Source organism: Fistularia commersonii, chromosome 16 (genome assembly GCF_037954325.1).
Source record: "Fistularia commersonii isolate RoL2024-O1a breed Wild chromosome 16, RoL_Fcom_v1.0, whole genome shotgun sequence".
Lineage (NCBI taxonomy): Eukaryota > Metazoa > Chordata > Actinopteri > Syngnathiformes > Fistulariidae > Fistularia > Fistularia commersonii.
Window position 1 is genome coordinate 6134828 of NC_141299.1, and position 140497 is coordinate 6275324.

The 140497-nt window shown below is 41.0% G+C and overlaps 13 protein-coding genes across 18 annotated transcripts; 4 read left to right on the forward strand and 9 right to left on the reverse strand.

Annotated features, from left to right (window-relative positions):
• Positions 1-556: 556 nt before the first annotated feature.
• On the reverse strand, positions 557-7039 carry mettl13 (methyltransferase 13, eEF1A lysine and N-terminal methyltransferase). Its single transcript, XM_086161806.1, has 9 exons — positions 6834-7039; positions 6326-6598; positions 5763-6231; positions 5484-5683; positions 5200-5389; positions 4663-4821; positions 4313-4525; positions 4109-4240; positions 557-3949 (listed from the first exon to the last, which is right to left on the reverse strand). The coding sequence occupies exons 1-9, from the start codon at positions 6984-6986 to the stop codon at positions 3654-3656; spliced, it is 2085 nt and encodes a 694-aa protein (XP_086017932.1). The 5' UTR covers positions 6987-7039; the 3' UTR covers positions 557-3653.
• A 157-nt stretch (positions 7040-7196) lies between these two features.
• Positions 7197-9692, forward strand: itpa (inosine triphosphatase (nucleoside triphosphate pyrophosphatase)). The gene is made up of 8 exons (XM_086161836.1): positions 7197-7296; positions 8419-8476; positions 8557-8621; positions 8703-8776; positions 8870-8901; positions 8978-9090; positions 9167-9243; positions 9344-9692. The coding sequence occupies exons 1-8, from the start codon at positions 7234-7236 to the stop codon at positions 9456-9458; spliced, it is 597 nt and encodes a 198-aa protein (XP_086017962.1). The 5' UTR covers positions 7197-7233; the 3' UTR covers positions 9459-9692.
• Positions 9693-10771: 1079 nt separating this feature from the next.
• rangrf (RAN guanine nucleotide release factor) lies at positions 10772-12870 on the reverse strand. Its single transcript, XM_086161991.1, has 2 exons — positions 12847-12870; positions 10772-12747 (listed from the first exon to the last, which is right to left on the reverse strand). The coding sequence occupies exon 2, from the start codon at positions 12724-12726 to the stop codon at positions 12145-12147; it is 582 nt and encodes a 193-aa protein (XP_086018117.1). The 5' UTR covers positions 12727-12747; positions 12847-12870; the 3' UTR covers positions 10772-12144.
• Positions 12871-13349: 479 nt separating this feature from the next.
• Positions 13350-21295, forward strand: vamp4 (vesicle-associated membrane protein 4). Of its 3 annotated transcripts, none has more exons than XM_086161993.1 (9): positions 13350-13569; positions 14221-14355; positions 15304-15405; positions 17330-17376; positions 17560-17610; positions 18126-18226; positions 19716-19795; positions 19905-19956; positions 20048-21295. In XM_086161993.1, the coding sequence occupies exons 2-9, from the start codon at positions 14353-14355 to the stop codon at positions 20071-20073; spliced, it is 462 nt and encodes a 153-aa protein (XP_086018119.1). In that variant the 5' UTR covers positions 13350-13569; positions 14221-14352; the 3' UTR covers positions 20074-21295. The 3 variants fall into 3 exon arrangements, with proteins under 3 accessions (XP_086018119.1, XP_086018120.1, XP_086018121.1); XM_086161994.1 differs by having other exon boundaries at positions 14225-14355; XM_086161995.1 differs by lacking the exon at positions 14221-14355.
• Positions 21296-24766: 3471 nt separating this feature from the next.
• On the forward strand, positions 24767-32537 carry myoc (myocilin). Its single transcript, XM_086162416.1, has 5 exons — positions 24767-25493; positions 28083-28148; positions 28232-28324; positions 30837-31048; positions 31121-32537. The coding sequence occupies exons 1-5, from the start codon at positions 25007-25009 to the stop codon at positions 31715-31717; spliced, it is 1455 nt and encodes a 484-aa protein (XP_086018542.1). The 5' UTR covers positions 24767-25006; the 3' UTR covers positions 31718-32537.
• A 2807-nt stretch (positions 32538-35344) lies between these two features.
• prrc2c (proline-rich coiled-coil 2C) lies at positions 35345-59543 on the reverse strand. Of its 3 annotated transcripts, none has more exons than XM_086161318.1 (34): positions 59207-59543; positions 54374-54539; positions 53956-54130; positions 53694-53803; positions 52099-52221; positions 51697-51995; positions 51522-51601; positions 51048-51184; positions 50855-50942; positions 50220-50400; positions 49480-50122; positions 49049-49233; positions 48447-48702; positions 48057-48267; positions 45517-47952; positions 44725-44888; positions 44473-44627; positions 43845-44379; positions 43647-43732; positions 43361-43555; positions 42188-42445; positions 41471-41563; positions 41271-41372; positions 41000-41171; positions 40695-40910; positions 40116-40237; positions 39870-40024; positions 39514-39745; positions 39293-39403; positions 38935-39132; positions 38761-38861; positions 37893-38019; positions 37540-37782; positions 35345-37442 (listed from the first exon to the last, which is right to left on the reverse strand). In XM_086161318.1, exons 2-34 carry the CDS (start codon positions 54486-54488, stop codon positions 37173-37175), a joined length of 8574 nt encoding a protein of 2857 aa, XP_086017444.1. In that variant the 5' UTR covers positions 54489-54539; positions 59207-59543; the 3' UTR covers positions 35345-37172. The 3 variants fall into 3 exon arrangements, with proteins under 3 accessions (XP_086017444.1, XP_086017445.1, XP_086017443.1); XM_086161319.1 differs by having other exon boundaries at positions 51522-51580; positions 54374-54543; XM_086161317.1 differs by having other exon boundaries at positions 54374-54543.
• Positions 59544-61428: 1885 nt separating this feature from the next.
• LOC147225687 (flavin-containing monooxygenase 5-like) lies at positions 61429-66960 on the reverse strand. Of its 2 annotated transcripts, none has more exons than XM_086162180.1 (10): positions 66903-66960; positions 66403-66543; positions 66130-66318; positions 65488-65653; positions 64968-65110; positions 63840-64036; positions 63362-63509; positions 63030-63237; positions 62882-62954; positions 61429-62772 (listed from the first exon to the last, which is right to left on the reverse strand). In XM_086162180.1, exons 2-10 carry the CDS (start codon positions 66532-66534, stop codon positions 62340-62342), a joined length of 1689 nt encoding a protein of 562 aa, XP_086018306.1. In that variant the 5' UTR covers positions 66535-66543; positions 66903-66960; the 3' UTR covers positions 61429-62339. The 2 variants fall into 2 exon arrangements, with proteins under 2 accessions (XP_086018306.1, XP_086018305.1); XM_086162179.1 differs by having other exon boundaries at positions 66805-66941.
• Positions 66961-67487: 527 nt separating this feature from the next.
• On the reverse strand, positions 67488-74505 carry LOC147225688 (flavin-containing monooxygenase 5-like). Its single transcript, XM_086162206.1, has 9 exons — positions 74368-74505; positions 73413-73601; positions 72845-73010; positions 72564-72706; positions 71309-71505; positions 70377-70512; positions 70003-70222; positions 68680-68752; positions 67488-67890 (listed from the first exon to the last, which is right to left on the reverse strand). The coding sequence occupies exons 1-9, from the start codon at positions 74497-74499 to the stop codon at positions 67488-67490; spliced, it is 1659 nt and encodes a 552-aa protein (XP_086018332.1). The 5' UTR covers positions 74500-74505.
• A 4739-nt stretch (positions 74506-79244) lies between these two features.
• On the reverse strand, positions 79245-80358 carry LOC147225689 (lymphoid enhancer-binding factor 1-like). The gene is made up of 5 exons (XM_086162184.1): positions 80316-80358; positions 80148-80213; positions 79890-80040; positions 79511-79618; positions 79245-79385 (listed from the first exon to the last, which is right to left on the reverse strand). Exons 1-5 carry the CDS (start codon positions 80339-80341, stop codon positions 79317-79319), a joined length of 420 nt encoding a protein of 139 aa, XP_086018310.1. The 5' UTR covers positions 80342-80358; the 3' UTR covers positions 79245-79316.
• Positions 80359-86530: 6172 nt separating this feature from the next.
• On the reverse strand, positions 86531-94732 carry LOC147225690 (flavin-containing monooxygenase 5-like). The gene is made up of 12 exons (XM_086162182.1): positions 94671-94732; positions 94240-94348; positions 93203-93379; positions 92798-92986; positions 92529-92694; positions 92271-92413; positions 91977-92176; positions 89571-89804; positions 88240-88361; positions 88056-88128; positions 87088-87157; positions 86531-87009 (listed from the first exon to the last, which is right to left on the reverse strand). Exons 3-12 carry the CDS (start codon positions 93332-93334, stop codon positions 86695-86697), a joined length of 1644 nt encoding a protein of 547 aa, XP_086018308.1. The 5' UTR covers positions 93335-93379; positions 94240-94348; positions 94671-94732; the 3' UTR covers positions 86531-86694.
• A 1352-nt stretch (positions 94733-96084) lies between these two features.
• Positions 96085-101031, reverse strand: LOC147225691 (flavin-containing monooxygenase 5-like). Its single transcript, XM_086162181.1, has 11 exons — positions 100918-101031; positions 99890-100028; positions 99605-99793; positions 99348-99513; positions 99110-99252; positions 98806-99005; positions 98458-98593; positions 98152-98371; positions 97930-98002; positions 97491-97743; positions 96085-97374 (listed from the first exon to the last, which is right to left on the reverse strand). Exons 2-11 carry the CDS (start codon positions 100019-100021, stop codon positions 97225-97227), a joined length of 1662 nt encoding a protein of 553 aa, XP_086018307.1. The 5' UTR covers positions 100022-100028; positions 100918-101031; the 3' UTR covers positions 96085-97224.
• Positions 101032-101403: 372 nt separating this feature from the next.
• plpp6 (phospholipid phosphatase 6) lies at positions 101404-109857 on the reverse strand. Its single transcript, XM_086162413.1, has 2 exons — positions 108677-109857; positions 101404-106810 (listed from the first exon to the last, which is right to left on the reverse strand). The coding sequence occupies exons 1-2, from the start codon at positions 109167-109169 to the stop codon at positions 106449-106451; spliced, it is 855 nt and encodes a 284-aa protein (XP_086018539.1). The 5' UTR covers positions 109170-109857; the 3' UTR covers positions 101404-106448.
• On the forward strand, positions 109020-116822 carry prdx6 (peroxiredoxin 6). The gene is made up of 6 exons (XM_086162414.1): positions 109020-109159; positions 109866-110046; positions 112407-112563; positions 115176-115319; positions 115663-115809; positions 116140-116822. Exons 2-6 carry the CDS (start codon positions 109955-109957, stop codon positions 116263-116265), a joined length of 666 nt encoding a protein of 221 aa, XP_086018540.1. The 5' UTR covers positions 109020-109159; positions 109866-109954; the 3' UTR covers positions 116266-116822.
• Positions 116823-140497: the final 23675 nt, after the last annotated feature.

Consider the following 140497-nt stretch of genomic DNA (forward strand, 5'->3'; position numbering starts at 1 on the left):
TGCAAATACTTGTGAGGAAGCAAAAGATGCTGTGAAGTATGAACACCTCAAACAAGAGGTAAAACACAAAACTGAAGAGTTAAAATGACCCCATCCTCCTGTTTGAAAGTTTCCTGTCATCAGTTGCCGGACTCTGCAGCTTCAATTTTATCAACTTACATTCAGAAGCAACAGCAGAGAGTGAGAGAGCTTAGATTAGTATGCTACAACCATATTCTTGAGAAAATAAAGATATTTAAGCATCTACTCGTACCATGTTCGACCGAACTGTTCTTCAAGTTACACTCATGTCATTGACATACCCTGTATTAACAGAAATAAGTTAAAGACAGCACCATCATGATATGTGTATTCTTTTTCCATTTACAGCAGTTAAAGATACAGCTGTTTAGACATGAGCAACGTTGCAGACTAAACATAAATCATATTCGGCTTGTGTTTTGAATTATGGTCTTTCGAGATGTGTCACAAAAATATAATTTTATTAATTGAGGTGAAAAAACACCTCAGTTTCACTTGACTATATTAGAAGAGCCAAGATCAACTCGTGATTGGATTCCCTTCAGCAAAGTCTGGCCAACACAAAAATAGCCAATTCATCCTCAGCCTCAAAGGCCTTCAATGAACTCTGATAAATGCCTCACACATGGCATTGTGACATTACTTGAAACAGGAAGTGGAAAAAAGGATAGATGGAAAAGATTTATTTCATTACTCTGCTCACTTGCACCGCGAACGGCAGGTATTTATTAAGAGCAAGTTAAAATTTTCTACATTTACCGGCATATGCTGTCATACAAGTCGGACACATTATCTCTTTGTATTGCCGTATTTGCAGGTGTTCTGAGCACCAGCAAAGAAAAAAAAGCACACATATGGGAATAGCATGAGCAGAGGTAACTTGCTAAACTGAGAAAATTCATTCAACTTCTCACGCTTTGACACTTAACAAGATCTAGATTTTGTTTGAAATAGAGCAAAATGTAGCGATCTCATAAAACTCAGTAGTACAGTGGAGCAAGACAAACCCATGAAATTAGATGATGACTGACTGAATGATTATCTGAGATCTTTATGACATTGCGGTTATCTTGACGTTTGGGAAACAATCTCAGAGAAAATGCACTTGACTACGTGACCGATTTGATCAACAAGATATTTTTTGTAATCTATGAAGGGTCCGACCATGTCCTCAATGTGCCCTGTCAGCTGCTGTAAACAAACTTTATGAGAAACCAAGGGTTTCCAAGTTTGCAGTTAAGTGTTTTATACTGGTTGTGGGGGCAAGTCTTTCTTAGATACATGATATTTTTATTCCACAATGTCCCTCTGACTGCCGCTCAGGGAACTGAAAGTGTTATGAAGAGAATATACAGAAAAACAAGACACAAGTGAGAGCACATTCAAGAATTTGGTGCGAAAGTCATATTTCTATCTTCTTAACATATCTTTTTAACCTCTTTTCTGTGTCCTCTTGTTCCCTTAGGTCTCTGGCAAAAATAGACGATAAGTGTCTTTGTGCAAGAGTGGGACATGTAGCAGCCGCTATTCAAATCCCTGATTTGTCCAGCCATCGATATAGCAGTACTAGGCTCCATGTCTAATGCCACTGGGGCAGATATTTAAGTGGGCTTCCATGGTTAATGCATTAGCACATTAGGATAAGCATGAGGGAGCCTGCACCTGGTGGTGCTTTGCGCAAAAGCCTTCTCTGTCTTGTCTCTTTTCTTTTCTGAGTCTCTCTCTCTCACCCTCTTCCCCTCTCTATCTGTTTTTCACAAGCACTATTCCAATCACATCAATTATGCTCAAAAGGCCAGTGAGAAATAATACATTAAGGATAGGAAACACAATCGAGGATGTGAAAGTTTGCCGATTTGCAGACTGAGCCAGTACCACATCATGGTATGACGCCATGCAAGTTAATATAGCTTCGCCTGTAACGTTGGGTCTAACTTTTAAAGGCTCAATTGAATTCGTAAAAGCATGATTACTTATATTTCGGTGCTTTGTTCTATTTTCACAACTAGACTGCAAAAGCTTTGACAGGTCAAACTTAGAAAAGATGATACAAGAGATTTTTTTAAAACAATCACACAGCTTTTTATGAACTTGGTCCATTGCAGAGGCAGAATGGACCAAGACCAAATTAGAACCCATTTAAAATCCTCAATGATCCCAGAGCTGATAAAGCAAACATTTCATATTATTTTTGTTATTTGTGAAACTGAAATAAGCATTTTTTCCGCATTTCATTCCATTCTTACACTCTACATTATTCATTCACCTACTCAATCATGCTTTAAAACAAGAGGTTCTGATCCATGCTATCTGTCTGTCAAGATTTTGCAGACTGAATTAATACTATATACATGATACCCTGCCCCCCCCCCCAAAAAGGATATGCTTTTGTCATTCTGATGTATCAATGGCAAGCTTAAGACTTCGGTCTCCAGTCTTATCAGGTCTGTGCAAAACATGAAACTGCCACCTAGTGGCAGCTTTAATTACACGCTGTAGCATATGCTGGATTTTTCGTAATATATCATTTGCTCACCTAAGGCACAGAATTCCAAGCACTATAAAACTTTTTTTTTTTTTACAGTCTTTGAATAATATATTCTGTCTGAGGTTGGGAAATACATGAAATACATAATTTAAAAAGTTTAAAGTAGTGTGAAAGTGACAGGTATGTATTCTTTCTTTTTCTCCACTCTATTTTGGATGGTGATGTCTCTTACAGAATAAAAGTTGTTAATGTATGCTGGATTCAGATATGCAATTGAGGTTTTTTGTTTGGAGGCCAGGGACTATGATAAAGATTGTATTTCTTCCTTGTCCATGACTGGGTTGGTGGGTTGTAAGAGTATTAACCTTTTTGCTGAGATACATCTTAAGTCAAACACGCAAGTATTTTTTTTTTACATCCCAAAGATGTGGATATCTGTAGGGCACTTTTTTCTTTCTTCTATCAATGCACATCTCTTTCATTCCTCGATTGTTTGAAGTCTAGACATTGCGCAAGAATAAAACCAAACAAAGCGAACTCTAGGTTTGTTTTACTGCAAAGTTAATTAAAAAGATGAATGAGGACATTTATTTTATGAAAATCTACAACCATATTATGTTAAAAATAGATTCAGGTTCAAAATCATACTTTATTTGTTTTCAGTTTGCTGAAAATTTTATCATAGAAGTGGGGGGATTATTGTCAAATTTTAATGCAAATAATGTAATCTTGGTGGCTGGATTAGGCATATTCACATTCCCCAAGCAGATATGAATACAAAAGAAATCTCTACTTTTTACACAAATAACATTTCCCCAATTACTTCTTGCAGACAACAATACATTTATCCACAACTGAAATCATAGGTTTCATGAACACATCCAGCATAATATTGGCTATTTTTTCTTAAAACTGTAATGTAAAATAAACTACCATTGCTCTTTGGTATGGTCAGTGTGAAATTTTAGAAAACCTTTTGACAAAAATAAAAATATTGGGACACGAATACAAGAGATATGCATCGCATGGTACTTAAAAGAAACATCTTTCCACATGCTATATTTAAGATTATTAATCATACACTTTGTGATGATATCGAACACACACATTGTTCAACATCAATCCCTTTTATATGCGGGCAAACTCAAGCAACTTTCAGGTCTTTCAATAAGTCTAAAATGTCAATATTTGGGGTGCGGTTGCTTCCAGAACAGTCAGAGTCTAGTGCACTTTGCAGACCCTTGCCTGCCTGGTTCAGGGATGCAATGATGGTGTTGCCATCATCTGATGTCTGGTTTCCCCCACGAGTACATAGAAGTACTTCATTGACCTCCCCTTCAATTTTGCGAGAGAGAATTGTAGGAAAAACTTTGCTCACGCGCTCCAGGACACTTTTTCTCAAGTTGGGGTCACGGCAAACAAGATTGAGAATAAAAACACCTGCACCAGGGGAAGGAGAGAGAAGAAGATGAAATATGAGCGTTCAAAACTACTATGTTGCAACAACATTATCTTTTCATTTGTCTCATACATTATGACTTAAATATTTCAGCAGAGATGTGAAGTGTAACAAAATTGTGAAACTATTCCTACGGCTACCTTTTGGAGTTAGAAGACTGCAGACCTTTTGCAGGATGGGGGTTTCCACAAAGGCAGCAGGTGGGCAACTCATACCCACAGTGCTGTCTTTGTTGTCAACGTCAAACATGATTGCTTCAAACAACTGACAACCTACAGAGGACAAAAAAAGGGTTACTTCCCATCATTAATGATTCGGGCGCCATCGTCTTTTTGTTCACTAACCTTCTTTCTCTAAGGAACAGATACGTTCAAGGCCATCTCCAAGAGTTACGGTCAAACGATCGTCAGGTCGGAAGCCAAACCAAGCCTTGGCCACTTCCAGCACAGCTGGATCCAGCTCCACAACCTCAATGGTGATACCAGGCACAAAGTCCCGTAGGAACTGAGGCAGGCCTCCTCCACCCAGTCCCACCAGAAGCACAGACACTGGCTTATCTGAAGCCAGATCGACAGAGATAAAGCAAACCATAAATTCATGGAAAAAAAAAAAACTCTGTGTTCAAACTGATGACTACAAAAATGATAAAATCCAAAGAACACACACACACACACACACTCAGACACACACACACCTTTGTTTTTTGGCATGCCCACATCAAGCATGGCGAGCCCAGCCACCATGATTTCATGGTGGGCACAACAGAGGAAGCCACTGTCCACTGACAGAGTGGCGGTTGATAAAGATGCTGTTGCCTTTGCCTTCTTTTTGTTTTTCTTCTTCTGACTGGTTTCTGTAGCAACAAAAATATATTCTTAGCTTGGCAGATAAAAAGGCATGCAAGAGTTTATATTTTCATCTTTAAAATAGAGACTAAAGCTGAGTAATGTTGAGGGATGAACACATTATACAAAAGATGACTACAAAGTAAGGCACCAATTAGCAATAACATCAAGTCGGACAATAACATATCATCTATGGAGACTTTCCAACTTTTAATTAAAAATTGAAAAGATCCAGATAACAATACTAGATGCTCAAAGATTTAAGAATAGCAGTTAGTGTGAAGGGGAATTTTCAAATAATTTAAACGGATAGGATTACTTTTGTCTATCATCCTTGATATGGATGATGCAAATAAAGGGGGAAAAAAATACAGAAGATAACTTACTGGTGTTTGATGAGGTGAGACGACTCTCAGATTGGACAAGGTTAGCATTGGATAAAAAAATGAGTCTACGATAGAGTTCGCCATCTTCTCCTCTGACATTCTCCACGCAGTACTCCCCGCTCTGCTCACTCACACCCCTGCTGACTACCTCTCGCCAACCAAGGTCACCCCCAACTGATAGAAATGGCACCTGAATGACATTAAAATTCCAATGCTCTGATGTACTGGTATGATGACATTACAAATCTTGTTGTATAAAAGCTCATCTGATGAGCAGTGTCAACCTGTTGATTGTCTGGCATTCCTGGAGGAGCCAGATCCATCACCATGGGAGACAGTTCTGCTTGGACAGCCTGCATGTCTGTGTATTCTTGATTCCTATGCATTGCAACAATAACTAGGCGCCGGAAGTTAGCACTGGCTGCAAGCTGTTTTCTGCCTTCACTGGAGCTATACAGCCAAGCTGTCTCACTTCCTTGAGGCACTAAAAACAACACACAAAACATTACAGCAGACAATCAAAGTGACTTAGACAGGAATACAGAAATAAAATCGAAACTCACCAATGAATATAGCGAACTGGTTAGATCTCGGCACCTTAGACCCCGGTGGTAAATCTTGCACAGTGAGGGTGTATCTTGGCAGGCCAGTCATGGTGTGGCAGAGGGTTAGAGACAGGTTGGAGCCCGCATCTGTGCCTGAACGAAGTCTCTTCCTTAAGACTGAGTAGGCCTGATGCTCCCTCACAGCTGATAACAAGTCAGCCAAGTTTGCAAGACGGTTTGGGGTTCCATTTTCCCCAAGACACATCTCCAGAATGGGCACGGGCATAGACTGACGAAATTTTGTGCAGACCAAAATAAATACAGGCAAAGCAAAGGAATGCTCATCATTGCCACTCTGTTCTTGCAGACAGTGGATCCTCACCGCCCAGCCCAGACCTATGAAGTGCTCTAAGGCCAATCTGATTACACTTTCCTGAGCCAGCGTCACACAAACATACCTACCCCCAACGCTTAGCACACGGTCTACCTGCAGGCAGATACACAGATATGATGAAAACTTACAGATGCCAGGAAAACTTAAACATTTTATCGAAAGCACAGTTATGCACGCGATCTCTTGCCTCAGTCAGCATTTTCCTAGCCAGTGCCCCATCTTCTTCCGATGCCATTGCATCCAGGGTTCCCTTATCCAGTGTGGCCTGGTAGCTGCCATCCTCATATGGGGTTTGTGTAGCATCCACCTGCTGGAAAGTTAAGCCTGGCCGACGCTTAGACTGTCGCTGGTTCATTTGATTGACAACTGTCTCACTGATATCAATGTTGGTCAGATGTTTGAAGCCAACATCATACAGTTGCTCACTCAGCTCAGAGTTACCACAACCCACTACCAGCACCTGAAACACAAAACACACTACTTAAGTCGCAGGTGAACCGCTTTTGGAATCACTTGAAAATGTCAAGGCAGGGACATTAGTGAGTGACCGACAATGGATGCGTATTTTTTTTTTCTTTTCAGCTTCAAACATACCTTTAAGCAGTTGAGCGATAACTACTTGCGCGGTGCTTAAATGTGTGCGAATGTATGACATGTACGTTACAGGCTTTCCAAACAAAACTAGTTGCTGTTACCTTGTCTTGCATTTTGATGTATTTGTGCAGGACACCACAGAGTTTGTTGTAGTCTCCATACCACTCAAAGGCCTTCTCTCCACGCTTCTTAAAGAATCGCTCCCAGTATTCTGCAGAACTGAACTCCTCAGCTGTTCGAGGTAACAGACTCATTTTTGACTCTTGGTTTATTAGGGCACCGTCTATTTACAGGCGCTTCTTCTCCACATTGCTTATCACACGGTCTGAATCCGACCGGACCGAATTCCAAGCTGTACCGCTCGCTGATTGGAGAGTTACCATGGCGTATCGTTATAAGTCGCACGGTGATTCGCTGATGAGATATGAGTTGATATGATTGGCCGTTAGCCGCGCTGGGGTTTTCCGGTCCGTCTATGTCAGTCGCCCGGTTGGTTCAATCATGGCTGTGCCGGCTGGTAGGTCGATCGTTTTCGTGACTGGAAACGCTAAAAAGCTTGAAGAGGTAAGAGGTAAAGTTATCGTTTGCGTTTAAATACGCTGCTCCGTTAAAGCCGCGCATTAAATGCTTGCATGTTAACGTCAGCTTGCTAAAGTTAGCCCTATGGGCTGAATACACATCTGACATGCAGCCTACAGCAGAACACTGTATCGATATATATTAAAGATCTTTTATATCGTGCTTTTTTTCTCTATTAATGATTAAAAAGCATTCTTAGCATGACTGCCCACTCCTTATCTGGGGTCGTGACGCTTTTCTAGTGACCCATTTCCTCCGGGGGGGGAGACTTCAAAAGGTTCCGAGGCCAGACGGTGTATGATCACGACACAGGCTAAAGGGGGCGTTCAAGGAGGCGTCTTTAGCGCTTCACCAAACACTTCCTAGTCCAACTGAACTAACCATGTTTGTCTAACAGACTCTCACGCCCTGTGATCCAGCCCAAGATATCTGGCCACAAATGATGCAGTTATAAAACTGATCATTGGTTGCCAAAGATCTCCTGTGGCGGAAAAAACAAACTCTCAAACATGTTGTTTGTTACAACCAATTCATGCCTCATTCATGAATTCATGAATTCATGCCAACACCATTTAGGTTCACATCAGGCAGGCCGTTCCTCTCAACCACCCCCTCCAGGTTTTTCTGTCATTGTCTGGGTGAAAGTTGAAGTCCCCTGACATAATTATAAATCACCAGGTTGGTCTTCAGTCACACCATGAAGCCTGGTTACTCTTAGGGACTTTTTCACATGTAAATGTCAAAAATCTCTTTTTCTCCCTTGCACGAGGATAACATCCAGCAAGTTGTGAACTTAAAAATAAGAAAATCTCAGGATATTATTTACAGAAATTACATGAATAGAATAAAAAAAAAATGTAATCTGATAACTCATACTGATTTCTTCTTGCACTGGACAGATTGGTATTTTTATGAGTGTGCCCGCCTACCTGCCTGTCCGTCTGTGTCTGTGATGTGATTTTTCAATACCTTTTTAGATAACGTGACAAATTGATATCACAAAATTCAGAACATCATAATGTTCCAATCTTTGCCTCATTTCCCTCTTCTGGTTTCATTTTATACAAATGAAAACTTTAATCTTTATTTTTTATTTTTTTGCAACAGGTAATTCAGATCCTTGGAGACAAATTCCCCTACAAATTAGTCTCAAAAAAGATTGACTGTAAGTAAAATGGTCTGAGTAAGTTTTCTAAGCACTGTTAAATTCATATAATAATTTTATTGTAATGTTTTGCTCGGTAGTACCTGAGTACCAGGGAGAGCCAGATGATATTTCTATTCAGAAATGTAAGGAAGCTGCACGGCAGGTACAGAAATTTCATTGTCAAAACAATTCTAAATGTGATATTTAGATGTTTTCAGTTGTACTTCTTCTTTTTGTCCTTCAGATCAATGGCCCGGTAATAGTGGAAGACACCTGTCTGTGTTTCAAGGCATTGGGAGACTTGCCTGGTCCTTACATGTTGGTGTAGTATTGTAATTTAATGTCCATTCAAACATTATCTGCAAATCTTTCCACCTCTGAGCTAAAGCTTTTTTTTCTTTTTTTTTTTAGAAAATGGTTCCTTGATAAACTAAAGGCAGAAGGTAAGTAACAGAGGACACAATTAGTCATACATGTTTTGATATTTTTGGAAGTGTCTGACCCCTGTTACATTTTCAGGCTTGTACAAACTCCTTGCTGGATTTGAAGATAAATCAGCATGGGCTCTTTGCACATTTGCTTATACTGCTGGGAAAGACCAACCAGTGGAGCTCTTCAGAGGGATCACTCAGGTTCCTCCCTCTCTCTCTCTTCACAGTCCTTTTGTTTATTATTTCTTTGTCGAAGATGGGTTTGTTTTGTTTTTAGGGAACCATTGTTGAACCTAGGGGACCTCGAGACTTTGGATGGGATCCTTGTTTCCAGCCTGAAGGTTATGACAAAACGTAAGGCTTGTCCTGGAAATTGTCCATTTTGTCCACAAGGGGGACCTAGAGGTCAACATAAACATTCATTAATGTACAATAACTTTCCCCACATATGCAGCTACGCTGAACTGGCAAAAGAAGTGAAGAACTCAATCTCCCACCGCTACCGGGCATTGACGGCCTTGTCTGAGCACTTTGCACCTCAAAACAAAAAGCAGAAGCTGGAGGACTGAGCTGACTTTTTATGTAAACTTAAGGTTATGAAGCAAGCAATCAGGTAGAATAATTCAGAACAAACTCCTGATGTCTATGATGATTTCTTGTGTGGGAAATACATATGATTGTAACATCTACTCTGATTGAATTTGTTATCCATAAATGTATTTGTCATTTTTATACCATTTGTTATGTTTTTATTGCTCTTTTGTGATAATTTTGCAATGAGTGAATTAGAAATAACTTTCACATGCTGTAGGAAATACACCTGAAGTCGTTGCAAGGCTGTGCATTCTTAAAGACTACCCTTATAAGATATTGCTTCCTTAGAATGCCAGGAATATAGGTTGACAAAAATAAATGTAACAGGAAGAGCTCCAGGTGCTATTTGGCAGAAATGGCACTGCCCCATCTTTTGACGTCTTAATGGTGTTAGCAGTTTTTTTTTTTTTTACTTTGCAAAGTCCAAGATCAGTTTCATTCAGGTATTTCTTCATAGTAATGTCCCCAAACCAATTCCTATTAACAAAACAGAGATGATTAAGGCGTGGCAATTGATAATCCATTTTCGTCTTTTGAGGAGCAGCCTACTTCATATTCAGCAAACTTAAAGGCCATAAAAAGTAATGGAAGGGTGGAGAAGAAGAAGCAAAATAAATAATACTGTCTTTATTTCACTAATAAATGAATAACTAAGCAATTTTAAAAGGAATAAAACTCAAATCACAAGCCAAAATGTTCAAACAGCTGCACAGTAATTTGCTTGAGAGCCTTAATTGTGCAGATCTGGAAAAAAAAAAACCTGCATTCTTGCGTGACCTGCAAATGGAAAGCTGGTTCTCAGACCCTCGTCAGGTTTAAATACTGACTTCATTGCAAAGAAAACCAGTAACAGGATGTTTTTCCGTTGCAGTCAGAGGGAGGTTTTTCTGCCGTGATACGGGTTGTGATTAATGAAAGAATTCACTGCATGGGACCCAAGATTTCATAGCGTGTGACTGACTTTTCTGACATATTGGTCCATCGTGACTGCAGCAGAGGATTAGGAGATTTTGATGTTGGTTTGAGGAGTCAGTGTGCACACCTTCCATTTCTTATGCGAGATTTAACTGCACCCTATTACTGTGAAAGTCCACTTTAACAGGAGGCTCAGGTCAAAAGCTTGACATCTTTTTTGTTAAAGACAGACTCAGAACATATCTCAGGGTAGTGACTTTCACGATGTGATTTTGGACTCTCAACTCAGAATGGCTTTGTGCTGACTTCAAAGCAAATAGTGAGGATCTTTTTTCATACTAAAAATTATGTGTTTAAAGAAAACACTACAGAATCCGGTCTGTCAAGGTTTACTGCCAGTGAATGATTACTACACCATGGATGGAAATAGTTGATCTAATACATTTTTCTGTCAAGACGTAGCCTGTGTTTTTAATGACTATGGCGGATCTGAAGAAACTGAGGTTTCCATACTGAATTTTAATTAATTTTTATACCTCTGTTTTGAAGTATGCCATTGTACCAACCAAAACCACAATAGAAGACCGCAGAGGTGTGTAACACATGGTCTGTGAAGGTTAAGTTTTTCCATGACAGACTGGCACTACCATGTGGAGTCATTATCACAGGATTAGGGATAATGGTAGTATTTTAGATGAAAGTAAAGGAAGAGGTCAAAAGAGGGAAATAATCAAGTGCGGAGGGAGATGAAATATGTTGGTGACTTTAAAAATAAACGGGAGATGCATGTCTTATCTGTTTTCTGAAATCTCATATTACACCCAGGAACACAAATCCATTGATGACAAAGCAGTCAGATTTGTCTAAAGCTGGCGGATCCTAGAACTACAGGCTAACCTACAAATATTTTCCTGTGATCAAACTTCATATCACTTTATTGTATAAATCGTGTGATTTGATAGAGGTATATTATCTGATCGCTTTTCTTAGCCCAATATCTTTACCAATGTATGTAATTGATTAATTATATCACTTAACTTTTGTTTACTTTGTATTTATAACTGCATCTATACCATTTTACTACCTATATCTAACCCATTTCATTCCCATTGTGAAATTATAGGTGTTCTCAAAAGCTTGGAAAATGTCAATCGATCCAAAAATGATCAGGATAGCCAAAGCATGACATAAATGTTAACATATCCAATGTTACATAGAGTGGTTGGAGATAACGAGACTAAAAAAACAATAAGAATTTATCTGAAAGAAAGACAATCAAAAGAGAAGCATAAAGATGCAGCAAAGCGTGATAAAAATATTTATGATGCACAAATACCAGCAACAAAAAAATTGGGACCAAAAAAAAAAAAAAGATTTTTAAAACGTCAGATGGTGATGTAATGGCAAAATCCATTTTCTATTAAAATCGAAAATTATTTTAATCATAGTAGCTCGTGTAAAATATCATTCAAATTCATGTTATTCCAGCTCACATCAAATAAATTGTTGTCTAAAGTACAAAAATACACAAATGTGCTTTATCCATAACGTTTAGCTTCGGCAAAGGTTTTGATGTTTTCTACGGATTTTCTGCAGAGAGTCAAAGGCAGAAAACTTGATGGCCATGAAGGCGCTGTGGCTCTGCGCCTTTGCAATCATCCGGGTCTCCAAGTGCGTAAGCATGATCTTTCCTCATGATTTTCTGTTTTTCTAAATATGATCGTGTGGGGACTCAGACGGGGGTTTCTAGCCAAACAGCCCGGGGTCGTGCAGTGTCAGGGTCTGCAGCAAGCGCTGGAAGTCCTGCAGCGTCCAAGGCTGTCCCGGAGCACCGGCGGCCGAAGAGCTGCTGCTGTCCGGACTGATGCTCTGCGGGTCGTTGAAGGTAACCAGGACATCGGTGGAGAACTGTGGCAGCCGAAAGAGGCCGAGGTGGAGGGTGATTGTGTTCCTCGCCTCTTCGTTGAACTTGGATACGCACTGCGTGCCGGTCAGCATCCAGGCGGAGCTGCACTCTGACAGGCGGAGCTCAGCTGCGGGCAACACCGTAACATCGGACACTTGGAAAGCGCACGGCTCCAAGGCTTTGTTGCTACCAGCGATGTCCTCGAAATGGTACCTGGCGGCGTCCTGGTCCGCCACCTGACCCTGATATTCCACCAGCTCCACGATCAGGCTCTGATCGGTGTGCGTGTGTGCGAATACTTCTTGGTTGTCCGGGATCTCCTGCAGCTCGCTGACATCCGCGACGCTGTGAGGGATGGCAGCCGACAGCGCTCCTCCAAACAGCGGACGCGATCCTTCCGGGCTTCGTCGGGAAGGTTGCATCTCCTCGTGGAGTGAGAGGACCTGTAACAACGTTTAACACACACGATCATGCAGGAATATTCACTCATAACATGACAATACGGACCAAATCCGTCAGTTAATGTGCACGACTTAGCTCACCAACTTAGCATGGGCGAGGAAAGTTTCTTCTTCGGGCTGTTTGTGTTTAATATGTGCGATGCTGTCATCTACAGGTGAGCTAAGGTATCGAAAAGCAAGTGGTACAGACATAATTATCAATACTAAAGTGTTTATTATGAGAGAAGACAAAAATCTACAATGTGGTGGCTTACAGACCAAGTATTCAAAATAAAAACTTCACATACACTCTTACTGGGACATTGATTTCAGCCGCAAAATGCAATAAAATATGACACAACTTGTCATTGTAGCTTCATGTTATTGACGATTACATTGTATACTCTTTTCATCAGTCTAAAAACAAATGAGAATGACAGATGATTAAGGAATTAACAATATAGAAGTTGGTGTGAAGAAGTCATTTTGACATTTGGGTTTGGGCAGAACCATTTATATCTTACAATTGTATCATATTTATATATCCTTTGAAGAATGCAGTATATGCTGTGTGTGTGTGTGTGTTTGTAACAGCAGCAGTTTATCTCCTCCAGTTCGTTTCTTGGTCAGCTGACTCAGACGACGTATAGACGCGAACTGCTAACATCCATTATGAAAATCTTATCTCATCTTTCGGACATAATTTGAAATGCAGTGACAAAACCCACAGTGTCCTCGCAGATCTCGGAACCCTGGAATCATTCTTGGTTCAGTTTGAGTTCTCATCGAGGGCATCGAGGATCGAGTCTTGCCAGGAAACAGCAGGTAGCCAGTTAGCATGCTAGCTTCGCTAGCTTCCTTAGCTTTGCCGGGTAGCAACATTTATCAATGGTCCAAGCGGCCTATCTGAATTAGCCGCATTAGCTGCCGGTTAGCGTTGTTGACGTTTATACTGAGCTATTCCCGTCTTTCTTCCTACTGTTTTAATGGTTGCAGCTGTGGCAGATACTATTGTAGTATCTTTAATTATATTCAAAATTCCACACTAGCTTAATATAAAAAAACGCTCCAATATGAGCGAGTGATAGTGTCTGAAATAGCTGTGCTGCAGAGATGGCAATTCAATTTGAAGCCACGGTTCCTTAAGAGACCTGTAATGCAATACTAAATAAAACAACTTTTAAATTGATGATGCCCCTATCCTCCTCAAACCAACTGAAATGAAACTCAGCAAATGCTACAAATCAACCACTTATTTACCAACAAATCAGTCCTTAATTGTCTGTCATGATGCAGCTTCTCTTCAGCTTCACGATTTAGACAGCCATTGTTATTATAGATGAATCCAGTTCATGTTTAGTGGCTGATATTCAGTCCCTCACTTTTAGAGGTTGATTATTCCTCAGTTTTTCTCCATATGTTAGACTCAGCTTCACTTTCTCCTGTCTCTGCCTCTTGACTTTGTCACTCCTTCAGATAGGGCCCTGTCCTCTGCCTCTCTCCTTTACTGGAAACCTTTCCCACTTCTGGATGCCTAAAGGCCTTTTCCAATCACAGTGCCAGTGAAGGACGCAGAGAAAGCCTCATTGTCAGACTGAACTGGATTCAATGGTACTTCTAATTATTAAATTAAAGAAGATGGATTGTGACATTTACGGCAATCTGATGATTAAAAGTAGATCACAGGTTCATGTTGATGGTGGAGGTAGTGTAGTGGTGTTGTTGTCACACAGCTTTGAGAAGTATAAAGAGGAAAGAAAGAATGATGTACAGAGTTTGCCTGAGTTTCAACAGGCAAAATAACATTTTCCACCTTTGATACATGAAGTACTTTCCTGAAGGCACACAGAGTTGAAAACATTTGTTTTTTTTTCAGCATGAGAGATCTTCTACCTAATATTACAATTGAGTTTAAATGCTGAGAATCAAAACTTCTTGGTCTCTGTTGTTCTTTACCTTCTTTAGATGTAAAAAGATGGCTGAGAAAGGAAAATAAAGCATCTCAATGTTCAATCATCAATTCAAGCTGTATATCAGGAATGCTGGGTGCCTTTTTAAAAAAAAATTGGCATCTGATTTAACATGGGACCGATCAATACTGTATAGCAATTGCATTGAATAGGTTTCATGATAATACCAGATCATAGACATATTATTTAATTCTGTCTCTCTCTCCATATGTGTGTGTGTGCGTGCGTGTGTGTGTGTAATATATATGTAATATGTGTGTGTGTGTGTATGTGTGTTTGTGTGTGTGTGTGTGTGCGCTTGACGATGTTGTCATTTCAAGGCAGTATGGAAAAAATATGTTGTGGTGTGTAATAAAATAATAGATATATTGTCATATTTAGAAGCCACCTGGTAAACACCATTGAATAGTCATATTGATGCAAAATATCCTAACAAAAAGGGCCATTTTCTTTAATGCTCAAATATGAACTGAATTAGCTTCTACAATAGAACTCCTTTCTTTTTTTCCATTAAGATCTGAAAAATCCCACATCGGTTGGGTGAATTTCAGTCTAAAATCCTAAACAAAGTACTTGTACTGTACCACAGAGGGAACCAGATCAGGAGGAGCAGCCTGAAGAAAACATGCCACCCAAGTTCAAACGACACCTCAATGATGACGAAGTCACGGGATCAATTCGGAGTGAGAGGGTGAGACACAGATACATTTTGTGTTTATTTTCACTGACAGCATTTCTAAGAAGTGGGTTGTGACTTGACTCAATCTGTTTGATGACTAAAAATTATGGAAATGTAAGAATCCATTGTTGCTTTAATACTATCAAACATAGGAATAGCTCGCTTTGTTTTATTTAGAATCTCATGTCCATCTAAGAATCTCATGGCGTTATAAGATGCAGAATCTGCCTGAAGACACTCTCATCCTCTATGAGTAACTATGAAAAAATCAAGTTAAGGCAGAATTATTAAAAATGACAGGTTATTTCAAGACAGCCGTCTTTTGGACAGATATCTGGTCCTGATCACGGGAATAATCTCTTGCCATGTTCCTCAGGGTTGATGTCCTGTTTTATCTTAATACTCTTTTTTTTCTGTGTTGTTAACTTGGATCAAAGCAAAGTGTTAAAAGCGAAATGTGTTATAAAACACACTTAATCAAGCCTTCTCCGATTAGCCTTTACCTGAGGTAAGACTGTGCCTCCTCTTCTCTGGTAATTGCTTACAGTTCTCCTCGTCTCCCATCATAGACGGTGGAAAGAAAGAATGTCATTACAGAAAGATAGTTACCTACCTCAATCATGAATTCTTCATGAATACCTATCATGCCCTCTCTTTTACTTTTTCCTATGACAGTTACACATCCTTAGCAAACTTTCTCGCGCTTCTCTCTCCCATCTCTCACATCCCTTCTCTCTCCCAAAGCCACCTCTCTCCCATTAGCTTAGCACCCATTGGACTTGCAACCTAAAATTTTGTGAAAGCCATATTGTGACTGCTGCATTTGCCTCATTGTGTGTTAATAAAGTTAATACTCTAGAAATTATTACATTACCTTATTACTATTCTGGTGGCAAGTAAATATCTAAAACTCTGCTGACAAAACATCTGGATGCTGTGATTGCATGCAGTGCTTGTGAAGAAACCCAAGCTCAGCAGCGCAGTACTTCATTTTATTAACTAATTAAAATGGCTACATCATGATGCCATAATCTTATAGTTTTCCTTGTTTTTTTTTGCATCTATAAGCAGGATAGCAAGAGAACAACTTATAATATTTTGTAAAAACTCTTGCTTGTCGGATAATCTATACCCGGCTCCTGTGACACAGTCAGATTTAAGTAAGTGGAAAGATGTTGTCCCTGAAGACCCTTAGGTAACGCTGATTTAAGACGTATCATTAAACCGCCCTGGTGTCTCCTCTCAGCTTTTTAATGGCATTGGAATCAGCAGGGTTTAATTAATATCTGTGGTGTTTTCTTAGAAACCAAACACTGAGATGGATGTTGCACCTGCCTGGAGGAAAGCTTGTGTTTCAAATCCTCCCTCTAAACTCATGGAACAACATAGAGTAGGCTAAATCTGTAGTCACAATGGAGACCTTTTTTTTCTATAGCAGTTAGCTCACTCCTCCTGCCTACCATCCAATCAGAAGCATGCTCATACTGTCCCCAGTCCAATTCCCTTGTGAGGGATAAAAGGTTCCTTTACCTATTCTCTATGAATAGCATTTTACACAAAGTCCTGCCTGAAAATGTAGAAGCTTGCAGTGATCAACCACTGCGGCAGCATATGGGTGACATTGTTATCACCTTGTGACACAACTTGCGGTCTGTGTGTCACCAGGGGAAACAGTGGTCCTATTGGCAGCACTGTAGTGAAAACCACAGATAATACTGTGTGCTTAGCCCAGTCTCCACATTACATTTTTTAAAAAACAATTTAAGAATAGGTGGTATGAGTGGATAGGATAATATAGAACTTTATTGGTCCCTTGAGAGACTCCCTTATGGAAATTGTGGTAGTTATTCAAGAAGATGAGCAAAGATCCTTGTTAATGAGTGTAAATATTTGTGTCCTCACAAAGCAGTGACCTCTGACCCTTCTTCTTTAATAGAGGAACTTGCTGGAAGAAGACTCTGATGAGGAGGAAGACTTTTTCCTGTGAGTTTGAGTGGAAACATATTCATCTGGGAAATGCTGTAAGATGGATGATATACAAATTATGTACATTGTACAGTATATATGTGGATCACCAAGTTTAAAAGATATATCAAATGCAAATTGTTGACTGGTGGCTTCTAAGTCTTATTATCAGCATTGACTTGATCCATTCCTGCTTCCCAGGAGAGGGCCGACAGGACCAAGATTTGGACCTCAGAATGATAAAATCAAGCAGTAAGTACAAACACATCCCACACCACTACCGGAAATCAGAGCTCAGCATCTCATTTCCAGCACACGTGTGTTTTGGCATTGGTGTAACTGTGGCTCATCATGTTTACCAGATGCTCAGGTTGGTTGATTGAGTAACCGTAGCGGTAATGTGCAGGTTATTGTGTAACCTTCCCACAACACCCCAGTTTCTTCAAGCTAGTGTCTGGACAGGAACTGCCAGAGAACAGAGGAGGACATTGTTCAGACATTTTGGCACCCCAAGTTGTTTCTCAAGAGTCTGTTACCATTTTACTATTGTCATTGTTATGCATTAACATTGTAGTTGATGCCATTATGACAGCTTCCAGGAGTGCCTTTCAAATGAGCAAAGTCTCAATAAAAAAATGATGGCGTAACTTAAAAAAACAGGTGCTACTCAAATTTCCAGCCTCCCCAAAAAGTCTGACACCACTTCCCCATATCACCCCACTTTGATTTATAATTGGTGTGTCTTACATGCCAATCTTTGGTCGCAGGGTGCAGTCACAGGTTGATGAGGTGATCGACGTAATGCAAGAGAACATCTCGAAGGTGATAGAGAGGGGCGAGCGTCTCGATGACCTGCAGGACAAGTCAGGTGGGTAAATGCGGGACGCTTACGATAAGGACATGAATTATGAAGCAGTCATGGTCTGATGATAATTTCCATTTAATTAAACAACAAATGCGTTGTTAATCTCCAAAACCTTGGCCATTCTACAATCAAATACTTTAAGCTAAAGGAAGAAAAAACAAGTCACCCTTTATCATAAATAGTGTGGACATTTCTGCACATACTGGAAGAGCTCAGTTATAGTCTTGGTATGAAATACATTTCATAGAGTTGAGTTAGAAAGATAATAAAGGCAAAGTGTACCCTCTTTTGAAGCAGTCATACCATGTTTCCCCTGTGCTTCCCTCATGTGGTGGATGCTCTCATGCAATTACGCGTTAATGATATGTCCAGGTTTAGTGTTTTACCAGTTGTGTGTCTGGAAGCTTTTGGCAGCTCTCTCACACTCTCATTCTCACAGCCCAACTTTTATCCCACTCCGTGTAAATCGAGCAGGTGTGTGAAATGTGTGCATCTTCTCATTACGCAACCCAACACACACACACACACACACACACACACAGTGTTTCAAGGAGACATGCGGCGTCCAGACGCTGACATGTGGCTGAAATGTGACTCTGATCTGCCTTCATCTCGATATCCACACATGTTGTTGCCCATGTCTTTGTCATGACGACCAGCCAGCCAGCCAGCCCAGACAAACATCTGGAACATGTTTGCGTGTTTCGTGTGAGTTGCTATATTTGTGCGACAGTGGATGCAAGTGTGCTTGATCGCGTGTCTCCGCATGTCTCTTCCCTAAAAGGTGTCTTTATGTGAGCAGTAAAATAAAGTATGATTGACTTTCTGACCAATGTGCAGGTAAATTCCTCAAGATTAACAAGCGTCTTCTCAGAAGCCCAGTGTGACAGCCTCACTTTGTAGTAGCGACTGTTTATTAACCCGCACATGGACAGAGAAATTATAAACACATGACAAAGACTCCAAAGGAGGGAATTGCTCTTTGACTAGGAAAAACTTTGTATGCGATAGGGTATATAGCATGCAGTTTTTCCTTAGTTTCCTTTGCTACAGGGGTCTCAAACTCGCAGCCCGCGTGTCAATTGCGCCCCACGGGACGATAGTTTGTCACCCCCACCTTAATATGAAGGTTTACTGTCAGTGTGGTCCGCGAGTTTGATATTAATGGCACTTAACAGTGTACCATAAAGGAGGGGGCAACAAACTATCGTTCCACGGGCCACAATTGGCCCGCGGGCCGCGAGTTTGTGGCGTGTGTAACGTGTGTAAACAGCAATTCAACAATGATGCTCTGGTGCTGTCTGGAGAGGGATGAAAGGAGGAAGTTAAAGGAAGTGTATGATTTGGCAACTTTCTGTTTTAACTTTTTATGCCTACCCCCGACTTACATCTGCTCCAAGACTTGTTTAACTATAACTGCACAATTGCGCACAAAAAAAGTGTTTTCCCCCTCACGTGTCCTCACCTGCTGCACCCTCTCATGGTATTCCAGAGAGCCTGTCGGACAATGCATCTGCCTTCAGCAGCAGAGCCAAACAGCTGCACAGGAGGATGTGGTGGAGAGACATGAAGGTGGGTCTGATCGTCTGCGAGCAGCATTTGTTTCTTGGCGTGTCCAGCATGAGGAGTTACTCTGTATGATGAGGAATGCGATTCATCTGTGCCTTTTTTCCTCCCACAGATGAAGATGATTATTGCTCTCGTGGTGTTTGCTTTATTGCTGATCATTATCAGTGAGTGTTGGAACAGTCTCACTGTCACTCGTTGGTGTACCCCAATATGCAGGATCTACCCTTTAAAAAATGTTTCTAATTTCCTCTACAGTTCCAGTGATCCTGCGGTATCGCTAGTGTCTGGGGAGGAAGGTAGAGGAGAATCTTCCTCATCCTCTCAACCTTCTCTCCACACAGTCCTCCCCCAATGTCGGGGGCACCAGCCAGCCTCCCACATCTTCCTCGGTGTCAACCTGTGTGCCCTCCGGGGCCCGGCCTCAACTGGCCCTTCGTACAGATCTTATTGTCATTTTCACAAACACCTGATCTGAGATCAGTACTAAGGTTCGGTTTCCTTTCTGGGTGGGAGATAAGCTGCAGAAAGGGGACACAGGAGAAACAATATCTGACATTTTAACGCCGTTTAGGCAGCTCAGTCGAAACACAGACGCATTCCATGGTTCATATCACATGCAGGGCCCTGAACCCAGTGGTCCAGTATCCTCTATCATGTTGAATAGCCAGTGAACCTAGCTTAGCTTTCGCAGCCTTTTCCTGCGTAACAGCTCACATGTTTATCGTGGCCCCTCATGTACTCTCATGCTCTGACTGAAGGGGTGATTTTGTGAAACAAGCACATATCTCTGCCCAACACAAAAAGGGAACATCTGAGGTCCATCTGCAACTCAATGGTGGCTACCTTTATCAGTGCAGTCAGTCGGTATTTTCTTTTGTGCACGTGCACTAAAAAACAGAAGTGAACATCTCATGTTAACATCCAGCTTTGTAGCATTATTCTGTTATAAATCAAAGCTTTCAGTGCCTGTCATCCTCTTAATAGCTTGCAACGCAGTAGGGCAGGACCATCTCAAGCCTAAGAATAACTCTTCTTCACCCTGAACCCTAAACCTCTCACCTTCCTTCCTGGTTGGGTTGAGTTCTGGGCCAGGTTGGTCACGGCTTTCCTACTTTCCTGCTCATGACATTAAACTGTCTCTCACTCTGCAGATGGTTGTGTTTTGTCTGAATCCCATTTCATCTTTTACTCTCTGTTTCATTGTTCTTAGTTCTGCTGATCATTCAATATGATGCTTTGGATAGGCTCTGGTTCTTCAGTTATCAATGAATATGTAATATAGGGACAGTTTATCTCTACCTTAAAGTGATGCAAGAGAAAAGGAAGTTTAGCTGTGAATCTGTATAATACATAAAACTATGTTGTCATTTTATTATTGCCACTGTAATTTATTTTAGCTGTAAATACTCTGTAAGGATGTACATTACTCTGGCGCTGCATTTGATGACCATGATTTACTGTTTGTTTGAGTTTTTTTTGGCTCAAAAATAAAGTGATTTAAAAGAGCATTTGTTTGATCTGGTTTAAACTGGTCAGCAGTCGTCAGTGGGAGCCAGAGAAGGGGGAGTAAAGATGGAGTGAAGAGCTGGAGGAAGACCAGGTTTGGACGGAAAGGTGGATGGAAAGAAAGACGACTTGATGGAAGATGTGGTATCAGTGGAAGATGGGAAAGAAATTGTCATGCCATCCCTTCACACAACCACTTTGGATTGAGGTTTTGTTTTATCTGCTCTCATTACCGTGACTTTTATAGATCTGAAAAATTAATGGCCGGATAAAGTTCCAAGATGGCATTAAACTAGAAGGGTCTTGGCCCAGGGAATCATTATTGTTCTGACAGACGCTCTTGTTTTCACCCTCAAAGCGCACTGCACACACACACACACACACACACACACACAGAGCTCTGCTTAGCCAACACTGCCCTGATCCCACAGAAGGGTGAACTTTATATGGGGACACAGGGATCTTGGATTTCATTGATCTATGGCAAATGGGTTCCGTGTGGGTGGTTTGTGTCAGGTGATGGTTTTAATTTAAGCTTGAAAGATAAAGGGACAGGGGTAGTTTGGGGATGCTCAACATTTATTTCATTACCTCTTTGTGTCAGTGTGACAGTAGCAGTAGCTGTAGATTTTTTATCAGTATTCAATATATACAGAGAATGATGGGTTAATCCTGTTGAAAATAAAGTTGGCATTTACAGAATCTTGAAATATTGAGATATGACCATTTAAATGACATTTATAACAACAATTTTTATTTGATCATTTTGACCAATTAATATTTTAGTCATATTAAATAAAAAATGTAATCAACAAATATTTCTAAAATGGGTTTGCAGTTTTTGTGGATATTGTGGATATTCTTAATGGTGATGAAAAGCAAATTTTCAATACAGGACTTCCTTTGCTCTGCTGGTGTCAATATTTGGATGACGCATTTTAATAAGCACTGTCATTCTGCTGTCTTCTCACATCGAATAAAACATAGAATATTGTTGCTTTATCAAATTAAGGTTAATATTGTGTATTATTGTAATTTAATATTAAATTATGCAGTAATCACTTCGTTTTTTTAATTAATTAAGTCCACTCCAGGGCTCCATGCTGATTAGTAAATCGATTGCCGTTTATAAAAACAAATCAATAAAATAAAACGGGAATCCAGGTGTTTTGTTTTTCCTGTCTTACTGAATTCCGTGTACCGAGAAAAATAAATCTCATATTACATTACATCTATAAGAAAACGTTTGATCATTTCCGCCCTCACTCCCACATTGGCAGCGTAGGATGTTTTGGTCCTCTGCAAGGGTCTCAGACGTGATTACTTCAGATTCCAAGCATAGCAGCGGTTATATGAGTCCTATGAACATGACTTAAATTCATGAGGAAGAAAAGAGACATTGTGCCAAGCAGTATTATGCAGTCACACACAGCCTGTCCTGTGTCTGGAGAAATATGGGTGTCGGAAGAAGAGCTCCCGACCTACATGCGATGCTTAAATCTATTTCAATAGAATTCCAGAGGGCCAAGTAATCCTCTCAATATCCCAGTTTCCCTTCGCAGCGGCTGAACTCGTCGTCACTCTTACTTTCCCAGAAGCTCCTCTTATTGCTATAGTATTTTTTCTTCATCCTCCCACTGGTATTACTCACGTCTTCCCCTCTTTCAGTGTATTAATTCAGTCCATTGTGTTTGTCTCATCACTAATATCATACCCTTTCATACTTGTTTACAGGTACCCATGGGGGCTAAAGATACTGTGAATAATCTTGCAAGTGTGTGTATACACATTTCCCTTGCGGCCCTCTTCCTCTCCGCATCATTTGCCTCCTGACCTTGTTGAAGGGAACGATGTGGGTCAGGGAGCTGATCAGCAGAGATGGATGAATAAGGCTATGACCTTGCATAGCAGTGTGGAAATAGGAGGAAATAAGAGGAGGAGAAGAGACCAACCAGGAAATGAGGGTGAGATGAGGATTGTTTGGACTGGAACATGTGTGTCTGCACACCTGCCTTGTTGCGTGCATCTCTTTTTCACTCTCAAGTCACTCGTCTTGCCCCTGCGAAAACAAAAAGCCGATCGTCCTCCATCTGGTGTAAATGTGGCAGCGTCCGCCACATTTCTCTGTAAAGTGATAATAGACGCAAAGAGACAAGGAGCGTCAACAGGGGGACCGGGACAAATCCAAGATGGCAAGTGACAGAGAATAAGATCGGGAACCGATTTTCTGACAACCCGCTCATATCACATTAGATACAGAATAAAATAGAGTAAAATGAGTGCTCAGAGAGGATTTATGCTGTTGTGCACACGGTTCCAGTCTCAGCTTGGACATATCAGGCTGATGTTGGTTTTCCAATAAAACATATCCACATTTAATAGTATCATGTCACCAGAACCATGTAACTGTCAGCGCTGCTGTTATTATTAGGATGAAATCATTTCTGCCTGTGTGTTCCAGTCCTAGATCCCCCACCCACACACCCCGATCACACTCTTGCAGTCTATCTCTGTCCTTCTCTCTCGCTCTCCCTTTTTCCAACCCCAGCAGGTTGAGACAGAAGGCCGCCCGCATTGAACTTGAATCTGTCTTGAGGGTTTCTGCCTGGTAAAAGCGTTTTTTTTTCCTCGTCGCTGACACCCAGTGCTTGCTCAAAGGCCAATACTGGATTTTTGTAAATCATTTTAAAGAGTGCGGTCTCGACCTGCTCTACATGGAAAGTGTCCTGTGATTTGGCAATAAAATCTGACTTGGCTTGACATCTGAAAGAGTGTGACGCTGGACATGAATTGGTCACATTCTGATCAAGTTTGGGTTAGAAAACCGTGGACTCTTCAAGCTCCTTGCCGTGCAACTCCAACTCTATTTCCCTGGCTGCCATCTGGCAAAATACCCTTAAACACCATGGGCTTGTACTGCATGTATCACTTAATTTTCAATGCATTTACACTGGACATCCATGACTTCTAACCTCAGCCCTTTATGATGATGGCACTTATCAGCTGCTTTCGTCATGCTCTGGCCCCCCCACTTATACGAAAGGGGACACCGGTTCCTCGGAAGGTAATTGTATCCAATGAGGCCCAGCTTTCTCTGCTGGTTTTGGGCCAAAGTTTGTCTGCAACCCCTCGAACACATGTGGTTGTGGGGCGACTATCCGGATGCTTTTTTCACAGATAAAACTTTAATGAAGATAAAATAAAGCTTGCAGATGAAGTGGAGAAAAAGCTCTATTGACGGCTCCCCGCATTTGAGAAATGGCATTTGCAATAAGACTAACACTGACCTGTCGAAAAAGGGGGAATATTGTCCATCAAAACAAACTCAGTATCCCCTCCCCATTTACTCTCTGTCTCACGCCCTCAAGTTTCCCCCTTTCTCCCCTCCTTGTTTACCTCTGTTCAGTTTCCCTCCTTCCTACCCTTCCAGATAGTATAAATATCCGTGAGCTGCCGGGGAGAGCTCAGTGCAACAGACCTGTCCAATAAGGAGAAACACAGGAGGGAGGGATCTCACTGATTCTGCTGGGAGAAGAAGAGATACCTGAAAAGAGCCATCACCAGTAAATTGGAATTTTTCAAAAAGGAGAATTGCAATTAAAAGTGTAGGAAGATTTAACAGGAGAGAAAAAAAGTAGTGCAGCAGTTAGTCTGAGTTTCTGAGGTGTGTGTGTGTGCGTGTGTGTGTGTGAAAGCACTATCCGCAGTATGTTTGTCCTCCTCTTCTTGAGTGGGTGTGGGCTCGTGCTGCAATCAGATGCTCAGAATCGTGCAGCTTTCTGGAGGGGAAATGATCCAAGTGGCCGATGCCACTACTCCTTCTCAGTGCCCAGCCCAACCGAGGCCAGCTGCCCGCAGACCGAAGCCCCAGAGGTAGAGGGCCTTAAGACCAGACTCAACTTGCTGGAGGTCCTTGTGTCCCGGCTCACCATGGGGGGCACCGGGAGTCCACTGGCCACTGACACCAGAGCTCCGACGGGACTGCATGAAGCATTGAACCAGGTGGTGGGGGAGAGGAATCTGCTGCAAAGTGAGAAACAACGTCTACAGAGGGAGTTGATGGAGCTTCAGCAGAGAATGGAGGAGATGCGGAAGGAGACAGAGAAGCTGAGAAACAGACCCTGTCCTCCACAGACCCCCATGGTGCCCTCAAATCCGGCTCTGCATGACAGCAGCCCGAAGAAACCTGTTGGAGGTATGACAAACTCCCCGCTCAAAGCAACACACATTTACTCAAGATACCTTAGAGACATGATTTTATTATAAAACCTCTCTTCATCCTAAGGGACCAGCAGCCACATTTAGCAGACAGGTTGTCTCTTTGTTGAAATGTAAATTTGGTTTCCCAACGTGACAGATAATGATTTAATTGGGAGTTTGGAGAGAAGTGTTGACACATAAGTGTCATCTATGTACGTAAAAATTCCAATGCAATACCTCAGCTTGGTGATCTTGCTGCCTGTGTGTGTGTGTGTGTGCGTCTGTGTCTGTGTGTGTGTGTGTTTGTGTGTGTGTGTGTGTGTGTGTGTGTGTGTGCGCGCGCTCGCGTGCGTGTTTTGGTTGCCAACAGTGCAAACAGAAGCAAAGCTCAGGTTTCTGCCAGAAGCTTCCTGTCTGCATTTAGATGCTGATGGAGGGCCAGAGGAGGTTAGCTCAGTATTTATGTGTGGACCTCGCTCTCTTTATGACTGGTGTTTCCCTCTGCGTGTCAAGTGGGGTGGGATAGCACAGTTGGTGGGGGGAGGAGGGCTGAAATGTGAGGTGCACTCTGGAAGTGGAGGTTACATGCCTTACAAGTCTTATCCAAGGGCTTTTGATGACGCCTGACACAGAGACCTGGTAAAGTGGCTGTCTGGCAGGGCAACAAGGTTAAGCCAGATAGCCGTCCAATTAGCCTCCATGATTGTCTATTCTCCCCAAATCTGCTCTTGTGCACCATCCCCTTTTCTCTTTTTCAGTCAAGTCATCTGTTTACCCTTTTGGCTCTCAAAGTCTATTGCTCGTGAAGCCGCAATTGCCAGCAGCAGTAAATCCTTCCCTACCAACTCCCCATTGGCTTGACATCCCCACTCCCTCTGCATCAGGAGAGCTTATATAGTCTCACTCATGAATACTCCAGGTTATCTGTTTAGCTCCTCATGTTCCAACCTGCAGAGAGAAACACATAGTCATGACCTCACCGGGTCAAGGCAGATGTAAAAGACATCGTGTTGGAACAAAGTTTGTTTCAAAAAACCCCAAGTGATACTTCTGACCTTTAGGAACTGGACTCTCAACACGGAGAGTCTGAGTTTGAACTGACATTCCTCAAGATCCTAATGGCTTAAAAAATACACTCGCTCAGGATTACCACCAGCAGTGAAGACAAAAACCGGCAAAGTTTCATGCTGGAAATGTCATTGTTCCTGTTATAGGGCCAGCGCTAAAAGAAGTAAATGTGAAAACAGATTCGATTCAAATTGGCAGGTAGAAAAGCACGAGTGTTCCCTGTCAGTGATGCATCAGATACACTTAGAAGAAATGTACCTGCAATTTTCATTTATGTATTAATCTGTATTCATTTGTCAAATCCTATAATAGCAGATCAGGAATAAAATCATCACTTGTTTGCAATTTGCCCTTGAATTTTGTGAATATGCAGCAAACAGAAATTATATATGTGATGCCAAATGAGCTCCACAGATGTCAAGAAAGACCGAGTGCTCAGACGGGTGTTGAAAAACAACATCTTGAAATAGTTGTTGCATTTCCTTATGTTTTATCACATAGTAGATACTGAGGTCTGAATTATGACGAATGAAAAGTGAATCCCTCCTGCAAAATGTTTCATGACAACAGTGTTGCAGCTGTACTGTTGGACTCTGTGCAGAAATGGACCCAAATAAGCTCCTCTGAACTTTGTCAGCTGGAGTCAGATCTCAGATAGAGCCTCTTCTGGGAAAGAAGGATGCCAAGGCCCATGATGTTCTGCCCAAATACATCCCAAATAAATACAGAACAGGATATGAGGGCACACACGTGTGCGCACACACACAGGCAAATGCATGTGTGCAGACACATACACAAAAAGATAAAAAGACAATACACCAGCAGTGGCAATGATGATGATGATGATGATGATGAATTGCTGTTTCCTGAGGATAGCGTGCCCTCCCCAACTCCCAGTCCTACCGTTAAGTTTTAGAAACTTTTAGATGAACACAAATCTCACCTTTGACTTTTCGTCCATAATGATTTTCCCATGTCAGTGTTATCCTTCATCTGCCCCATGACCAAACTCTTGAAAAAAATAACATTTGCACCCAGATGCTAACGTTTAATTCTGTCCGCGCCATTACGGCTTGTTACGCGCCTGTAGTCATCGGATGGCGGATGGCGCACGTGCACAGCAGCCGGCATGTGCTTCTGGAAAAGTAGATGCTGATGGATATGCAGATGGTTTATTTAGAGATATTAATGGAATAATTAATGACAGAGCTAAAAGAGGAAATGCAGCTAAGGGCATTGCGGGAATCAAAGTCAGAATCAAAATGGGGGAAACAAGCTGAGGATTGATATCTGACGGTGATCTGGGGGGAGCACGGCAAAATGGCTGGTTTGAAGTTTTAAAGACGTCAAGTTGACCGCAACACCGCGGGATGTCATCTGTGTCATGAGAGTGTCTGACTCCAGAGCAGCTGAGAATCCACTCTGAGGTGTCCGTTTCCTGCTGTCACATTCTCTGCTGTCAACAGTGCCATAGCCACCATGGGACAAACTATTGTGTGTTTATCTATGTGTTTAGGTTCCAGTCCAATGTCTCATCTTATGACCAGGCCCAACAGGCAGGGGGACAGCAGCAGTTTGAGAGGTGAGGGGTTTCCTGCAGACACCTGGAGGTTATCTGATTGGGGCAAATCCATGTTTACGTCTCTTTCTGAATCTTTCCGGCAGACCCGTCATGGCAGTTTGGATCTCCGGGCTTTCAGGAGCTCAAGGCTGAAGTGACACAGGTTCCTGCTCCTGACAACTCGAAGTCTACCACAGGTGTCCTTCTCTTAAAAAAGAATAGTTGAAACTAAAGTTAAAATCGTTAAACTCTCTTTTTTTCTTATTCTAAGGTGTTTTGCAAGGCTGTGCAGTACTGACTTTGACCACTGAGGGTTCAGTGATCTCAATGAGATGTTACACACAGTGCCTGTCACTGTAAACTTTACCGTTCTCTCACGCAAATTAAAACAACACTTACTCAGAGATTAAGTGCTTTTTCTATAAATCAGTTCTGATAACATATAACATTCTCCTCTTTTTTAAAGTAAACAAATAATTTTTCAGCTTTCAGTGTTTGGCAGTCACCACTTAAATTCATACACAGGACTGTCTCTGAAAATTAGAATATTGCGATAATGTTCTTTATCTTCCGTAATGCAATTACAAAAACAAAAATGTCATACATTCCGGATTCATTACAAATCAAATGAAATATTGCAAGCCTTTTATTATTTCAATATTGATGATTATGGCTTACATCTTAAGAAAACTCAAAAAATCCTATCTCAAAATATTAGAATATCATGAAAAAATAATTTTTGTTTTTTTAATTGAATTACAGAAGATAAAGAACTTCATCACAATATTCTAATTTTCTGAGACAAATCCTGTAGACCCGACAAGACCTGAGCCGTTGTTAGATTCTAAGTTAGTTTTAGGAAGACTGTTTGATAAAGAGTGGTGTAATCTAATATTAGAAAACCACCGGTTTTTAAATAAAATTTATACAGGATTTGGGAATAGTGAAGTGCAGCTGGTTTGATGGACTCTCAGTTTGAGGCCTTTGGATATGACCCCACTGATAGATGACTGGAGGAGGAGCCTGTCAATCAAAATGAAGTCCCGCCCTGAGGCATGTCCTGATGTGACCTGCTTGACTTTAAGCCGAGGATTGACAAGACCCCAATCTTGCCAGGAAAATGAGACAATAAATTACCTGAGTCATCATGGGGTTTTTCAGAACTGTCTGTCCCTTTTTTTAACAGTACAGTTGCCGCATGTAGGACATTTAAAATGACAAAGGATTATGGGACATCTGCCCTGTCTTCACATCGTAAATTAAAGTTTATTATTCACTTTTTATTCAGTTTATGCCTTTTAATAGAAAGCTCTTTAATAAATTAGATGATAGAAATGACCCAAATATTTTATCGTTTTTCACAAACGTTTCCAGTTCTTCTATTACCTGCAATGAACTATAAATAAAGCGAGAAATCTACTACAAAACGCTCATGAATAGATATTTTGGTAAATTTTTAATCCATATGAGTCAATGTTAAATGGAGGATGAAGGGTTATTAACTGCATTCCAACTAACTGAAAACGGTAATTGAAAGAAATTAGAACGCATGACCTGAAGTGACAGATTTAAAATTCAGTCCCAGACGTTTGACCCGGTCTCATTTACTTCTCCTTCCGTTCCTTCTGCCCACTTGGCACAGCAAACATGAACCCCCGCACCCCCAAACCCCCGCTGATAGCTTCAAAGCAAATACTGCTATTAATACACGTAACATTTGGGATGAGAATACCAGAGTCAAGCCAGTTTGGATGTATGAGTCTGACTGATGTTTGTAGAGCTAAAAGAAACTATATCTGAGTTCAAGCTATTTAATGTTTCTCCAAAGGATCAATTGTTTTGGGATTTCAAAATAATACACGTTCACACAACATGTGAAGTCATTTTTATCACTGTTGCAGCCCAGTCAGGTGTATATTTATAAGTCATATTCCCATCGAACCCTAAACCAAGTGCTACTTCCTGAACCTGAGAGCAAGGGTGTATTTTAGGAAGTGGTCAACATAAAGCCGGCCTTATCCTTTTTCAGCAGCCTGGAGATTCTGCACAGGCGGAGTTGCTATGACCGACATGACTCACACAAAACTGAAAGAAACTTCAAACAGTATCATCTTTCGTGATGACAAATGATGACCTTCCCCCAGGAGCACCTCCCCTTTTCTGTGGCAACAATGTCACCGTGAACAGGAAACATACCATCGAGAACAAGGGAAAATCTGATTTTCCCTCTGAACTATTTTCTTAACCTTTTTAAACAGGTTCAGGTCAATAATCTTGGAACCTTGTTTTAATCTATCAAAGTGGCTCGCATTCAAAACTGTTAGAGGGCAATAAACACACCTGCTGGTGTCGCCCCGGTATTAATTGGGTCCGAATCAAACGTTTGTGATTCCAAAATAATATTCAGTAAATACAAACACTAGAATAAGAGTGAGGTCCCTCTGTTTTTTGTTGTGATAAGAGGGGTATGACTTTTAACTCAACCCAGTCACTAAGACAAACCACTGAAAGCAGCATTACATCTCAATATATTCCAAAAAAAAGATAATCGTCTTTTAACTAAACTCTTTAGGGTAAATGCTTTTGGAAAATACAATTTAAATAGTCGAGAAAAATTCTACAAATCAGTCACTGGAATATAAATCATGTAATAATTTATGTTCCAAAGTGTCTCACCAATCTCTATATGATTCCTGTTCTTCCCCTCAGGTTGTGGAGTGCTGGTGTCAGTGAGCGAGCCAAACACTCACAGAAAGGCGGACAACATAGCGGGTAAATATGGAGTTTGGATGCAGGACCCCGAGGCCGTGTCGCCTTACGGACCCAACATGGTCTGGCGGATTGACACCGTTGGTTCTGATGTCAGGCAGATGTTTGGTTATGAGGACATGGATCAGCTCTCGAAAGGCTTCCCCTCAAAGGTGGGCGCGCCGCGTGATGAGACCACGTGTCTGAATTGTCCCGGGTTACTTTTTTATGTTTTCTCATTGCAGGTGCTGGTCCTACCAGAACCGGTGGAGAGTACCGGTGCTGCTCTGTACCGAGGCTCTGTTTACTACCAGAAACGCCGCAGTCGCACCCTCATCCGCTTTGACCTGGCCTCTGAGAGCGTTGCGGCCCGTCGGGATCTTTTACATGCCGGCTACCAAGGCCAATTTCCCTACTCCTGGGGAGGCTATACTGACATCGACCTGGCCGTGGATGAGCAAGGACTGTGGGCCGTCTACTCCACCACCAAGGCAAAAGGAGCCATCGTGATTTCCAAGCTGGACCCGCACAATCTGGAGGTGAAGAAAAGCTGGGAGACCAACATCAGGAAGAACTCTGTGGCGAACACCTTCATCATCTGTGGCAAATTGTACACCGTGTCTAGTTATACAGCTCCAAACACCACCGTTAACTACATGTATGACACCGAAACCAGCCAGGGGAAGATGTTGGCGATCCCCTTCCAGAACAAATACCGCTACAACAGCATGATTGACTACAACCCTGCCCTGAAGAAGCTGTTCGCTTGGGACAACTTCCACATAGTGTCCTATGACCTGCGGCTTGGTCCCGAGCAGGCCGACCGAAGCCGTCAGGAGTAACTGCCGGAAAGTGACACTCGCTCACCACTACTCGCTTTGGACACTCCGAGCTTGATGCCTTGTTTCCACACAGCTTTGTGCACATGGAAGTCCTTCCATTCAATAATCTGGAAAACTTCTCTCCTTTTGCAACACTTTATCCCGAGTCAGAGAGCCTGCACAGATGTGCTTACAAATTAAGTAGCAATGTTATTTTTACAAATTGATTCATTAGTTTTATCTTTAGTTAGGCCATATGAATGACAAAAATGACATACTTGACATTATGGTGGATTTGGAGCTTTCTGTAAAGAAGATTTTTACTCCTTCAGAATCCTACTGGTTGTAATCCAAGATTAGGGACACCAGGCATAATTGTGGAAATGAGGCATTGGGGCATATTATGTGTGATAAACGATATTACATAACAGTTATTTCCAGTATTCACATGGAAAACTATCAACTACTATTAAGATGATTGTGAGGAGGAGTGGGGAAAGGCTTTGACAGTGGCAAGGTCCACTGAGAAGTTTCAAGAGGAATTATTTTTGTATTGCCTTTGTCAGATGTATGATTTTGTTTCCTTGGTAAGCTATAATGTTTGTACATATATGTAATGTCTGAATTTCAGTTTGCAAAATTCAATTGCTAAGTGGGAAAATTCATTAACAATTTACAACTCAAACCTTTTACAGTGATGATTTCCTCAGTTTTCACCTGTCAATATCCATCAAATGGCCTGCTTTCTCACCCTGCATGTATTGAAGAATTGCATGTACGTGTACATTGTAATCACCTACTGTTGAATTATCAGATTTATCTTTAAATAAACGGGAATGGGAAAAAAAAAAACTCAGATTCTTGTGTTATTGTAAATCAGTATAACAGTCTACTGTAATCACATAATGCAGCCTCGGGGGGGGGGGGCACAAGCCAGGGGCACCTGGTGTAAATCTTGGGCAAAAACCGAATCTGCAAATTGAACCTACGGTTCTTATAGCAGATCGGTCGAAGCCGAGGTTAACAGCAACTGCCACTGATGCCGATACCCGACAGGGTACCAATTGAAAGTGAGCAACTGTGGATCGAAGAAGAACAGGAGGAAGGTATGTTCGGAAGCAGAGAGAGAAGAGGAAAGGCGAAAAAGAGTCTGAGACTGAGTCTAGGGACTTTGAATATTGGGACCATGTCAGGAAAAGGTAGAGTTGGTTTACATGAGTCCCTTTCTGTTTTCCAGTGGTGTTGGACATGTTGACAGATGAGGTTAGATGGGAATCTTCATGAACCATGATGTTTGCAGATGACCTTGTGATCTGTGGTGACAGCAGGGAGCAGGTTGAGTAAATGAGGAATGAAAGTTTATGCAGCAAGATGGTCTGCATGTATGCAAAAGAGAGGGACCTAAGTTGAATGGTGAGACTACGGGGATTGGAAATGAAGAAGGTGGAGGATTTTACGTACTTGGTTGCAACAGTCCAGGGCAAAGGAGGGTGTGGAAAAGAGGTGAAGAAACGGGTTCAAGCAGGTTGGAATGTGTGATAAAAGAATATCAGCCAAAATGAAAGGAAGTGTGTACAAGACAGAGACAGCAACAAAGATGAAGATGTTGAGGTTCTCTTTGGGAGTGACGAGGATGGACGGGATCAGGAAGAAGTCCATCAGAGGGATGACACATGTTAGATGTTTAGGAGGAGGGAGAAGCCAGACTGAGATGGTTTGGTCATATACAGTGGAGGGATTGTGAATACAGGTGGTCCTCACTGAATGACGTATTCGTTTAACGATGACTCGGAGTTAAGATGGGCTTTGCGATAATATTAAAATACGCGCTTATAATTGGCCTAAATACATGCAAATGTAAGTAGTAAAGGGAAAAATAAGGGAAAATAGCACGGTAGAAATGGCCGATATGTTTGCAAATACCCTTGGAAGAACCCTTGGAACGTAACCCTGTTGTTAAGTGAGGCCCACCTGTGTATTGGTTGAAGGATGCTGAGGTTGGAACAGGGCAGAAGGCCTAGAGGGAGACCAAAGGGAAGATGCATGGATGTAGTGAAAGAGGACATGAAGTTGGTTGGTGTGAGATGATAGGCTACAGAGGACAAGATACCAATCACAACCCATGGTTTAGGAGGTGATGATAGTGGACTCTTACAGGAACCTTGGGGTCCACATTAACAGTAAACTGGACTGGTCACAAAAAACAGATGCCGTCTACAGGAAGGGTCAGAGCAGGATGTCCTTTCTTAGGAGACTGAGGTCATTTGGTGCCTATAGCAAGCTCCTCAAGACTTTCTACCAGACTATGGTGCTCTTTTTTTGCAACAGTATGCTGGTGGGGCGGGCAATTGGCTCAACAAGCTGTTGAGGAAAGCCCGCTCGATGGTGGGACTGAACTTGGACAATCTTGAATTGGTGGCAGTGGGGAGGTTGAAGGACAAACTGGGAGCTATTCTTGACAATCCTTCCCACCCCCTGCACAACGAGCTGTGGCTGATGGGCAGCTCATTCAGCCAACGGCTCATTCCACACCAGTGCAGAACTGAATGCTTCAAACTCTCCTCTGTGCCCACGGCCATTAGACTCTTTAACAGCAGTCTGGATGGCACGCAACTCTGACCACCCGGAGGTGCATCTGCGCTACTACAACCTCACTACCTCACTCACTCACATATCATGTTCTTATTCTGTTATCTATTCTTATCCTTGTTGTTGTCACTCCTTTATCATCCTGCTTATCTACTTTTATCCCTTTTGTTGTCATGCTGTTATCTATTTTTATCAATGCTGCTGTTGTCATTCTGTAATCAATTTTTTTACCTTGTTGTCATTTTGGTTACCTATTTTTATCCTATTTTGTTATCTATTCTTATCTTTGTTATTGTAATTATGTTATTTTTTTAACCATTGTTGTCATCTAATTTTCATCCTGCTTATTTTATACTGTCTGTTGACATTCTATTCTCATCCAGTTTATTTTTATCATTGCCCTTATCCTTATGTGCATTTTAATTGATATTGTTATTGTTGCACTCCTGTGATAAAGGAATTTCCCCTATGGCTATCAGCACATATTATCTTATCTTGTAATTCCATTTATAGGGGGCGGCAAAATGGTTAGTGCGACCAGTCCAGGGTGCATCTTGCATAATGACAGCGTTGATGGGGCTGCAGGATAAATAGGGGATGATAGATGGATATTTAAATGCTTGTGTGTGGAGTGAGACTTAGCTGGGACATACATTTGTTAAAGAGTCATTAAAATAATCTAAGTAATTTTTCATAATAATTGTAAATGTAAATTTAAATCTTATTTTTGAAAGGAACTAACGGGGCTATACAGGATCAAAACAAAGCCTATTCGAAGCAGAAGTGTGAACATTATCAAAATCAACAGTTTATAACCGTGCAAAATGACTTGGAAACCTACTTGCAAAAGAAGCCATCCAAAATGGTGCTGCCTACTAAGATACCAGAGCAATGTGTGGTTCGCAATAGAAATTACAACCACCTCAACCAAGCATCAGCACTATCTGTGATAAAATGTGATGTTATGCCTCCTGGTGGTCAGATACCACTCAAGCATCAATAACAGTATAAAGTAAGGAGGGAAAACAGTTCCAAAGAACATAGGAACCACTGCACCTGTACAGTATATTATTTTTATTAGATTCTGTAACCAAACCAAGAGAATGTAAATAAGACCGTACATAGTTTAATACAGCGATGAAACCCCCTGTACAAGAAAAAAAAAATACCCTCCCTCCCTCCCTCATCCACCATCCTTCAAAGCAAGGACTCTGGGGCTTCAGTGAGGAGGACACCCTCTTCACCTCAGGGGGCATACTACTGTACATTTCTGAAGGACCCCTGACTCCCCAACCCTAAGATGAGTATTTGTGGGTGGGACAGCCAGCGGAGGTGAGGCAGAGACAGAAAGCAGCATTGATTGCTCTCATCGGTAATAGACAACAAAAACAAGTGTCCTTCTGCCGAAATGCTTCAGAATTGAGGCTTATTTTTTTATCTTGTTTGCATTCTCTGTATTGTTCCGGTTTCCTTGTTGAGGGTCAACAAACACGCTTTCTACCATTTCAATCAGCTCCTCACCATTTCTATTTCTCCAATTAGCCCTAGCCTGCTATACTCTAGCTAAGGGCACAGAAGTCAGTCAATAGCAGCAGGTCTTGGTGCTTTACAGTGAAATGTATCTGTGTGTGTGTGTGAGAGAGTGAGTGAGTCAGTGAGTGTGTGTGTTTGTGTGTGTGGGGGGGCAGCAAGGATGTACATTTAATTCATAATAGGGTATGTGACATTAGCCACTATACTAAAACCGTTTGAGTGATCAATTACAGATAATTCAGTGTCTTCAATCAAAACGAAAAGGCTGTGTCACCTCTGCACTGCTTTATCCTTTGGCTAAATATACAGGAGTGTCCAGCTGCAAGCTTCTCACTTGTTACGAACGCTGAACGAACACACAGACACACAGACACACAGACACACACACACACACACACACACACACACACACACACACACACACACACACACACACACACACACACACACACACACACACACACACACACACACACACACACACACACACACACACACACACACACACACACACACACACACACACACACACACACACACACAAAGAGATAAGAGAAGGCAGGACCCAAGGCCCACAGGCAGACTAATCAATAAATCAAATTCAATCAACTGCTGCAATTTTCACATTTCAATTCTGGTAAAACAAAGCAAGAAAACAATTTCTGCTATCGTTTCTCCATTCTATAAATGTTGATGAAACCGTTTTGTGTGTGTGTGTGTGCATGCGTGCGTGCGTGCATGTGTGTGTGTGTGTGTGTGTGTGTGGTAAAGAGGTGCAAAACTCAAACACACAACTCTCTGAAATAGAACTCTGGAACAGTTCTGATGGGAGATTGGGCGACGAAACACGTGTTTCGAAGTGACGTGTCCTTGACAAGATTGTTTTGACTACAAACCAAACCTGATTTCTTTCTTTTGTTAACAAAACAGGTTTATCCTATAATATGCATGATCCTATTTAGCAAAAACATGTAAAAAGGAGCTGAAATCAAGAGCTATATAAAAAAAATGGCAAACTCAGCAGCAAATCTCATTTCAAATTCACCTCTCCAGCTCTCCTCCTGTCTACTTTCACAGTAGATTTCTATTGAACTTGTGCAGCCATTTAAACGGCATCTAAATATGGTGGAATCCGAGCAAACATCCCACAACTTCAGCGGGACAACACAGGGGAAGGGGCCCATACACAAGCAGGACGGTGCCTCATCAGAAACCCCCAGTATATGGAACTACATCCATGATATCCACCTCCCCCTACCCTGTCATCCACTGCTGGTATGAGGTGGTGATTGAGTTGCTGGATTCTCTTTATTCCTCTCTTCCATCTGTTCCTCTCAACAGGGGTTGTGACTCGTTACTTGCTCTCCTCTGGTTTGATGGCCTGTGGTTTTATGGGGCCAGTCCGTATGGGTTTGGCTGTAGAGACTGGGGGTTTTTCAGAATCTGGGCGGTCGACCCCTGCTTGGTGGTTTGTTGCTGTGGTATCCAGGGAGGTTTTGCCTCCCTGGTCAAGCCGAGATGCTTTACTGACGTGTGGTGCCTTGAGTTGCTGCTGTTGCTGTTGCTGCTGCTGTTCTGAGAAAAACTTATGGGTGGACTGGAGCACCTCAGCACGCTGCTTTGCCTGGAGAAGGATGGAATTTGAATTCAATCCAGTAATGAGCCATCACTGAATGATTACTTTTACTGGCTTACTGTTCAAAACAAATACAGGAACTAACCTTCAGGTCCTGTTCAGCCTTCAGAGCTGCTTGGGTGCTCCTGGGTGGAAGGGAGGGACCTGAGGGTCCTCGAGGAGGGTGCTGTCCATGCTGTGGGTGCTGGGGTCTTGGATGAGGCATGAGACCACCACCCACATTCGGTGCCATTGGAGGGCCCATGGCAGAACGCTGGACTCCCCCAGCAAAGGAGCTGGCATGAGGTGGGCGCACCAAAGGAGACACAATGTTTGGCTGCGAAAGAATCTGAATAGGAAAATTTGTCTTCGGTTACAAAAAGAAAGAGTGAAGTTAACATTTACTGTACATATATATGATCAATAATTTGACTTTTTTTGACTATTTGAATATCTGACCTGAGGGTTGAACTGGCCGGTGAAGTGCTGTGTCATTCTCATGCTGGCGGAGCTGGGCTGAAACTGCTTCTGGTACAACATGCTGTTCATCTTACTGGACTGGCTACTTGGAGAAGTGGAGCTGGCCCTGCAGCCCCAGTGTTAGAACAACGCAGGGAATACGAAAACATACGCGACCATAAAAAAAACTGTTTTCGAAGATGCAAACGTTCCATTAAAGAACAAAATGTTAGCGAAATTAACCATATGTAGTAGAAGTACAGCATTATGAATGTTTCGCAAATGCATTTGCAGTCAAGATCAGGTAAAGAAAATGACAGACAGGTACAGTTAGGTCAAGAGATAGTTGGGACAGTGACACAATCTTCGTGATTTGAGCTCTGCATGTCACCACATTGGATTTAAGATGAAACCATTCAAGGGGTTGGACAAAAATATGTGATTATGATTAAACATGTAGGAATTGTTGCTATTTTTATAAAAACTCTCCTCATTTCAGGAGCTCAAAAGTAATTGGACAAATAAACATACCCCTAAGTAAAATGTTACTTTTCAATATTTTGTTGAGAATCCTTTGCAGGCAATGACTGCCGGTTGTCTGGAACCCATTCACAACACCAAACGCTGGGTTTCCTCCTTTGACATGCTTTGCCAGGCCTTTACTATAGCTGTCTTCAGTTGTTGCTTGTTTGTGGGTCTTTCTGCCTTAAGTTTTGTCTTGAGCAAGTGAAATGCATGCTCAATTTGACTGGGCCATTACAGAATATTCTACTTCTTTGCTTTAAAAAAACTCCTGGGTTGTTTTTGCAATCTGTTTTGGATAATTGTTAACAGTCCAGGTTAAACCGATATGTGCATGTGACAGTACCTGTAGGGACTAGAGGTTGGGGTGGTGCTCCTTGCACTGACAGGAGGAGTTCCGGGCTTCACATCCATCCCACTGCCAAACAGTTTCAGATCCATGTCCATCTGCAACATGTTGACAAATTAGAGAGCACCCTTCAGAAAATCGATACCGATCAATAGATCTGTCACACAATACCTTGCTGGTGGGGGGTTGCATCATGTTGTGGTTGGGGCCCATGATCCCTCGGAATGGCTGGGAGGAGACAGGCGGCTGTCGGCTGATATTAGGTGGTTGCGCCTGTGGAGGAGTGGGAGGCATTGCGAGGAGGGGCTGCCCTCCACCAGAGCCAAAGTTTGCCAGGGAGAGCTGAGAAGTTGGCAGAGGAACTGTCACCTGAAACAAAAATTATTTTATGATTATGTGCTCATAGGCATCTGGTGGTTTGCTGAATTTTTGTTCAAGCCATTCACAGTGTGTGCACCACAGTCAGTTTAAATTTTGTTGCCTTTCAAATGTAAAGATTCAGTGTTTGTGGTACCATGCAAGTTTTTACCTGTTGCATTGCAGAACTGGGCGACTGGGTGTTGCTATAGTAACTACTCTGGCCGTGTTGTTGAACCTGTCCCGAGTACATGTTTGAATGCTGATTCATCCCCTGTCGAGCCTCAACGGACAAAGGTGTCAGATTATGTCAGTGTCAAAAAACAATGTCAACACAGATGTACGAAAGAAGGCACCCCGAGTTGTCAAAATATTGTATGTGTACTGAATTACCTGTAGCAAGTGTGTGTCAATGAGCTGGGAGCCTCCCATCCCAGACGGCTGGTTAAGCTGAGGCTCAAAAAGAATGGGGATATGCTGCGTGGAGGAGGGCTGCTGATATGCCAGGTTGGACTGAGGCTTCCCCAGGTCAGGTGCCTGTACGCCAGGAAAACTATGCAGAGATGGTCCTGAAAGCATCATGGAGGGTTGAGACAGGCTGCTCTGCATGAATGCCTGCTGAGACCTGAGGAAGAAAACAGCAACACCAATTGCGACATAATGTTAAGTCACTTACCTCAGCAACGCTGCTGAATTCTTGTGTTTATGGCCTGCAGCATTGTTCAATGTAGTGTGGTGTTTTGTGTTACCTATAAGGCTGCAGCGAGGAGCTGAACAGGTCCTGTGGCTGGGAGACTGGAGGGCCAGTGCCAAGTCCTAGCTGAGCTTGATGTGTATGTTGGTGCTGAGGCTGGCCTTGCAGTGGAGCATAGATGGGGATGGGAATCTGCTGCACTGCTGTTGGCTATTGAAGTACAAAATTCAGGGATGTTTGTACCTTTACTATGTCAACTTTGAAACTTCTGACAACAATGAAAGAAAAATAGAAAACCTACTTGTGAAAGGCCTGGCTGGAAGCCTTGCTGCTGTGCCAAAGAGGGAGGAGCCAAGCGAGGGTGGGCGGTGCTGAAGAGATGACTGGTGTCCATGTAGAAGGCTGGAATCTGAGCTGCAGAACCTAAAAACCAAATTGGTGATAACTGGTAAATAACAGAGCAAATGGAAAACTGCATTTAAAATAAAAAGGATGAATAGAAATAAAGACGTTAACTCTGGTTGTCTAGATTATATGGCTTGACAGTCAAGGGAAAACTGTCACAAATCAAAAATATTAATAGCTGGCTTTGAAGAAATCACTGGTGTCAAGCCAAGCCCCATGTGACTGCAGTCAAAGTACAAAAAGGAACTCTGGAGGTCAAAAACATTCAACTAACACAAAGTCACAAAATATAAAGTTGACTAGATCACTACTTGTTGAGACAAGTAGTGACATTGAAGGATCTCTAGTTACCTACAGAACAGACCACAAAGCCTCAGTCAATTACACAATCAGGATGAAATTATTATTATTGATGAAAAAAATATTTCAAATCTAACCTGACCTAAAAGATAATTTGGGCACCATGTTTTCTTACCTGCTGCAGACTGGGAGACGTACACCTGTGGGGTCTGCTGCTGCAGTATGGGAGGCACACAGCTCATCTGTGAGAAACTGCTGCTACTGCTGTTGCTGCTAGAGGAGGACAGGGTTCCCCCCTGCAGCTGCTGGGGCTTCACCTTACAGATGTTTGGAGGGTCAGGGGCTGTGGTGGTTTTGGTTCCAAGGGATGATGTTGTATAAGTACCAGAACCTGTAACAGAGGTAGACATGCATGATGGTTGGTAAATGCACACATGTTGTTGTGATGGGCACACAGAGATAAAATCCATGTCATTTTACCTGACAATGAGGTGCTGGGGGTAACAGAAGCTACAGGGATCTGCGGCATGGAAGCTGAAGAGAATGAGGAGTATGACGATGCACAGGACGTGATGGGGGAGGAGGAGGTGGTGACTGGAGAATTCTTCTCTAAACTTGGGGAGTTTTCCCAAGCTTTACGAGCAGATTCCATCTGTGGCAGAAACAGGTACGTAACAAATGGCTGACTGGAGTTCTAGAAAACGTCAATTTCTTTTAGAGCAACAAAGAGATACATCAGTTTGTGTGGTACCTTTAGAGTTAGGTCAACAGTAGCTGGGGAAACTGTGCTGAGACTGGAGCTCTGTTGCAAGGTCTCTCGTCGTGGAAGGGGCAAAGAGTGGGGGAGTGCAACCTAAAATAATTCAAAAATAAGCCTTTACATCATGTGTACATTAGAAGAAAATAAGTAGAAAATAAAAAAAACAAATGTCCATATGTGTGGGTACTTACATTGGCCACCAAACTCTCCTCTATTTTGTTACCTCCATTAGGAACACTGTCAGCAAGAGAGGACGAGGGGGTTGTATAGTCTGTTACAGACTCCTGAGAAGGTAGGGAGGAAAAAAATTCACCATACACATAGAGAAGTCAAGACCCTTATCCTGCAAAGGTCTCTGATTGGTGAACTTTTATTCCTGGTTACTTGCAGGTTTTTAATAGAGAAGGTAACTATAAGTCACTCAGGAGTATAAGTTGCACCAGTCAAAAAATACATGATGATGAAGAAAAAAATATATACAAGTCACACTGGACTATAAGTCACATTTTGGGGGGAAAATTATCTGATAAAATCAAGAGACCAAGAACAGACATTTCACCTTGAAAGGCAGTTGCGGTGTAATGTCTGAGCGGATGTGCTCAATGATGACGAGTTCATGGTTAAACCTTATCTTTATTAGAACAATTGGAACAATTACACCACAGAGGCTTCACTTAATCTTCTCCATCTCAGCGCTCTCTCTCCTCCAACCTGAGTATACGTCGCAGGACGAGGCCAAATTATGAAAAAGTGCAACTTATAGTCCGAAGACTTGTATTTTTTTATACATCTTTCATGCATTTCTCTCATTTCACAGGAATATCAGACAGTGACAAAAACATTGGGTACAGCCTTATTTAATGTCCCCATTAAAGGACATTAAATATTAAAATGATATTGAGATTTACCTTAGAATTACTGGTATACTCCGCTGATGGGACAGTGATCATGCCTTCTATGTCTCCTCCCAGCTCTGGTACTGTGGCATCACTGGAGGGAGGACTGGACTCTGTCGGCCTACTGACACTTCCACCTGGCACCCCTCCCTCCATGCCCTCACTCTCACCTCCACGGGCATCTTTGGCCTTGCGGTTCTTTAGAGAACGCTCCTTACCAATGGGACCTGGCTTGTACTCCTTGGTCTCCACTGGTTCCATATCAGGGAGCTACAGAGCAGATTCACATTTTGTCAGTAAAAGCATATTAAAATATGAATGTGGAAAAGGATGTTCTTTTGGAATGCAGTATAGGCTTTAACTTTGTAACTGTGCAGATGTCACATTTGATGAGTTTCACTGTAAAGGTTATTACTAACATTAAAAGCTTCATTAGAAATTGAAATTGATTGTTGAAGAAGGTGCTTTTTTTTTGCTTGGCCATGGGTAACTGTTTTAGAAAATGTCCATGTTTCATTGTGTCACGGCGTAATGTGACACAATGCGTAAAAAAAAGCGTAAAAATCATTCACAATTACAGCACACACACTCAATCTCAGTCATTTTAAACACAGATCACTCAACAGTGCCATAATGCTGGGATTACCATTTAGAGGCTTTGCGTTTCTACCCACAGCCTTCTCAAGAAGTGGTGTGACTTCGATACACCATGAGCATCTGTACCTTGAACAATTTTCCCTTTTAAAACAGTGATATCAATAAAGCATTGTGACTACCTCCATGACCTCATTAAAGGAGGATCTACATGTGACATTACTTTGCCTTTGTGACCATTTTGCAAATATGGCTGGGTGTAATAGCTGTCCCTTAGGCTTTCACTGAACCAGGCTCACAGAGTTTAAGTTCTCTGCATTCTTCTGTTCTCTGAAAATGCTTGCAGACAAACGAGAAGATACAGATTAGAGCTTTTGAAAATTCAGTTGAAGTTTTGGTGACAAATTCAGAGGAAACTTCTCCTTTTACAGCCGTTTGTCCTGTTTGTTTTTATAGCAAGACCGAATGTATATTGATCCTTGGTTCATCTTTTGTTTGATTGTATATTGACTCTGGCACTGAATTCCTGCCATCTTGGCAGGAGTTGTAAGAGTTATATTAAATGCTGTATTCTGGCCACAATTCAGTTACCTTCTGTGTTTTGATTGGACCAGCACGAGGTTGTTTCTGTCGTTGTTCTTTGGGAGCAGGAAGCTTATTGTCAGTGGCTGTTTCTAGCAGTGCTGGAACCCCATCACTGTCAGTGCTGCCAGCAGACGATGGAGCACCAAACTGAATACTGTCAATTGCCAATTCCACATTTCCTTCTGTTCCGGTTTTCACACCCTATACAAGCATTCAAAACAGTTGCTGATTTATCACAAGAGAACTGATTCAAAGTAGTTGTAAAAAGTTGAGAGGAAAATTAATCACATACCTCAGAGGCAACAGCGCCAGTAAAAGAGGTTAAAGGTTTGTTCCAAGCACTTACAGAAGGTGGCTGGAGAGGGCTGATTGGTCCAACTGGAATATTTTGACAACAAATCATGAAGAGCTCAGCGACCATTTGATGTCAAGATATCCACTTCACAAGTAAAAACAAGTTCAAGAAACAAGAACTGACGGCAAAACTTACGTTTCTTGACATCAGGAAGAACAGTTGAGCCCGCAACCTTTTTCTCCCACAATTCTGTACCTAGAGTGTTGTGTGTCTGTGCAGGTGTGGGGGTCAGGCTCTTCGAGGTAAAATCCACAGAGGTTGGGGGGATGGCAGGCAAAGGAGCGACTGTTCCTTCAAGAGTCTGAGGGGAGGCAGTAGGCTGTGTTGGGGTGTGTTGAGGAGCGGAAATAGGGGGCTGCTGTTGGGCCTGGGTGGCAGAAGCCACAGGATTCTGTGACTGTGATGCTTGGTGTTGCTGTTGTGTCTGCGGTTGATGTGGCTGTGGTTGTTGCGGCTGTGGCTGTTGTGGCTGTGGCTGCGGCTGTTGCGGTTGTGGCTGTTGCGGCTGCGGCTGTTGCGGCTGTTGCGGCTGTTGTGGCGGCGGCTGTTGTGGCTGCGGCTGTTGGGGCTGCTGCGGCTGTGGATGCGATGACTGCTTCTTTGCAAATCTTGGCGGCAGCTTTCCTCCACTTCCTCGGTTTTTCTCGCTTGAGCCTTTTTTACTCCAGTTCTGTAGTCATTGGAAAATTTAAACAACTATAGTTCATTTTTCTATCGCAAAAAATATTCACTCCCATTTGCCACAAGCTATCCTACTTCCTACCTGAGTAGTTTGCTCTTCCTTTTTCCGTTTCTCCTCATCCTGCAGACGTTTTTGTTGTTTCCGGGAGACTACTTCTGTGAAACCATCATCATTGGTGCTAGACTGTGGGTCATCTGTGGTTGTGACCTCAGGATGGTCATCAATGATTACAACACCTACAATTTTGAGACAAATGGATGGATATTTCTTAAATGAGAAGCTGGAATGTGAAACACAGTGGTATTACCGGTAATACAGTAAAAGTTTACGCACTAGCATAATTGTTAAGATCAAACTGGGAAAGAGCATTTTCTTTGGGCTTCTTTGCAGCATATTTTGCCTCATCTTTGCGACGCAGGGCCTGTTCTTTTGCAGACCTCTGGACTGCTCCTCCAGCGGCTGATGCGGTTGCCTCAGAATTTTGTTGAGATACAGGGCTAGACAGTGAAGAGAAAGGAAAATGAAGACTGAACCACCTGCTAATTGAAGATGCGCTGATTAATAAAAAATGTTATAAGTATATATAAATAATAATATAAATCATAAGTTTTAAGCAAAGAGTTTGCTGAGCTGTGTCTCAGCATAAAGATGCGAAAACAACATTCCTCAGCCCAAATTGAAATATTTTGCACTGATGCATTTTATTTATTACATTACATATCTCATAACCTAATCTTGTGAGGTTACCCACCAACATTATTTGGAGACGCTCACTAGTAAAGGTTTTTTGCCAGTTCTCTGTCACAATACAAAGTCAAGGTACTGAATAGTCTAAATATACTCTACAGTCAATCTGATTCCAGGTGTATTGAGCTACAACCCATACACTTGGATTTTTATAAAGTGATTTAAGCATATAAATTCACCAGAACAAGAGAGACAAAATGGAACCACATGAAATGACAATACTAAGGACACAGAATGTCTATGCACCAACGTGATGCTTTTCATTTCTTGAAATGTACGAGTATTGATTAAACTGTTGTTCACAGGTTGTTTACATTTGTAATATAGTGTGTTCTCTGTCCATATTTTGTGTATTAAATAGTCGAGTTGGAAACTTACCCTTTTCGGGTGGTTTTGGCCCCACCCCTCCTCTCTCCTTTGCCCCCTGTGTAGCTGCGTCCTGGTTTGGCTCCACTGTTTCCTCTTCGATTTGGTCTTTCAATGGGCCTCTGGCTTGAGAAACTCCTCTTGGTTGCAGAGGCTCCATCTCGTTTTGGAGTAACAACTCCATCAGGAGGGGTGATATTCGGTGTTAAAGAGCCCTGGGAGGGGGCAGCTGTAGGGGCAGAAGCTGTGGCTGCTTCACTGGCAGCCTCCAACGCTCCTTTTCGCTCTTCACGTTCTCTCCTTTCATTGAAGTCACTGCTCTCAGAGGCAGTCTCCCATTCCTCATTGGCCTGATCAGAAGAGTTCTGGTTGGACAAGTCTGGGGACTTTGTACCAACTGCAGTAATCGTCGGGCTGCTAGTCTCAGACAATGGCACTTCTGCAGAGGAGGGCAGGTTTGGTGCAGGCACAATGGCTGCCACTTCTGCAGGTATAGTTACAGGGGTTCCAGGTGCTCTTGACAAGGTTGGTGAAAGGGATGCTTGGGCAGGTGCAGAGCTGGGGGCAGTAAGAGGCACTGGGGGCAGAGGGATAGGAGGACTCGGGTCTGTGTCTCCACTAGCTAAAACTACTGCCTCTCGTTCCTTTAGCCGCCGGAAGCGGGGAGGCTTATCTTGCCTGGGGGGCCGTGCTGGTCTGGTTCGACGAGGCCTCTCTCTGCTACTTTGAGTAGCTCCATCCCCAAATTTCTTGCCCTCAGCCCTAGGGGCCCGTCGGTCAGCAGTAGGATTGTCATATCTCAAGGAGTTTTCCATGTCCTCGGGTCTAAAGGTCTCCATGGGTTTTGAGGGCCACTGAGAGGAAGAATCTCTTGCCATCGGTCGCCTCAATGGGGCCGAACGAGGGACTCCACGTTCCCTCGTTCCACCTCGCCTACTATATAATCCTCCCCTCCCCCGCCGAGAGGGCTCACCTTTAGGCAGAAATCCTGGCTTGGGCCGGTTTTCATCTTCGCCTCTAAATCCAATTTTTTCTCCCATGTGAGGAAGTCCAAAGCCTGGTTTATGAGGGCCAGAACGGGCCTCCCCTGGCAGGTCACGTCCAAGAGGACGGCTGGGTTTAATGCTTGCCTCACGATCAGAAGGTCCCGTGTCACTTGCAGACTCCCTCCCACCCTCACTTTCAGAATCTGTGTCTGAGCCACGGCGCCTTCTGCGTTTTGGTATTACCTCAAAATCGGAGCTTTCGCTACGTGTCTCACTTTCTTCCCTGTTGCGGAAAGCAGTTGTCCCACCAGAAGACGGCAAATCCGAGCGCGATCGAGGTTCTCTGTAAGGATATTCTGCCCGGCTTCGACCACGACTACCCCTACCTCGCCCACTGTATGTCCCCCGGTAGCTTCTTCCTCTAGAGTAATACTCTCCTCGACCACGTCCTTTGAAACTTGAGTCAACAGGCCACTCTCTCTCTCTGTCTTTATCTATTTCCTTATCCCTCTCACGATCCCTCTCACGATCCCTCTCCCTCTCTTCTCGTCGGTAGTTTCGGAGAGGAAGACTTGACTCCTTTCTAGGGGGCAATTTGGGTTCTGGATGTTTGTCATTGCTGGGTAGTTTGTCAGTTTTCTCCTCTTGTGAAAAAGAAGTGGGAGCTGCAGAGGAAGGCTGGGACTCGGTTGGTCTCTGAAGGCTAGTCTGTGTTTCCTCAACCTCAGTGGCTTCTCTTTTCACCTCAACTGGAGGTCTGGGGCCCTCAGACACAGCAGCAGTGACAGACAGTGCTTTAGAGGTCGGGTCCTTTTTGGCCCTCTCTCCCCTTTCATGACGTTTTTCTCTCTCTTCTCTTTGCTCTCTTTCTTCTTTCATGTCCCTGAGGACAGGTTTCTTAATTGGTCCAGACCTGCGGACAGGTCTCTCCCCCCCAGGGCCCTCTCTACGCCCAGCCACAGATCTCCCACCCCATCGTAGGTCAGCTTTCTGCTTGCTTGGTGCTGGCAGAGGGAGCTTCTCCTGTTTGTGTAGTCCATCTGAGGGAGGTGTTGCCCTGTTGTTAGTCACTACAGCTTGTGGATAAAGGTCATTCTGAGGACTATCATCGGCCCTCTCGGATGTGTCCTGTAGCTCTAGTGATTTATTTCCCAACGGTAATCCATCAAACCTGGGCTCGTCTGGTTTTAAGGAGTGACTAGAGCCTAGAGAGACACTCCTCTGCAGCATGGCTTGACCAAGAGCTTCAACTTCTTCTCCACTTGGCAGGCCTGGTTCCTCAGGATCAAAGCCAGAGCCTTTGGGAACCCTGTCTAAAGGTGGAGATACCCCCTCTGGGCCCTGTGAAAATGCTGACAGGGGCTCCACGGGGTCCCGGAAAAAATTACGAGAGTCCAATGTACTGTGTTCTTGGGGGTATATAGCCCCAAGGCCTCGGTCCAGATCCAGCACAGAGTCCATTCTATGGAAGAAAAAAAAAAAAAGAGTGGACAATGAGGAAAATAAATGATCATCGGTAATCAAGGGTTAAAGTTTCCTCAACCCTATATTTATCAATTTTTTTACCTTGGCTCCTTGTTTTCATCCCGTCCTTTGGGAGGAGTAACAGATGGCAAGGGTTCTGATTGTGGGTATGGGTCTGATCCCCATACTATCCTTGAGTCCGAGGGAAGGCCATGGTCACGTATTGGACGTGTCAAATGGTCAAAGGAGTCAGAGCTTGAACTTGAGTTGTCACCTGGCTCTCTGCGTGCAATCTGTTTAGGAGGCATCCTCCCTAAAAAACAACAAAAAAATAAAAAGGACTGTCAGCAGTTTTTCTTCTGTGACAGCTATCACAGCAATCCACATCACTGAAATTTCTGATCATAAACAGTCAGTGACGCCCACAAGCCAGTCAAAGGTAAGCAGTTTGGATAATGAAAGGAAATAGTCATTCCACAGTAATTTCCCTACCAGGGTGAATGTTAGCTGGCATATCCATCGGAGGACGTCCTGACATCATGCGGGGGTCCATGTAAGACTGCATCATGAGCCAGCGTGGATCAAACCCCATAGAGGCTAAGTGTTGGTGGTGGGGTCCGATGGGCTGATACATTGATCGGTGCTGCTGCTGCGACTGAGTAGATGGGACTCCACCACTACTTGATGGAGAGACGGAGCCCCCACTCTGGTTTTGTTGCTGTTGCCATTGTTGCTGCTTCAACTGCTCCTATGAGACCCCCCAAAATTCTATATCAGAAATACTAAATTGATCCATGCAACAGCAACTGTAATATCAAAATCACTTACTTTTCACATACTTACATATAAGAAATTTAAAACTTACCATTGAAGAGAGGACAGTGACATATACATTTAGAGCAGTCATTTATACTTGGGATGAATGCAGCTAAAGTAAATCGACACTCAAAGAGTTGATACTGCTGCTCAGTTGTGCCCATTAAAGAAATTAAATACTTGATTTAGAAATCCATTACCAAGGGAAGTAAATTCTTACAGAAGCAGGAGCATTTGAACAATAAGCTCCTAAAGAAGGTGCGCAGGGAAACACTTACCTGTTGTCTGAGAAAACGAGGTGGCAGAGATTTTTGAAATTGTTTGGAATAGCCTGAGGTGACTGAAGTAACTGAGGGACGCTGAGAAGCAGCAGCTGCCTCTCCCTCCAGCTGTGATGGTGCCACTGGGATTTCCTCACCAGTGGGAGTGTCTATATGAGGCGGTGAGATGTGGGGTTCCTCCACTGAAGGAGAAAAAAGAAAAGGAGTAGTAAGATCATACCTTCGGTGCAGAGTAGAAATATTCATATTCCCATTTAAAAACTATATCCTGGGCAATTCAAGTATTGTTCCACAATGATAAAAAGGGAGTACTCAAATTTGGGGGGGAATTGGTGAGACCATATTAGTAAATGATCCACCGTGCATATTATCTAAACCAAAACTCAATTTAAAATTAAATTAAATTTTGTAAAGCCTAAATTTCTTACCTTTGTTTTCTTCTATGTTGAAATAGTCTCGAATAGGCACTGTTGTCTGATCCACCTGATTCTCTTCCACCAGGGAACTGACCTCAGCCACGGTGCTGGTACCTTCATTCTGAGTCTCTGAAGCCACAGCCATGGGGTTCTGGACTGGCGAACCCGGCTGCTGAGTCAACTGAACCTCGTCTTCTACACTTGATTCTACTTTCTCCTGCTCTTGTTCATTCCTGTCCCTATCTTGGTCCAACTTCTCAGGAAGAGAATCTTGAATTACTGAGGGTTGTGACTGTGAAACTGGGACTGAAGGTAAGGGACTGGATACAGAAGCAGACGCTGGAGAAGTTTCTTCATGTGCCACTCCCCCATCATCATTGGTGGTTGGAGCAGGTGCAGATTTGGCTTCTGTGGCCTGGCGGTGTTTTTCATTGAGACGTTTAAGTTTTTCAGCACAAGCGGCAAGCCTCTGTTCTTCCATACGCCGTTCCTCTTCCTCCCTTCTCCTCCTCGCTCTTTCTACAGCTTCAGAAACCTCTGATGTTTTTTTGCGCTTCTGTCTCCAGGCATCAGCGTCATCATCGGCACCAGTTGTTGTTGTAGCCAGTGGTTTGTTCCCACGTGAAACACCACCACCAACCGAATGACCACTCCCCTGGAATTTTTTTTTTTTTTTTTCGGAGACATGGTTATAACCTTGATTATTACATGATAAGTGTACTTAGATTAGATGCAATGAAAACCAACTTTACCTGGTAGTCTTGTGTAGCAGGTGGTTTACTATACTGACTCATACCAGGTGATGGAGCTCTGCGATCTACACTGTCAGCCCACGAAGTTTTATTGCCTGCACGATCCTCTGACCCATCCTTCCAGCCTTCCTGAGTATCTGAAGGCCTTGATCTTAAACGATCCACTTTACCCATCCATTCCCTGAAAATGAGGTCAATTTTGTTAACATGTTCCTGCTAAATCCTCATATGAAGGGATTCACAATTAAATATAGAACGTAAAAAGATGAGCATCGAATGTCTGGGAATGTAATTAAATGTTAAAATACTCAGAGGAAATGTCAAAATTCCACATTCAGGACACCTGCGCACACACACACACACACTCATTTGCCAGTGTTTAGGGGCAACCACAAACTTTTAGCCAGAGGCTGAAAAACATGGGAATGCAATAAGGTTTGAGCGGCTTGGATTGAATTCAGTGTATGTGGTAGTATTCTTTATTGATCAAAAACTACCACCTCAATGCATGCCACTCACATAGGAGGTACAATACTTCAACAGCATATATCTTAAAAAAAATGTTCACCAGTCATTTCACTCTTTAACAAAAACTTAACAGTGACTTGACACAGTAAGTTAACTTATCAAAATACCAGTTTTCTCCTTTGTCTTTAGCTGCTTGGTTCTCCTCATCATCACTGAAGTTTAGTTTCTCAGTGTAGTCCACTTCCATTTGAGCTCCTAAAATGTAAAAATAAAGGATTGATGGAATATACAACAATATCTAATGCACCTAATATGTTATATTGTATTCAGAAGTTTATGAGATAATTTATACTTTCTGACCTGCCCAGCCTTCATCAGCATCAGTGTCCAAATTGTCCAGCTCTTTCAATTCAGTTGCACTAATAATCGAAGGTCTATCTGGGTCCTGGAGCCAGGCCTGGGGGGGAGGCTGCTGGGATCGTGCTGAGCGAGGGCCCCTTTTAAGCCATCAGACAGAAATGAAAAAATGTTTTTCAGCAGTGATTTATACTTTATGTAGATAAATATGTAAAAAGAGGGACTGTATGCAATTAAAATGATAAGAAGATACCACTGTTCAGTTGGATAGTTTTTATTTTTGATACAAATGGTGAACATGGTTGTATTGCTACCAAAGTTTCATCATTGCAATGGGGATGGGGGTGCAATATTTATATCCCACTACAGATGTTGCGGTTCAACAACTAGAGCTATGACATCAGGGCTAACCTACTAAAGATGCTGATATCTAACTTTGCTCTGGAAAAATTAAAAGCAAAATGGGTGTTAACTCACTTTGCTCCATCTTGTGGTGAAGGGTATCTGAAGTTTCCTTGTCCTGAAGCAAAGGACATCTGAGGATAGGCATGGAACATCTATAACCACAGTACATCATGAGATGTGAACAAAAGATACAATTTGAGCTGCATTTAAATGAAAGGAATCCTCTTGTAGTAAGTTTCAAACTCACATAGGGTGGCATCATGCTCCTGAATGCAGGATCAAAATGTGTGGGAACCCCAGCTGGAGGCTGCTGCCCCCCATTAAGTTTAGGCTGTGGGGGGCCAGGGGTGGGAAACCTCTCCCTATCGTCTTTCTTCTCCTTCTGGCTGTCAGTGCTATTGTTTCGGCCAGATTCTTCTGCATCCTCCGGTGGGGAAGAGGTACCAGGTCCAGTGCCCCCTTCTTCCGAAGCCCTGTTCTCCATCTCAGAGAGGCTTGGTGCAGTGTTCAAATTCCTCCCCCCCCCTTCCCGCCAACTGCCAACATCTAAGAAGACAAAAGGAAGCAATCATTGTTTCATATGATCTCTTGTCAAATTTCCTATGATCACAGACCAGTGAGGCCAGTGAATAATATATCAAGGTTATACTTTGAGGTCTGAGGCTGGGGCCTGGTCCATAAGGCTCCTCTTCTTGACCATCTTTCTCGGTTTCACCAGCTGCCTGCAAGCTAGGGAACTCCTGATGAAAATGGCTGCTCACACGTGGAGCTCCTTTGCAATATAAAAACATGTATTACCAATTAGCAATACAATCACTTATGTGGCTTGCAAGAAAATTTCCAAACCAACCAACTTATGTAAAAAGAAAATGTAATGATTTACAAGCAGACTGAGAACGTCGTCTAAATGACTAGTATGTGGACGTTTCATTTGTTAATCTGGAACCATAAACGATATATGAGGGGATTAAAAACTTAGAACGAAACACTAAGTCACACCTGGGCATTTTATAGCCCGCGCGTCAAATCTGGCCCACTATGTGTCCCTGTCCGGCCTGCGTGAGGTCTATCAGAAAATTAATAAAAAAAAAAAAAACATTTATTCCATTCATGTTTACAAGTGGGTTACTTTAGAAAAGAGTGCTGTTAGTTATGCTTGGATGCATGTACGACACATCTATGACGTGTGTGAATTGAGAGGAGGGATGCTAGCCAATCAACCCTCGATATGTCTGCTCATGCCAAAAAAAAAGAAAAAAGAAAACTTGATGCCAAAGACAGCATTTTCAACAAAACATGGGCCACAAAATATTTATTTGCAAATCAAAGGTAAAGCGGTGGGCTTTGTTTGTGGTACATCGGTCAGAGTATAAGGATTACAATTTGAATTGTTTCTATGTAACCAAACATGAGGGAGGACACAAAAACTTGTCTGATGAAGAGTGTGCAAGGTAGTCAGATGCTTTGATGCAAAATCAACATGGATTTTTACAAAGCTTTGCAACTGTCAAGACAAGTAATGCCATATCCCACAAAATCTCCAGAAAAGTAAGCCATTTTTGGACAGAGTTTAGGGGTTGTTTGTTGGACTCTACAGCACTAATATGCCCAGAGAAAAAGCACGCATTTGAGAGCATGGCTCTCTTGCGACGCACTGTGATGCGGAGGGTTAAGGAGATCGCAGGAAATCCATAGTTTCACCTGTTGGACAGAGCGGTCAGCTTGGAATATTTTTCTCTGGCTCTGGGGGGGCTGCTGAAATGTTCAACACTGTCCAGCGACTCATCTTGTTACGTGGAATAACTTCAAACTCTAAAATCACATTCATGTATGTGAACAGGCATTCTCAGTTATGAAGTTCAACAACTCTAGACTCATATCTTCAATTACTGATGACCACCTCTCAGCTGTCCCTCGCATATCCACTATATAGGTATTCAGCCAGGTTTCGATGCACTTGCTCAAGACCCAGTAAGGATTTCTCTCAGCAAAGAACTGAAAGAATTTTTATTTTTACAGAATATGCTAATTATTCTGATAATCAGTAGCAGCTAATACAAATATGTAATGCATGGTCATTTACAATGGGTCATAGTTAAGTTAATATTCAGCAGAATTAAGTGTAAGTTATCATTGGTTTGGCCTTCTAACACCATTCAGGTTTCTCATATGGCCCCTTGTAAAAATAAATTGCCCACCTTTGCTCTAAGTGGTAAGTATAACAATTAGAAAGAGTATTTCTACCGTCTAGCTGTGTCTGCTTGCTGTTGGCCCAGGAGCGGCTGCCACCAACTGAAAGCTCTTGTGAGTGGCTCACTGCTGGTTTGTTCTGGGGGGGCGGTGTCTCCTGTTGCCTTCAATACAGAAAAAATACATAATTTCCCATCCTGCCAAGGACATTTCAAGTCCTTCGAATGTGCTTTACATATACATTTATGTATGGAACACTGACAAACATAATTGTTGATACCTTTTTCATTCAGTTAATAAATGTGAATCAATTTACCTCTCGTCCCCCCCGTCTGTTCGGGAGGCCCAGCCACTACCGTCTTTGGGGACAATGTTGACGTTGGGATCGTTTCCCTTGTTCTCTGCTTTTAGGCTGGGAAGGTTGGCTGGAGGGGGCATGCGCCGACTGACAGCAACTTTGCCCAAACTCTGGAGCCCATGTCTGGCAGCCACTGCCACAAATAATACATTTAGATTTAGAAAAGGAGAGATAAATTAATTCTCGGTGGCTACCGGACCAGTGCCTTCATTTGCATGGACCTTAAATTGACAGTTTCAGTGATCATCTATCAAATGCAAATTCACCCAAAGAATCATTAGCATCTACACGATTTTATGCAGTGCATTTAAAAGAGAAATTACAAAAGCCCCCGAGTAATGTGGTGATAAACATTTGTAAGTCAGTGTGGTCTTACCTGCAGTTTTCTGGGTTTCCAGAGATTTGCCCTTATAGGTGTTGAAGAGGCTAAGGGTTGCATACTTTGTTTTGCCATCCTTTGCCTTGGTGGTCTGCCCTGACTTCTCGGACATTTCGCTGGAAACTCATTGAGTCTGGTCCTTTGGTCTCGCCCCCAGAACCAGCTTCCTTAAAGAAGAGGGTACAAAATAAAATCCCTTGGAATAAAAGGACTTTCAATTTAGGACTGATATGGGAGGATTCCAATTATTGTATTTCTGCATTCTTTCATAGAGCACAACTTATTAAAAAGACTCTAGGACTTATTTCAATGATGAGCTTTCAAGTCGTTTCTTGAAAAGATTTCAGTTTGCAGGTTGTAAGGCTGTGACTATTTCATTTTGCCACCATTTTGAGTCAACATAAGTATTTATGTTCAACTCATATAACATAGAATTGTTTGAAACACCATGATTTAAAAAGGATAAAGTATATAAATAATTATAATATTCAAACTGATGTGAGTGTTGGATGTGGTGAGAGAGGATATGAAGGTAGCTAGTGTGAGAGAGGAGGATACAGAGAATAGGGTTAGATGGAGAAGGTTGATTAGCTGTGGCGACCCCTGAAGGGAAAAGTCGAAAAGAGAAGAAGCGAGTGCTTTAAGATCTGTATGTGGGGCATCTCTGTGTGTATGTGTATTTCTATACATGCACTATGAATAATTGTTCAACTAATTTACATGGCAAGTATTCTTAAATAACTTTTCTTTTCTGCTCAGGGTGGGAAACTCATGATTATTAGTCATGCTAGCATGAATATGTCTGTGTAGTTGTATTAAACTGACAGGTTAAGTTTAACATAGACTGTTTGGGCGGTATAAGGGGTTTACCTGAAGGTCCGTCTTTAGTTTTACCATCTGATTTAATACCCCAAAAGTTGCACTTTTTTCCCCTTGCTTTATCTAACAGTAGGCAATAACTCTGCAGTACAGTCGGAGAGAGGAATATGCAAGACAAGAATACACACGCACACACACGCAAGCACGCACGCACACACGCACAAAGAATGTCAAGAACATTTTGAATTTCTTGACATTCCTATTGTGAGAATGGATCTTTCAAGAGAAAACTGTGTTGCATTGAAGATAAATAAACAAGGGTTCAGTCAAGAGAATCAAAAAAGACCAGGAACAAGGACACCAAGACAACATGTTTTGAACTGCAGTGTTTCCTAAGTCACTCAAAGGTCATTTATTATTAACAAAGTAGTGGTAGAAGGGAGTGTGTGTGTGAGCACGCTGGCTGACAGCCTTGATGACTCCATCTGCAACTGTGCCTATGATTGCATTTGCAACAGAAGATCCACTCGATGTAGTTTTTGCCAAACATTTGAAGTCACTCATCTCTTACATTCTGACAAGACTGACTCCATCTCTCCTGTCCAAAACACCAAGCAAAATAGAAACTCAAAACTGTATTAAGAAAATTGTTATACTCCGGTGTTCCTCCTAAAGTAATGATTCCAGCCCCCATCTAACAAACATAACTCATATTTGAATAAAAAAAAATGTGATATAGAACATGGGATAAATATATTTATGACAACTTCTGGCATTATAATTTTGAAAGCTGGTAACCATGTGTCATTTTCACAAAACCATGTGTCATTTTCACAAACTCAACACAAACTCAATAAATAAATCATTTTAAAAAATGACAAAGAAGAAAAATTACATGTGATTCACAATGAACTTACAACAATTTTAAAGCAGAAAAATCAGCTTTAGAATATTCTACTTGTATTAGCTGAACTGGATTAGCATCTTGCCTGCAGTGGATTTTATGTTCCCTGTCAAAAGTAGTCGCCTGCAGCAGCTTACTCATAGATCGGATGCTGCAGCAGTCTGGGCTCCAACTGGACCCTTTTCTTGTCTGGTTTACAAATATGTATTGAATCATTTGCAAGGCCTAAAATACACGAGGCACGTCAGAAGCACAATGATGCAACATTGTTTGAGGAGACATTTTTTTGGGTGCTTGCAAGAGAACCTAGTAAAGGGAAATGAAATGTTAAATCATTAAAAAGTGGATAACTAGAACAGTTCTAAGAATAATTTAAAAATTAGTTTAAGAAACTCATTTAATTTAAATCCAATTCTACCTTTTTTATTCTAACCAAATTTAGCCTCCTTAACCAATCCCCTCTTCCATCCTTTGGCCTTACCCTTATTTTTAGCAAAGAAGGAAATGCCCCTTTCACAGGAGAGACTGGGTGGGGATCGAAAAACCCCTTGAAATGCTTGACATTTATTACAGGATCATCAGCAACTCCCAATTTCAGGTTTTAAAACATATACATAAGCCAATGGTTCAATTTTTCTAGTATTGTTTTCTGGACATAGATTCCCAAAATTGTTATTCATTAGATTTAAGAGGATTGAAGAGGAATAAGTAAAGACCTAATAGCACTTAAACTATTGATGAATCAGCAAAATGCCCAGGAGAAATACTACAAATATCAACGAATAGATACTGTCTGGTCTCTTCATGACCGTGGTCAGAAAATTTGGTGGATTTAACAAGTTTATGAATGCACGACGCAGTACAGCAAGGGAAAATGTTGACTTGAAATGTATCGATATATATGAAATACACTGTAACAATGTCCATTTCTCAATGGACATAAATCAGCCTCAAAACATGTGACAAATTCTGCAACATTCCATTTTTTTTTCTATAAACAAGTCCTGCCTCACTCCCCATCTATGATGTCTGATCAGCCCCAACTCCACATTAACATGTACAAAATCAAGCAAAACGGAGAAAACTAAAGTGCAGCATGCCAATGAGCGGTATTTGAAAAATAACAAATTATACATAACAAAAAACAGTTAAAGTTTAAAACTACAAATGAAAATATAAATAAATGCAATGTACCCTGACAACAAGGTAGATTTATAAAAATGACAATATGCTGGGTGAATCTGACAAATGGATTGCAGTAAAGTAAGTAAATTCAATATTGAGCCCAAAATGCAAGAGTGCAGGAGTTCCTCAGCTTTTCCTTTAAACTTGTATGTAACTTATTTATCTCAAACCTTGACTCCACTTAATTTATTCCCGCTAATATTTTCCCATGTATTTATTTTATTTATTTCTGTATGGAGCACCTGAGATATCAATATCCTCCAGGATCAATTAAGTATTTCTGATTCTAAAAATTCTTGATTGACCCACAATTAGTTTTGAAATAAAAAAAGAAAAATCTAGCAGTTGATCGATGAACAGTAGTTCAGTCATTTTTCACCAGTATACAGTAGATAACTTTGGCAAGAATTTTGAACAAACAATATGCCCCAATATGAAGAATGTTGCAAATATATTTTTTTATTCAAAAGTGGGACACACTATGTAACAGAGTGATTTTGGAGATGTAACATTATGTTGAGCTACTTAGTGATCTACATTAAAAAGGTAATAAAATGTGCAGTATTCCTACTTTATTCACAGCACGATATGGAGCAGACAGGACAATGCAAGTGAGAGACCACAAAAGACGACAAGTCATACTAGTGGAAGCTTTGAATCACGCACAAGGTTTTTTTTCCCTGTGTTGGACCTTGTTGGTACATTACATACACTACATTTTAATGCAGTCAAAATACTTTGTTTTTCACTAGAATACTTATTCTATCAACACATAAGCATACAAAATGAATCCAAATTGATGAGACTAATCATGTTTTCCTGTATTGGAAATTTCTACACATTATGAACATATCAAGTGATCATTTAGTACAAATCAGTAAAAAGCCCATTTCAAATTGGAAATTTCCTCTTCTTATTTATCCCATCAATACAATTTAGCATACACAATGAGAGACACACAACTAGGTGTCCAACTGCATCAATACCACTGAGGTGGTCCTCCTTGTAAATGGTTCTCAAGACATTTAACATATGAAATAGTATACTGCATACGATTTAAACCCCAGCATCCTTTCTTTCATCACCATTTTAAGTCAGTGAATCAGCATTGGCAGATGTCTTTCCACTTCCAGCCCTGACTGTGGCTTCATCACGCCCTTAGTCACTGGCCGGCTGATCGATAGCTCTACTCCAATCAAGGTGTGTGGAGTAGCTTCTTAAAAATTGTGCGCGCACACATATCGAGACTATTCATCTTTTACACGTATGCTGACAAGATCATGAATCATTTGGATTCTTCCCACTCCAACCCAGCCAAAATTTCTCAATGTGCACTCACCACAAAAATGTGCACTTCTGAGGGCACATATGCTAGTTCTGCACGACGTGACTGCAAAGCCAGCCTCACCTTTTCGCACCACTTTTCAAGGCACGTTTGAGTACGTGGGAGCGAAACCTCGCCAAGAAAAAACGTTACTTCGGCACATGAGAAAAACTATTAAATAAGAGGACATCTAAATGTCCTGTCAATCAGATCGGATAAGAAGTCTGAAGGCCATGTTCTAACTACTGGTGGGCTGAGTGCTTTATACCGGCAGACAGCGCAGGCCCTTCTCGCACACAACTCATGCTACACCGGCTGCAATTGACAGTTCCAATGCGCACAGCGAGGGAAGAAGCTGCTTATCAGTTCCACGTAGCGAGGAGAGCGCTCTTCGATGGGTGTAATGTGCGGTGCGATGCTCGCCGAGTGAGGGCCCCGGCTCCCATCGTTTAGCATAGTTTCGTTTCTCGCTAGTCGCCATCGCATCCACTTTCCCGCACGTAAATGGCCAAAGCATGCTACCTACATAGCAACGCCATCACATCAGTTACTAAGCAAAATTTCAAACGTGTAAGCCTTACATGACAAACGGACCCACCTGCCGGCGCCGGTGCCTTCTTTGTCCTTTGGCTTTCTTTGCGACTTCACTTCAGAATCCCGGTTTCGGCCTAGTTTGCGCTGGGCGAGTATGTGTCTAGCCGGCGGATTACAAAAGCTGGCTAGCCTGCTAACCCACTTCAGCTAACGATGATTAGCTACTTTGCTCGCTGGTTGCCAACAAACCGCTCTCCACATGCACGACTTGTTTTCTATGTCTTTTGCGCAGTCTTATGCCAAAAAGTGTCCTTCTCGGTCCAGCCTGTACTATCGGACCGGTACACGGGGTCCAGTGGCAATGTGTTTCTCCCCGCCCGTTACCGGGTGCAAGAGCTTTTTTTTCTAGGTGAGTGAGGCCCCGGTCGCGCCGCGGCCTGTCTCACAATCAAATATGGCAGCCCGTAGTTGCCAAATAAATCATCTCTAAACCCCCACTAGCGATGCAACTTCTCTGCAGAGGGACATTTCATGTCATGAATATTGACTACCAACACATATACAGCTCTTGATACAGACAACAATTATTTACTTTTTGCGTGAAATGGATAACTACTCTGTATAGTTGTGTCTATAACATGCGTCATTATTTTAGATGCTACATTATCACAGGCTACATTTAATAACACTAAGCAAGAGTAGCAAGTACAAACTGACAATTTTGTCATTAACAGCTGATTTTGTTGGATAGTTTGTGATATTATATATTGATAATTTAAAGGTTTTCCAATTTTCCTTTCACGTTTCCTTTAACAATGAAATAACTTTTTTATCATCATTTGGGATTAACTCCAGCAATTACTTCAACAGTTACCATATTTTTCGACGGATCGTATCATACTTCATCCTTTGCTGCAAAATAGTTTTCAAAAAATGCAGTTGAAGCCTTTTAAATCTAACATCCATCCATCCGTCCATCCATCCATCCATCCATCCATCCATCCATCCATCCATCCATCCATCCAGCCATCTTCTGCCACTCATCCTGCACTCAGGGTCTTAGGGGAACTCTAACATATATTCTGCAATTCAAGGGCTTGCATTTTCTTTTTTGTTTTTTTACTTTGATAAGACATGGTTATGATGACATGGACTACACTGGTTCTCGCTAGAGAAAAAAATCAAAGCAAAATTTTGCAGTGTAATGTCTGGGTTATCTTGAAAATCTTTGAGAATAACTGAGTTTATTTTGGAAGGGTCGGCCACACATACATCTAGATTTATAAAATTTTGTATGCACAAGCAGGCAAAATTATTTCAAATCGTTGCCAACAGTTTTATGAGGTCCTTTACGTGGCTATTCACCAACTTGGCAACCCAAATGCATACGAGTCACGCGTGGGCGAATCTTGTTCCGGGGTCTGCCGGTGGGGTCCACGAGTAATTTTCCTTTGTGAAAGCGCCTTAAAATTACTCATCCTTAAGGATTCATTTTCGGAATAACCAAAAATCTGTTCATTTGTCTATCTTTTTAAATTTTCGATTTCATTAAGAGAACTACATCCATACTTCTTGTTCACCGCTTTTGCTGATTATCAATTCAGTTTCATGTTAATGTTTGGGTTTCTTGCTTCACAGAAGAATTTCACAACATTATTTAGACACAAAATTAAAAACGAATACTTTATAATTTTGGGAGACGCCAAGGGAATTTCCTTCACGATGTGATGTCAGTATGACAAAATCACAACCGTAGAACTGAGTGCACGGGCAGTTTTAACCAATCAGGTCTCTCCTGCAGTTACCATGAGATGGCGTTATTGCACAAACAGCATTTTGATGTCCAATGATGGAAGACTTTTTTCCATTTACTTCATTTGAAGATAGTTAAATAAAAATGCCTTGAAGGCGCATATTTGATTAATCAATATTTCTAATTAATCAAATGTTTTTTTTTTATCATTAGTATTTTTAGTTTTTTGAAAATCTATAATGTATCATAGCCCTGTATGACTTAAGACTGTAGTATAAGTAGTGTATGCGCGAAAAGGCATGGATGTTTCATATATGTGTGTTTGAATGGAAATTTATCTTATCTCCATTTTGATCTTCCCACTCTCCTCACTGTTTTTCACGCGCACCTGGAGGCAACCGAAAGGTGACATGAGGTGAAAGAGGCAATGTATCTCTCAACACATTGGTGCATTGTATCTCCTGTTTGAAGGACAAATCTCTGGAACTGTATAAAATTGAATAAGTAAAACACAAGAGAAACTTTAGTCATTTGACACATAAGCATTGCAATGCCTTCTGTTTATTGTGTTTTTTTTTCTCATCAGTCTACTTTACAGCAATGCCTCTTGCTTGCATGAGTAATTACAATTGAATGAATGAAAGTTCTCACTTAAGGGCTCAAAAGTCAGGAAAGAGCTACTCCAATTAGCAAAAACCATGCTTGGTGACCAATAATGTCAGGGGTCACCAGGTACAACTATGGAATGGCAGCATTAGAGATCTCCTTTTATTTACTAACAGTCATAAAACATTGCTTGAAATATAGGCTAGAGCAGCATCAAATGAATATAATTTGATTATTGTTATTAGTTAGAAAAGGAAATTCATTAAAACAGGAATGCCTTTGTTAACAAATCAATCGTAATTGTTTTACAGACACCAGTAACACATCCTATGCTAAATCAAGGAATACTGAGAAACCAGTTCAATCATTTTGGAATAATGAGAGGTATAGGAAGATTTTTAATATTCTTTTCTGATATGAAAGACTGAACTTGCCTAATGCAACTTATCAACTATCCATCACCAACGAGAAGCCTGAATCCACATTAAGCAGATTACTTGGTTATAGGTTCAAAATCATTTATCACAAATACAACCCACAAATTATGAATTAAAGAAATGTTGGAAAGTGGATGAATGAATCTCAGTTTAGTAATGTAGTTACCATGTAACTCTGCTATGGTTTCAAGAAATAACAGGGGAAGGTCCTAGCAAATAAAGAAAGTAATTTTTGAGTAATTGCTTTAATGGAGAGAAAAATCTTTTGGAAACTGCTATATAAGATGTTATGATATGGTCCATTTCAGAAAAGTGGGCACTAATCTATATTGTATGGTCCTTTTTGTGTATCATCATTTGATTGTGAATTATACACAGGTTAAAATATAGTCACAAATGGTTTATGTAGTAACAGCATACAGCGATGTAGGTAGGTACATCTTGATCTTGTCTAACAATTCAGTCGGATCTTGCAGTAAAGCTGAGATGCTATCCCTGCTGAAGTAGGCAGCCAAACCCACAACAGCAGCAGACAGAATCACAGGCCACTTAAAAGATCTCTCGGCTTTGGGCTCATCACAGGATCTGGTCTGCATGGGCTTGGCCACTCTCTCCCACTGAGTAAGTATGGCTTGACGGGCCCCAGCCCACTTTCCGGGCCCTCTGAGACGATACTGGTAAGGGCTCCCTGGACCAAACATCACGTGGAATGCTAGCCTTGGATCAGTCACGAGTAACCTCAGGATGCTGGGGCGAACCCCAATCATATCCGCTATCTCATCCATGTAGCTGATATAATCCACTTGGATGGTGTGTCTCTTACTGGTGACATACCTTGAAAAGGAGAGACCTGCGTTGATTTTTTTTTAATGGACAATGTGGTCTAATTCTCTGATCTGATGTATGTTAATATTCCTAGAATTTAATAAATCCAAAGGAAGACCTTTTAGCCATAGCTTCTTGTGTATGCTGGATTTCCTCAAACATGGCATTAACAGAGGGAAGCTTGAGGCAACCTGTTTTAAGTAAACAATGTATTATTTTCTTCTTTCAACAAAATTAGAGTCAATTTTTCATAGCGCATATACTACCTTTGAACACCCGTGTGGCCCATCTGGCCTGCATCTCAGAGATGGGCATAATGGCTCCCAGTGGCTGTACGAGACCTATGATAGCTAGAGTGGGTCGCTCCAGTCCAGGAGGAAACATATATTTATATAGAGAGCTTTTGTTGTCGGACACCGAGACAACATGTGAGTCCAGAAAGGGAAAGGAAAACTTGTAACCTGTTGCGAAAACCTGCAAAGCAGGAGACAACTCAGTCAGACACGCAAAAATTAATGCCTGCACAGCCATCTACGTTGCCAGGGCAGAGGACCACATATAATAATATAACGGTGAGTATGCAGACAAAATGACCTACCACCAAGTCAACTTCATCCACTACAGTGCCATCTTCAAACTCCACACTGGACCCATGAAATCTGCGGATGTTTGGTTTGACCTGAACTGTTCCACTAAGGATGCGATTGGGGAGCTCATCATTCACGGTGGGATGCTGGCAAAACAACCTGACATTTGCAATTACAATAAAGAATGATGGTTGACCACACATACAGCATATACATGTGCATACAGTATATATACACTCACATCTATATACTGAGACCTTAGTTCAAGTGTTATTGTCAAAATTATCCTCAGTTATGAAAAATCTTTCTCTCTCACACACACACACACACACACACACACACACACACACACACACACACACACACACACACACACACACACACACACACACACACACACACACACACACACACACACACACACACACACACACACACACACACACACACACATATAGGAAGACTTGCTCCAAATGTAGGGTATCAAACCTGTGATTTGGCTGCAGGTTGTATAGACGATGATTAAATCTCTGGTTTAGCCTTTTCTCTACCAGACCACAGAAAACACCAAAGGGAAGTAATTTTTGGAGGAAGAACGCTGCTCGAGAAAAAAGCAAATCAAGAGGCAAGCCGTGATCCCCAACTCTGTTCAGAATCCAGGCCCCCCTCCGGGTGCTCAGGTACAGCTGCAAGGTGAAGATGTCAGTCACTTTTTCAGCCAGAATGTGTGCCATAATATTCTTATACAGCAAGGACAAAAAAAATGAAAGTAGGCACAACATTAGAACAAATTGCTGGAATTCGGGTCTTGTCTATAAAAAGTATTAAATCTGTCCGGAGATTCATTTTGTGCATGCAACCCAGCTGTAGAGCTTTCTGTATACTCTCAAAACTGTCGCGGGCCAGTTGAAAAAAGTTCACCATTTTGTTTTTTTTGTTTTTTCAAATAAAGGAATACAGATGTAGATTGAGTGGGGGGGGACCCTGCTAGAAAATTCAATGATATTGTACTTGAACATGACATTTATTAGAATAATGTAAACTTTTGTATTCAGTAGCTCCTTGGAAAACTGTAAAATTTTTTAAAGGCACAATTTCCATTGTAATTGACATCCTTGCATGTCGCAAGTTATACAACAATTTTCAGAGACGAGGGCAAGACAAAAAAAAAGTAGTAAACATGTGACCTTGTTATTGAATAGATCCACCAGGAAAACAGATTAAAAGGGAATACTGACGGTGGCTTAGAAATTTATTGTGTATTTTCAAGATGTGTTTTCATTTCATTTTATTTCATTTGACTAGTGTGATTATTTGCATTTGACTTTATCCGATTACGTGCTTATTTTGATTTGTTTGATCCCAAACTTTTGGAAGGCTTTTTTTTTTTGTTGAATGAACATTTCTTATTTAAGTTACCTTTGATCCATCACTTGATGTAAGTGATGATATTGATAGAATAAACATGTCGCCGAGACATGTGTGACATTTTAGGACCAAAATCACAAGATGATGAGTTTGGCATGCTGGACATTTTAACGCAATCCAGTGACAGTTGCCCTGTGTGTTTGTGTGTGTACGTGCGTGCATGTGTGTGTGTGATTCAGCCCTCCCCACCTGTTTGGTGACTCTGCTCAGTTCCACTGCTATGTCACCTCCAGAATTCCCGATCCCTATCACTACGGCCTTTTTATTCCTCCACTCTTCGGGGGTCTTGTAGTCTCGGCTGTGGAAATACTTCCCAGAGAAATGATCAATGCCTGAAAAAAAAGTATACACACATTAATTGCAATGCAACGTTCTACTTTATTTCTGCTAATCTGTCAGTAGATTCCTACTGTTGCTGTTTAAACTGAAAAAATGAATTGGGCCAAGGCTAACATGCACAAGATAAAGCTTTCTGTTGATTATGTTTTATGTAACCACACTGCAATGGGCCAAAGGTCAACTTTAGCAGGACTTTTTACTCAACTCTGCTTCAGCACTGTTGCCATTATCTTTTCCCCATGGGGGGTTCCATTTTTCAGAAATCAAGTTATCAAGGCCATGCAACCAGAAAATGAAATATTTTTGATGAGTGATGTAATATCCCTGTCTTCCTGATGATTCAGTAAGATTAAAAAGTTTGGGGTTGTACCTGGAAAATCATTGAGAGGCATGTTGGGGTGGCAGTGATGCCCAATACAAATCATCACAGCATCAAATATGTGTTTTTCTTTCTTTCCAGCCTTGTTTTCAGTCTCAACATCCCACTGGCCTGAACAGGAAAAGTCTGACCTTTGCTTCACCAACAAAACTTTGGTCTGGGTGACAGAGAGACAAGTACAGTTCATCACTAGTTGCTATAAAAATAGATAAATCATCTATTCTACTTATCCTGCACTTAGGATTGCTGGAGCCTCGTTATTGGGCGAGAGGCAGGTTACACACTGGACCTGTTGCAGGCTGATCACAGGGCTGCATAGAGAGTTATACAACTGATTCACACATCTGGGTAACTTGAGGTCACTAATAAATCAGCTGCATTTTTTTTTTAGGAATGTGAGAGGAAACCTCAGAAACCTATACAGACACGTGGAGAACAAACTCCACACAGAAAGACCGACTAATGGAATCTTGTAATGAGGCGGCAGCACTAATCACTGCACCATTGTGCAGACCAAACAAAGATACAGATATTGACATTTTAACCACCAAATAATCATTTCAGTCTGGGGTAAAAAAAAAAAAAAAAAAAGTGTTGTTTTCAGAACCAGAGCTTCAGACAAGGCATCCTTACGTTGAAGCGGATGTGCTTGGTGAGATGGAAATGATCAGCATACATCCGAAAGTAATCCATGATGAGGGAGTTGTGCATGAAGTTTGGAAAGTGTGCAGGGATGGGAAAGTCACTGAAACACATCATCTCCTTTGAGGTGTTAATGATGACAGAATGGTAGATGCTGGCCCTGTCGGGCTCGGGATTCTCCTGTAACACACCATGACAGCCTTGAGGAGGGGGTTTGATCACAGACACAAAATCAATCTAGTTTTATCACCTGGTGGGACCCACCTTGAACCTCCACAGGCCGCCGATGTCATCACTGCTTTCAAAGCAGACGGGCTCCAGCCCCTCATCCAGACAGGATTTGATGCAGGCCAGACCTGAGCTGCCCCCTCCGATCACAGCAACACGACGTGTCATCTCTCAGCCCTGTTATAGAGAGGAAGGGAAACAGGACAATAACAAGCTGCTCAGGTCAACGCATTATTTCTGGTTTCACGCACTGAGGCGGACGGACTGTGTCCACAAAATGCAGAGTTGGCGGTCCTTCGGGAAATTGCATCGAAATAAAAATAACAACAATCGAAGTTCAAATGCAGTTTACATTCCCAGAGGGAGAGAAGAAAAACGCAACATCTATTTTTTTTTTTTGCATGCTAGAGCACTTCATCGAACAACACAAATCCGAACCTGCAGTTTCAGCAGTCAACAGGCTTTCTGCGAAAATTCTTCTTGCAAAGTATTGCGCAATCGTCGGTATACTTTTTTTTCTCCCTCTTTAAACTTACGTTTGAGCACTTGTGAGGCAACGACGCGCATTGCTGTCCCAGCCTGGGTGCAGCTACCAAGTGGGCGGGGAGAGAAGTCGAAGGGTTGGGCGGCGATCGGACTCCAATATGGCCCAAGCCAATTTCACCGTGGAAAAGCAAACATTCTGCACCTTTGCTCGGAAAAGCAGTCCATGCAAAGTAGACGACCGTATTCCGAGTTTGATATGCTTCAAATCAGTCTTTGCCATAATACAACACTACGTGCACGAATTAACATCAACCGCAGATCCCCTGCACAGACTATACATCCATTTATTTCAAGTTAGAAGCTCATGGCAGTCATGGTGGGGTGAAGTCAATTAAAAAGCAATAAAATTACACACTGACTGGCATCAGCAACTCAAATTTTTTAAAGGTTGACTTTAATACAGGAATAACTTGATGACAACACATTATTAAAGTAATTAAGAACCACAGATAACCTCAGTGGTTGTAAATGCTAAAGCTTGGAAAAAGGAACATTCAATCAGTCCATTAGAGGTTTTTATGTCTATTCTACTCCCTTTAAAAATGTCTAGAATTGGACTTGTTAAGATTAGATATTCACACACCTGAGATTGTGAAGAGTGTTTGATAAGAGAAAGAGGAGGAGGGTGGCAGTTTACCACAGAGGTAGCAGTACAGCAATCCTGCTCCTATAAAAAACCCAATGGTTCTCAGACTTGAAGAAGGTTTAGTTGTCGGTTCTGGAACCACTCTGGTCCTAAAAGGCGTGGCTACTCGCTCCCACTGTGTGAGAATGGCTTGACGGGCTCCAGCCCACTGGCCTGGTCCATTCAAGCGGTACTGATACGGCGTGCACGGACCAAAGAAAACCTGCAGCGCCAGTTTAGGATCCCTTAGCCAGAGCCAAGCCATTTTAGGAAAAACCCCTATCTTCTCTGCCAATGAGTCCATGTAGGGGATGTAGTCCACCTGGATGGGGTTACGCTCTGAGCAGGCAAACCTATGGGAAGAGGGAACAGAATATGCAAAAAGAGTTGTGCACGCAGTTTCTACTGAATAGCTTAAAGACAGCATGTCATTTAAAATGAAATTGCAGCTATGTTTTCTGCAGCAAGCTTTAGTTTGCATCTCTGCCTGTTCATGACTCATAAGACTTTGAAGTTATTCAACAACGGCCAGAGAGGTGTTTTTGCATAACCTCATAAAAAAGCTGACATTTGACTATTTGAATATTGAAAAGTTCTCATTAGAATGTGAAATTTAGTTAGAATTTGTGTATTTTAATAGTTATAGCAGCAATTTGTTTGAATATGGCCAAGCTACACTCATAGTTTTGCTGTTGAGAACCACATTTCTGTCAGTCTGTGGCAGATGTGATGACACTCCCTGCAGAAGCTCCTACGATACTGTATTCATGGAAGTGAAAAGGACAAGAGGAGCCAATGTTATCATTTTACAACAAGATCGCCTATCGAGGCCCTTTAGCTCAGACAGTAAAATTATGATAGAGCGCTGACAGTTCACTGAATGATCTACTTAATGTTATTACAAATTAATAATTTTACTTTGTTGACAGCAGAAGCGTTATTAACCTTTACTGAGCCAATTTAAATGTATTTCAAATAGATGAACTTTGATAGTCATCTGACCTGGACTTTTAGACTAACAACTCTTTATAAATAACCACAGTAAATAAAAGTGTGATAACAATCTCCATTCATTACAGAGTGGGGGTTATCTGAATCCAATATAGAGCTAGAGGCTCGAGAATTCAGTCATTAACAACTACCTCTGATGCATGATGACTGTATCTTTCTTAATTTCCATCACCATGGTCTCTTCTGAGGGGAGAGTTTGCAAACCTGAACGGGAAAGGGAATGGAAGGGAATTGAGTGAAATAAAGAAAAAAGAATAAGTAGATAGATTATTAAAAATAAATTGAGCTGTGCATGACACGACATTGGATTTGAAATTAAACAACTACAAAGGAATTGAAGTGCAGACTTTAAGGTTGAATTCAATGGGTTGAACAAAAATATATTAAATATGTAGGAATTATAGCTATTTTTCATAAAAACACTCCTCATTTCAGGGTCTCAAAAGGACAAATAAACATAACCCTAAATAAAATGGTACTTTTCAATATTTTGTTGAGAATCCTTTGCAGGCAATGATTGGCTAAAGTCTGGAACCCATGGACGTCACCAAACGCTGGGTTTCCTCCTTTGTGATGCTTTGCCAGGCCCTTACTGCAGCTGTCTTCAGTTTTTGCTGGTTTGTGGGTCTTTCTGCCATAACTTTTGTCTTGAGCAAGTGAAATGCATGTGCAATTGGGTTGAGATCTGGTGATTGACTTGGCCATTGCAGAATATTCCACTTCTTTATTCCACTTCTACTGCAAAAGCACCTGGGTTGTTTTTGCAGTATGTTTTGGATCATTGTCCATTTGTACTATGAAGTGCTGTCCAATCAACTTTGCCACATTTGGCTGAATCTGAGGAGATACACCTCAGAATTCATCTGGCTGTTTCTGTCTTTGGTCACATCATCAATAAACACAAGTGACTCAGTGCCATTGGAAGCCATGCATGCCCATGCCATCATACTGCCTCCACCATGCCTTACAGATGATGTGGTGTGTTTTGGATCATGAACTGTCCCAATTCTTCTCTAAACTTTCTTCTTGCCATCATTCTGGTACAGGTTGATCTTCATCTCATATGTCCAAAGAATACTGTACCAGAGATGGGCTGGCTTCTTCAGGTGGTTTTTGGCAAAGTCAATTCTGGCCTTTCTATTTTTGAGGCTGATGATGGTTTGCACATTGTGGTGAATCCTTTGTATTTACTCTCATGAGGTCTTCTCTTTATCGTAGACTTAGATACTGATACACCTACTTCTTGGAGATTTTATGATATTTGAATTTGCTGTATTAAAAAGATCATATTTTATATTGTCTCAGAAGAAGTTATATTATTGGTCTGTTGAAACAGCAATAAAAAAACAACCTCTTTTGTCAATGAAATCTCTCTTGGCAATAGAGGAATACAAAGAAGTCATACTTAAATCAGCACTTTAGGTATTTTGAATGTCAAACAAAAACTGACACACCTTTGAAAACCCTTGTAGCCCAGCGAGCCTGCATCTCAGCTAGAGGGTTGATGGCCCCAAGGGCATGGATGAACCCCACAACTGCCAGTGTAGGCCTTTTTAGACCTGGAGGGAAGATGTGCTTGTACAGATTTAGCCTGTAACCACACTTAGTCTGTAGGGTTGAAGGCAGGAAAGGGAAGCTGTAGTTGTACCCTGTGGCAAACACAACAACATCCACCTGTACGGAACAAATAATACCCAGCAATTATTATGTGAAATCACTGAGTGACAAAATATAACTATAAATCAGATTGGATTTTTTTAGTGTGAGACAATTTTTCATGACTAGTGTCCATTGGTTGGCGCTGAGTCTGACAAATCATAAAACCTACCTTGTCTATAATGCTTCGATCTTCAAAGACAACAGTGGAGCCAGAGAAGCGTTCTACATTGGGTTTGACCTGAACACGACCAGAGATGACACGAGCTGGCAAATCATCATTTACCACAGGAATCTGGGTGAAAAACCTGCCAACAGGGCAGTTGAATAAGTCAATTATACATAAACTTCTCAAACATCAAAACAAGGTAAGATATTGAAGATTTCATTAAAATAATTCAATTGCCATGCATTAGATAGACACAGTTCAATTTTACATTGACTCGTTCTGCTTCCTTTGCATGATTTCATTTTCATAAATGTGTAGTTAGAGGTTAGAGAAGTAGTCTCAACTTTAGGAAAAATTCGTGAAGCAAAGTAATCTTGTTTGGAATAATACTCAAGCTCTTATGAGGGATCGTGTACACTTGTATGTCTCCTTTGTTCACTGTCCGAATGACCTGTATCACCAACTGGGAACAATAATGTGAAATCAAACCCAAACTGATTTTATCACCACACTATAAACCACAGAGCTTTAGAAACAGGACCTGATGCTGTATGTTGCTATGACAATGTTACTGATAAACTGAACAGGCATTCACTGTGTCAGGGTCAAAGGCGATGTCATTTAGAGTTGTACTGAAAAGGGTAATTTTTATACATAGTATACCTATTTGTCAGTGACCAGAAAACACTGTAGAACACGAACATGTGAGGTGTACAGCTACCTGCCGTGACCTGTAAGTCCTCTCTGTCTTTTATGTTGATATGTACTGAACAATCCTGCCAATAAAGTCAGAATGTGCTGTCGGGGACAAAGTACCTGAGGTAACCATTTCTAACTGATCCTCAACACAGTTTCCTACATTACAGTTTCAGTCTTTATCAGAAAACAAACAAACATATTTTGCTGATCCAGCTATGTTTGACTTTTTGCCTTACCCATGCATTGGTTTTAATCCATATAAACTGTGGTCAAAGGCTTGGTTCAGGTTCTTTTCCAACTTCTTATTTAGCCAGGATGGGAAAAGCTGACGGATAATCAAATCCATTCGAGAACTCCAAACCAGATCAGTTGGGAGGCCCCCAGGTCCAACTCGGCTGACGACCCAAGCTCCACTTCTGGTACTGAGGTACACCTGCATCGGGTGTGAAGATTAAGGTTTTAAGGTGTTAAGATTTGTGTTCTGAGCAATTTCACACTGCTTTTGACACAAGTGCAGTTTAACTGTGTCGTTGCTTTTATACAATTAATGCAGCTCAATATACCTTTCCACAAATAAGCAAAACATAAAAGCTAAAGATGCATAATGTTGGGGATAAAACTGACATTACAAAATTGGTTCCTGTGATATTTTGCAGTGAAAAAAAGGAAATTTGAAACCTTTTTGACAAAGTTTCCTTGTTCCTTGCACAGCCAATCCTAACTTTTATTTTTTAGAAATAACAGTATAATAACATATAATAACAGTATAAAAAAGAACTCTATATTTAGCTCTGAAGCTCCCCCTAGTGATGCTAGTTCTCTGGTTATCTGAGAGTTTGACGATGATCAATCCATTACCAAAAAAAGCCAAGAGTTCCGACTCAGTGGACCAAGGAACCCATATATCTCTTGGAAATAGCATAAGTCCGACCTTTCTCTATTTCACAAAGTGCGGAATTCCAGGGCCAGGATTTTAATGCCTGCTTCTGGAAAGCCACTACGAAAGCCTTAAGAGTGAGGGGAAAAAATTGGGGAAAGATTGATTGTCTTTATTGTTTCAGATGGTTGTGGTCAAAAAATTATGATATGCAACAGTTACATTGTCTCCTTCCATTTTGTCTACTGCTCAGTGAAGTCTAAATTGGCCGTGGCAACACTTGAGCTTCACTCTCTGATTTAAGAATCAGAATAATAGTCTCTCTTAGTCGTGGTTATGAGAAGAGCAGCACAATTTGGAGACAGACTGTCTCTTTGTTTTCATTTTTTTGTGGGGAAAAGTTGTAAAAAGGAAATTTAAGAAATCAGCTTGGCTACCTATTACACTACCTATTTTTCCGAGGTGAAGAAACGTTGTTGTCACCACTTTGTTAATATGAGAGTTGAGACGAAGTCTGAGGATGCTATTAAGACTACAAACTTAGACTTAAAAGAACACAGAACAGCAATACTTGGCAATGAAGAGAGACCAAATAAGATCATTAGGAGAATTACCTTCTCCGCAACTCTACTGATGTCCACGGCAATATCACCTCCAGAGTTTCCAATTCCAATAACCAGCACTCTTTTGCCCTGCAGACCTTCAGCATTGCGGTACTCCCAACTGTGGAAATACTTGCCTTCAAAGCTCTCTATACCTGAAATTGTGTGATATGTAACACATCAATGTATTTTTCATCGAGGGACTGATACACATGCAATTAGTGACTTTAGAGTTATGATACTTTGTTGAGTTTATCCTGCTTAAATTAAGTTTAAATCGTGAATCTAGGTACCTGGGAAGTCTCTCAGGGGTAGGTTAGGCTGGGTGAAGTGTCCGGTACAAACCATCACTGCATCAAATACATGACACTCTCTCTGACCATTGCTCCTCTCAGTTTCCACCTCCCACTTGCCAGTTGCAGCAAAATCTGGACTCGGAGTCACATTGATCACGGCAGTCTGAGCCAAACAAGCACATATTGTGTAATATTGTATAACATTTCATAGTACAACATTTTTACCTACATGCTGAAGAACCAGCAGCAAAACTGACAAATCCTTTGTGATTATGTCATTGGAAGTCATGACTTAAACAAACATTGTTGGGCATTAACTGGTCAGTTTTCAAACAGCTCCACAACTGTATACATTTAAATTAAACTACATTTAGCTTACACATGAAACATATTAACAAGATTGACAGGAATTTGAATAATTATTGATTTTGATTATTTCAAAAGCATGATCAAACTTTAACAAAAATGTTTTCTGTATTCTTGTGTAACTCCTAGAAGTATTTTATCATTCTTGCAATAGAGAGAAAAGTTGAAAAGTATGTGAACAAACTAAAGAGCCACTAACATGGAAACGGATGTGCTGTAGTAGTCCAAAGGTTTGGGCGTAGAGACGCAGATATTGTAGTACTTCTGAGTGGTGCATGTTGTTGGCGAACTCAGCTGGAGGAGGAAAGTCACTGAAAGACATCATTTCTTTGGAGCTGTTGATGATCACTGACTGATAGATGTTGGCTCTGCCAGACTCTGGTTTCTCCTAACAGGGATTGTGACAGATACATAAGTTTGTCATTGTTCACATTCACATTTATTACAAATAAATATGATTTGGTGTCACAACAGTTTGCTACACATACGAAATATGTCCATAAAATCAGGGCTATTCTAGCACATACTGTATACAAAAATATATTACTATGAATGGCATTGTCAAGAGATTCTTTGTTTGTTTTTGAGCCAAAAAGAAACAGGTGATGACATTTGGGCAAATGGGGACCAGATTAGTTAAAGAAAATAATCAGTACAAGAACTACATGCCATAGTATATCTATATATATATATATGTGTGTGTGTGTGTGTGTGTGTGTGTAAGTGTGTAAGTGTGTGTAATTGCAACTTGCAATGTCAATGTAATTTCAAACAAGTTAGAATATAGATATGTGAAAAAAATATATAATCATGTGTGTATAGTATATAAACAGTATATAGTAATCAATTTGAGTGCCAAAAGGTGATGTAACCTTTTGCTTTATTACATGTAAATACGCTGAGGTAGGTAGGTAAATCTATTGTTAAAAATAGCATTCAAAAGCAATTATTCTGCTTGTCGCGTGCAGTTATAACCTCACCCCATCACCATTCCAAAAAAGTACATCATACAGCGAATCAGCAATACATTCAAAATAGCAGTGCTTAAACAGAAAAGTTATGTACATTTTAAACAAATATTACTGAAAATGATATTGTAGCAAATGTGTCACCAACCATAAACAAAAAGTGTATTATAAAAATGTGAAAATTACCTTAAATCTCCATAGCCCACCAATATCATGACTGCTCTCAAAGCAGACAGGCTCCAGACCTTCATCCAAACAGGCCTTGATGCTGGTCAGACCTGCAGGTCCTGCACCGATTACTGCCACTGTTTGGACCATGCTGGAGATGAAGTACAGAGTAAATACCTGAGGAAAAAGGAAACTTGAACTAAAATTCTCTGCCTGTCTCCTTATTGTTGACAGCAGTAGAATCCAGCAGTAGAATCCAGATTCCTGGTGGGAATCTTCACAAATACAAAAATGAGCTGTCCAAGTTTTTTCTCTTAATTCTCCTCGTAAAGAAGCACTGCGTCAAGGAAATGGGAAACTCATCTGTTGGGGGGCGGACTGTGTTTAGCTGAAGTGATTAGAAGTCTTGCATTCCACTCACCACCTTTGAAATTTGAACCTCGGTTAAAGAGTAGCCTGAGGGGTTTGTGATAGCTGGCCTAAACTTTGGCAAACCCATCAACAAGGATTAGGTATCAGTACTAGGAAGGTGATTGTTCATCTTTGGACAATATTAAGCAATGATGAAATATAAAGTTCTGTTGAACAGGCAAGAATATTGAGGGCTAAACTGGCAAGAGGGAGATATGCTATTGGAGGAGATCATTGTTTTCCACACTATTTCCTGGATTCAGTCTATGATGATAAATGGACCAAACCGCTTGCCTTTTCACATATCTTCCCAATACAAAATTCATGACATTGAAATATCAGGCAACACAGGAAAATGGGTCAGTTCCTAATGTGACCACCATGTAGTATGGCTTTTTCAGTGCTTTTCAGGCAGTTGTGCTCCTGTGGATGACATAAAGTTTGAGGAGAGGGAATGAGAGCTTTCTAATTAGTAACTTTACCGGCTCTGACTGTAAGGAAAGTGGTTTCAACATTAACTTCTGCATTCTTTTTCCAGCAGGATGTACAGATCTAGAAGTACTGTCTGATGTGCTTTATTATCTCCCCTTACCTTAGTAGAATTCCATTAGGCTTCAAGGGAGGTATAATGGATGACTTGATGGATGAAAAGAAACTTATTTGGTGTGGCAAAGCCTAGTTCAGCTAATTATGGTCATCTTTTTCAAAGATTCTTATACTGGTGCTTATATGTGTTGTTAATAGAGTAATTTTCACACATTTATGTGTTTATGTGGCTTTTCTGTGGGTGTTATACCACTGTGTCGAAGGTTGGGGGTTCCAATAAAACGCTAAATTGAGGAATATCAATTTGATGATTAGTATTCATCTTCTGAATTCAGGTTAAAATAAATTTTCCACACGGAGCATGATTCTCAAACAGCCTGAAACATAAATGCAAGTTATGAAAACATACATTTTCAATGTTGTGGAGGTAGATAGTGCACCACCCTATTGTTTCCCTCTTAAACGCCGACACCTCTACGTGACCCATCTCCTTGATGACTAAATTCCTTAGCAAAGGCTAAACTCTATTAAAAACTCTGTCAACAAGCACTTAATATACTTACAGTTTCGTGACGTCTAAAGCTTGTAACATGTGTTTGGGAACTAAATTGATGAAAATTCGGGCAGACTTGACGTTCTCACCGGACGCGACACAAAACAAATCAAATTAGAGGTGGAGTGTACCACTTTAAAAGGGAGAAGGGGAATGCTTGGTGGAACAGTACAAAACGTTAAGTCTTTTAGTTGAAGGCCTAAAAGAAAGTGTTTTTCTTAAATGTTTTTCTTAAATTGTTTTAAAGTTGAAATTTGATTTAGCTGGAACCAATTTTCACTTTTATTTTAGAATAAACGTATGCTGCAAAAGGGTCCACTCGTTTTATTTCATTTATCATTTACCGGCGCAACTTTGTTTTTCTTAAATTGTTTTAAAGATATGATTTTGATTTAGCTGCAACCAATTTTCACTTTTATTTTAGAATAAACGTACACTGCAAAAGGGTCCACTCGTTTTATTTCATTTATCATTTGCCAGCGCAATTTGGGAGAGCAATTATCATTTAAAAGTCTAAAGGTTTGGCTAAATGAACAGATATCATCATCACTGATATATCATAGATATGGTCTAACATGGGGGAGCAATTCACCAAGTCAATTTGAATCTAAAACAAGCAATATACAACAATTAGTTCATGTGCTTCATTTTTATTACTGTATCCTCATAATTACAAATTGCTGTTACTTAACAATAAAAAAAGAAAAGATAGTTCACAAATGATCTTCTAGGATTTAAGTGTGCACTTTTTTACCTGCAGATCAATGCAACACACAAGGGTTCATCAAGCACAGAGAAACTCAATCTTAAGTTTAACTAACCTATGCAAAGAATAACAGCACAAAGTAATCATCAAACCTTTAATGCGCCATACCTTTCACCTTTCCATGAGATTCCACATTTGAATCTGTTTACTTTGTTATAACACACTGACAGTGAGGAGGGATTGATTGAGCTGATTCATTCTGGGTGCTCAAGACATGTGAAAATAAAGTTTTGTATACAGTGCTGAGTGAGACATTACATAGTTTTCATCAAGCAAAGAAAAAAGCCATAGAGCTGCTAAGCAATTCCAGCATTAGAGAGGAGCTATAGTCAGAGAGCAAACCCTAAATGAAGTGTGTACAAATGACTCAAAGGAAATAATGTGGGACTTTTAAATACATCTTACTGATTTCAGCTGTTTACTTTTCAGACTCTGTATTAATTTTTTTAAGAGCTAACCAAACCTTTCTTTTGCTATAGAAATTCTTGTTGCATTTTCTGTGTTAATGGATCAATTTTTCTTTCATTTTTATTACCGACCGGTAATTATATTTTCTCTATGGGGGTTCAAGGAGAACTACAAACGCATCATCCTGCCAGATACATAAAACTTTTAAGACTAACTCTTTATACAAAATAATAAAGTATACAGTACATAACTTAAACCTTATCCATCCACCCATCTTCCCCCTCTTATCTGGACTTGGGTTGCGGGGGGCAGCAGCCAGAGCAGTGAGGGCCAGACGTCACTCCGGTGTTCCCAGGCCAGCCTGGAGACATAATCTCTCCAGCGTGTCCTGGGTCTTCCCCCTGGTCTCCTCCCAGATGGTCATGCCCAGAATATCTCCCCTGGGAGGCGTCCAGGAGGCATCCTGACCAGATCCCCGAGGCCACCTCATCTGACTCCTCTCTATGCGGAGCTGCACCTCCCAAATGACCAAATTTCTCTTATCTCTGAGGGAGAGTCAAGCCACCCTGTGGAGAAATATAATTTCGGGTGCTTATATCCACGAGCCCGTTACTACCCACAGTTCGTGACCATAGGTGAGAATGGGAAAGTAGATTGACCGGTAAATGGAGAGCTTCGCCTTCTGGCTCAAATCCCTCTTCACCGTGACAGAACGATTGGTGCAGATACCACACTGATCCGCCTGTTGATCTCGCGCTCCGTTTTCCCCTCACTTGTGAACAAAACCCCAAGATACTTCAACACCTCCACTTGGGGCAGGACCTCTACCCCGACTCGGGAGTGGGCATTCCAATCATTTCCGGTTGAGCACCATGATTTTGGATTTGGAGGTGCCAATCCTCATCCCGGCAGTGAACCACTCCAGCGAGAGCTGGAGATCATGGCTGGATGAAGCCAACAGTACCACATCATCTGTAAAAAGCAGAGACTCGATCCTGCGGCCACCAAACGTTCCTCCTGATCACGCCCTTCCAAGTCGCACTGCCATTGCCCACGTGAGCATTAAAATCTCCCTGTAGGACGAGGGAGTCTGTGGTAGGAGCGCTCTCTGGCAGCTCCTTCAGGGACCGCACGAAGGGTGGGTATACTGAGCTGTTGTTGGGTGCGCTAGATACAAACAACATTCAGAACCCGTCCCCAAACCTGAAGGTGGAGGGAGGCTACCCTCTCATCCACCGGGTTGAACCCCCAACGTACAGGCGCCGAGTCAGGGGGCAATTAATATGCCCACATCTGCCTGGCCCCTCTCACAGTTCTTTTTAACTCTGGAGGGGCAACTCCAGAGTTAAAAAGAGTCCAGCCCCTCTCGAGAGGCCTGGTTCCAGACCCCATGCTGTGAGTTGAGTCTTGCGCAGCAAAATTACGACTATCTAGTCGGACTTTTTCAGCCTTGCGCAGCAGCTCAGGTGCCTTCCCCCCCAGAGAGATGACATTTCACGCCCTAAGAGCCAGCTTTATGGGTGAAGGCCCATCCCTGAACTGCAGTCCATGTCACTGCCTTCACCTAAGAAGCAGGTGCCCTGCCAGACTGACAACAATTTATTAGTATGAACACATATTACAATCTTTATATTCATTGAAGTTCTATTTCCGTCACATAGATAGTATTTCGGAGATTTTTGTTGTGATGCTGCTCTATGTAAAGCTAGATATTCTACAAAATGAGGTAAATCACTTTGCCAGACAGATGAAATTTCAGTTTTGCTAAGTTATTGGAAACAAGGGTGTGAGGAACAACATCCAGCCAATCAAGCCAAATATCCCAGTTAATATATTTTTTTTTTGAAAAATCTTAAGAATTACATTGGTTAGGGTTTTGTAGTAGTGTATTTGCAGACTTTCTGCAAGTGTAACATCCCCCTTTACATTAAAATCAAAACTGCAATAAATTTTAAAACGTATGCCACAATATAATTACATGATTGAAAAATTGATCAGGAAAATTTTGCTATGTTGGTGGTCTTTGCTTGTAACCAGTATTGAAATTTGATATCAACAAGGCTGGCAGACGGGTGGATGGTGTCCCTGTTCTTGTGTTCAGTGAAATACAAAGTAACTTAATTTAGTTTCAGTCAGTCTTGATTTATGTCAAAATAGATAATTAAGATGTTAAATATATAATACAATAGTGTTAGATACTGTGGAATATATATATCATACAGTATTTTTTTGCTAACTCAGAAAAACAATACATTCATTTGCATTCTATTTGCAATTTGCAATCTATTTTGCAGCAATAACTGGGAAATAATTCATGGTGCCTTTGCTCCTCCTCTTGTATCTTCTTTTCCCCTACAGACACAAACACATCGGAATTACAAATTAATATCTGCTGGTTAAAGTAAAACTTGTGATATAGATGAGTGTGAGTGTAAATGTTAGTGCATTTTTGCATGAAGTCAACAGGATGGTCTCACATAGTTGTCCCGGCCTGTCCAGTCGGGGTGCTGCTGGGCATGGAGACGACGTGCTTTTTCGGCCTGGTCATAGTATTTAGACTGCTCCTCCCTTGTCATCGACTTCCACTGTGTTAGTGAGAGCACATCAACACGAGTGATCATGAACCAGCAGTAGCAGATGCATTGTCAGATGTAGAGATCGATATTTTGTAGGTTTAGTAAATTTCAGCCCTTCAAGGCCCAAAACTCTAAATGTGTGGCTGTTCTCTTATTAACCACTTGTTTTAAGTCAAGATTGAAATTCATTGTCTAGACTACACAATGGATAAGAAAGAGCATTTGTTCCAAACTTTTTTGCTAGAAATGATGGACTTTTCACACCACCGTACAAACATACCCGCTGTCCGAGCGTTGCATTGACAACAGCGTTATTTGATGTTTTGAGTTCTGCCACAATGTTTGGCCTCTGCTCCTTCAAAAAAAGCAGGAATGCATTTGGTGGCCTCTTCACATATGGACGGTCCTGGACATTATGCTCTTTCTTGAAACTGCAATAATACAAAAACACATTACCGTACATCAGAATACATTATCAGCCTTTGTGTAAATAGAATTACAATAATCTTTTGTGCAAAATAGTGCAGAAAATTCTTACTTTTCTTGAGGTGGAGGGCCAACAAAGATGGGGGGACCTCCAATCCCATAAATCATTTCTCCATTCCTACATAAAGACATACATAAACTATATCTAGAGGGAAGTGTATTTTTGAAGATGTAAACAGGCTCAGAATAGTTTGGGCATGTGAATGTGTGTGTTACCTACATAAAACCAACTGGATACATATTCATGGCCCCAGGAGGCTTCATGGCTGGATCATGAATCTGCAAGATAACATCACTCAGTTTGTGAAAATGCAATGGTGCAATGGTTCTTTGGTCCACTAGGTGTCCTGTTCTACCCTGTTTTCCTTTTTTTTCCCTTTTTTCCCAGTGTATATTCACATTTTTCGATTATGTGTTTTTTCTAGTTTTGAACTGAACAAAATGAGCTCTGTCTAGTTAAGCATTCAGACAATTGTCCCACGGTAGTAAAAACTAAACTTGGTATCAAACACAAACACAGAAGATGCTTAAATGCTAAACATGTGATATAAGTGTGGCTTATTATGGTCGTACCACGTGAGGAGGAGGAGGAGGAGCAAGGTGTTCAACTCTGTTCTGCTGGAATGGCATTTGCTGTTGAAGAAAAGGTATTTAGTGTGATACATTTTAAAGGATTCATGACCAAAATTATCAGTGAAATACTGGAGAAAAACATCGATTTCTGAAAACATTTCATCTCAGCATTGCTGTTTGAAATGTTTGCTTTTGAACTGAGACTGATTCTTGACCAACGGGTTTTTGTTTTTTGTGGTGGAGGAATTTTATCACACTGTACTGTATTAGCATCAAGTCAACTGAATTTTTCACTATTTGATGACTTGTCAGTACTGTTTCAGCAAGACGAATATAACATTTGTGAAATAATTTAAAAGATCATATAATAGAATAATTAATTGATCATATTGCATAGATTCTGAAAACTCAGCGATGCTAGATTAGATAAGGAAACTATGTCCGAATGATTAAAAAAATCAAAACTAATTGGACAAATGTAAAAGTAGGATAACATTTATCCACATAATTTCTTCTGATGACCACAAGTAATCAAACATATTTATATTAATATGATGCTATGTTTTGACAACTAGCTCATTCCAACCACCCTCAGCACTGTAGTATTGAAAAGGTTCCTACCAAGTGATGAGGAATCATATGACTGACTGGTGGTGCTGGAAGTGTTGGCATCTGTAACTGCAGGTGCTAAGAAGAGAGGACAGGTTTATATATGTGGTACGCACACAAGATATACCATTTTAAAAACCGATATTCATCTTTTATTTGATGATCTTAACCATAGGTTGCCACAGGATACATTTGAGTTTTTTTATTAACTTACACAACAAAAATTATTTTGCATATCATAATGCAATTTCATATTTGAGATTTATAGTTTTTGCTGTCATGGGTACAGTCAATAAATGTGTTTTCTTGTACAATGAAATTCTTACTTTGCTGTCCACAGTGAAGCCAGAGGGTTTGATAGGGTGTTAGTAGAAGAGAAATAGGTATGTTAGTCAAGACACACCATAGTTAACAGGCATTATATGACAGCATTGGATACACAAGTTAAAAAAAGTGCAGAATGAAATGTAAACATTAAAGCAAAGCACCGAGTTGAGACCAGAGTTTTAGTGGGCAAAATATCAAAGATTATTTTACAGTTGTCTTTTCTTTTTTTCTTGTTATACCCAACTGATCATTAGTTTCACTAGGCTAAGCATTGTCTCCTGATCTGTCCTCTGAGTCTTGCATAAAGTGTGCAAAGCCTCCAAGAACTGAATGGTGACACTAGCCATTCGGCAACACACGAATAAGAAAGTTTTCAGAATTTTTTTCACAATTCATGCCATCATGGGCCTGAGTCTATTTCCCATTTACCTGGGCATGGACGAAAGCATCTGGCTGCTGACTGTGGTTCAGGCTGGGGTTGATGTTGGAGTTATTAAAGCTTGCTTCTGGAGTGAAACATGGGTCACCGTAATGACTCACTGTGGCTCCGGGGTCAAAGTTGGAGGGAAATTGTGGCTCAGCAGCAGCGGGGTAAGTGTTAGGTATATCAGCTATGATGTCATGCAGAGTGGACAAGACATCCTGCCACTCCATCTCAGAGATGACCAGCTCGAAGTCCTTTTCCATGCTTTTTGTCTCCTTTGTCACACAGAAGAAAACTAGTTAAAAGGCACATATGCACTGTTAAAACAGTAAAAATTATGTAAAAATGTTTGTTTTTTTAGACGCAATAATTTGTTTTTTTTTTTAATCACAATAGTGATTATTGAAGGAACTGGTGATGGATGGTCACAAATTACTTTGCAATTTTATATGTATACACGTAATAAAAGGATTTTTCCAAAGCCATGTCGTTGATTAGTCATCTAATCTTCCTGTTGACGTTTGCTGACGTAATTGGCATGGCGGACGTGCCTTGCGTCTATGTCACTCGCAGCGTTGAGGGTTGAGGGTTTTAAGATATTTTTAACTTTGAATGTTATCTTTGACAGGATACCTTACCAGCGTCCGAGTAGTTAAAAACAAATCATCACACAGGGTGATTGGACGATTAATTATTATTATTATTGTTATTACTGTTTTTTTTTTGTTGGTGACATGTTTCGTTTTCAGAAGGTGAAGAAACCACAAGTTTTTGAGCATCTTTGTTTAAGTCGTGCATGTTGCGTTCACATTCTCGTTCACTTCTGTGCACCGATTCGCGTGTCCACATCCAAAACCTGCAGGAAATTGTATTTTTGTATTTTTCTAGTGGTCAGAAGACAGAAATCATCCCCCCAAAAAAACCATCTGCATAAAATAAAACAATTGATAATAATAATAAAAATAAGAAAATAAATCTGAGTCGTTGTCGGGCCAAATGAAGTTCTAATTAATGTGTTATAAACATCAGCACAGCGCGTATAAAGCCGCAATAAACTTTATGACACATGTGTAACCGCTCACCTGCTGTGTTTATGATGATTCGGTAACTGGTCCTTCGCTGCCTGTCCTGGGTGATGATCCTCTGCCTCCTCGCCCCTTCGTGTCCTTCGTTTTGACACTTGCATGATGTCGATCAAAGATCAAGAGATAAAACGTCATAAAGCAACAGCAGTTGTGGAATAATTACCTTCACTTAGGAAACCATGGCAACTTTTTGCAGCGCTTTTGCTACGTTCACGGTGTCTGGATAAAGGAGGGCGCATATAAATTACATAAAATAAAACAGACACGCATTCTGCATGCATTTTTCAACAGCAGTTGATATTGTTCTACGTATCATTAATTTTGCTTGTATAAATACACAGACACTTTCAATAAATTCTGAAATTTACATGCAAACATTTCATTTTACATGTTTGTGTTTGTGTTTGTTTGGGGTACATACCTAAACACTTGCCTTTTGTAAATCTGGCACATTTTTTTGTACATTTAATAATAGCAGCCCGTAAGACATCAAGCCTTTCAAACACCAATGATGTTGCCATTGTACTTTAGTGCAGTTAACATTTGTTGGGCTTATGTGACAGTGTTTAAAGAAATATTTTCAACAGCATCCTAGTTTCATGAACAAAACAAATGATGACCTAATTTATAGCGTATCAGTTATAGAAAGGGTATTAAGAGAAACTTGTTTCATTTATTTGATTGTCTTTGGTTGGTTAAAAATGAAAAAGTCTGCATATTCTTAAAGTTTGTTGAACTAGAAATTTACTTTTGTGATTCTGGATCTTGTTGGTAAGGAAGATGAGGGTACGTCTCCATGTTGCAGTTTCCATTTCAGGGAATTCTCTCAACATGTCCGAAGCACTTGTAAGACTTTAAGTATGATGTTCTATGAATTCTATTTTCAGCTTAAATAAACAATTTTAAGCCCTGTGTTCTCCTGGATGTCCTTTCCTGTGTTAAGGTGAATATCACTTTTAATTTTAGAAAAGGGCGGTGGAAGAAATCTGGATTTTTAAAGTTGAAAGTTTCTGATTCAGACGCTTTAAATTGTGCTTCTGAGAAACTATTTTTTTTTTTTTGCTGTGGAAATGGAAATTAAACACATCTACTTCTTGTCCGCATTGAATGTTTTCGTGGATGTTTTGTAGAACAAACGGCAACTCTTCACAGGAGTTTACAAATGTCTGCTGTCTTTTGAAGGAGGTGGATTTAAAGTCATGTTTCCCTGTATAATGAATAACGATCAGAGTAATGAGTATTTACTACTTTCCTCAAGATGATCTCAAAGAATCACATCACTGTTAACTGTAATAATGATCGTGATTTCATATAATTTCCTGCAGGACGTTAAGCGAGCCTGATATGTCAAAGTCTGTCCCTGGGTTTTTAACTTTGTAACTCCTGGAAAACTAAGAGAGAAAGACTCAAGTATATTGGCCAAACGACCTGTTGTTTAGGGAAATGTCTAATGTCAAATGTTTGAGTAGAAGTAGTTGTAACTTAACAAAGAATTTCCTGAGGAAATTTTTCTCAAAAATAACAGAAAATCAGTGCAGGTTTTTAGGTAAAAAGTCTCCCTGTTCTGTTGGGTGACAAGGTGTCAATATAATTTATATTGAGTTTAAAGTCCCACAGACAATAATATCCAGGTGCCTTGAAATCTGCAGGTCCCCATCATTCTTTACACCCCGTTACTAGCAATACTCAGCATCTCCAGTTTTATTTTAGCTTAGATTCCCTTCTACATAATGTACATATTTTCAGAAAGGTAACATGCTGTATTTTTGTCATTGCTTATGTTTGTCTGGATGATTAGTATTGACTTGTTTGCCAGCATTGGAGTCTTTGAACTGAAAGCATCATTGCAGGCTGTTGGTAGCCATTGGATGCTTGTTTATCATTACCACAGGAGGGCAGTGCAGTTTTAAAATGTCCTAAGTAATGACACCATCACTCCAAGTTAGAATATTAATACTTGCTGCAAAGTGTAATTCAGCGAGTGTACACTGGGCCACTGTCAGGCTTAGATACTCAAGATATTTCACCTCTGTACAATCCACAAAGTAATTTCCAAATTTGATGACACAAAACCCAAGTGACATGTCCCATTTGGACTAACATGGAGAATTCTTTGAAATGAAGAAAAATTAAAAATGTCTCAATCCTCTCTCCCGCTTCATATATTTGTATGAAATCTTTTCAGTTTTGCAGATCACATATCAGGAATACTACTTTTATATATATATATATATATATATATATATATACTGCTCAAAAAAATAAAGGGAACACTTGAACAACACAATGTAACTCCAAGTCAATCACACTTCTGTGAAATCATAGTGTCCACTCAGGAAGCAACACAGATTCATTTTGACTTGTTTTAAGGACATTACATCAAAGTTGGATCAGCCTGGAGTTTGTTTTTACACTTTAATTTTGAGTGTGATTCCTAATCCAGACCTCCATGGGTTGATACAATTGATTTCCATTGATCATTTTTGTGTGATTTTGTTGTCAGCACATTCAACTGTGTAAAGAGCAAAGTATTTCATAAGAACATTTCATTCATTTAGATCTAGGATGTGTTTTTTAAGTGTTCCCTTTATTTTTTTGAGCAGTGTATATATATATATATATTACATATCAGGAATACTACTTCCGGCGCTGTCTTGGGCGGCTGCCTGCCAGAGTTTCTCTTCACCTTAGTATCTCTTTTTCCTAAATTCTCTACTTCTATTTTTCTATTACTTCTTCTTGCTTTAGTAACTATTAAGTTAATTGAATTTACCAAAACATGAGATGTTGCTCCATTCGCTATTTCTTGTTTTCGCGGTGCTTGGAGCACTTTTTTCGAGCCACATCCCGGTCCTGGCGGAGCAGCGCAACGGCTCCATTGTTTACACCCGGGATCAGCTGATGGAGCTGAGATGCAGCGGCGGGATGGAGGAAAGGCACGAAATCCCTAAGGAGCTACGGAGGGAATACCGGGGCTGCCGAGCGGGGAGGAGACGGGAGCTGCGGAAGAGGAGATACAGACCGTATCTCCCCTCCATTGTGATGGGAAACGTGAGATCGCTGGGCAACAAGTTGGAGGAGTTAACAACACTCGCACGGCCGTTGCACCGCGGGCTAATGACGTCATCAGCTCAACGGTCGCAAGACTCCAGACTCAGCACCCCAGTGCCTTCATAGCCATCTCTGGGGGATTTCAACCACGCCACATTGTCATCTTCTCTGCTTTTAATTCTGGCACAACAATTTTCTTCGGGATTAATAAAGTTGTTGTCATCTCATCTCATCTCATCTCATCTCATCTCATCTCATCTCATCTCATCTCATCTCATCTCATAATTGCACAGGGATATGAGAGTAGTAGTATAACTGTAGATAATTATGGCTTTATAACCAGTACAATTATAAACAACTCATTAATACATAATCAGAATAAGTAACTGGCCAGTGCCAAAGACACTGGTGGTTATGTTAGATACATCTTATTGTGACATAAATCACTGCAGATCACATGACTCAAATCTCATCACATTGTTGTAGTTAACCTGGGAAACAATAGTGCTTGAGGAAAATGTTAGACTTTTTCACAACCTGAGCCACACCCTGCAGAAATGGGGCATCTGTTTTTTAGACAGAAGCACTGCCACAATTAGGGTTCCTCCGAATGCGAGCATCCAAGGTGAAACAAGGAAAGACCCGGTCTCTGGTTCTGTTACTTCTCTGGTTCTGAAAGGCTGTGCCATCCTCTCCCACTGAGTGAGGATGGCTTGACGGGCACCGGCCCACTGCCCACGACCACTGAGACGGTATTGATAGGGAGTGCAGGGTCCAAAGAAGACACTGATCCAGAGCGCAGGATCTGTCAGCAGCAGTCTAAGAAGGTTTGGTTGAGCCCCCACCTGTTAGTACAAAATCCATTATTGTGTTTGCGTCGTCCCTTTACATGTGGTAGGGAAACATAAATAATGCTTACTAACCTTGCCAGCCATGAAATCCAGGTATGGAATATAATCTATTTGAAGAGAAGCCTGCTGTCGGTTGGAATAACTCAAGAAAAGAGAGAGAGCAATCAATTAATCTATGGTACGAGTGGTTTGAATTCTGCTTGACAAAGGAAATCCTCAAATTACCTTTTGGCACCATCTATGCAGGGGTGTCAAAGTCAAATACATGGAAGGCAAAAATGTAAAAATCCATAAAAGTCGATGGCCAGAGTGGTTCAATGTTTACTGAAAAAGTTATTAAGATTAACTTATTACACATATTGACCCTGAAACTAACAGACATTTTAAGAAAATGGTTTAATTATTGTTGTTTAATTATTAATAAGAATTTTCTTTAAAGAAAAATCCAACATGCCTTGTGGTAGCAAGAAAAAAGTACAAAAAGGAAACATATCTCAGTTTTCTGCTTCCTGATGTTCTCTAGTCTAAGCCAGAAACTTAAACCTAGAACTGGCAAAGCTTATACGTCCTTGCCTATAAACAATAACATTAAACATTTTATACAAGAAAAAAGAGAAATGGAAATAGAAAAAAAATGAAAAATTGAGTTTGACATAAAGAATACTAAGGCCTGACTAATATTTGAACATCTTATGCACCTCATCGAAAACGTTTTGCACAACTCTGACTGAGCACATACAAATGCAATTACATAAAAATTTTGTATTAGTACAATTTAACATAAATGCGATTCTGCAGCAATGTAATGCAAAATAATGGCATATATGCGCAGTATTAAGCATAAAGAGTGAACTGTCTCGGTTATTTGATCCTCGATATTTTAGCCTCTGCAGTGCGTAAAATGCAAGTGTAAGCAAAAACATCTGATGACAATCTTAGCTTAGGAGCTATGACACTAAAAAGATTATCGTAAATAACTTCACATTTTACAATCAAGGAAACATGATGGAGAATTTTACAGAGGCTATAAAGATGTTTACCTTTTCATACTTCTTTTGATCTCAGACTCAGTGACAGCGAGCATTTTCCTCTGTGACGGGAGAAAGCCATGACCTTTAAGATGAAATGAAGCAAATCATATGATATCTTTGATTTGTGTTATTTTTTCAAATTTTGCTTTGAAAGGAATCTTTTCAGTTTCCACTCGATGTATCAAATACTTACCTGCAAAGAGTTTAACAGCCCAGCGAGCCTGCATTTCAACCACAGGCATGATTGGTCCTCTTGCCTGCAAAAGACCCATGATAGCCAAAGTGGGGGGTTGGACAGAAGGAGGAAACACTTTCCTGAAATTTGTAGAACCCATGAGGTGACACTTCAGAATGATCATATCACAGGACGATAATTGATATTATCTAACATCATTTCAATACTTATTCATGAGCTAATGAAAATAAAGAGGTGACAATCTAATTGGTTTGACATTATGAGAGCAGCTTCCACTCTCCTGCCTCCACCCACGGCTCTCTTGAACAACAGGACAAAATATGTTTCAAAATGTTTCTATTTCACTCTCAAATTTATTTTAATTATTGGTTGAAAGACATTAAAAACCCCACAGCAAAAGCATCGCAGGGCCCAAACTGTCTGCAACATACAGTACTCTTTCTGATCCAGTGATGTTCTCAAGCAGGACTTCAAATGCCAAGGCTTGAAGAATAACATCAAAATCCAGAGATTACCTGATAACATGGGATTACTCTTTCTTTTTGAATCAGCCATTTTATAAGCTTATCAAGAAAACAACTGCTTTATTACATTCCCCTTTACAGAGACCCAAGTCTTACATGCATCGGTCTCATAGAGTGTCTTTGACGGGAAAAATATTTTTAAGATTACACATATGTGCTTTTATGGACAATACATACATTTCTTGAGCTTCATGAAGAACTAAAGTTCTGGATTTCAAGTAATTTTCCGTCAAACTTCAGGATCACCGATTATCTTAAATTAGTATTTGTCTTTCTACTGCAACAGATAACAATCCAAAATGTCTCCCTGTTTTGACCTGTTTAATGTTTCAAAATCTACACATTTTCAAAAATGAACTTGTTATGAATGATCTTGTTTATGCCATCATTACTTCCAGGCTTGGTTATTATAATTCTTCAAAATTCAGGGTTATTTGGCTAATTCAGAAAAGCATATTTCCATGTGCTAAATTTCGTGCTCCTTCTGAAATTGTAATAGAATATACAATCCTTCACATTCTGCTAGAAGGTCTTGGGATAAGGCAACATTTTATCTCAAACAGATCACAAAGCTTAGACCTTCATGTAGTTTGAATAGTCTCCGAAAGTTTCCCCTCTTATCCCGGCCCACGGCTAACAACAATGAGTGTGACCATGGTGAAGAAGTTTGTCATGGTCAAGTTCAATTTTATCATCTTGAGGTAAAAAGCTATTGCATTTTATTTGAAAATCATTAATATTCACATCTAGCCTCAGCATCATGGTCGCAATGCAATCCTCTTTCTCCCACTCAGGCCTACTCACTTGTAGAGTGTCATCTCTCCCTGAGGCCCATCAGAAAGACTCTGCGGCAGAAATGGGAAGTTTGCTTTGTAACCGGTGCAGAAGATCACAGCGTCAATGTTTTCCTCCACAGTGCCATCTTCAAATTCAACTCCAGAGCCCCTGAAGCCTTTCAGATTGGGTTTCATTATGACTGCCCCTTGAAGGATCCGCCCAGGAAGATCATCATTGATCAGAGCTTTTTTATCCAGAAGTCTAAGGAATATAGGACATAATGATTTGATGGATTGATCTTGAGAAACATTAGTTAGTGCTAGGCTTTTCACCTGCAATTCCTTGTAATATGACTGTGGCGCAGTGCTTAGCACTTTGGCCTTACAGCATGAAGGACGCTGGTTTGATTCTGAGAAGGGACATTATTCTGTGTGGAGTTTGCCTGTTCTTTGCATGGGTTTTCTCCGGTTTCCTCCCGCAGTCCAGTGCAGCAGGTTAATTGGAAAAAATTGGGAAAAATGCCCCGAATTAGTGAGTGAATGTTGGTCTGTGTATGTGGCCTGTTATGGGAAAATTTTTTACTGCTAAATTGTTTCTATTTTTTATTCGAATATCTTCTCATGATGTATATAACAATTTTGACAATTTTTTCTGGATGGACTGCTGAATTATTCGTTGATCTCATGTGCATAGCTACATAAGATATCATGACACGCGGACGAAGAAGAAACTTCAGAATGTTTTGAAAACGTCCTGTACCCAGCTGCATACAAGATAATGTCACGGTGCCCTGACTGATGAATCGTGCCCAGGGGAGGAGGGGGAGAGGGGGGCGGCTGCTCCCTCCCCATCCGTGACCCACAGTGACCCAACTAGGGAAGAAGTCAACTCCCTAGACAGAGGAAAGAATATGATTGGCTAAAGAAGAATGCCCCCCCCCCCTCCGGAGACCTGACTCTGAAGACCCCCAAGGACTATAAACAAGTGACCTGCCCTTCTCACCGGCAGGATTTGGGTGCAGACTCCCCAGAGAACTCTGTATTATGCTTTTCCCCTCTTGCATGCAAGGTAAAAACAATGTTGCGCTATTTCTTGGGTGTCTTAACTCTTCTGTTGTTTGAGAATCTCTCAGCATGGGAAAACTTCCACGACAGGCCCTACAATTGACTAGTGACCAGTCCAGTGTGCACCCCACCTCTCGCCCGATGACAGCTGGGATAAACTCCCGTATCCCCCGGGACCTTGAGTGCAGGATAAGCAGCGGACAATGGATGGATGGTCAAGTTCAATGTTGGGTGTTGCGCACCTCTGCCAGTGAACTTTATCTGTTTTTTTCACTTCTTTTTAGTGGCAAGAATTCATTGATATTTATGAGACAGGAACAAAATAATATACACGCAAGGGGAATTCAAAAAGAAAATCTGAAGAGGTCTCGGAAAATGATTTAAGATGCAACCCTTTGGCTCATCCATGTCAAATAAATCTTTGCTGACCTATTCTTCTCAGGTACTGAGGTGCTTTGACACCTTGATTTAGAAACCTGCTATAGCAATGATCTTCTAGAACTTACAGCTGCAAGGTATATTTTACAACTACAAAGGTGGTGAATGATTTGTTAGGAGCAGTAGCTTCAGAGTCATAAAGCAGCCTCAGGAGGGCACCAGCCAGTTTCTCTCTGAACTGGTCCCAAGCACGGATAAATGCAGAGTGTTGCATCAGGAAGAGCATCTGGCGCAAAACTTGTGCCGAAACCAAATATGGGAATCGAACCTAAGAATCTCAAACTGGATCGGTCGAGGCCCAGGTTAACAACGACCGACATTGGTGCTGATAACCTACAGGTAACTGCTTTAATACCATTAAACATAGATGTGTTGGATGCACATAACTCAATGCCTGCCTGACTACTTGCTTTTAAGAGCGGGTTATCAGCATTTTTTTTCGCTTCTGAAGGCAGCAAAACAGAAATGACAATCAACAACAAGTGAGGCTGTCCTCACTTGTTAAAATTGTTACTTTATCCTCAGCTAATGGTGTTGTTCAGTGCAGTGACAGAGATGGGAAACTTGGTTTGTTCTTTGACAGAATGCTTGGACAGACTAGATCTGTCTCGTAATTTAAGGATCCAGAGATCTTTAACAGTGCATTCCTGACAGTGTGATTCGTTAAATGCAATACCCTTTTACCTGGTTTTCCTCTAATCGGAGTAAATTGAATTTAAAGTAAAGTAAATTAAATATATTGTTTGATTGCTGACATTGCTCCACTGGCTTCCTGTCAGGGTGAGAGCAGATTTTTAAGTATTGCTCCTCACCTGTAAATCTATCAGATGCAAATTGACAAATCAGTAAACCATAAAGGGGCACCTGGGGTCATTAAGTGGGTAGGAATGCAATCAGAAAATAAAAATACTTTTCAAATGATAGAGGTTACCTGTGTCTTGGTTGCAAGCCATACAGTCTGTGATTGAATTTTTGGTTCAGCATTCTTTCTGCTGCCCAGTTGGCCAGACATTTTGGGAGAATTTGTGAAATGATGTTGTTGTATCTTGTGATATTGCTCATATCCAAAGGTAGGCCATTTGTGAACATCCTGCTTATCACCCAGGCTCCATGACGTGTACTGAGAAATGTCTTGAGGAGAGAGGAAACACAAGTATTACAGTAGTCATATTGTTGTTATACATAGTCACCTGGTTACTTGTACCAAGAAACAGTTTTGCCTCACTTTTACTGCAGATCGACTGATCTCTACAGCAATATCCCCTCCAGAGTTGCCAATTCCAACCACCACAACTCTTTTTCCTCTGAAGCTCTCAGCATCTTTATATTCCCAGCTATGGCAGCATCTCCCAGAAAATGTTTCATGTCCTGTAGAGGTTGTAGAAGAGCTGCTCAAATGAGGACATTTTTTTATGGCAACAATGTAAAATGAAACAAAGGGAACTGAAATATAGAGTTGTTTTAGATACATTTTTTGACCAACCTGGGAAGTCTGACAGGGGAAAAACCGGGTTGGTGTAGTGGCCTGAACACACCAGAACTCCATCAAAGAAGTGTCTCTCTTCCTGACCATCACTGTTAATGGTCACAACATCCCACTGACCAGACTGACAGAAATCTGGTCTCTGTTTAACACTCATTACTGTAGTCTGAACACACACATTGAGAACTGTAAGTTTCCACAGCTTGAACGAAAACAACCAAACTAATTGTCATGATATAATGTTATATATACACCGGTAATCATATTACCTTAAAGTTAATGTACCTCAGCAGGTCAAAATGCTCAGTGTAGAGCCGGAGGTACTGCAAGACCTGACTGTTGTGTATGTAGTTTGGAAAGTTAGCAGGCATTGGAAAATCACTAAAACACATCATCTCTTTAGAGGTGTTGACCACTAGAGAACGGTAGATGCTGCCTTGCTGTGGTTTAGGTGAATCCTTGATGGGAGAGACATCAGAACAGTTTAAAACATCCTACTATTTATGGAGACTTTGCTTTTTCATCACATTTAGATTGTCTTTGTTTTGAGCATGCTGCCATTTCTTTGGCATCCATTTCTTTTACAGGAAAAATTTTTGCACCTTTGTCGGAAATCTGTTTTCGATAAAAGTAACTGAGATGATTGAGAGCTGTCAAATGGTGCAACTACTCACCCTAAATTTCCAAAGGCCTCCGATGTCATCACTGCTTTCAAAGCAGACAGGCTCAAGGCCCTCATCCATACATGTCTTAATACAGACGAGTCCGGAACTTCCCGCTCCAATCACTGCCACCCGTTTCACCATTTCACTGTACTTGTGTTAATCAAAACCCAATGGAACACGAAATATCTGAAAATAAATCAAAGCAGCTGCAGGCCTCTGAATCTCCTCAAATGTAATGCGTTAAAATATAATGTATTTGATCACACATGCACACACACACACACATACTCACACACGTATATACTTTCTTCTTCTTTCACACAGATTACATCTTGTATAGACAATTTAATCTGAAGGAGATCAGTGACTGCAAAGTAGTGGTAGATGAGAGTGGAGTGAGACAGCAAAGGATGGTGGTTTGCAGGATGTGACAAGGAAGATGAAGAGGACAAAGACAGAGCAGAGGACGAAGTGGTGGAATCTGAAAAGGGAGGAAGGTTGTCAGCAAGACAGAATATATATGTGTGAATGAGAGGGAACCAGGTGGAACAATAAGGCATCATGGAGTGATGATAAAGAAGGTGGGGGATTTTATGTACTTAGGGTTAACAGTCTAAAGCAGGGGTGTCAAACTCATTTTTGTCCGGGGGCCGAAAACCGGCCTAATTTGATGTCAAGGGGGCCGAACCAGTAAAATCATAGCGTAATTACCTAGAAGTAACAGTAAGTCAAAAATTTTGCTTTGTTTCAATGTAAAGGATAACAGGTAATTATAAAAATCTTTATATGTAATGAACTGTTCCTTTAAAAAACACATGACAAACAACCTGAGATTCATGAAGAAAAATAAGTGCAATTTCAACAACACTACGCCTCAGTTCTGTCTTCTCAGTTCTCCATGCGTTTTGTTGTAACTGATTTGATTTGATTTCAGGCAGGGGGACACAAAATATTGTTACGAGGGCCACAATTGGCCTGCGGGCCATGAGATCCCTGGTCTGAAAATATCATCTCATAATATTAATTCGGTCCCAACGTATGCATACCTGTTTATTTTAGTTAAAATTTCAGGCCTGCAGAAATGACCCACTGAAACCTTGGGAGGTAACTATGCGAGTTTCTGACAGATTGAGATCTCAGCTGCCCTCCCCCAGGCTGCTGTGGAAATGAGAGAGGAGATTCACTGACGTTTGACAACATTTTACATACAGTTCTGTCTGTCATGAAACTGTTTGATTGTGATAGCATAAACATTTTTTACAACAGTGCACATATAGAACACTACTGTATTTGAAGTATAGCACAGTTTTCAAAACTTAACAAAATTAGCAAGAATTCTGAATTTCATCAGGCAGGTCAAAAAGGGTGTTACTTGACAGTTGACCAATGTCATGTTAGAGCTGAGCCATAACTGGCGCAAAATAGGTCTCTCTCTCTTATATTTGGTGTTAAATACGTCTGTGTCAGCAGTTCTCACCTCCTCCTTGTTCAAATAATCAGATCTTGGAGTCCTTGAATCTCTGATCAGAACCTGGGAAGTTTCTCTGGAACTGAGGAGTAGATTATCAACCAGTGTTATATAAGCCTGCAGGGAGGGACTTTGACCTAGTTTGACTGAGAAGAACAATGTATCTGCAACAGATGAGGTTGCCCCCACCTATGCTTGCTGAGCTTGTTTCCCCAAAAGTCTATTCAGAGGGTCATCTCAGATACACTGTGTTCATGTTTACAAGCTCACTTCATACTACCTCCCCTTCATCCTCATTAAAACCATCTCAGGTTCCGAATATTTTACATTTGGGTCCAGCATAAATCCATGATGTGAGGGAAGATGATTCAGACCCCATGTGGTTCCATCCACTGTAAATCAATGACAGTTTGTGTTTAAATGCATTTGAGTGATTGGAAGTCCAAATATGTTAAATCTATGTGCTTACCTTTACTGCTCTTAATGGAATGAAATTTCTCCAAAATTACATATATAACCATTTATTTATTGGTTAGCAAACTGGAAACCCTTTAAATGTGTGTCATTGATTCATTGTTTATGTCTAGGGAAGTTCTTGGTTATCGTGGAAAACCCTTGTCAAACCATTATTGTGGTACCTGGACTTGATTTCTTTGCCTGAAGACATTTCACCTCTCATCTGAGAGGGTTGTTTAGTTCGAATGAACTGTGGGGATTTTTCAGAATATAATGTAATATCTATAATCTTCTAATCTGGGCCCTCCAAGCCACCCCGGAAGCTCTATCACGGTTTCTTCCTGTTTAACACAGTCCAAACTTTAGCCGTTACCTATTCAAGTTCTAACTGAGGTGAATCCTCAGAAGCTGTACCTTTTTTCCCTCCCCAACAGTCCCCACAACAACCCTATGCAACCTAGTTTCTGCAAAGCAACTCTCCCATTAATAGAATCAAGCCATCTCAACTTAGATCAGCCCCAGATCCTACCACTTATATGCGGAAAAACTCCCCACAGTCCATTTGAAACGCAGAAGCCTCTTGGATGAGAGATGAAACTTCAATGGATGAAATCAACTCCAGTTGATTGATTGATTGATTGATTGATTGATTTATCTGTACCAATTATTCTGGGCGCAGGGTCTTGGTAGGGTTTATGGAGCCCCTTAGGGGACATTGGGGGAAAATTTTTCAAGATTAATTTTTGCCCTAAGGCGCTCTGTGAGAGCTGGAGCCTAAAATGTTTGTCTTTGTGGGGGAAATTAACAAGCCTCACCTGGATCCTACTTATGGATATAATCAGATGTTTCAGACATAAAAAGAATTCTCTGTTGCACCTTATTGGGATAAATTTCTAAATAGCAGGAATAGATCTTTCTATACAAATGTGAAAAAGTCCATCGCTCCGCATCGGCATACAAAAACATAGGACATTCAGATATCTTTAATCGTTTAAAGCGGATCCATATCATGCCACCTTTTTCTGCAAAACCCTAACCATTTGCTGCACACTTGAGACATGCTGCCATGTCACATGAGTATTGGAAGGCCACTTTATTGGGTAGGTACCTTGACTGTGACACTACTTCCCTCCTCCCTTCTTCCTTGTAAGAGTAGAACAGAAGTGGCAGGGGGTGGGTGAGTCACCTAGCAGCCCAGACAGGATTTTTCCTTCTGATCCAGAGTCAGTCAATGCTTCTTTCTGCTGTCGTAGTCACCGCCTGAATGGATATTCTTTGGGCTTGCCCCTTGATCCTTAATTCCTTCAGGAGCCTTGTGGTGACATTTGCGACAAAACTCTTGCTGTAGCCTCAGCCATATTTAATACATATTGTCTTACTCACAGAAACATGCCATGTTTACATGAGTGGAAATTAAATATGACATAATAAAAGTGAGTTTTTAGTTGTGCTTGACCTGTAAAACGATATTTGTATATCTTAACAGACAACATAGAAATTACAAAGCAAGGCAGTCCCTTTTTCCAGTAGTGTTAATTTATGAAATGATATGAAACGTTAATGTCTGAAATGCCTATTCACATCCAGCATCATATTTAAATCTGGTGCTTGAATGTTTTCAGATGCGTTGAAATGTGCTCTTAAGGTCCAGGGGTGAACATCATCATCTTGATTACATTTTCATTGAAAACCCCGGGTCACAGTCCCTATATTAAGTTAACTTTACAAACTTAACTTAACTTAACTTAGATATTTCTCTTGCAAACTAATCATGACTGAAATCAGTTCATAACACTGAAGGGAAACTGCTGGCAGTCAGGGGCAGTGGTAGTTTTTCTTTCATTCCTCTAAAAATGTCAATTTTGGGTTTGTTTGGTTTTTTTTTCGGTATTTGAGCATAATTATCAGGAACTATCAGGACACAGCTCGGCATTCAAAGGAGCTGATAGAACAACAAACACTGGTTTCTATTGGTCATAATTTTTCCCCAAATCACAACCCAAACTGGAGTATACTGAACTAAGGTTTCAGAGAATGGATACAGCTGAAGTGGTATTCGGTTTGTGTGGTACAGGGTGATCTTCACATCCTCGCTCATCCAGATTATTTAGACTGTTTGTGGACGGAGGTTGGACATCAAGGTAGGGATGACCGTTGGGTTGCGAACATGAATGTAATAGGCAGCAGCTCCTCCGGCCATGACGGTCAGACTCAACTTGAACAGGCGGCCAGCGATTGAGGATTCTGGCTCTTCCATCTAGATAGAAGGGGCATGTTTACACTTACAGACGGTACCCTGTTCTCGGTGTTCAGATAATGTAGAGTATTTATGAAAGTATAAAATATGTAAAATAAATATAGTCCATCACACACCTTTCTGGTTTTCAAGGGCTGGTACATGCGGTCAAATTGGGAGAAGATGGCTCTTCTGGCCCCCTCCCATTTTCCTGGTCCCATCAGACGATACTGGTAGGCTGTGACTGGCCCCCACAGGACCCTCTTAAAAAGTGAGTAGTCGGTGAAGAAGAGCCAGAGGAGGTTCGGACGCACGCCAACCTCTCCGGCAAGGTCGTCCATATAGGAAACAAAGTCCACTTGGAGAGGGGTCAACTTTGACACGATGTAGCTACATGGATGCCAGACAACAGATTAAGTTTTCTTTTGCCAAAACATTTGAAATAATTTAAATTCAAGGTTTTGAATGCTTTAGGAAAGGCTAATTTACTTAGAAAAATTGGGGTATTCAAATATGAGATTCTTATTTGCTCAAAATGTCACAAATAATAAGGAACGCTCATGCTGAGAGCTGTACCTTTTTGCAATATCATTGGTGTCACTCTCAATAGCCTTCACCATGTCTTTGTTTGAGGGCAGTTTCTTCAGTCCTGAGGTTTTGGAAAAAAACAGAAAGCTGCTATGACTGTCCTTTCATTCATCATGTCTGCCTATTTAATCACATTACTATGATAATGCCAGGAATGTTAAGTGGATAAACCGTTTACAACTGCATTGAGTGAAACAAACATGGACTCACCGTTGAAGACACGCGTGACCCAGCGTGCTTGCATTTCAGCCTGAGGCATGATGGCTCCAAGAGCATGGATAAAACCCACCACAGCCAGCGTTGGATGCTCAAGGGTAGGTGGGAAAACATGCTTGTACAAACCCATACGGTGCCCAGATTTGTACATGGCTTTGCTTGGCAAATAAGGAAAGTCGTAATTGTAGCCAGTAGCAAATACAATCACATCCACCTGTCAGAGGAAGGGAATAACATTGAAATTGAAGTCAAATTTGCCGATCACTAAAGATGACTTATTGTGATCCTCGCAGGCCTGACCTTTTCCACAACACTGCCGTCGTCAAACACGACTGTGGAGCCTCGAATATCCTTTACGTTTGGTTTAATAACAACCGAACCGCTCAGAATCTTCAACGGCAGGTCATCATTGATGACGGGGATCTGACTGAAAAGTCTGTTGAGGGGCGACAAGGAAGAGACGGAAGTATTTTGATGGGTGTGGAAAAGTTATAAATATGCGGTATAATAATGAAACAATAAATACAAGGGAATAATAGTATATATCCACACAGACACACAGTCTTTACAATCATAAAATACAGTAACATACTATGAAGTATGTATTACAATAAATCATAAAAGCTTTAAGAAACTTGAAACCCTTACCTGTGCTTTGGCTTCAAGGCATACATTGTGTGGTCATACATGGCATTGAGTTTTTTCTCGCCAAACCAGTTAAGAAAGTTGATTGGCAACAGCTGGAACAAGATGTGGACAAAACGGGTGTTGTATTTCATATCCACCGGCAGGCCATTGTCAGCTACCTGACGGATAACCCAGGCTCCACGACGAGTACTCAAATACACCTACACAACAAAAATAGTAGACATAAGCATACATATTTTGCAATATCACTCCATGATCTTGGAAAACTCTTTAGCGGAAAGGCAATTTGAGACAACTTCTCAACCTCGTCTGCAACTCTGCTGCTCTCTACTGCAATGTCACCGCCTGAGTTGCCAATGCCGATAACCACCACCCGCTTCCCAGTCATGTCCTCAGGCCCTTTGTAGTCCCAGCTGTGGAAGTATTTTCCCTCAAAGGTGTCAATTCCTGCAAAACAGCAGTAATACATTGGAGTCTGGAGTGTTTGTTTTGAAGAAAGTGTTGCTGTCATATCAATAATCGGACATTAAACATATGCGTACCTGGAAAGTCTTTGAGTGGCAAGTTAGGGTAGCTGTAGTGACCGGAGCAGCAGATAATGGCATCAAAGATGTGCCTCTCTTCTACACCATCGCGATTCTCAGTAACCACTTCCCACTGACCAGTGCGGGAAAAATCAGGTCTCTGCTCTACCTTCTTTACCATTGTCTGAAATAGGGATATTTGTCTCTTAGTTGATGATTTTTTTTTTTAACTAATATCTTTCAGTGGTAAAAATACTGCTCCTTGTCCTTCATACCTGGAAGCGAACATGTTGCAGCAGTTTGAAGTGGTCTGCATACATCCTGAAATATTTCAGGATTTTTGAGTGGTGCATGTAGTTGGGATAATCAGAAGGAATAGGGAAGTCACTGTAGCACATCATTTCCTTGGAGATGTTGATGGTGAGTGAGCGGTAGATGCTGGCTCGGTTGGGCTCTGATACTTCCTGCACAAGGTACAAAATTAAAATAGTTTTTATACATTTTCCACAAAAATCAGTTTGGAAAGTGGTGATGTGTGTGTTTCGGGAAAATCTTATTGCCTTGAACTTCCAGAGTCCACCCATGTCATCACTGCTTTCAAAGCAGACGGGCACAAGGCCCTCATCCAGACAAGCCTTCACGCTGGCCAGGCCCGATGGACCTGCACCAATCACTGCTACTCTGTGGACCATGACTGAGCTGCAAGGGAACGGGCACATATTCATCACTTGGTTGAAAACAAGTTAGCTCTTTTTTAAATGAACAGATATTTCATCATCGTAAGTACAAAGGTTGACTGACTCTGTTAGAGGCGAAGGTCCTACAGTAATCCAAAACATAATACCAAGATACTGATACAACATGTCGCCGATGGATTTATCAATTTATTTAGATACATTAACACCCACAACAAATACTTATATGCAGTCATGCAGATGAGCTGCGAGTAAGTTGTGAAATCTCATCATCACTGTGTAATTTTATTTATATATATATGCTCACACACACTTACACATATAGTGATATTATATACATATAAAATGATGATTTATTCTTTATTAATCCCTGTGGGGAAATTTGTTGCGATTGACCAATCATGGATGAACCATGAGCAGTAGGCTGCATCCACCAACCCCACCAGAGGAGCATATATATATATATGCCTAAAGATATTTATATAAGATAAAATATTTTAATTATATATGTATATATATGTATATACATATATAATTAAAATATTATCTCTCTCTCTACACATATATATATATATGTAAAAATATTTACGTATATTATAAATCAAATATATATAAATTCATTATGCAAGTAATGAATTTTTGTCACACTTAATAAAATAATCAAAATAAAGCGCAATTATGAGTCGAATCTACATGGTATTTTACATCCTTCCGTCTTTAAAATAACGCTTAGTGTTAAACGCGCAAAAATAACCTAACCGTTGGGTTTTCGCAGTCACTGATGCGCCGCTGCCCCAAAATGAAATTTAAAGAAAAGACTATTGCAACAGCCGCAGTTTACTCAAATAAAGCAGCACAGTAAAATCCCCCCTGCAGAAGTTACGTTGTCTTACCCTGGATGCGTGTCGACTGCATGCACCGGTCGAGTGGGACGCGGATCATTTGGGCGCAAACTTTTATACTGGGATGGAGCGAGGGGATCAGCGTTCTTCCTTTTTTGTAGTTCTGTCCTGAAGGTCAGTGAAGTGAATTTGTTCGTCTCTTCAAGTCACATTTTAACTGACTCTGGAACATTTTCCACTTCAGTATACATTTTTGTGCGCCACAGTTTACGGGTGTTTGTAAAGACACAACTGTATCATGACTACAAATAAAAATAAAAATGTGAAACAACCCAAAAAGTGATCAAAATCCTTTTTATTTATTTATTTTTTGTTGACACAAAGATTGATAATCTTGAAATCACTATTCAATGTTTCACAAGTGCACCAAAAAATTGTAGATGATAAATCCAAAACATTGACACTGATTTACTTGTCCTCTACCATCACTGCTACATTCACGGCAGTTTGATTGATTCATTCTGCAAAACCATTGGGGAGAATAACGATAATTTGCATTTTCTTTTTTTTTTTTTTTTAGGTTAAAGCTTTAGATTTTAAGATTTCATCAGTCAATTTAAGATAACCCAAATCCATTTGAATGTAACTTTGACCCAAATTGTTTTTCGTTTTTTTTTTGGAGCAAATTTTTGCAGTGACTTAAATGTGGAGCTAATACAGTGAACAAATTATTTTTATACCACACCCATCCCTCTAATCAAACAAAAATGCCACAACTATGTAACATCTATTCCCATTTAATCAAAAATAATACATACAATCAAGTAGTTTCAGAATGAATGCTGCAATATCTTTAGGCAATGACAAGTGTAAGCACATGACTATATAGTGTATATAGAATAAGGTGTTTCAACACAATATAGTTTGTTGTATCTAGCAGGCAATAGTGATTGTAGTCACATTTAAAAGAGCTGGCTTTATGTTTCACACTGTGCAACAGAGACAGAGCATTTTAGTGCTAATCTTGACATTTCAAAGGTCTCTAATAACAGAGAAAATAGTTACTCTTGACTGATTTTTCTTAACGTGAGAGTAACATGGAATATTTGCATGTGATCAAACACAGTAAACCTTGTCTTTTTTTTGTTAAATTACTGAATGTTACCACAAAGATAACAATTTAGAATAATATGATGCACGTCGACAAAAAAAACAACAAAACTACAACTTCAACATTTGCAAGGTTCACTATCCAGCATGTTACAAACTTATTACAGAAACTGACGAGATAAAAAGGGTGGACAGCACCACCACTGTATGATCTTATCCCGTACAGATCATTGGTCACTTATTGCAGTGCCAGGGCACAGCATGGAAGAGGTCAGTTTGGGACACCATCATACCAGGGCAGGCGGTTACATAAAATTGGCTCACATCTGATTCAGATCTGGTTTAGACAAGCCCCATGAGGATGAACAAACATATTCCCACGGCTCACACCTGATATTTAGATCTGGTTTGGACAAGCCTCATGAGGATGCTCAAACGTGTTCTCAAATTTCAGCAGAAACACATCAAAACAATACATTCATCTTGTCAGACTGACAGATACTGTATAACATGTTCCTCTGAGTGAGGAGAGGAAGACTTGCCAACCGTGATGCAATGAACAGGACCTAAGACAGAGTTGCAGTACTCCGTCATGGTATAAAAATAGTTACGGTTACATTTAAATGTAATCATTGACATTATTGCAGGAATATGAAATGCTGTAACATGTCTCAATTCCTTCTGCAAAGATGCGTTTTAGTCTGACTTATATTTTAAAGAACAACATTATTTAAATGAAGGCAGCTGATAACCTACTAATCCTTGTTTTTTGTAACTTACTTTAAAGGTCATTGTATATGATACTGAGAAGGGAAAATTGTTTTTGAGCTAATACCCACCGTTCCAATTTAAATTCAGTCAATATTATGATAGGACCCCACATCAGATGGGTATCTGATGTTGAAAATTAAGTTGAGGATTCATTCAAAAGTCTGACTAACCCTTCAGAAGAATAGAGCTTAGAATAAGCCTAGGACTAAGACATAAAACCAAAAAAGCAGCTGTGTGATAGGAAAACCAACATCTTGGTCACCATAACAATGTTAACTGTCATGAGGTTTGAAAATGAATTGGTTTGCAGTACATGTCCAGTCGCTGATGCGTCGACCTACAATCAACTACATAACATTGTCAAGTTGGGTTCCTGCTTGGAATGAATATACAAAAAAAACAAATCATTTTTTTAACACATAAAAATATTGATCTATTATGATTTGTTATTGGCCACCATACAGAACACCGATACTGATACATTTGAGATATAGGCCGACATCAGCTGATAACGTCAATTTGTATGTCATATTTTATGCTCAGCATTCTCACAGTGAATATCTTAAACTTCGACATACATGCATGACATAAACAAATTTTGAGACCTGGCTGAAGCTTCCTGACAAGAAGTAGCAGTTAATGACACATGCACAACACTCTCTTTGCTGCACTATATATATATTTGTTTAGCCGTGATCCAATACCTTACAGGACAAGAGTTTAATATGATGAAACACAAATGCAACGTGAAAAGACATCCCTCTGTCTCTAATGGGCGAGAGTGTAAATATATTAAGAGCATTATTGATGAATTAAGGCTAAATGTTTCCAATTTGTTGACTATTGGCAACCGAAATTAGAACGTTTTCTTTTTTGATTTGGTTTTCAACTATTTTTGAATAGTGGCTGCTTATTAAAAGTTAGGATTGAGCTATAGTTGCAGAAAAAGAGCCTCCCAATGGCACAACTACAACTTTTGGCCTACCATGTTGCCCAATCTCTTCTGCGTGGGTTGGATCTTTTATGCCACCACCAATGTTAAAGTTACAACATCTTGATGACTGCTGGCGTCACACAACCGTTGTAACATTAAAGTTGTTTCGCAGACTGGAACCGCAAGTGGATTAATAATTACACCGAGTGCTTGAGGGAATATAGGGCACAAGGCTAAATATGGCCTGTAGATGCACACAGCTGAAATTTAACAGGTACAAGTATAAGGAATGCAATCTCAGTACCTGCTCTTAGAGCTATAGATTGTTATAGTCAATCATTTGAATAAGATGGTCTTGCAAAGCAGATCTTTAGAGACTTTTTTGAAAGAGTGTTGTAATGGGAAAATTATTTACTGCTAAATTTTTTGTATTTCTCATTCGAATATCTTCCTTTATAACATGTGAAGGAAAATTATTTACTAATGGACTGTTGAATAATTTGTATTTTTCATTTGAATACCTTATCATGATGTGTGTAACGGAAAATTATATGTCGATGGACTACTGAATTGTGTGTCTCACGTGCATATCTATATAAATTATCAAGACATGTGTGGTGCGTACGAAGAAGAAACTGTAGACTCTTTTGAAAAAGTTTTGTACCCAGCTGCATACAAGATAATGTCACGGCACCCTGACTGATGAACCGTGCCCAGGGGAGGAGGGGGAGAGGGGGCGGCTACTCCCTCCCCATCCGTGACCTACAGTGACCCGACAAGGGAAGAACTCAACTCCCTAGATGGAGGAAACAATGTGATTGACTAAAGAAGAATGCCCCCCTCCATACACCTGACTCCGAAGACCTCCAAGGACTATAAACGGGTGACCTGCCCTTCTCACGCGTGATTTGGGTACCGACTTCCTAAAAGAACTCAGTATTATGCTTTTCCCCTCTTACATGCAGGATAAAAGCAATGTTGCGCTATTTCTTGGGTGTCTCGACTCTTTCCACGACACTGTTCAATGATGTTTCAACGTTAAGTTAGGTTTTGCAGTTCTCCTAACAGTATTTGCAGCTTCAAATAATAAATAATTATATTGTTGGGTGGGACTTGAATGTTGAAAAAAAAGAAAGAATATTATTAAAAAATCCCAATAGTAGTTGCTTATTCTCAATAAAGATTAACGGTTAGCAACCCTAATTGCTGAATGATGCATGCAGTGTAGTTTCATACTCTGGAATGGTTTGATGTCTGCAAATGAATAAACACAGCAAGCTGGATGGATATTACACAACTCAGGTTAACTGAGTATAGCTGCCACAGATACTAAGTAAGACTATATTAGTGGTGGAAGGTAGACTGAGAAAGAAAAAAAAGGGGGTGGGGGGTGAGGCTTACTCAGCAACTAAGTTTGTGTTACACAATACATAAAGCACGATGCAAAGAAAGCGGCTTGATTTAATGATCAATAAAAATGTCTATAAATCTGTCAAGTCCCTTTGGTCTTCCAGATATGCAATGTTGACCTTTTTATTCTTTCTTTGGCATGTTAGTTTTTGCAAATGGTGGCAGAATTCCTTTCATTGAAGGTATAGTTTAATGTTTGTACATTAACCTTAACTAAGTGAATATTTCCTTCCTCTAATGGCAAAAAATACATTGTAACATGTGAATACTTGCATGTGAAGAGTCTCTTCTTAAAGGACTGCCGTGTATCTGTCACTACCATGAAATCCTAACATTTCCATGAGAGACCAGTGTGAGAATTTCTTTTCCCTGCTTAAAAACACAAATTTCAGTCAACAGAGTGAACTGGATTTGATAAGATATGCAATGAATACATGTTGAGTGCTTTGTTTTGATAGCAGGACGCAAGTAAGTTGTATATTATGTAACACCTGCGAGTGGAAAGTTAACAGGGGAATCCTGATGTGACTGATTAATAATAAATAAAATCCAGATGGTGACACGAGGATGAGTGGAATGAAAGCAATGTGCTGATTAAAAAAAAAGAAAAAAAAAAGTTTAGCTGCAGGGGTTCACAAGTAACTTTGGTGGACTAAAAAGTTGAACAGTGTAAAACTTTTTGGTGAACCTTTTTAGCCCCAAAAGTAGGGCCTACTGAGGTTTTGAGCACCAAAATCTAAACAGTGCTGGGATCCTGGTCACAATACTACGGGAGAATGATTAATATGGCCAAGTGACTTCCAGCATAAGTGCAAGAAAAAATGCTCAAAACTTTGGAAGTAGATAACAGGAAGTACAAGCAACAGTATGATTACTGTCTTTAGAAACAAGAATGTTTTGTTTTACACATTAGGGAGATAAAAGACATTGCCTTTTACAAAGTTTCCCCCAGACTAGTACATACGTATAGTTCTCTTCCATTCAGACATTAGTATAAAATGAGATTAAAAGGCAAAGATCTTACTTTACTCTCTTCAAACAATAATTGGGTTATTTTGTTTTGTCATTTTTAATGGTGCGGTTTACCTCCTCTAGTGGTTAGTATATTGTGACTGTGAGAGAGGCAATGTTTCTGCATCAACTATGTGTTAGCAGTAGAGCATTTTTACTAAAAAGAGAGAAGGAAAAAAAAATAAATGATACATTTACCTCTGCTGTGTGACTTAAAATTGCATTAATGTTGCAGTGTATGGAACAACTACCTTGTCTATTCACAGTACAATTTCACTCCCAAATTGTTTTTATAAAAACAACGAGAGAAAAGAACCGGCATTTCCTTCAGTCATTACTGCTGAGCTTACTGCCCCAGCAGTCCCTGTAAGGTTGTAGGTGAAAACCACAGCATCTCCACTAGGTTGTACTGGCAATATCCCATCCAGAACCCAAACACCACATCAGTCACGTTGTGCCTGCCCAACATCACCCGACTGAGCCCGACCATCCCGACCCACAGCAGGACGAGGACTCTCAGCGGTGCGGCCAATACGAGGTGCGCCAACAGGAATCGCCCACACATGGCTGCCCGAGTCGCATGGCCGGAGGGAAAGGAGTAGCGATCAACGGAGAAGGTAGCGAACATGTCCATGCGGTTGTGAGCTGGTCTGCGCCGACGCACCACAGCCTTAACAACAGCCACCAGAACCAGGTCCAGGAGCAGTCCTGGAATGATGATGGAGAAGGGGAAGAGGTGAAAGTGTTTACTTACAGGAGTGGTGAGATTACCAAAAAGCTCAACACACATTTCAGGTCCATTTGGTAAAATACAGAATCTATATGTTAATTAGATACTTTTCCAAAACCTTGAATATCCTTCACATTGACACCAGCTATTGGACTGAGGCTACTATACCTTGTAGTTCCTACATTGTTTAGTCTTAGTCACAACTAAGTAATAACACATTCATCATATTCGAAACAGAAGCACCAGCTGCATCTTCAAATACAGTGGACCTGTCAGATTTGAAATGAACATGTCTGACTGGCCCCCAGCTCATTACCATCTATTCATCAGTCCTTCAATCCTCTCATTAGAATAGACAAATATCTAGCATTATATAGGATATTATACTGTCCCAGTATCAGACATGCAATTGTGTATTACAGCTTACATGGTCAGATGGATACAAAACCTGGACCTAGTCCTCATACAAAAAGGCCTAATTAACTGCAGCTCTAAGTTCCCTATAGATATCAGCAGTTACTTTTTAAAGAAAAGATGCATTGTGTGCTCTTCAAAGTTTATTTTGCAGTAATAGATAACAGGCTTATTTTATTCAAAAACTAATTTTTCAGCAGGCAAGATTGACATATAGATTTTGAATTGTGGCTTCTGCCACTTACGCTAACTTTTAATTTTGGAAAACTTAGCAGAGGCATTACATTCTTTATTATAAATAAACACTATGACCTCCATGTCTTTCAGCCAACATACTTTACCAGAATTGAAAAAGGCTATCAAGAGTAAGCTGATCCTTTGCCATCATTGGACCCAATAACATACAAAATGATGACCTCATTACTTGACAGCTCCTCACCTGCAGGCTTGGAGAGGAAGTTAAAAGGAGGACTGCAATCTACATTTTAACCACTGGATGTCACTACACAACACAGTGGATCTTTTCATTTTTGAGGGTTCAGAGATGCATATAAAATGGATACACAAAAATTCGGGGATGATGACTCCAGTCCTAAAGCGGAAAACTACAGACTCAGCAAATAAGAAAAGCTGCAATTCGACGTTGAGTACATCACCATTGACTCATAACTGAACTTGAATTCATATAGGAGTTAAAACATGTTTGTGGAGGTTCTCATTCATCCGGGTCATGGTGATTTTTTGTCGAAATGTTCTTGTCTTAACAAAAGAATTTCGACAAGAGTTCTAACAGTTGCTGGGGATCAGGGAAATTTGGACAGTAAATAAATTAATATACACGTGTTTTTTTTCCCCCAATTACATTTCCTTTGAAAAGATGCACTACGATACTAGACTCATCGTAAACATAATATGCAGAAGTTTTCAGACCTTTTGAAGCCAAAATAATTACCCAAATGTGTAAATAGCTCATTTTTTACAGTGCCTAACTACATTAACATGACTGAGGTTTCAAAGACTGTACTGATATATCAAATGATTTATTTATTGCAAGCCATTGCAGTCAACATATGATCCACATTTAAGGATAAATAACAAAACTGTAAAAGTTACCTCATAGCCTCCCTCTAACTCTGCACAGCCTGACCTACAGGGCAGCGTAGAGTTATGATGAATTCATTCGAGAAACAGTGTTATGACCTGGTTTAAACTAGATTGTCTCGGAATCAGAAAATAAAATGTTATTATGCTCTTATCTTAAAGGACAAGTTTTAGGCCTGCATAATGACACGCCTCTGAAATTCAGGGAAGATATGCAGGTGGTTAAAGACAGAGGAAGCCAATGGATCGATCATAAACCGATCAATACCGCATTTGGAACTTTGTGATGGACTGGACATAAGGAGGAAAGCATGACAGAGCTGGTTTACCGATGAAAAGGTTGAGCATGACTTCTTGTCCCGCGGCGCTGTCACTCTTATAGAGGCAGTAGGCGGCGCCTGCCAGCCAGGGGATCCCGTGCCCAGAGACCTCGATCAGCTTCATCAGAGGGCGCATGCTGCCCCAGGACGAGTCCTCACAGGCGCAAACTCCCAACCGCTTGGACAGCCACAGGTCGATGGCCAGCAGGGAGCTGAGCGCGACGCGGATGAATGAGGGGTTCAGCCGCATGCCGTCCTCCTCCGACATCCCCTGACCGCTCGCCGAGCCGGTGGAGGAGCTGGAGCCCCGGCGCCGAGTTGGGCTCTCCGAGGCACGGAGCCGGGCGGTGGTCGGATCGGAGCCCTGACGCTGGAGCAGGTGCGGCGGGGAGGACCGGTTCAGCGACTTCGTCAGTGAGCCGAATTCGTAGCGGCCGTTGGAAGAGCTGAGAACCGGGCTTCCCCCGCCGCGGCCCGGGTTTTTAGCTTTAGGTGAAGGCATTTTTGAGTGATATTCTTCCTGTAAGACGTCAGTGTGACGGAGAACCGCAGCGGTACCTTTGCTGCAGTCCGTTAGCTTATCCACTGAACGCTTGACAATTCTTATCACGTACAGGAACGCCGAGCTCGGTCGCCATTTTTGTTGTTCTTATCGCAAAGCGTGAAGGGAAATTGTGTTCTACAAAGCCAGTTGTCACAACCATATTACCGTCTATCAGATGCAATTTTTTCCATTTTTCAAATGTATTTTTGCCTTGTTTGTGAGTAACGACTAACTAAATAATATATCTTCTAATCCCAGTTGACAGTCGATTCATTCGACACAATGAAAGCAACGCCAGTTATTTTGTAGCATCGTGTCAAAAGTCTAATGCTCATCATTATCAGAATCATAATTACAATTCATTCCACATTTCCGTTTCACAAAAAAACTTATCTTACTTTAAATGTTTGTAATAGTAAATAGATGTTGGGATTTATTTCATTCAGCTGTTGTTATTCCGGTTTCACGTTTGCTAACATCCGTTGATGACGACATCACGTTCATTTTTTTCTCTCCATTTTTTTGTATTTTTTATTATTATTAATATTATTATTTTCTTCTTTCCCGATTTCGATTCACCGTCTTCTTAAAAACAGGATAACGATGTTTGTTTCTGACAGTTTATTTTTACGTCTCTACGTTTCCGACCCACAGACATTAGTGCTGCTGACACGCCCCTATCAGGGTTCTTCGATACACAGCTGCGGGATCCCGATTTGTCTTAGGACGCAAACGAGTGGATCATGCCTGGACTCCTGCTGGGTGACGAATTTCCCAACTTCGAGGCCGAAACCACCGTCGGCAAGATCAAGTTCCATGACTTCCTGGGGAACTCGTGAGTGATTTAAGTCGGCTTCGCAGTTTAAGTCTCGTCATCGGAGTTAATTCGTTGCTTTTGTTCCGGCCACGTGTCCTGAGCAGGTCTCTGCATACCAAGGATCATGTATAAGAAATCAAAATGATCATCATGAATTTTGAAACTAGCAGGGCGCTTGTCAGAGGACAAGCTTCGCCACGGTCATGGTGACACGACCCCTGCTGACCACCTCGGTTCCGCTTACACATGCTTGACTGTTAGATTGTACAAGGCCGAAATGACACCATTTTGTCCCCAGAATGTATTCATGTCGCGGTACCATAGCAGGAAATGATCAAATCCAAGTCAACGTCGTCAAATGCACAAGCTTTCACTGCATCGAAAGACCAATTTTAACTATGTGACGACCCATTTAGACCATCGAATATAGTACTTCTGGCATAAAGTTATGCAATGTTATGGTCTCATAAAGGGATTTAAATGGGTACGGAGGTCATAATAAAATGTATTTGTTTCTTTACTGCAATGCATGACTTTAATATGCCTATGGAAGTGTTTTGTACCAGGACTGGTATTTAGTCATTCCCTGGAGGACTGTATCATCAATCATCAACTCAAAACATGATCTCCCATGCATTCAAGGATCCGGGTCGGTTTTCATCACATGGTTCCCTTTGTTTCTTTCAACCAATTCAGGCCAGTTCAAACAAGGACTGCATTGTGTGTGTGTGAGAAAGCAAACTCTGCCTCACTGCTTGCAGTACATGGCCACATCCTCTGCAAAACAACTTGACACCTGTGGAAGTTCTCGTTCCTCCAGGTCATGGTTAATTCTTGTCAAAATCTTCTCATAGCAGCTGGTCTTGATTTTCTCCCATTGAAGACGCTTCGCCTCTCATTTGATAGGCTTCTTCGGTCCAGCCAATTTGACCCAACAAGCCTCTCAGATAAAACTTCTTCAATGGAAGAAAATCAAGTCCAGTTGCTATGAGAAATAGATTTTGACAAGAATTAACGTTACACATACCCACAACTTTGTACATTGTCGTGAATCAGACAGTAGTCAAATAGGTTGACAAAGTGGATGTTTCACAATTTTTAAAACTTAATTTACATAAAATGTATCTACACTTGGATCAAACAAACCTAATACCTAATCCTTGTCCCACCCTTCATTCCAACCAGTAAAACAATTGAAAGATCACAAGGGCCTTCTGGTTGATGAGGTACATCATCAACCTGATGATGTGCTGCATATTTCCTGGATAAATACAATGGCTTCCTCTTCCATGCAGAAATGCTGTTGGAAAGACCCGTGACAAAATTATGAATTATCAATTGTGAATTACGCTCTGAAACACTTGACAACCGAAATAATTCAATGCCCGTCCTCTAAGACTGCAGTTGTGTTATATACTGTGCTCAAAACTCAGCTGGCTTTAGGGCCTTGAGTGTGATTGTACCAGATTCAGACATCTGTTGCTCCATCTGTGTCTGGAATTTTCTTCCTTGTGAATTCCTCTTTTTGCCATTCTCATCTATTTAATTACGCATTTGAGATCTGCAAGTATTAAGCATGTGAACAATAGTCTTGCTAGTTGCACGGCTATTGTCATGCCACCTATAAAAGCATGATCTCTTTTATTTTGTGGCTAAGTGAAGCTGACAATCTCCTGAATGATTTTATTTGTGTATTTGGAGGGTAGACCTGTGTTTTTTTGTTTTTTGACTTTTTTGAATCTGAGGTAAACTGAGGTAGACCTTTGATGGAAATGGTTAAATGTGCAGTTATTCAAAGTGTGGACCGGGTACCTGGGAATATGGAAGATTAATATCCATAGAAATCGTAATCGAAAATTTTCAGGATCTGTGTTTACCAAGGAAAACACATTTGTTTGAGGAAGTCACAAGTCAGAGACAGAATGCAAAGAAGCTCCATTGTCTACAGCATAATGAGATGATAATGATTCCCTTCCTTTAAAAGCTTTTGAAAGGCCTCTGATGTTACCGATCAGTTGAAAAGCTGGACTGTATCATGGCATCCCGTCATCCAAACTTTAGATATACTATTTGAGTGTTTTAGAAAATGTTTTGTTAAAACCACTGTGATTCTTTCCCCATTCTTTTTCTTTTTTTTTTAAGTCTTCACGTATGTCTTGGATGTCTTTAAGTATTTAACACACTTTCTCAAGATAATATGACCATTTTAAAATGTGAACTACTTACCAAAGGAGGGTAGTGGTAACCTCACTGTGGCTTATTATTATTGCAACAAGTTTTTTCTTTCAGATTTTTAAAGTATATTTACTAAAATAAGCAAAGAATTTACAATACTGTGCAAAACAGACCTTGTATTAAACTTACATTTGAATCTGTAGATGGGGTATTCTGTTCTCCCATCCAAGAGACTTCACCCCTGTCTGCACCACCGAGCTGGCATGTGCTGCCAAAATCAGTGATCAGTTCAAGAAACGTGGGGTGAAGATGATTGCCTTGTCCATCGACAGCGTTGAAGACCACAAGAACTGGAGCAAGGTAGAGAATACACGCGGTAAACTTGACCTTTAAGAGGAAACAGGAATCATTTTGCCAAGCTGATCAGGATTTATTATTTTTATTTTGGCATAAATTTGCGATTTGGCATATTGAACTGAGCTAATAACCACAACATCAGAGACACTAATTAATGAAATCTTTTAATCTCAACTGTGCAGTATCCATGTTCTGAGTTGGAGCAAATCTAAAATGCTTATTTGAACTGCATAGAACCTGTGCTCCTTCAGTTCCCCTAAAGTGCATGTTGATTTTACATGTGTCCGTCTCCTCTTTATCAGATGTGATGCTTCTGTCTACAATTGTGTAATCAAATAGAATAGATCTACAATCATGCATTTTTCAAAGTGTGAAACAATCTCCATGGCAACCAAAATCTTCATTGTTGCAACTAATTAAAAATGTATTTTGATGTTGCTTTGTTTGGATCATTGTAAAATCCAAGGGGCTTCTTCAGAACGTAAGAAGCCTCTGTTGTATTAAGCAATATACTGTGTACAAGTCGATTCCAGTCAACAGTTTATTTCTGTTTCAATGGGAGAACACGTCACAAAGGTTGTGATGGAGTGTTCTCCCGTACATTGTACAGAAGAGATTTAAAGAGGCTCCAAACTATTACAGTGCAAAAATATCTTTTATCTCCTTGCACGCCTGTTGACTCCATGCTATCTGGTAGATGGTGTGTGTGTGTGTGTGTGTGTGTGTGAGATATCTGGATGTTTCTTCAGCTATGACAGCTTATGAGGTATGTATTTCATTGTCAAGAAGTTTATCTGTGTGAATGTGGATAACTGGAGCTGCTGAGCGGGGCTGCTAGGCTCTTGGACACCACCTGCACATTCACATGTTAGCTGTGTCTGGGAGCCATATGGAGGATTTGTTCTTTTATTGGAAGGGCTGTTGCGTAGACTTTCAAAAGGACTTGGATTTGTGCTCTGACGTCATGAGCATCACCATATGCATGTCTGCAGTCACAGATTGAAGCACCATAGTGTCAGTCAAGCATAGCTTAATGCTGTGTCATGACCAATCCTGTGTCATGTGACTCAGCATTTTCAGCCACAGTGACAGTGCAGAGACAAGGAGGGAGCCCAGCAGTCACAGAGTCCAGTTTGGATGACAAGTAGGCAATGATCTAGACTGCCCATTATTGTTTCTGTGTGAGAACAGGAACCATGCAGCCATCTTTTTCATCACATGTTTGAACAAAAGGTTTGTTGGAGTTGGGTAAACCCAGGGTCGGAGACTGTTTGAGAACAAGTTCCAGATCAACAAAAGATTGTTCAACTTCAAAAGTCCACTGAATAGGTGAAAGTGCTGTCAGATTCTGTCCATGTATCATGGTGGCCAGAGGTTTCTCCATGACTGAGTTATTGGGGATGAACTGACTGCAGTAAGAGGTTAACCCCAAGAAAGACGACTGCTTTTTTTTTGAGGGGGGGAGTGGTTTTTGGATGTCCGCGACAAGGGAAGAGGAAAACGCTTCTCCTGATACAGAAATTTCATGGCCCAGGAATGTGACTTTACTCTTTGCAAATTGTAATTTAGACAGGCACACCTTGAATATCTACTCACTGCCTTTATTTCTTTTCAACAGCCAGTCAGTTTGTATGCCATACAGCCAAGGGTCTTGGAAACTTCCAGATAGGGCTCACAGGGTCATACACTCTACAATTGTTATATATAATTGTGCCCCGCTAGATATCCCCAAAAAATAAATTGCGGACAAGAATCGACTCAACTTCATCTTAATTTAAATGTGTTGGATTCCAGCATGGTTGTCAACGGAAGGACTGACTGTGTGTGCAAAAACGCAGGTCAGGAGTCCTGGGTTGATCAGTCAGGTCCTGCCCACACGACCAGTCATGGAAAACTGCTAACAACGGCATGAACTTATTGTTGATTTTTTGTTTTGTTTGCATATTCAATAATACATGGTGCAGAGGTTGATTTCAGTCAGCAGCTTGTAGCAACGGGGGGAACACTTGTCACAAAGTTTGTGATGGAGTATTTTCCTTGTAGTTTGTAAAGCAAAATTGTTACATACAAAGCAAATGGTTACATATGATTGGTCAAAGTGCTATTATCACCATATCTCAGTAGGCAGACTTTTAGAGGGATGTTATCGGAGCATGTAAGGGGAGGGGGGATAACTTGTAACCCTCCACACAGAGTTTTCGTTTCTTGTGAGATACAGAGACTTTGTTTGCCACAAAAATCACAATACAGCGGAATGTTCCATAACAGAAAATGGGTTCAAGGGTACGGAGGCCATTTTCTGGGTGACCCACCGAGTTGGGGGGGGTGTCAAAGTGTCCACATACCAGTTACAAAACATGTTCCATAAGTACAAGACATTTAACACATCATCATCAAAATTTTTTGTTACAAACTGGGGACCTTCAGACATATTACATATTACAGCAAAACAGTGTTTGAGCCTAATGCACTGGTTTGATATTAGATTTTCCTGTTGAAATGGTGCAATAATCTTTGAGCCCCAGACTGGAAGAATTATTCACTGAAGGCAAAAACTGTGTCAAATTGAACAAGAAAATTGATCAAACGATATGTTACTTTGTCTCCCTGTAAAGGATGTGATGGCATTTAACGATCAGACCGAAAATACTCTGCCCTTCCCCATCATTGCCGATGACAAGAGAGAGCTGGCCGTGCAGCTTGGCATGCTGGACCCTGACGAGTTAGACAAGGATGGCGTGCCCCTCACTGCTCGCTGTGTAAGATACAGACTCTGCCTTTTTTTTTTTTACTGTACATGTCCAGTAATTCTTCTTTTGTTGCAACTACACTTTTTAAAATATAAATGTGTGAGTGAGAATAACCTACATTTTGAGAAAATTGCGTTAAATTGGGTTTATTGTTGAAAGCTTAACCCGATGCGAGAGCAAATATGGAGAAGCACATTTTCAGAAATATTTTTGCACTGTTTGTCATGAGTTGAGCTCCAAGTTTGTGAGAAGAACCTCACAGGACCTGGTTGTGTGCGTGACTATAGGTAATTTGTTTTGTGAGAGACTTTTAAAAGGAAAACTTGTCTTGACAGATGTTTTCTTTTTTCAGGTCTTTGTGATTGGCCCAGACAAGAAGCTGAAGCTCTCCATCCTGTACCCTGCAACCACAGGGAGGAATTTTGATGAGCTGCTACGAGTTATCGACTCTCTGCAGCTCACCGCACAAAAGAAGGTTGCCACACCCGTTGACTGGAAGGTACACTGCTGAGTAATCTTTGTTCTTTCTTTATCAATCAGAACACCGAGCATTGTAACCAAAAATTGTGACATTGCATTCTTGGAAGAAAGACAGACAAAAATTTCTGACGAGAAATGTGATGGCGATCTATTCAGTGTGCATAATTAGGACAAAATGCAAGTTTTCAGAAACAATCACACCAATATGCAACATTTCATCATAGTGCTGTGAAAAACAAGAATTAGGATTAGAAGAGTCAGTACAACAAGCTGACTGACCCTTTCACTCACACCATAGGACCTTGGTGAGATATACATCTTATTTACAATACAGTCTTGTGTGTTTCAGCCTGGTGAGAAAGTCATGGTCATTCCATCGCTCTCTGATGCTGAAGCTGCAGCTCTCTTCCCCAACGGCGTGACTGCTAAAGAGTTGCCTTCTGGGAAAAGATACTTGCGCTATACCCAGCCATGAACACACAATCATAACTACATCCTGCTTTAGTTCACACTAGTGATAAATCATGTGCCGGATCTAAATCACAGATTTACCTTCCTATTTCTTTTCACGTGTATACATTTCAAGTCAATCTGACTAGCAATAAACCAGGATTATTTAGAGAAGACTTGTATAGTGCCTTATTTACCTTACCACAATAAAATTATTTTTCATAGATAATCTTTGAATCTCTGAGCCTCTTTGTGAGGTGGTTTCTGGTAACACCCCCACCTTGCAAGAACTCTTTGACCCCACTAGGTGTCGTGTTACAACATCAGATTGGCAGAATTCAGCACTTTTGCTGCTCTAGTTTTGTCAGTAGGTGGCATTGCATTCACATTTATCCACTGATGGTGCAGCCCTGAAAGACCTGTTTGAGCTGGCCAACCTGCTCATGAATTGTAGTAAGAGGGAGTGGTGCCACATTAAAAGACGTTTATTTACATTTCATTGTAGAAAAGCCACATTAAGTTGATACTCACTGCTTAAGTAGTTTTCTCTATGTAAAAATAAAAAACTGCTCCCTTGAATCATTTTGCCCTGTCAGCCCATTTTTTTAATTTATTTATTTTCCCCCAAAAAAACATTTCAATGAAACCTCCCAGCTGCGCCACCCAAGAGGATTGTAGAATAAAAGCTCTGGCGTTCTAGATGTTAGTCTTATTAATTGGTCAAAATGCACAAACTGCTCACTTTGAAAGATGTTTGCCATGTGCTTAGAGGGGAATAATTTGATATCTTTGTGGGTAACTTGAAATAGACGATCAAATTTAAAACAAGTACTATCATAGACACCTGAATACAATGAAATAACATCTGTGTTTCAGATGGATTTTTTTTTTTTCTAGCTAGGGAAAACTCATCCCCGCAGGTTAGACTCTAGATGCTGAAGCTGGTACTGAGATTTAGGTTTCCTAACTAGGGCTATACTTAAACCTCAGAACTCGATAGTTGAAGATTGTATTGACTTCTATTGTAAAAGAAGGTTAATGCTGATCTCTCACACACGTATACACATGTTGGCTTCGCTTTCATTCCTGAGTCTGAGGAATGCTGAGGTCAAAGAGAAAAGCTGGGATTCCCTTTGAGTGTAGAGGGAGGCGAAAAGTTTGCAGAGCCAGATAAAATATCTTTTGACCCTCCTTCTTTTCACCCCTGTCATCAGCACAGTATGAGCTGGAATGTTATTTTACTGTTTTCCTATCAGGTTCTCATTTAAAGGAGGTACCATATTAAAGGTGTATGAATTAGTCACATCAGTTTTGTATTTAGTTTGTTTTTGTTAGAGAGACATACATGCAAAGTTATTCGGTGAATAGCATCAGGTAACCCCTGTTCTTGACCGTGTCGGTCTGTTTTCTCTCTTCTTTGGTGTACTCCGGAGTCATCCAACAGAACAGACACACCATACTGATCAAATGCATTTCTCAAATTCCAGACCACAATAGCTTGTGCCAGAGCATGAGAAGTGCTTTGGGTGTTAGACGCTGGCTTAACTGCCTGGCCCGTACTGACACCCCCCCCCCTGCCCCCCGTTCCCCTTCTCTCCTGTTCATCTGTCACCCTTCACATCGTAGCAATCGAGCCAACTCACCCCAGTGCTGCGTGTAATTCAACACCAGTCAGGGCCAGATCTCATGGGGCAAAACACAAACACTATACCAGCTGCTGGGCTCTACTCTATTACACACCCACCGCACTGCTGATCAAAGACATAAACACTGCTCTGAAAGGAGTGGCCTCCAACTGAACTTGTCTTATCTTGGAAAAGATATTTTCCTCTAAGCTGAGCCAGGCTCCAATTTTCCTGAGAAGTGATAACCAGATGAGGATATGCACCAGCTAAACAAGTTCGATAGAAAGAGTTGCTTCACTCTCATTCAATCTAGAATGAGGGGTTAAATATGAGCTGTGATTATGGCTCTAAACACTTGTGTGCAAGATAAATATGAAACCTCTGCCAGGATAAGCTTGGCTCAACTTAAATTGGACTGAGACCGCAACGCACATTTCACCTCAAAGTACCCTCTGTTCTCAATGATCAATATTGTGTATCACATTTGTTTAAAATGCAAAACCTAGTGTAAAACTTGTCAGTCTGCTATGCGGCAATTGCCCGTGACTAAAACCCACTGGACACCATACCTGCCCAAAATCGTGGTTGTAATTTCGTTTCCTGTTTTTTTAAGATAAAACCTTTTAAATGGTAACCACAATGTTTTTGTTGAATTTGCTGTGGCCTTTTCCAGCTGCCACATTTTTACTACGGATAGGGATAAGTAAAACTGAACTACTGAACAGGGAATAATGTAACTTCACAAATATTACACGGTTCCTAAAAAAATGTGGACCAGTTGTGTGTTGTGGTTAAAGCACATGTACTCTGTATTAATATGTATTTGGGCATCTATTTTTTTCATGAGTGTGTGCTTGCAATGGAGAGTTCAATATTCCCAATTCCTTGTGCAAGGCATTGACTTCGTCACCTGACGCTGCCTGTGACCTTCAGGTTAACAAGCCAGAGACCAGAGGAGTCTTACAACACACACACACATATATATATGCAGAGCCATGTCTTGATGCTTTCCAGACATACATTCACTCTCCCTCCCTCTCAGCCTGGCACTCTTGTGTTACTTGCTCCCACATCTCTCACATAACCCTCACAACCCCCCCCATTCCTGCTTATCAAAGTTTGGCTTCTTCAGCTTCCCTTTCCCATACACAGACAAAATACTGCAGAGAGCCAAAGACATTTTCTTTGTTTTTTCCTTGCTCACAGCCCTCTTTAATCCTCCGCATGATTCACTCTGCTGGCCTGAAACTGATGAAAATACCTGCAGGCTGTTTAGTGTACCGACCAAGTTACACTAAGATAGCAGTAGCAATTGGCAGTAAGACAGACGCACAGGCTGAAGGTCATGCTTGCATGAGTGCTGACCTCAGGATTTGGATGAACTTTATTGGTTGAAAGCAGTCTGTCTTGTGGCCAACTTTCACCCCTGAGCTTTCTCAACCCTTCTAAAGTACAGGTCAGTGGGCCTCCCGCTGGACACACACACAAAGGCCTGCAGACACAGGCAGACATGATGATTAAAGTGATTTGAAGGATTCAAGTACCTAGATAAATGCCATTGTTTTGATGGTACCCAATAAATATGGCACTCAGACAGGCTATTACGGCTGAGCAGTCGGGGGCCGGTAAGTGCTTCATATGTACAGGGTGATGAATGAGAAGGCAAAAGTGCATCACTCTCTATGCTTATCTTTATCTGTTTTTATCAGTATTGCTGTCTTTTGCTCCCTTTTTTTTGCACACACACACACACACACACACACACACACACACACACACACACACACACACACACACACACACACACACACACACACACACACACACACACACACACACACACACACACACACACACACACACACACACACACACACACACACACACACACACATAATCCCTCTCTATTAGGGACACATTGATCACCAGCGGCTGGCATATCACCTGAGTAATGGCTAAGGGTGTCTGGGCTTTAAAAGAACCTCAGAACAGTGCCAAGAGCTTCATCATTGTGACAAGGAAAATGGCTGCCAGCATGATAAATTGTACCTCCACACATATATGTGCTTGATAAAGGTAGGGGGCCTGCCATTAAAAAGCGACATCAAGCACAACCCTGTAAAAATTTCAAACGGCACAGCACTACTAAACCACTTTAAGTCTTATATATTGTTTTCAGCACATATGTTCATTTCACAAATCAGGAGACATCAACATTATAGACCCACTGACATACTTTACCTCCTTTTCCCTCTTTAGGTGGTAAGGCACGCTGTTGACAATTTTCTCTTGTAATTCCAATTCATCCCTCAGGAGGCAATGGCGAGTAACTGGCCCTGACTCGTTTTGGTCCTTTTTTGCATCGATGTGCCATAATTGTGGGGGTCTTTCTTGTGTATCACAGTTTAACAGAGAGTTAGACTCCTTTAAGGCACAGTGCAGTCTTTGAGAACATTCTGGCACGGCCCAGAGAGCAACACGCTAGACTGAGTCAGAGACGCTTACGCACTGCAAGTGTTGTTTGAGTGCAAACTACTAAAACTCAAAGGGTTGACCTTGACATGGGGACGCTTGAAGGCTATGGAAACTGGACCTGTGGCTCAGTTAGACAGCCACACAGAGAAAACACTATCATTAAAGGCCAATAATGGCTGAAGGAGCACGGAACGGACTACAGATGTTGGCTAATTGAGACAAATATTTAATGGAATCTGGGAACCTTCTGTGAATAAATTAAACCCGTAAAATATATTCATTATTGACCTTACTGATGGATCATATTAAATTTAGCCAGGACAAAACAAGTTGTCTGTTCTATTTCTTCCTGATTCAAATTGGAAAACAAGCAGTATTTTCCACTGCTGTCTCAATCAACACAAACAATGTGTTTGTGTGTAAATGCGTGTTCTGTATATACATTGTGTATATGTGTGATATATAGTTTGCATTTGGTGTATAACACTACCGATACTATCAATCAAACAAATACTCTGTTTGTTCATTTTAAATTTGTCCTTAAAGCAGACTGACCTAAAAATGTATCTGATGTAGAATTTGTGTGTGTGTGTGTGTGTTTGTGTGTGTGTGTGTTAAAACAATTGATTTCAAATTAATTTTCTGTCTAGGGAGAAATTTTCTAGATGAAAATAAAATAAACTGTCTTGATTCAAGTTTAAAAGTAGCCCCCATCAGGATTTGATTTTAGCCCTCCTTACGTGGCACAGAAATGTGACTTTGACATCATAGGAGGGGAAGTTCAGGGGCCAAAAACACGTGAGGGAAGAGAATTGAACAAAATAAGGCAGGGGAAAAAGATAGACTCTCTACAATTACAAAATCCTGTTGCTGTTTTTCATTCACTGTGTTCTTTTCCACTGGTTTATTTTTCTAAAAGCAGAGGGCAGTCAGTGTTAGAGGGCAGAGGGAAGGTAGCTGTGAAACCCTATCGCGAGGGTAAAAGAAACCGTGTGCCTCCTGTGTGTGTAGGTGTGTGTCTGTCTGGTTGTGCTTTTGTGTCTTGAGGCTGAAGTTTTTGTGGGGTGTAAAGTGTAGTAGTGTAGGTGAAGATCCAGTCAAATATGGAAGGAAGAAGATATGGAAAGTGAGAGAGGTTGAAATAAGAGCGGTGACATGGTGTAACCATAGCAACTGTTAAGGGTTTGGATGATTTTCCTGAACCATAATAGACTCATTTGGAGCATAATGAAACCAATCTGGCTTTCCTGGCTCTCACAACTCAGGACACACACATACACACACACACACACAGCTGAGAAACACATGTTTTGCTTTAGTAGTTGTTTATGTTAATCCAACAGTGGGAGAGCAGAGCCATAGTTAACTATCAGTTAAAGAGATGATCATAAAACAAGCATTTGTAAATAAACACTGCCAAGCTAACAGTAAAAAGGCAGAGAAAGACAAAATTAACTGTTACAACACTGATACCCGAGCACCCAGTATGGAAAACAATGCCGCTTAGAGGCAGATCATTTACACTTTCTTACTATTTTAAGTACCTCTTTATATAAGTTTTCATGTAGTTCACACTCTTCCCCTCACCAGGCCCACTTAGTAATTGCTTTTGGTAAGTATACTCTTAAATATATGTGTATTGATAGTTTTAAGCCTGTAAATGCAACACATGGAGAGTAATAGGTCTCTGCATTTGTATTAGAAAAAGTAAAAAGTTGGACGGTGTGTATCTGTGTGGTTGTTAACATCACCCCTGTCTGCATATAATGAGGTCCCCTGGGCCTCCCTCACCTTACACCCCCCTGTACATGCCTCCATCACTCCAACTTCAGCTCCTTTCCCATAAACTTGGCCCTATTAACCCCTAACTTCCCTCTGCATGTTTATTTAAGTACAGCAGTGGTAGGAAAGGTGAGTCCACCTCCAGTATGCATGTTTGTTTATACACGGGCAGGTCAATGGACTTGAGCACACAACATTGCACAACTTTGATTTTCTATTTGCACACCATCAGTGGTTCTCATCTCAGCTGGGAGTCCACGGACAACTGCTCAGACATCAGGTCAGTACCTTCACACCTTCAATTGACCTTGTGGCCATGATGCCAAATTCAGATGCCCTTTGTATAGCAGACTGTGCAGAACGATAAAGTCATTCTGATCCTGCTGCTGCAAACAGCGCTGCTCATGTGCCCCAGCCTGCCACAAGCCTTTACCAGGTCAGGAGCTGCCCTTTACTGGTGTGCGCCCACCTGAGGCTAAAACAGAAACTCTGCCATGTGAGAAAAATGTAGACAAACGTGTTTTAAGCCACATGTGTGCATAGTTCTCTCAGTAAAGTCGAGTTTCTTCGGGTTTAGCTGAGTTTTTGCTCAATTTGCTTATATAAATTGTGCTTTTATACATTTATAAAGGGCAAAAAGTAAGGTGTGTGACATTGGTTTCTCACATTGGCCAGAGGAATTTATTTACTTCTGACAAAACATGTACGTTGTAAGAGTAAATTTGAGTAATTTTTATGACACTGAAGAAAGTAGCATGTGATTAGAGTCAGCTTTACCATCATTTCGTTATTGCTATGTTATATTGGAAAGACATTTACAAATTATTTGTGGCTTTTTGCCTTGACTTTTACAATGTCATGCAGAGTCAGAGTATAACATTTCCTTTTTTTTTCTCGAGCTATGGACAAGTATCCAAATAAAATGGCAAGAATAGTGCCATGATGTGATTTTCTTCCAAACCAGAATATTTTCGGTTGCTGCAAAGGTATCTTATATTAGCTCTCTTAACGGCACACTATTTGTATTCGAGTGTTTGGGAGAGTAGTGATGTGGTCACAGGCTAGGATAAAGTGACCCAAAGCTCCTTCCAAGACATTTCCTGGCTTCTGGCAATACTCCTTATTTATTAAAGTGAAATAGGATATAGCAAATCCCTTTAAATGCCCCAGATATCCCACAGACTTACACTTTAAGAAAATAAGTTAAATTTAGTACAAAGCATTTGTACACATAATATGATTATGTGTTTTTAGCTTCTGTATTGTAATTTAGATTCTAAAGATATAAAAGTTTTCTGAATTGTGCGGTAATTTCATTACTGCGCATCAAGTTGTGACAGCGTTTATGCAGCTTAAGCCCAGGCTGATGTACAGCTGGGAATGACTTGGGCCTCCGATTAGCTGTGTGAGCTCAGCTGGGATTTCCCCGCGGCCTGACTGACTGTGTGTTCTGTTTTCACCTAGTACTTTGTTGCTCCTTATTGCTAGTTATTGATGCAAATAAGGCTTTGCCTAGTGGGTTTAAAACTAGATTTTAGTCCCCTTAATCTCATGACATCATAACCTTGCTTTCATTTGATTTCGGTGTATATATGCATGCAAAGGACTCCAGAAGTCCCCTTTCTCGCCAAGAGCAAAAGAGAAATTGTGTAAATTATTTTGAAAGTGACACCCCTAGAATACCTTTATCAGCACTGCAGAAGCTGCAGTGTTAAACAGGAAACGTGCTGTTTAAAGGAATGTAAAGAAGAGTGCCCAAAATGGGCAGAAAGATGACAAACAGAGAGAAAGGCGTATTTGGTCACTCGGCGTGTCCAAGACCTCCACCCATGGAAAGGTTTAAAGACGAATGGCCGTGCTTTGACAGCCGGAGACAGACAGACAGCAAAGCTTAAACAGGGTGACGCCAGTGAGAAACAGAATGAGGTAGATGGAGGTGAAATGCAGACAGAAAAATCCCAGGTCTTTTCAACTGCCGACCAGCATTGGTTAAGTCTCAGCGCTGCTGCCAGGATGCAGTTCTCAGTGCCACTGCAGCACAGTGAGCCTTTGTAACTCTGGTTCTCAGAGGAGCTCAGCGCTGCTCCAGATGGCCGTCGCCCAGCCAGGTTTTCTCATGTTGTGGCAATGACAATCAAGCATGGTGTGCTATAGTGGATGCTTGGGAATTTTGACCATATTTTATTTTTTTCATTCCCAAATAGTAACTTAAACTGACTTGATATAATTTTCAGATTAAGCTGGGCACAAGCTATAGATTACTGCTCCAGTAGTTTAACAGCAAACACAGCTCATTTTAAATAGAGGTCTTTGTTTTATTGCATTCACTGTGGTTACCACTCTGCTGGGAGTCTTAAATACAGCAGAAACAATGCTTCCACTATATACACCACGTCCAATAGTCTTATATACAGTGCAGGGACATTGTACTCACATTTGGCAGCTTGATATGCTCGACATTTTTATGTAGGGAAACATCCAACATCATATCTTTTTGTCCCCTTCTCCTCCAATCCACAATGAAAATATAACTACAGATCTGTGATGAACCACGCCTTTCTTAAGTCCTTTTGAGACACAAGGGACATTCATTAACATAATGAATTCTAATTTGACTTTGCAAATCTTGTAAGCGCTAATATTTTGCAGTTCTCCGTATTCCGGGGCCACAACGTAACAGATTTGGTTTCCTCTCCTCTCCAGGCTTTCAGCTGCAGCCGGTGAAGATTAAGAGAATGTTAGGTGCTAAAAAAGCAAAATATTTATTCTGCCAGGGAGTCAGCTATTTTCTTCTGCAAAAGTCTGCAGACCCCAGGGGTTGCAAGATTGAAAATAGGAATTAATGCTCCTAACTGGGTGATAAAGAAACAATTGTAAAACAGTTTGTGTGGATTGTTAAACCAAGTGTCCAGATGGCCACAAGGATTTTCATGGATCACAGCTGGCTGTACCTTAAAAAGCATAAACAAAGTATTTTTTTTACACTGTGCAAGGCTAAGATGATAAAATCAAGTCAATAAAAAACCTTAGATGGCAGAAGGATGGATCATAATGTTTGCCCTCCACCAATATGAACAGTGAAAAGAAAGTAAAAAAATGTCTAAAAGTCTCTAAACTGTCGGAGTGAACTGTATTATTCCAATACTCTGCTGATGGCGTTGTAGTGTAATGTTGCGGTCTTCCATGCTGTTGCAGAATCTTTTGCAGGTGTCCAGTTGGGCTGAGATCTGATGATTCTGAAAACAAAAAAATGATTCACATAATTTTCATATTGATCAAATCACTTGGTAAAACCTGGCTCCGTGTATGGAAGAATCTGTATTTTTATTGTTCGCATGTGTCAGGTTTTCCCTCAGTTTAGTCTTGTGTATTACTCATGTCTTCAAGTTTTCTTGAAACCTGACATGACCCCAGCTTCCCCATCAACTGCAACATTCATCACTCTATAATATGTGGTTTCTGTCGGTTGTATCAGGGGTAAGAGGTGAACATAAATCATAGCTCCAAAGCAGGGAGCTAACAGGATGTTTAACTACAACCTTCCATCTCCTCCTCTCCTTGTATCGCTGCCCAGATGGACAGATAAGAGCAGACAATACACTTCTTTCAACATTGACACACACACACACACACACACACACACACACACACACACACACTCACCTTACCCAGTCATTCAGCTAAATGCAAAAGGCCTGACTTTCTTTACTTTCTGCCTTTCATTTTCCTTAACTTGTTCATATGAGAACAAGAAAAAAAAATTAATTCTTCAACCCACTGTCCATTGCCAGCAATTTCTAAAATATTGAATGTTATTTCAAAGGCTACACAACACACACTTACATGGATGTCTCAAGATGGACTACATCCAAACTAAGAAAAACATTTTTGTGAGAGAATCATGCATTTTTTTTCATCTCTTCTTGTTATGAAGGTGTCAACAATGATTATCTTTACTGGAAACCTTTAATCAGGTTAAAAGCTGTGAAACGCCCCCAGTGAATTAACATTTTTAATTTCATTTGTTCCGAGGTTGTGTGGATTTAAAACAAACAACGTGATCCTGGTATGAATGCAGCATATTTCTGCCTGCTGGCAGAGAAGAATTCAACCTTGGATATTAATGTTAAACTCCATATTTTAATGTTGTTCATGCATTTATTTTTTAAAACTAATGAACATAACAGTGAAAACGAGGGTATTTAAAAAAATGTCATCATCAGTGGGGGAAAGATTCAATCAAGAGTCCTTCTGTTTGGTTAATTGAACATCCTAGGAAATAAATTGTTGACTTCTGTTAATTTATAGTCACCAAATGACAAAAAACCTTGGCGAATATTAATATGGGTGCATTATCCATTTTCAGCCTCTCACTGAGCTCGGATGGGGCTCAGTTGACCTACATTCACCCTTCTCTTGTCCAAACGCTCAAGTCTTAATTCAAGACAATTTGACATTTTGGCCACACCCAGTTACAAAAGCAATTTTGTCTCAGCATGTTTACTCATACAATGTGTCCTTTTACTATACTCTTATGCAGGTATACAAACATGGGCCAATGGACATGCTGCTGTGTGGTGCCCAGAGCAGTACAGCGGTGTTTATTAACTTGTGCACATGTTTTCTTGGCCCAAAGCTTTGAGGCACTGATCCATTCTTGGCATACAGGAAGGACCATGTCTTCTTGTGACTTGATCCTGTGGTCTTTACCCCCCAAAGATCAGCCATCTAAGTGATTATACCACCTTAAGATCCATGTTGGACCCCACAAGTACTGTGGACTACCACACATACACACAGACACACACATACACACACAGGCGGGCATGGCTGGCGGAGATGTTTGTGACAGGCACGTCTCCCTGAGAGTGTTATCTTTTTTTACGAGTCTCTGACAGGAAGTAAGGCTTTGCTCTAAATTACACATCTCGGTGTCCCTGATCCTGTCTGCTGAGCGAAATATCACTTCTTCGTTGTCCCTCCGCGAAAAACAAAGCCTTTTATATTTTATGGCCAAAGAACAAGTTATTGCAAGCACACATGTGCACCCCGCCCCACACACACGCACACACACTAAAACAGACGCACAGTGCTTGTCTTAGCTGATGAGATGTTTGTGATGGAGGAGTGTGTATAAAACACACATACACAGCTAAAAGGGCACTTTGCCACTTGGCACATGTCCAGTTTCCATTTAAAGCCCCATCCTTTCTCCTCCATTTCACTCTGCATGCATCAACTTGATGTTGTATCCCTCTTTCTTGTCTCTCTCTAAACCTGTGACATTTAGAATTCAGTTTGTTTATGTATCGGGGTGCCCTCATGTTAGTGTGTGGCCAGATTTTCTCAGGGTAAGAAAAGCGTCTGTGTTTTGGTGATCAGATTCTCATCAGACAAGAGGAGAGAAATGAGGACAGATGTGGTGGGAGAGTGTGCAGTGGGAAAGATTACCAGGACAGCTGCAGGCGTAGTGGCTACTCTTACAATGGTTTGGCCAGAGTTCAAATTTCATCTTTGTACCATCTCTTTCAGTTCCACTCCTTCCTCTCTCTAGTGTTTTTCACTGCCTGATTATATTCGCCTAAACACCGCTGAATCGAGCATTTCTTAAAGACTTTTTGCCTCCAGTTCAATTTCTGTCTCTGTCTCCTTCCTACATATCCCCTTTTTGACATTTGCCAAAACCACATACTTAAACTGGGCCTGCAGTCAGTTTCTGAAGGTCAGGTTTGATGTGACAGCCTGTAAGAAGGGGGGAGGGCGGGAAGAGAAAAAGAACTGTTTAAGCTGGCCATAATCCACAGTCCTCCATAACACAATGTCATAATGAAAGGGAGAGCGAGCAGATGAGTTGTCGCTGATGCACTGTGATTTACACTCTGCGATTGTGGTGAAAACATGAACAAAGACCCTACAGATGTATGCACTTTACTGATACTGAGATAAACGATCACCGCCCTGTCCGACGTCTGCGTCAGTGTTTGTTACATTTAGAACGCTACGCATTTTAGATAGATAGGCAGACCTGAGACGAATCGACACGACCCAGGCATTTATCAAAGATGTTCATGTTCTTACATTTAATCAGCTAATTCATTTTCGACCATTTTTTTTCCTGCTTAAAAGCCGAGTTTTACTTCAGCTGAAAAAAAAAAAATGACACTTGAACTCAGCGTGATGAGTTAAAGTGCTAGTTGACTAGAATGGATGTTCTTGACCTGCATGAAGAGATACCTCCTTGCACCAGCAGGTGGCTGTATTCTGTTTTTCAGTGAAACTGGAAGGCCACTGATCTCAAACAGCGAATATAAAAATAAGAAAAAGAAACATGTTTGCCCAACTTTTTCATACTTTTCATACTTTTTCAAGTGTGCCATATCGCTGGGTTCAATGGCTAGTCTGTAAACTTTGCATGGAATAATCCGCAGAAACTCGTATGCTAACTTGTTAGCTTTGGTTTCTCTTGTAAAAAGCTGATTGGCAGTGATTAGAACTGCAAAATTTGCTGCAAATGAAGTCAATTTGAGATCAAACAGTGGCAGGCCTGCCCAATGTGAACTTCAACTTATGCCAATTGTGTGTCCTTAGAATAATAATGCACTTCATTGCCTTGCAAGCAGACAACCAAAATGAGCTTCTCCTCATACTAACATCATGGGGATAGACAAAGATAAATAAGTAAAAGTATGTTTTAATCAAAAGATTCAATATATTGCTTTCAGATTGTAAATGGTGAATGTTGCGGTTCGAAAGAACTTTACACAAAATTGCATTCACACATACACTCACATACCGATGGCGGCAGAACTGCCATGCAGGTTGATAACCATACCGGGTTTCGGTGTCTTGCCGAAGGACACTTTGGCTGGCATGCAGATAGGAGGAGCTGGGAATCGTTCCACCTACCTGCTGCTTGGAGGGATGCGTGCTCTGCAAACTGAGCCACAGCTGCTAAAAGAGAAATCAAAGAGCAGAAATCTGAGCATTGCATCTGTAAAATTCCTCTGAAATATCACAGTATACATTTCAAAGGTTTTTCTGAAGGCAATTTTAACCCATTTATGTTATCTCTCTCTACTTGATATTGGTTTGCTTAGTCCACTTGCAGAACTGGGTCATTTCACAAGATACACATTTTATTAAAATAACCTTTATCGCCACATTTTTTGTAAATAAAAACAAGATATATTATCCCCAAATGACACAACCGTGATGCACTAAGTGACTTACTGGTGAGATAATAAATGGTAAGCATGGAAATCATAGATTCTATGGATACATACTGTTTGCCCCCTTTTCGCTCACCTGTTTATTTTTTTAACCCCCCTTTCCTTTTTGTCACAATATGTTTTATGTACTTACTTTGAGATATTTTCTTTATAAAATATGATTTCTAGTCCCATCCACTCCCTTCCACATGTTTGAGCAAAGGCTGTCTGACCACAAAGGATTCTCACAAAAGATACATAACCTTCTTTTGGACTCACACTATGAACACACACACGCACACACTCACACACGCTCACCGCTCACACACACACACACACTGATTCCCTTCAGTGGAAACATGATCTCCTTCATATTTCCAGTTCAAACACAAATGTCTGAGAAATGCAATTTAATGGACAGCCTTGGCAACTGAAACAAAAACGGCAGCAAAACCTAATGAACTTTGTGGGAAAGGATGAAAAGAAATTAACTGCATGGCAGGCATAATGCATGTGTGTGAGACAGAATGAAGACAGGTTCCCAGAGTGTGGTTTTACTTTAAAAGTCCTTCTGCTATTTAAGGAAAGAAAAAGCAACACAGCAATCTAAAATAAGTGAAAAAGAATGTCTACGAATAAAACTGCTTACGCTTATCTAAAAATGGAAGTAATCTGTGTTGTTTGTATTAGCCTTAATGATTTGGTGAGCATACATCATCAGTTACTGTGAAAAAACAAATAATGAACTGTGTGCGACAGAAAAGCATGGTGTACAAAATCAGTGTGTTTTCGACAGCTGTAATGTATTTTAGTCCCCTCAGTTGAAAAAGTGTAGGTCATACGTTTGACCCTGTTATCCATTAGGTTAGAAAATGGCTTACCCAAATCAGTACTAACAATTCCCGGGGAACTTTTCTATCATTGCTGTTATAATTTTCTATGTTGTAAATTCTTGAGCCTGTCATCTCATCCACACCTACTATTCATGCATACATAAAAGTAGGAAAAGGGCATTCTATAAACTGTCAAAACGGCACCTTTAAATGTACCGGTTGATGGATCCACCCAGGTGAGGAATGAAACAGGTAGCACCTGATATTGGCCATTATTTCTGACTGTATTAAGGTAGAAGTTAATAAAGTAGGCAGAAGCTTCAATATACAGACGTAGGACCATCAAATAACTCTTAATATCTCTGGTCTGGGTTTCAATTGGGGCTCAGGTAAAGATTTTCATCTGCAAAGTTGAATATACAGTATTAGTTCATTATCTGTACTGCTCATCCTGCACTCAGGGTTGCAGGAGTCCTTCCCAACTGTCTGGGCGAGAGGCGGGATTCAACCCAGATCAGTCGCCAGTTGATCACAGGGCCACAAATAGAGATTTATAACCATCCACCATCTCACTCACACATCAGGAATCAAATCAGTGACCTTCTTGCAGTGAGGCGTACGTGCCATGCACTGTGCCATGGCGGTGCCGCGATAATACTTCTATGTTATGTTTTGTTTTCAGAGGTAATGATGTGTTTGTGGACGAAATCAGTTGTAGTCTGCTGAATGTTAGGGGCCCAGCTCTTTTCTCAATAGCTTTTACTAGTTGTAATGTCACATGTTTTTAAACACACATGCAAGATTTTTATTCCATACTGTGGTCCTTGGCTTGACTTTATAAAAAAGAACAAAGAAAACAGCCTGCGAGGACCGGCGTATAGTCACATCAATGCAAAATATATGCACGCATGAAAAGGTCTGTACTTCCTTCAGCTCAAATATAAACTATATACCTTGTTATTGTGCCTAGTTATATTTATATTTTGAATTATTTTCTGGATAAACTGGACTGTACTGGAAGTCATGGAGTGATAGATGTGCAGACCAGGGGACAAAGACAAAACAAATGGGGAAGGACAGTAAAGCGTGCGCACACACACACACACACACACACACACACACACACACACACAGAGATCCCATTTAATCTCTTTTCAAGGCATAGGATCATGGAGCTTTTTTAATATTCCAAATGTAGAATAAAGTTCAGGACATTATTCATGTTTATTCCTCTCCATCAGGCGAATGGCTCTGTTCTGGCAGGTAGGCAGGCACTCTCTCATTGGAGCAGTTCAAGCTTGCCAAGCTGTAATAGCAGCTATAAAAATCACCTCCAGAACCAGCTCAGATGCTGGCCATATGGCTGTGAGTTTAACAAGGACAAACTGCACCTCCTCACAGCTGCCTCTCTGGGGGTTCAATCCTTCCCTCTATTTTTGCTTTTCCTGCTTTAATTCTCTTCCCCACGCATCAGAGGGCTTTGTCCCTCTGCTTAAAGTGTTTCTCTTTTTCAGCTCCAGTCACTGATGGCTCTGTAACTGTTAGTTAAAATGTTTGATTGTCTTGTAGTGCAACATATGATCGCAGCAGTTCATGGAAACTCTTTTTGTGGCTTTCTAACTACTGTATTGAAGTTAGAAGTAACTTTCATACCTGCAACTCATTGTCAACGGGAAGTACGTGTTTTTTTTTCCTCTTTCGTTTATTATCATTAACAAATCAGCCAAACATGTAACATTCCCAGCTTTTTGCACAGGATTTTTATCTTTTTTATGCTAAATCCTAAATAGGTTACTCGTTTCAAGGAAAAACAAAAATAGTTTTACATTCAAACGTATTAACTTACTATTTAATTTGTGGTCATTTGATTAGTGAGGGTTATGTAATTACAAGTGTTTTACTCAAGGGGTAAAATTGTTGCTGATTCCCAACACAGGATTATCTTCTACTTATATCCCCAAATCAAACCCAATACAGTGCCCCCAAACAATTAAACAGTGTAACAGGCTATTCTAAGTATTTACATTTCAAGAAGAAAAAACAAATCTGGGATAAAGGATTTTTTTGCATTACATTTTGCATGCGTAAGATTGTTACCCACAATCCTGTATTAGCTAAAGACACCTTAATTTGCATGACAAGGAGCAAAAAAAAACATCAAAACAAACAAATTAACCAAATCAACCCGTGTCATTGAAGAATATTAAGTCTTACTATCGCAAGGTGTACAAAGCCTTTTGATTTTCCATATGTGAAAACAAAACATGAGTTTTGCATTAGATTATGGCTTCGGGCCCAGGGTTGAAAATTAGTAAATGAAGAGAAAGAGAGAGAAAGCGAGACAGAGAGGAACGATATAACACTGCTTTATCAAGTGTAACCTAAAAAAAGAAAACTTGCCAGTGGTACAAAGGATAAGCTATCTTAATATGTTATGAACTAACATTCTCTTCTAGTATTTGCAGAAATCTCCACCAAAAGACAGGAAAATTTATTGAAATCAAATGCAGATGCAGTTCAGGGCGTATTGTGACACTAAAAAAATGTGTAGCATTTTGAAATGTGGTGATTTGGAAACAACTATCATTGCTTTCAACGCTTCATTAAAACTTGTGAAAAAGAATTTCTACAGGGCCTAGACTATGTGTTCACTCACAATGCAGCGTTTTTATTCAGGGTGATTCCTAAACCAAATTTGCAGGAATTGATTCTGATTTATCATACAATGAATTCAAACAGGGAAAAAATATGGAATTTGTGTTTATGATTTTCTACAAAAAAATCTATCAGAAATCACTGTATTCCTTTTGAAATGTAGATCGTTTAGATCGTTCTAGGGTGCCTTGTTTAGCTTTCTAAAGCCATTCTTGCATTTTCTTGTGTCAAATGTCAGATTTTACTGAAGATGCCATTAACCAACTGCCGCTGTTTTATAACTGTTTTAAATCGGTTAATTTAAAGAAACCTTTATTGAAAACATATTCAGAAAAAAAACATCAAAAGCTCTTTTGACCTCAACAGACTCGTCGTCTTTGTCTGATCATAATTTTCTGTCTACAATTACTCTTGTGCCAGCAATTGTCTAACCCCCCCTAGTCCCTTTTCTTTTCAGCCAGGCTTCAGGTCTGCCACCCTGTCATTAGTCCTGGGCTTTAATTAACATACACACCTGTCACCGTCCTGCTCACAGACTCAGCAGGTTGCACTGAGCACACCGGGGAATTCCCTCCAAAGCTGTATTACACAAATTTGAGATTGTGGCCTGCATGTTGTTCTCGTCGATCCTCTTCGCTGATATATTCGGCTCTGTTGAAATTATCGCCTATACCACAGGTGTTGTTGGCTGATATTAGATGTTGTACACAAAGTGCGCCGACCTGGTGAGTGGGGGAGGGGGAGATCCATCTTAATGGGGACATCTGTGGGATTGAGACTCCGTGGCCCGAAAGTGAGGTGGAGCAAATTTGTTGGTTGCTTGCCATGCTAACAAGCAGAGTTAAAAGCCCCAGACTGACATCCCTATTAGAGTCTAATGGAGGCTGAGACAGCTGAGACCCTCTGAAATACACACACACACACACACACACACACACACACACACACACACACACACACACACAGAGCAAAAAGACCACCACACCCAACTCCCTCCCCTTTGAGCTTGACCGCCTGTCTTTACCTTCATGCCTGCTGTCCTCCATCCCTGCTGTTAAAGATCTTTATGGGTGAGGGAGTGGCAAAAGGATGGGGTGAGTGGATGGGCTCTCATGCAATCAGCCATCCCTGAAGGTAAGAAAAGGTCAAGGACTCTCATTTTTCATTTCACCCAATTATCCTCCCGATCCAGCCCGGCTTCCTGCTATCTCTGTATCTTGTCACTTTGCCCTGCTAGGATCCATTGAGTTGTATAATCGCATCCATTTTGCCTCCCATTAGCGCACGCAAGCACACAAACAGACACTCGCACGGCCAGGCCGGCCTTCCTCGGAGACAGCTCAGCTTTTTCATATGAAAATGGAAATTCCTCTCCAATTAACATTTCTCTCCCTCCAGATATTCCAGCAGCGTGTCTGGGGGTTGGTAGACTGGTGCTTGGTTCCTGCAGCACTTTGTCCTTTGACGATGCCAGAGTGTCTGAGACTATGGTCCGCTTGTGCATTTTGGTGACCGGGGGGTACAGCCACATCAAGTCGCGATGGGAGAGGCTTGGTCAAGGCCTGACCTTCCAGAACTCTGTGGTATGCCAGATATGTTGCAGGAAACAAGCTGAACATCTATCTGTCGACATAAAAAGAGGGACTGTTTGCCTCCAGGCCAGGATATGAGGGGACAAGCGTGGATGTCGCCAAAAATGCATGTGTGTATGTGTGAGTGTGCGTGAGTGTGCGTGTGTGTGTGTGTGTGTGTGTATGCTGGGAGGCATGGAAGGTGGTAGGCGTGGGTGATTTTGGCAATTACTTCTAAGAGAGACTACAATTAACCCTTAGCCTCTACGTGACCCTCTCATTCCCAAACTTAACCCCTCCCTGAGTTCAGAGGGCAACAAGCTCTAAGTGGCCTGTGGGTCTCTAACAGGGCCAATCTCAAATGCATCTGTGTGAGAAAAAAGTGCTTTACCCTTATTTGATTCACTTTTCTCCATTTTAAGTTCTTACTTTCAGAATATTTAAATTCCCCTTTTTATTATTTATTCTAATAAACCAAACATCACATAGATTAGATTTACAAAGTCATTAAATTCTCATTCAAATCACTCCAATACAACAGCCTGGATTGGATGAACATTAATCTGACAGTGACTGCTTATGCTGAAAAGTGTGAAATATAAAAAATATGTAATGGTAAAACTAGATGTTGGACAAACCATCTTAAAGTAAAATCACTTCTATAATATTGTTCTTACTTGTCCCTGAAAGATGTTGCCATCAAACAATATAAAAGGTTGCTTAATAATTCCAATTCAATGAAAAAGAGAAACATGACACAATAGAGGTATTTTTTTTCAAGCACATATTTTATGCTACCTGTCAGTTTTGTTCTCTTAAAATTTGTGTTTAAGAGCAATTTGAAGGGAATAGTGGAGATTTAGCACAGTGCCTTTGTATATTTTCCTCATGAGATAAAAGAAACAACTTAAGCTGTCGGAATTGTTTTCATTATTCGGAGGGTTGTTGTAGTTTTTCTAATCAGCGCGACACTGAAAGTCAAATGTTGAAATTATTCAGGAATGGAATATAGTACATAATGTATATAGCTATTTGGAAAGACAATGATGTCTCCTTTTACTCCCCAATAAAAATATAATTCAACCCAAACGAAATCATCAGCCTGGGACAGTTGATATTGATTCATCCATGACCACAAGAGACCTTCCTTTTTCTCCTCTTCCTCCGTGATTCAAGGGTGATGAGTCTACCTGCGCCACACACTGAGAATCACAGGTCTTCCCTGGATAGCCCGTGGCTGTGAGTAAAGAACGCCGGAGCCAGATGGCCTGTAGCGACTCCCCTGAGACTCTGGAGAGGGGGGCGGTGGGCGAATAAGGAGGTCTAGAGTTTAAGGGGTGTTAGGTTGTGGAGGAGGGTATGATGTTTCAAGCAGATATGCAAGAGTCAACTGCAGCTTTTGATCCATAGAGGACATATCTGCAAAATTCTCTTTGCACACTTATTCACACATTGTTTATTTTATGAAATCGAGATAGGATTTTATTTTGCACGCACACAATGGTAGCCACCACTTTACCCTATTGCAAAGACTGGAGTCTTCACAGCATGTGGGTTCTATAATAGAGTCCATGCGTGTATTGTCTCTACATAAAAGCTCTGACATTTAATTTAACAAACAGTGAACAATAGTCAGAGTGTCTGAGGGGGAAAACATTATTTGAAAGACTCTGACAGCACATACTTTGAAATGAAAAGGAAGAGAAAAGGTGGGAAAAGAAAACAAAAACACAGCTGCTGGTGTGAGATGAGAGAGCAAAGTTGCAGGTTTGCGTTGTGAAAACACACTCTCGTTCTACTTTGAATACACCTGTCCCCACTAATAAGGGGAACCAGAGCCCACTCTTCCTTAAGCACTCATATACTGGTGTGCCAACTCTCAGCCTATAACTGCAGGCAGCGAGAGCCTTGAGCATTTTTTTATATATTAGTTCATAATGCTTTCACTGATGGCCGTCATCTTACAAATGATTGCGGTTCCCATATACTCGATGACCCACCCCCTTGCAGTTCTACAGCTTTTTTTTCTTCATAATGACATTATTTTGACTTTGTTATAACTATCTGAGTTGAAACTGTGTGGTTTAGTGTACATATTTTGCTCCTGGTCTTTCATTTCACGGTTCAGATCCTTGCGGGTGACAAAGGGTGCTGACAGGGACAAACATTGCTGCTTGCTACAGAAGTGACTGACACACAGCTGCATATCAGTGAAAGACACAGCTGGTTTTTTAAGTGATTATGTTTTTCAAAAGACGGAGTCTTCGTCTTCTTCTTTTCGATTCAGCTGCTCCCTTCAGGGGTCGTCAAAATGAATTATCAGCGTCCTCCATCCAGCCCTATTCTCTGCATCTTCTTTTCTTATGCCAACAAGCTTCATGTCCTCTGTCACTCCATCCATAAATCTCCTCTTCCTCCTGGCCTCCTGTCTGGCAGCTCCATCCTTAACATCCTCCTACCAATATATTCACAATCCCTCTTCTCCAAACCATCTCGGTCTGGCCCCTCTGACTTTAACGCCAAAATATCTAACATGTGCTGTCCCTCCGATGGACTCGTTCCTGATCCTAGCATCCGTGCCACTCCCAAAGAGAACCTCACAGTCTCCATCCCTGGTACCTCTAGCTTTGATTCCTGTCTTTTCCTGAAAACAACTATCTCTACACTAGACACCATAGATGACCTCACTGTCTTGTATACCTTTCCTTTCATTCTGGCTGATTATATTTTATCATGTATCACCCTGACACCATCTTCTGATACGCCACCCCTGGGTCGCTCTCATTCACACACTTACATTCTTTTTTTTGCCTTCATTCTTTTCCTTTCCACGGCATACCCGCAGCTCTCTAGATTGTCCTCCACCTGCTTCTCTGCTCTCATTAGAGATCACATCGTCATCCGAAGTTTACTGTCTAACCTCATCAGCCTTTCCATCGCCACTGCAAACAAGAAGGGTCTCAGAGCTGACCCCTGATGCATTTCCGCTTCCTTGAAATTCACCGTTACAACTACAGCACACCTCATTATTGTCTCATAGCTCTCATACATGTCTTGCACCACTCTAACCAACTACTGTGCCACACACAGAAAATGCAGTTAGCTCTGACCTCCTCCTCCTACTATGGAAGCATATAGTGATCATAATTCACAGCCAAATGCATTAGCAGATATGCATCTTCATTTCCAGGAAGTGGGTACATATTTTGACTCATAAATAAAATGGATATTAAGTAACCCAAATTGCATTTTCCTTTCCTGAAATTTTCTGAAATTATATCCGCTTCCGTAATTCCGTAGGATTTGCTTGACAGCATTTGGCAGTGTCACGCTAGTAACAAGTATCAGCTATCAGCCACCAGGTAAACAGTTGTGTTTGTGTCTCATAGTGCCCAAATAACCCATGAAGGTCGGCCACTGACGTCACTCTCCTGCACTGCTTGAGATAGTGAATGCATTTTGATTTTGGTCACTTTTTTTTAAGGGTGAGACATCAAAGTGAGAAAACAGTGTTATCTTTGTTTCCTTTAAATGTGTCAAAAGATGTGCCATTAAAGGAGAAAATAACTGGTCTATGATAATAATGATCTATTACTAATCATATTTATGAGTCAAAATATGCAGCCATATCCTGAAAATGAAAAAGGCATTGCTGCTAATGCATTTTAATTTGCAAATTTCACATTTCCAATTGAAATTTGTCAACAATTTGCTGGAATATATTTTGAAAATTAAATCTTAACTGCCCTTTGCTTTTCATTTGGATAAAGCCACTGAATGAGCAGTCTGGAGGAAGAAAATAAAAAAGCAGTTTGGATGAATTATTATTCAATTTATTTATGAGTCAAAATATGCAGCCACATTCTGAAATGAAAAAGCATTTCTGCTAATGCATTTGACTTTGAATTATGATCATCGTATGCTTCCACACTACACTTCTCTATCAACATTCTCAAAGCAAATACTACATCCATAGTATTCTTTCTTGTCATGAAACAATACGGCTGATGCTCACAAATGCTCATATCTGCCCTTGGTCTATCCATCCATCCATCCATGCACCCATGCATCGGTCCATCCATCTTCTGCTGCTTATCCAGAGTTGGATAAGCAGCAGAAGCAGGGAGGCCCAGACTTCCCTCTCCCCAGATGGTCCAGTTCTTCTGGGAAGATCCCAAGGGATTCAAGATTCAAGATTCAAAGCATTTATTGTCGCATGTACAGTGTAGAAACATGCTTCCCCGTACAGTGAAATTCTGAATGTGGGCCAGCAGCACTGTCTCGAAGCACTTCATGATGTTCGGAGTGAGTGCTACTGGCCTGTAGTCATTCAGGCAGGTTGGTGGGCTCCTCTTGGGGAGGGGGACGATGGTTGTGTTCCTGAAGCAGGTGGGAACGCTGCTCTGGCTGAAGGAGAGATTGAAGATGGCGTTGAGAACATCAGCCAGCTCATTGGCACAAACTCTAAGGGCTCGCCCCGGGATATTGTCCTGTCCAGCTGCCTTGCGGGGGGTTGATCCTTCGCAGCGCTCGGCGTACCGGGTCTGATAATACTGTTGGGAGAGAGGAGGAGTGAGAGGGGGGGCCGCGGGCTCGTCGTGTGTGTGAATCACCTCTGTGTTGTGGTTGGGGTTCCTGAAGCGGGCGTAGAAGTTGTTGAGGTTAGCTGTCTGCGGTGATACCGATGCTGTTGGTGGACTTTTAGTCCGAGATGTTGTCCAGGGTCAGCAGTGGATTAGGTGGGAGGTGGGATTACGGTCCTCAAGCCGCACTGTTTGAAGTCGCCAGCTGCGATCACAACAGCATCAGGGTGCGCCGTTTGCAGCACACTGATGATGTCATGGAGCTTGCCCAGCGTTGCTGTGGAGTTAGCCCATGGTCGGACGTAAACAGTGGCTAAAAACATGGCAGTGAATTCCCAGGCTAGCCTAGAGACATAGCCTCTCCAGCGTGTCCCGGGTCATCCTCGTGGCCTCCTCCCAGATTGACATGCCCAGAATACCTCCCCGGGAGCCGTCCAGGAGGCATTCTGACCAGATGCCCGAGCCACGTCATCTGACCTCTTTCTATGTGGAGGAGCAGCGACTCTACTCTGAGCTCCTCCCGGATGACCAAACTTCTCACGCTATCTTTAAGGAAGAGTCTGGCCACCAATGTTGAGAAAACTAATTTCGTCCGCTTGTATCTGCAATCTCATTCTTTTGGTTCAAACCCACAACTTGTGACCATAGGTGAGGGTAGGAAGGCAGATCGGCTATGAAATGCTCCAGTGAGAGCAGGAGATCATGGATTGATGAGGCCAACAAAACCACATCATCTGCAAAAAGCAGAGACTCAATCCTGCGGCTACCAAACCAGATCCCCTTGATGTCTTGGCTGTGCCTAGAAATTCTGTCCATAAAAGTTATGAACAGAATCGGTGACAAAGGGCAGCCCTGGCAAAGTCCAACTCTCACCGGAAACGAGTCCGACTTAGAACCTGTAATGAAGACCAAGCTCCCTTCGGGCTGTTCTCGGCTGAGTCCCGTGGGTGAAGGCCCGGCTACCAGGTGCTTGCCATCGAGCCCTGCCCCTGGTCCTGGCTCCGGGGAGGGCCCTGGTGACCCGTGTTCGGGCAGGGGAAAACTGGGTACAATTCTTCAGTCATCATGGGCGGTCTTCTGAACCGCTCTTTGTGTGGTCCCTCCCCTGGGACCCGTTTGCTTTGGGTGACCCTTCCAGGGGCACACAGCCCCCGACAACATAGCTCCTAGGACCACTGGGATGTGCAAACCCCTCCACCACAATAAGGTGGTAGCTCAAGAAGCGGGCCCTTTGTTTAGTTTCCCTTAATCTCAAAACTTCACTGTGTGGCTCATCATACTTTTCCAACTGGTCTCCTGGACACACAGTATATCATCTTCCTTTTCTGTATCAGGTCAAATAACTATCTAGCCTCTCCTGTTTTAGTCCCAAGATTTAACAATCCCAACACTCCCAGCTCTAGCTTCCTGACCTTCCTTTTCTGTCTTTGCTTACAAACACATCTTCCTCTCCTTCTTCACGCCACAGTAGCCCAGTTTCAGCACTGCGAGTGATTGTTGTTAAACTGGGCCTTGGTATGAAAGT

Coding starts and splice junctions, on each gene's coding strand:
- rangrf (XM_086161991.1), bottom strand. CDS start 12,726: ATGCAACCTTCCCGACGAAGCCCGGAAGGATCGCGTCCGCTGTTTGGA.
- vamp4 (XM_086161993.1), top strand. Junction 17,377..17,559: donor GAGGAGGAAGACTTTTTCCT/GTGAGTTTGAGT, acceptor CCTGCTTCCCAG/GAGAGGGCCGACAGGACCAA. Junction 18,227..19,715: donor TGACCTGCAGGACAAGTCAG/GTGGGTAAATGC, acceptor ATGGTATTCCAG/AGAGCCTGTCGGACAATGCA.
- LOC147225690 (XM_086162182.1), bottom strand. CDS start 93,334: ATGGTGAAACGGGTGGCAGTGATTGGAGCGGGAAGTTCCGGACTCGTC. Junction 92,695..92,797: donor TGAGGTACATTAACTTTAAG/GTAATATGATTA, acceptor GTGTGTGTTCAG/ACTACAGTAATGAGTGTTAA. Junction 88,129..88,239: donor GGCTGTTAAACTCTTTGCAG/GTAAGTATTTGA, acceptor TTCATCTTAAAG/GTCATGGCTTTCTCCCGTCA.
- prrc2c (XM_086161318.1), bottom strand. CDS start 54,488: ATGTCCGAGAAGTCAGGGCAGACCACCAAGGCAAAGGATGGCAAAACA. Junction 51,185..51,521: donor TCACCACAAGATGGAGCAAA/GTGAGTTAACAC, acceptor ATGGCTTAAAAG/GGGCCCTCGCTCAGCACGAT. Junction 48,703..49,048: donor CTCGTTTTCTCAGACAACAG/GTAAGTGTTTCC, acceptor GGGGTCTCATAG/GAGCAGTTGAAGCAGCAACA.
- itpa (XM_086161836.1), top strand. CDS start 7,234: ATGGCTGTGCCGGCTGGTAGGTCGATCGTTTTCGTGACTGGAAACGCT. Junction 8,622..8,702: donor GTAAGGAAGCTGCACGGCAG/GTACAGAAATTT, acceptor TTTGTCCTTCAG/ATCAATGGCCCGGTAATAGT. Junction 9,244..9,343: donor CCTGAAGGTTATGACAAAAC/GTAAGGCTTGTC, acceptor CCACATATGCAG/CTACGCTGAACTGGCAAAAG.
- LOC147225687 (XM_086162180.1), bottom strand. CDS start 66,534: ATGACACGTCGTGTTGCTGTGATCGGAGGGGGCAGCTCAGGTCTGGCC. Junction 66,319..66,402: donor GCGGCCTGTGGAGGTTCAAG/GTGGGTCCCACC, acceptor GGTGTGTTACAG/GAGAATCCCGAGCCCGACAG. Junction 63,238..63,361: donor TGGATGAAGTTGACTTGGTG/GTAGGTCATTTT, acceptor CCTGCTTTGCAG/GTTTTCGCAACAGGTTACAA.
- mettl13 (XM_086161806.1), bottom strand. CDS start 6,986: ATGAGTCTGTTACCTCGAACAGCTGAGGAGTTCAGTTCTGCAGAATAC. Junction 6,599..6,833: donor ACATCAAAATGCAAGACAAG/GTAACAGCAACT, acceptor TTTGTGTTTCAG/GTGCTGGTAGTGGGTTGTGG. Junction 6,232..6,325: donor CTAGGAAAATGCTGACTGAG/GCAAGAGATCGC, acceptor ATCTGCCTGCAG/GTAGACCGTGTGCTAAGCGT.
- myoc (XM_086162416.1), top strand. CDS start 25,007: ATGTTTGTCCTCCTCTTCTTGAGTGGGTGTGGGCTCGTGCTGCAATCA. Junction 25,494..28,082: donor CCCGAAGAAACCTGTTGGAG/GTATGACAAACT, acceptor CTATGTGTTTAG/GTTCCAGTCCAATGTCTCAT. Junction 28,149..28,231: donor GGACAGCAGCAGTTTGAGAG/GTGAGGGGTTTC, acceptor TCTTTCCGGCAG/ACCCGTCATGGCAGTTTGGA.
- LOC147225688 (XM_086162206.1), bottom strand. CDS start 74,499: ATGGTCCAAACAGTGGCAGTAATCGGTGCAGGACCTGCAGGTCTGACC. Junction 73,602..74,367: donor GTGGGCTATGGAGATTTAAG/GTAATTTTCACA, acceptor AATCCCTGTTAG/GAGAAACCAGAGTCTGGCAG. Junction 71,506..72,563: donor TCAGTAGAGTTGCGGAGAAG/GTAATTCTCCTA, acceptor CACCCGATGCAG/GTGTACCTCAGTACCAGAAG.
- plpp6 (XM_086162413.1), bottom strand. CDS start 109,169: ATGCCTTCACCTAAAGCTAAAAACCCGGGCCGCGGCGGGGGAAGCCCG. Junction 106,811..108,676: donor CATGCTCAACCTTTTCATCG/GTAAACCAGCTC, acceptor TCATCATTCCAG/GACTGCTCCTGGACCTGGTT.
- prdx6 (XM_086162414.1), top strand. CDS start 109,955: ATGCCTGGACTCCTGCTGGGTGACGAATTTCCCAACTTCGAGGCCGAA. Junction 112,564..115,175: donor ACCACAAGAACTGGAGCAAG/GTAGAGAATACA, acceptor CTCCCTGTAAAG/GATGTGATGGCATTTAACGA. Junction 115,810..116,139: donor CCACACCCGTTGACTGGAAG/GTACACTGCTGA, acceptor TGTGTGTTTCAG/CCTGGTGAGAAAGTCATGGT.
- LOC147225689 (XM_086162184.1), bottom strand. CDS start 80,341: ATGAATATGTATCCAGTTGGTTTTAT. Junction 80,041..80,147: donor GGCCCTCCACCTCAAGAAAA/GTAAGAATTTTC, acceptor GTATTATTGCAG/TTTCAAGAAAGAGCATAATG. Junction 79,386..79,510: donor GGACAGGCCGGGACAACTAT/GTGAGACCATCC, acceptor TTGTGTCTGTAG/GGGAAAAGAAGATACAAGAG.
- LOC147225691 (XM_086162181.1), bottom strand. CDS start 100,021: ATGGTCCACAGAGTAGCAGTGATTGGTGCAGGTCCATCGGGCCTGGCC. Junction 98,003..98,151: donor GGTCACGCGTGTCTTCAACG/GTGAGTCCATGT, acceptor CCAAAACCTCAG/GACTGAAGAAACTGCCCTCA. Junction 97,375..97,490: donor AGCCCTTGAAAACCAGAAAG/GTGTGTGATGGA, acceptor CCTTCTATCTAG/ATGGAAGAGCCAGAATCCTC.